We start from the raw sequence: 122225 nt of genomic DNA on the forward strand, positions 1-122225 counted from the left end.
GCATGATTTGTTATTAATGATCACTAATATTAACTCCTAATGAGCACTACATTATTTTCTTTTTGAGAAATTTAGTTTTTATAAAAGTGGCATGCTTATTATAAAACAACACCCATGGCCAATGCACCTGCGATGCTCCCTGCCTCATCTTCTCAGCCCAGAGGTTCTGGATGGAGTGGACAGCTCCTTGCGCTCCCAGTGTCCCCGCGGGCCTGCACCCTGGGCTCCCTCTGCTGTGCTGTCCTTGAAGCCACAAACAGGACCCACCTGAAAGTGCAGGAGTGGGCAACCTTCAACTGGCGGGGGAGTGGGGGCAAAGAGCAGTCAGCTCCCCACCTCAACAGGAACACATCTTGGGTGCATTCTGCATTTTGCTCAGAGGGTCCCAAGAGGGATAGAACCCCCAGTCATCCACAGCTAAACCCAACTCATTAGTGCGCCCCCTTTTATTCCTATTCTCCCCCTTCCATCTCACTCTCCTGACTTTGGCTTTCACGAATCACCTCCCAAATCAACTCCTTGTACCCAAGTCCTGGTCTCAGAAAATGCTTTCAGAAGCAGGAGAATCCAAACACAACTGTTAGTGACTGTCTCTCTGCATGTATTTTACATATTCAAAGAATGATAAGCCTATGTAATTTCGTATAAAGGGGAACATATGACATGTGTTTTAAAACCTGCTCTTTTTGGTTATTCACAGTAGGCAGTGAACATATTTTCTTATCAGTAAATAAAATCGTAAGCACATTTCTTAATGTCTGCATAGTATGCTGTTGCAGGTGTGCCTGGCCTTTAACTTACTTAATTTACAGACATCTAGAAGGTTTCCAGTTTTGCACTGTGATAAAAATGCTCTCATGTATCTTTGCAAGTGCATAGGGTGTCCTCTGAGAAAATGCTGAGATGCGTGATTGCTTTATTGTAAGAGGCAATAAAGCAATCATTTATTGTAAGAGACATTTATTTGATCATTTATTCTGGAACTTTAATAGAGGTCAACATTAGTCTTAGCAGTTCAGAGGGGTGTTTTAAAGCTATTTTTCCCTCCTTTAGGAAAATCAGACATTTTCCTATCTGTTTTCTGGTGCTCCCTTCATTCTCTGTAATTTCCTCTAAGGCAATGATGACACCTGCAAGTGCTGCCAAGTCCCTGGGATGTTGTTCATCTGGGCTTTGAGTGTTTGTGGCTTGATGCCTTCTTTTTAATCACTGATTTGGGGTTTCGATTTTTTCCTTAAGCCCTTTATTCCTATTCTACCATTGGTAGTAAAATTGCCTGTGCCCTGCTCTGTCTGCCTTGCCTTGCCTTGTGCATTAAGGTTACACCACACACCCCGAGCCCCAAGCAGATTTCTTGTTCTCTTTACCTCGACTTGGAAAGCTCTCTGCTCTGTTCTTGCCAATTTCCCCCAGCTTCTGGTAACTCAGGCTTTTCTGTGCTTTGCTAACGCTATTTTTACACATCTTACCAATCTTCGAGATTCATCTTGGGTTATGAATTCCTGATTGCCTCTCTTATGTGCGATTTTCCAAACCCTAGCTTACTGCAAATCTGCAAGTGCAGCCACACAAGGTGTTTTGGAAAACTCCTTTCTCGCTCTTGCTAGCAGCGTTTGCGGTGCGTTGTTTGGAGTGTCAGGGTTTTGTGACCCCCTGCAGCAGCCTTCCCTTACTGGTAGGAATTCGTGTCACACTATGAAGACAGCTGAATATAACTTTCTTCATTTAACAGATGGGGAACCAGTGGCACGAAGAGGGTTAGGCACTGTCCCAAAGACAGCCAGCAAGCCAGTATACCAGTCCTCAGTATTCCAGTTTCTTAGTCTAAACATGGTTCCCTGTGCTCCTGTTGCCTGCAAGAGGGGCCTGGACCCCCACATGATAAAGTTGGAACAAGCAGCCTTATGCACGGGGCCACTGTCTGTCCCTTAATGTCCTGGAGGTCAGGTCCACGGTGACCTCTCCTTTCCCAGGGGGAGAGGCATTCTCTCTGTATGGGGGAGATCTGGTCTAGAATTCCACCTCCCCCACTACTCCCTCCCCTTCAAACAGGCAAAGTCGGTGACAATTCCTCTAAAGTTAACAGCCACATTATTAATAATTTCCTGGTTTCAAATAATTCCCCGGCCCAGGCACAGCGGAGGACACAGAGACACTCCACGTCTTTCTGTCCCTCCCTGCCTGTCTGTCTCTGTCACACACGTGTGCAGGACACACTGCAAAGCACTCTGGGTCTTTCTCCCTCTGTCGGTGTCTCTGTTCTCTGTCTCGCCTGCGTGCGCGCACACGGTCACAGTTGTCTGGCTCTGACCGCTCTCAGTCATCAGACACCTCTTACTTCCCCCTGGCTCACGGCTCCCGAGTCAGCACCCCACCCAGCGCCAGCCCCCTGTCACCCACCCTTCCTGCTGCCCGCTCCCGCCTGCTCCTGGACGCTCTCCAGTGGGGGGAACAGCGGGGGCGGGGCCCCTCCGAGCCCGCAGTATCCGGGAGCTGGCTCAGCGTCTGCTCCCTGGCCCCTGAGTCCCCGGGCCGGGCCGCGGAGAAGGGAAGGGAGCAAGGGAGCGTGAGCTCTTGGCCCCAGCCCTTCCACGATTTTCGTTCCCCTCGGACCGACTCAGCCAGCCAGGGGCCGGGGCTGAGGGCTCCCGCCCAGCGCTTCTACCCGCGGGGCTCTGCCGCCTAAGAGCGGTGGGAGGGAGGGGGGCCGCACTGCGCAGTTGTCCTGACACCTGGCACACCTGTGCCTGCCCTCCTTTCCCCCAAGCGATGCCGCTTCTTCAGCAGACACACGGTCATGTCTCCAAAGTGGGGGACACACCCCACTGCCAACTTCCAATAACTGTATCCCTACAATCCAGCCCTTGATCCCACCCTACAACGTTCCACCCCAGCCTGACCCCCAGTCACCCAGCCTGGCGTCCAGGCCCCTGGGGCCCTCCTGAGAAAGGGATGAGAGAAGTGAGCACATAGGAAGGCTACAGGAGGGCGCCCTCATCAGGTCTGCGCTCTGCGGAGAGTGGGGACCCTGCGTGCTGCATCCACCGGGTAGATGACCACAAACTCCAGAATTCCTCTGCCCAGGCGCTCAGCTGATGGTCATCCCTGGGCAGGTGTCTCACCAGCACTGGTCTGTGTTGGCATTTGTCAAAGCGTCCAAGTGGAGTAGATGAGATGATGTCACACTTTCTGCCCGGCACGTAGTAGATGCTCAACAGATGGTCCCTTAAGCGAGATGGGAAGCCACCTTCCTCCTACCATTCCAGCCCCTGCCAGGCACCCAACAGCCACCACCATAGATTTTATCACGTGCATGAAGATCTCAGGTTCGAGGCAGATGAAAGAGAGTGAATGGACCATTCCTTCCTCTCCTGTGGTCAGGGGGTGACTTCAGGGGACTGTGGGAAACTGGTCACATCAGGCTTCTTCCTCATCTCCTCCTTCCAGCTCCTCCTCTGCCGGAGTGCCTGGCAGAGTCACAGAGCTGGAAGGGCCTTAGGGGTCCCAGAGTCTAACCCTGACTTGGGGCAGGTGTCCCAGACCTAACACCCTCGAATTACTCTCTCTTCCCCCAGGACAGCCAGCCCTTCAGAGAGCAGGAGGGAGGGAGGGTGCCCTCTCTAATCTGTCCTTCTGAAGGACAGACACCTGAGTTTCTTAGGGCTTTTTGCTTTCTGTGACTTGCTTCTGTTTCATCTGTAAAATGGGGATAATAATAGTACCTACCCCCAAGAGTTGTCTGTGAAACTTAAAGGAGTTACTCTATCTGAAGAACCTGGAATAGTGCCTGGCACCTAGTAAGTGCTCAATAAATGTCAGTTACTCACGATATTCCTCTACTGAGCCCACCTTCCTATGGAAGTGCTCATAGTTCTTGAAGTCCTTCTGAGTGAGGTCCCAGAACTCTGACAGGTCCTGTCAAACCCCCTTGACCAATGTCAAGTTCAGGACACCACTGTAAAGTCTTCATGGCCCAGCACTGCCATTATTGTATGTGTGACTGTGGGCAAGTTATATAACCTCTCTGTGCCTCAGTTTCCTCTGATCTACAACAGGGATAATAATAGTACCTACCACTATTAGTGGTAAAGCACGTGTAGTAAAGGGTACAGCAGTGCCTGGCACATAGTTGGTGCTCAATAAATAGGAACTATATTTATTTGGACACTAAATTTTGAATAAGATAATCCCGCTTTGTTTTTTCTCTTTCTTTCCTTTCCTCTCCTTTTCCTTCAGCAGCCACGTTATTCTAGTGCATTAACTTAAGCTTGTGGTCAATTCCTCCTGCTCCCTATCTTGTTTGTATTAATACTTGAATAGCTCTGGGTCCCAGAGTCTCTTTTTTCTTCTTCTGCTTCCTCCTCTACAGACTTCTTTCTTCTGCCATCAGAACCTTTGTACAGGGTGCCCGGCTACATGTGTCACCAGGCTGGGCAGTGCCGAGGGCAGAGAGACCTGGGTATGAATTCTTCCTCCACCGTTTAGTATCTATGTGATGCAGGGTGAGTGGCTTCAGCCCTCTAACCTCGTTTTCCCCATCTGCAAAATGGGATTTACAGTCCTCCCCTCAGGGCTGCAGTGAGGATTAAAAGTGCCAACAGTACCGACCGATGCCCTTTCTTATCCCCAAAGTTATGGGTAAAGGCCAAACATATACACTGGGTAAAAATCATCTGATGCAGATTTTAAAAAGTATCTCTTCTCTCTCCCTTCCTTACCCCAACAGGGTTCCCAGGAAACCTGAGGCCCCCAAATGCCCTATCTCAGATTATGCCTTCTTCCAGGTTTGCCAGGCCTGGAGGTACTGGAGACTGGGATGCTCCCAGTCCTGAAACTCAGATCCCGAGCCTTTCAGACAAATAGGAAACCATTGCTCCCATTCTGCAGGTGAAGCCACTGAGGCCGGTGCCTTACCCAATGTTGCACAGCTGAACAGTGGAGGAAAGAGGAACACACTCCTCTGGACTTCTTGGGGACTGGCCCCCACCCCAGCCTGTCCTCAAGGTTCTTGGCCCTCTGGGAGCATCTGAGACACAAAGGGTGCTGTCGCCTGTTAGGGGCTAAGGGAAATAGTCTTAAGAAAACTAAGTTGTTTGTTCAACCTTAGCTGCTTGCTCAAGCTTGGGTGGGGGAAACTGCACACCCCACCTCGGGCAGATACTCCAGGAAGTTAAAAAGTTAAGAAAAGAACAATGAAGTAATAAGAACTAGGCAAGCGGATAGCCTCCTGGAAGTTTTTTACCCCCTAGCGTGAGCCCAGCTAGCTCAGTCGGTAGAGCATGAGCCCCTAGGCCAATGGCTAACCTGAGCACGAGCTGTTCATGCACCTTGCAGGCCAATCATCAGCAAGATCACGAGCCCTAGCTTGAGCCCCTGACCAACGGCTAACGGCCACCTCTCGCTTCTGGAAATCGCTTGCTTGCTCGCTTCTATAAGAACCCTAGTCTGTAAGCGTTCGGCGTGACTCTCATTTGCAGCCATTTTGGCACTCGTGTGTCTCCGGAGGCACCCCGAGAGTTCGCCCCTGCGCAGGTAAAACTTTGAAACTTTGGCCAATAAAGTTCCATCTTAAACTCCTGAAGGCTTCTGACATTTGCTCGCATTGGGGTATGTTACATCGCCCAGGACACAGGAGCAATCCCTGTCCACCTTGAGGAGCCCCACCACTTCCTTGCCCTTCAGATCTTCCTGCTCTGCCCATTCTGTCCAAGCCCTGGCCCGGGCACTTATCCTTAGGGGAGCTGCTCCCCATCCTACCCCACCCCCTATAGCTGTGGCCTAGGGAGTCTTTAAACAGAAAGCCCCACCAGCCTGGAAAACGATTTCCCTGTAAAAAGCTGGGTACTAGCAGGTGATAGGAGGGCAGTGAGTTGGAGAAGGTCCTTGCGGGGAGAAGAGCCTCCTGTGCCAACTGGAATGAGTGTGGACACCTGCTCAGAGACAGGTCTACAGAGTGGGGAGAAAGTAGAGGGTGGTTTTCAAGTTTCCCGGGGGCAGTGAAGGTCATAGAAGGACTGCCTTTCTCCTTGGAGGTTTAATGTCCTGGCAGCCTTCCTGGTCCCAGGTGCTCGGTGAGTGTAGAGGGAATGCACGAGGCCTATGCTGGCCTCACATGACATTCTCTTAGCACAGCTGGAGCAGTGTTCGGAGATGCCCGAGGCAGTTGCCGGTGCCTGAGCGAAGGCCTGGCATGAAGCTGCAGAGCCCCATGGGATACCTCCCCCAATGGTGGGAAAGCCAAGTGACTCTGACCGGAGACCTGGTCTCTCCCTGATGACGCACGCACATCTTTGGGGTGAGGAAGCTGCTGGCCCAGCCACCATCTTGAAAAGGCTCGGGACCCACAGGGAAGTGTCAGGGGGTCTCAGCATGGTGGCAGTATGGTCCCTGGAAAGCAGACCCCCGGCACACTGCCAGAGTTTTCAGCACTTGTTTGGTGGTGGGATACAGAAGGGGAGGGGAGGAGGGGCTGTCCCCTTGGAGAGTGAGGCCAGGGGGCTGCAGAGAGACTGAGGTCTAGACTGGGGTGGGATCTCTACCCAGGAGCCAGGAGGGGCCCCCCTCTCCTCAGCCAGCCTCTAAGGAAAACTGCCTTCAAAATGCTTCAAAATGGTCATTAGTGAGCTTTCCCCTCGGAAGCTCTGTGTTGTTATCTGCACTTATAAATGACAAGTGGGGGTTCTAATGTCTGACCCATGCCTGCAGAACGAGTAGGGCAGCAAGGTCAAGGAGGAGAGGCCAGGAGCACTAGGCAGACATGCTTCCAACACCAAGACTCACCCAGGGCCCACCTGGGGCCTCAGCCAGGAAACCTGGGCCTTTGTGTGTGCTCTGCCGGGAGCTCCCTGCAGGTCCTCGGGCCAGTCACTGCACCCACCTATGGGAGCAGTCTGGACCAGAACTTTCTCGTTCTGATAGTTTACCTTTTTCTCTAGAGAACCCAAGAAACGGAGTTTCTTGCTGAGGAGGGGCTGGGGTCACACTGAGGAACTGCAGCTTTCTGGCTAACGTCCTACACCCAGGGGGTGGGGGGTAAGGGCTTCTCCAGCTCAAGGTGGAGTTCAGGTCAGTCTCCACAGAATTAGGAAGGTGTTGGAGCCCCTTGGGAAAGGTGGCCAGCTGTCTGGGGCCATCCAACTAATGTCTGACCTTGGCCCCATGTTCCTTGTGCAGCCCCTCCCCTTTACAGACAGGAGATGAGGCCAGAGAGGGAGAGGGGTTTGTCCCAACCCCAATCCCTAGAGTTGTTACAGGGACTGAATGAGTTTTTCCCTCTAGCACACTTAGGCACTGCCTGGTACCAGCCACTGAGCTCTATGTGTCTGTTAAATAAGAATATCGGAGTGTCTGACCTAAAACTGGAGGCAAACTCAGGTTGGCCTTTCAGGTTTAGAAAACAAAAGCTGACCTGCACCCTGGACCCAGGAGTGCTGGGCCCCAGAGTGCCTGATTCTGGGGATCTGGGGTGGGACTGAGAGCTCGCACATCTTACCAGCTCCCTGGAGATGTCAGTGCTGCTGGTCCAGAGACCCTTCTTTGAGAACCGCGGACTCTGACAAAGGAATTGCTAAGGGTGTAACTTCTGGCATCAGGGAGGGAAAAATTGGGAGACAACAGGTTCCTTCCCCCTTCCCTAGGTGCACGGGCCCCCTCCCCAGACCTGCTGTTTAGTTGTCTGCGGCAGCAGAGCTTCAGCGCATGCATCAGTCGCCCTTTGCTGCACCTGTGCCCATCTGCGATTCCACTCCATATGGCCTGTCTAGCTTCCACCCAGAGGGGCACCCACCTCTCCTCAGGTGGGCAGGATTGACCCCCAGGCCGCAGGAGGCCTGTGTGGTGAGAGTGAATCACGCACCGACTGGGCAGGTGAAACCAATGCATTCTTTATTGCAGACTGAAGCTAAGGGCTCACACTGCAGGCTCCGACCGGGGCCTCTCTGCTGGCCCACGCTTCCCCAGAAAGGCCAGGGCAAACCCCCCCGAGCAGAGTAGAAAGCAGCTTCCAGAAACAGCCCCTTCTAAGGGCCTGAGATGAGGACCGGGGGAAGCAGCAGCTTGGTACCTGGGGTTCACAGGGAAGAGGCAGGCCAGAGAGCCAGGCAAACCTGGCCCTCATTTCCTGGTGACTCCAGGTCGCTCCTTTAGCTGGGAGTATCACGCAGACTCTGAAAAGATCTAAGAGGCCTGGAGAGGGAGGGAAATGCTGCTTTATGGAGGGGGGTGGGCAGACTTGGTGTTGGGGGAAAGCTGAGAAACTCCGCCCTTCACTCCCAGGACAACCCTCGGGCTAGCCCAGGCCCTTGTTTCTCAAACAGTAAAGTGCTTGTAGGAATGCCCTGGGGATCTTTTGGACGGCAGGCTCTGATTCCGGAAGTCTGAGATCTGGGGGCCTGGGGCCCTGCATTTCTAACGAGCTCCCAAGGAGGCAGAGGCTGCTGGCCCACAGACCACACTGACTTGCAAGGCTCTGGCCATGCAACGCATTTTTGCACATCGGGAAAATGCACCCCTTCTTCAAAAAGGAGAAACCCCCGCTCCGGGACACAGGATTGAGAGGGGCCAGGCCAGGCTGGACTAGACTGCAGCCCTTCCTTGTGCCCCCTGAACTCAGTAGCCCTAGAGGCCTCGCCGGGCCTCCTCACCCTGAAAACCCTTTTCCCAGAGCTTGACCAACCAGGCCTGGGAGATAAGCGGAGTGAACAAGGCAACAACTGGGTCACCAGGTTCTCAAGTGCTTGGTCACAACCTACCAACCTGTCAGCTTCTGGCCAACAGAGAGGAGGCCTGGGCAGAGGCAGCCTCGGGGCTGGGGCAGGGGAAGGAAACGGAGTGTTCTGAGAAAGGGCTAGTGCTGAGTGGTGGTCTGAACTCTGAACGGCTTAACCCCAGTTGTGGAAGAGTGGCCACTGGTTCGTGGGTGTAGAATCTGGGTGGCCTGCTTTGCCTCAAGTTCTGACTCGGACTGAAGTCCAGACCCGGTGGGCTTCCGATCTCCTTGCTCCACAGATGAGCTGGTGGGAGGTAGATACCCGCAGGATCAGAAAGTCAGGGGTTCTCTGAACCACAGGTATTGTCGCAGGAAGCAAGAGCTCTATGTCCTCACCTGGTAGAGCCACCGGTTGTACCTGTTTGCTGGTCCTGTCCCTGTGTGAGCACTGAAAGTCCTGTGTCCTGAGCAAACAAGGATGGCAGGTCACCCTCTTGCCTGACCAGACCCTGGATTCCAGGTTGAGAGCCTAGAAATGACTAGGTTGTCAGGGTCTGGGCGGTGGCCCTGGAGCTGGCTGGCTACAAACCCAACGGTCCACAGTGCCTTCTGCCTCCCGGTGAACCAATGGCAAGGCAGCCAGACCGCTGCCAGAGGGAGACGGTGTGAAGGGAGGCGCAGGTGCATGCGGCTTCGTTTCCGGACTGTTCTCCCGCAGCTCCAGGGGGACGCAAGCACAGATGGTCACTCCCGAGGGAGGGAGGGAGGGAGGGTGTACTCAGAACTCCCGCCCCAGCAATTTCTTAATCATGAGGAAGAACAGAGCCCACTTGATCTGCTCCCCAGTCTCCTGGCCTGATTGATGGTCCTTGGGCTCCTTTGTAAACACCATCAGCCCTGCCGCAGCATCCGCACTCTCTCGTCGGGTTTCCCACAACTCCTGGCCCCGGCTCCCGCCAATCCAGGCACCCACGGGGCTGAGGGTGGGGTGCTGTGAAGGGCCTCCTCGGGCTGGTTCTCAGGAAGCAATAAATAGATGCGTATTGTCTTCTATTCCTCTCAGGGCAGCCACTCGCTCTCAGTACTAGAAGCAAGGCCTCAACCAACATGGGCCTAGAAAACGCTCAGTGATGCTCAGCGGTGAGCTCAGAAGGTACTGAGGATTTGAAGGTAACCTGGAGGCCCGTGTTTCCGAGAAAGCCTCCAAGGTCCCAAAGGAGGCAAAGGCCCCTGGCCAGCACCCCTGTCCCCAAATTATAAGACTCAGAGAGGGTGGGGGTCTGTCCCAGTTTGCACAGAGACTAAAAACGCCCAGAGTCCAGGCCATCGCCCCTACCTCGCCTCCTCCCTCTGGGCATTCCATGGCCCCCTACTGCTCTAAGCTATCTATCCTGGACCACTGTACCCCCTCCCACCACGCACTGTTCGGCCCACCCATCCCCAGCCCCCCAAGCTTGGCTTCCCATGAGCCCTGGGACTCCCTCCCCTCAGGGTGCCAGGCCCGGTAGCCTCTGTCCCTTGCCGGGCGGGCATGAGGTGCGAGGCCTAAGGTGGAGGGGCCCGAGCGCCCTCTGGAGACATGAGCATGTCGAACTTGATGAGTGGCGGGGCAATAACGCGCACCTCTGCGCTCAGCGGGTTGAAGCGGAGGTTGATGCTGCGCAAGGCGGGCATGGCGGCCAGCTTCTCCACAGGCACATCTGCGAGGGAGAGAGGGCTAGATTAGGGGACCCGGGGCCAAGAAGGACGATGAAACAGGAAGACATCAACACTCGGTGGGAGCAGCTCTCCATCACCCACTACACCTGGGCTCAGCTCCTGGTGCAGAAAAGGGTCCTAAAAATAGAGTTAAACACAGAGTTTCTTCATCCCAACAGTTCCACTCCTAGGTGGCACCGAGAGAATTGCAAACAGGTCCTCAAATACTCACTCACAGATGCACACAGTGGCACTCTTCACAATGGCCCTGTATGCCCAGCAGATGAGAGGAGAAACAAATCGTCGGGGACACTTTAGCAGCGTGCAAGGGTCCTGCTCCTCGTCTGCACTGAGCACCCACTGCCCCAGATCTAGCGCCCACTGATGGTTCCTGATCTGCTCTTTGTATAGGTTATAAAATGATCATTTTCCAACTCTAGCAACACTCCAAGCAACAGCCTTCCCTTCTCTCCCTTCTGTCTCTATATTATCAGTATGAACTCCTATATTTCTTACAATTCATTACTGTGTTTAATTTCATCTTGGTGCTCGAACTGTCTCCAGTTTGGCCAGTAGGAGCCCCTTCCATCTGGCTCCGGCGTCTCTGGACCTGCCCCACCTGCTTTTGGACCCAATTCCTTACTTTCGAGTCAGGCCCATCTCGAGCCTTCACAGTCCTGGGATCAGCCATCAGGAAGTCCTGGTTCATTTTGGTGGGGAGGGGAGTCAATGGCCAATGCCAGTGGTGTGGTGACTAACCCACATTTTCCAGTTCACGCACAAGGCCCCGTGTGTGTTTGAGCTGTGCACTCTTGACTGCTGCCTAAACACCACACTGTGTGCCACCCCTCCACCTCTGCTCTGCCAGTGATGCACGGACACACCCAGGTGGCCTCCATCTATCTTTAAGGGCTGGGTCATACAGCTTTTGGATGTATGCCCCGGAGCAGGGCTGAATGCTCCCGCAAGGCTACGTGTGCATACTCGTCTCGCGGCTCTCTGGAACCGCCACGTCAGCCAGGAGCTCCGATCACCAGGCTGTCCCAGGGCTTTCAAAGGAGGCTGTCTGGACCTTCCCACCCCCACCTCCAAGCTGACTGGACACTGAGCCTCTGACCTCTAGGGAGGTTTCTACAGCATCCTCCCCTTCCACGCTTTAAAGCGCTGCAGTAACAGTGGGTAATGCCTGGAAGGGTGAGGACAGCCCACGCTAGGCTGTGCTCTCTGCCCTTTGGAAAGAATCCCCACCCGCCTGGCTTGGTAACTGGGATGGACTTACCCCCTAACTCTTCTGGGGAAAGGGGAGGGAAGGTCACTAGCTCAGGACAGTTCCTTATATGTGCGTGTCACTCAAGTTTATAAAGCACTTCCACCTGTTCCCCCCACAGCCGTGGGGGTAGAGCAGCATTCCTCGGCCCACCATTGCTCATCTGTAAAGTGCCCCTCTGCCCACTTTACAGATGAGGAAACTGAGTTTCAGAGAAGACTGACACTGGAGGGCACACAGCTATTAAGCAGCAGAGCTGGCCCTGGTTTGCTGCCTGCTGCTTCACAGCCAGCCCCACAATATCCACCGTCAGGTGGGGGTGGCACAGGAGAAAGCAACCCAAGGGCTTCGACAGGAACTGGCAGGCGACTCGGCCCCCAGGCAGCTCCCAGAGGCCTCTTCTCCCCAAAGCTGCAGCCCAAGGTGTTCCTGGCAGGGATCTGGGTCTTCGAGATCTCTGTGTTGGGTCAAATTTTGTTGTTGATGGTGCTTTTTTGTTTGTTTGTTTAACATGAGTGCTGGCTGACTTAAGCTCTTTGAGTTTTTTAATCCTTGCAACAACCCTGTAAGTTGATCATTATTATCTCCACTTCATAAGTGAGGAAAATGAAGAGCAGAGAGGCTAGGTAACTTGCCTAAGGTCACACATCTAGGAAGTGCGGGAACCAGAAAATGCAGTCGAGCTGGCTGGCTGCCCCCCCTGGGCCCCTCACACCACCGCACACACAGCCCTGCAGCCTGGCTTGCCTCCCACTGACCAGCTGTAAGGACCCTCCAAGAGGCCCCCTCAGTAATGGGAGAGAGAAAACCACCTTTTGGCAGGGCTCCCTGGGGCCCAGGAGTGGCTGGCTTCCTTGACCAGGATGCTCCCCGCTCTCTGGGCCCCCTAACCAGGAACACCTCCCTTCCACCCCCCAGTCCAGGGACCCCACCTCCAACAGAAGCGAGGGGCACACAGCAGGTGTCACAGCACCTCTGAGCTCTCTGAAGTCCCGGTGACAAGCATGTCCTTGCTGATCTGTTTTGAAGAAAATAGCTTCCTGGAGAAAGTGTCAGACTGGTTCCAGAAACTTCCATGCCTCCTGATCTGAGTCACAGTGCAGAACAGACCTGTCCCTTACTGTCTGTGACAACACTTGTAAAACTTATACCCCAGCACCTGCCACCTCCATCTCCTTCAGGTGAACACCCCTCGCTTCCTACGGTCCTGGGCAGGGACAGGCAGCCAAGCTGCTGAGCAGAGCTGGCTTTTCCGGTGGTTGACTGTGTTGCACTAGGCAGCGTCTCTGAACATCAGCTCTCTCACCTGTAAAACAGGGGTCCCTCTGCTCCTCTCGCAGGGAAGCCATGAGAAATCACCAAGGCGACAGTATACAGCGTGCCAGCACAGGGCTCCAGCAGCACATGTGACGAGTGGAGGGGCCCTGCTCCCTGTCACCAGTCTGTGCCTGCACCAAGTGCACCGGCGGAGCACCACCACGATCCCTGGGGACATGCCCTAGCTTCTGAGCGTGCAGCCACCAGCGACCACACTGGGCGGCAACGTCTTGGCCTCAGCTGGACTCTGAAGCGACCGGGGTATAAGAGCGTGTGGAAAGGGAAGCAGCGCTGAGCCTCAGACTCCCCTGAAAGCATGACAGCTCACGAGCCCCTCACTGCCACTCACAGAAGCCTCGGATGTGGCCTCTGCGGGGAGCTGAGTGAACCAGCCAGAAGGACCCTCCAGGTACTCATTTTCATGGGTTCTGGGCCAGGGGCTATGCAAATCATGGAAACTGAGGCACAGTGAGAGGAAGCCCCTTTGGCCCAGACCACCCAGCCACTGGGTGGGCAGACTGATGAGGAGACAGAGGACACTCACTGAGACCAGAAAGGAGAGGCACTCGAGAGTCCCCGGGCAGTGTGAACAGGAAGCCAAAGCCCTGCCTGGAGTTCGACCTCCTTTCTCACCTGGGTGGACCTGGCTCTGAGCTCCCTGAGCACCTGGTTCTGCTTATCAGACCAGGGGCCTAGCCCCCTGCACACCCTGAGAACACTCTTAAAGCTCCTGAGGGTGGAGCTTTCTCTGAATGCCTACGGTGTCACACGGTACCTGGCACATACACATGTCGGGCACAAAAAGGCATTCGGGCAGCTGGGAGGGAGTCACTAGGCTGGGCCGTGGCTGGGAGCTGCGTCCCAAGCAAGAAGTCTGGCTGCAGGACGGCGAGTAGGGCTGGTCAGAACCCTCCGCCCTCCATATCTGACCATCCTTGACATCTAATCAGGTTCCTCGTCCTTCATCGTCCCCAGGTGATGTCTGGTCACCTGGCCTGCCTTCGGCACGAATCCTGTGAGGTCACTTAGCCAGATCTCCCGCTACCCATGACGGTTTTCCTCTTAGTGGTATTCTAGCCACTGCCCCCCCCCACCCTCTTGCTCTTTGGCTATAAATTCCCAAGTGCCCCTGTTGTATTTGTGGTAGAGCCTGGTTCTATACCGAGGTCTCTTTTCTGTTATTGCAATAGCCCTGAATAAAAGCTGTTTTCACTGCTTTAACTACTTTTCAGCTCTGGTTTTCTTGGTGCCAAAGGTCACCAAGCCAGGAAATAGTGGAGGCAGGGTAGTTTCTGATCCCAAAGCCTATATACTTCAGCCACAACACAGAGGCGCAAGGCCAAGGCCACATCCAGGCTCTCTTCACTGGGCCCTCAGCCCCCAGGAGGTAATCACAACAGGCAGCTTTCACTGAGCAACACATTAAGGGCTGGACCCCAAGTGGAGGGCATCGTAACCTTAACTGTTGATACAGCTGCACTTCAAATATGGGGGCTGAGCCTCAGAGCCACAGTCACCCCATCTCCCCACTTGCCACTGGGGACCTCAGATCCTCCAGAGGGGGTTGAACTAGAGGGTTGCTGAGGAGGAGACAGCAGAGGGGACCCGAAGGTGCTCCTGAAGGAGGACAGAGTTATGGAGTTGCAGACAGTGGATGCGGAGCAAAGAGTATTTTAAGAATCCACTGAAGAACGTACAGACTTTTTTTCTTAAGTACAAGCTGCAGGGAAAGAAAATAAAGAAGGATAAAAGCCGCTGTTGGAACTACTCCTCGTCCCTGGCTCGCCAGCAAAAGTGGGATGATGTGCACCCAGTGGGGCTCCCACCACAGCTTTGCCCCCTGCACACTTCCGGGCCCAGATTGGATATACAATCTAACAACTCTTCTCAGAAACTGTAACAACTCTTCTCAGCAATAACATGGTCTTTTATTGGCTGCTCTTCCATCCTGGGATGCTGCCCACCTGCTTCAACACTTGAGGCAGCGCTATCAGGAGCCAGGCTGACTGCCTCGGCTACGTGGCCTGGGAGATCCGGCCTCATTACCACAGGTGTTCCCTCCACCCCAAGACAGTTCCCTTCCAACCAAAGTTATGTGCTTCAGCTATAACTCTCCTGTGGCTGGCTTTCTTTCTTTTTTTTTTTTTTTTAAGATTTTATTTCCTTTAGAGAGAAAAGGAGGGAGGCAGAAAGAGAGGGAGAGAAACATCTATATGAAAGAGAAACATCCATCAGCTGCCTCTCACATCCCCAGTACAGGGGACCTGGCCAGCAACCCAGGCACATGCCCTGACTGGGACTCGAACCCACAACCTTTTTGTTCGCAGGCCAGCACTCAATCCACTGAATCACACCAGCCCTGGCTCCTGTGGCTTTCCATCTCCCTACAGCTATGTGCAAAAATCTCTCCTTATGCAAAGCACTGTCCTAAACAGCTGGGGCTCTGCATCAAGACTGCTTGGGCTGGAACCCAGGTTCCACCCAGGTGCCACAACTTTGGCCAAGTTATTTAACTTCCCGGTGCCTTGTTTTCCTGGCCCAGGGAGGATAACAGCTCCTGCCTCATAAACAAGAGCATACTTGCAAAATGCTTACAGGATATCCAGATGTGAAGCAGTCACCGGGCAGCAGCTGGTGTGAAGACCCTGCCACAAGCCTGTGAGAATGGAGAGTCTGCTTCGCCCACCTCTCTCCAGCACGGTGCCTGACACAGAGCAAGCTGCTCGATCAGAAAACAACAACCGGCAAATGAAGAAACATTTCCCAAGGGCATCCGTGTCCACACCCGTGCTCCTGCCCCTGCATGCCTCTTCGTCCCTGAGTAGGTCCTGGCAAGGCTGAGCTCAGATTCAGGGCACGGGGGCTGCTGTCCAGCACTCTGGACAGAGACACGGGCAGGAGACTAGCCAGCTAACAGCTCAGAAGCCGCTTGTTTTCTTTTAAATAAGGAACTTCTCTTCTTGCTGTTTTTGTGCTATCAGCTGAGTGCCAACAGCATCCTGGTGCTCAGCGATTGCCGCATCCCCACAACCACGCGTGGGTTCTGAGAGCACCAGAGCAGGCAGAACCTCTGGCCCAGGTTGGCGGAGAGCCACCAAAGTGAAATAAAGCCATGCTCCCACTGCCCCAGTGATGCCGACCATTCTGTGAAACAGGGAAGCTGGAACAGAGATACGAATGTCAGGGGAGGGCAATCCTAGGTCCTGGGCATCTGTAATAACCTCCCCGACTAGGGAGGACGGCAGAGATGCCACATCCTGGGGATCTCTTCTCTTGTTGGAGACCAGAGTGAAGCTGCGGCCGCCTGGAAGAGCCTCCTCCTCCCCTGCCTGCCCAGAGAATCTTACAGCCTGGGCATCTACAGCTGTCCAATGGGGATGATTACTCTGTCGACATGGGCCCATGCCTGAGCAGTCTTGCCAAACATTACGAGTTCATTCTCACTGTCGCTTCAGAAGGGCAGAGCTGTGTCTGTAAAACAATGAGACAAAGTAGCGGATCTTTGCTCCGGGGCTGTTGCTGCTGAGGGATGTTGTCCTTGTGGAGGGGAAGGGTTAGGGAAGCATGGCACCCTGCACCGCCTGCTTTCGGGAGAGTTACTTCTTGTACTGCAGCAAGCCTGGATGCCCACTCCCCCTGTTCTGCTGCTTGGGGAAAAGTCACTGTTGGGGGTGGGGAGTGAACCTCCACTTGAGAGCTGAGAAGAAGCCGAGGCTCGGAGAGGTGCTGTGAGTCTTCAAAGGCCGTGGTTAGGAGAGGAGGAAGCCAGTGGCCAGTGCTCGTCCTGACCTGCCTGCCTGCAGCTCCATGCTGGTTCTGGTCTCGGCATCAGCCTATAGCAGCCCCTGTGTGGCTGTTGCCCCATTTGGATAAGCAGCCGAAAGGGCTGAAGGCATCAGAAATGCCTGAAGGAATAAGAGGCAGAGGAGGGAGAGCCCAGGATGGAGGCCCGGCTGAGAAGGAACGGCTCAGGGCAGTACCCTGGGTGGGTCTCGCACAGGAGGGAGAGTCTCGCAGGGAAAAGGCCCTTCTGAGCATGCTCCTTCCACTCCAGTACGGCACACAGGCCCGAGTGACCGGGGGTTCAACCAAGGGGCAAGTCACTCAGGGATCCTGGTCTCTGGGGGTGAGACTGAATCAGAGCCCATCCCCAGAGCCTTCCCAGAGGGCCTGTCAAGGAAACCCCGTTCCAGACACAGGGCTGAGTTTTAAAGTCAAGTATTCTCATCCTGGCAATTCTGTGCGACCTGATGCTCTCTTATGACCTCTTTGCACCTCAGTTTGGTCATCTGTTAAGAATGAACCCAGAACCTCAGAGGTCAGCTGATTCCCGCTCCTGCTCAGCCAGGGCCAGAGCCCCTGATAGGTGGGATGCTCGCCACCACACGAGGCAGGCCGTTCCCCATCAGGCAGCTCCAAACCATTAGAGAGCTGTTGTTTTTACTCATGTGGCACAATGGCTATGAAAAGGCTTATGGAAATACGAGCATAATGGAAGGGAGTTATTATCGAAAGTATTAGCATTAGGGGCAAAGTGAGAGAGGGTAAAACGGTTGGAGATGGGCTCCCTGAGCACCAGGACGGCTGAGCAGGGGAAGGGCAGCTCAGAGGGACCCTGGCGAGCGCTGGGTTCTCCCCGGGGAGAACAGACAGCAGCTGGAAACACTGCCCAGGTCCTGTGAGACCAAGAGGTACACAAGTGCTTCGAAGGCAGAAAGGAACAGCTCCTGGACCTCAGCAAAGGCCACCTCACTTCAGTCTGCTGTTTGCAGAAGACACATCTCAGACCAGAGCAGGAGACCCTCTGCCTCCCTGGGGGAGCACATTTGTACTGGAAGGCACACAGAGGGTGTTCCAAACATGTTGGCCTAGTGGCCCTCTGCTTACTAATGGCACAGCTCACTGTGAAAACCAGGAAGGCAGAGCCAGGGACTCAGGGGGCAGTAAATGCACAGAGGGTCCAAGCCAAAGGGCCTTAGAGACAGCCCCGGCGGGCAGACTGATGCGAGAGGCATAGCTTGTGGCCAAAGGGTGGCCCTGCTAGTTCAGGCCTTGCCATGGAGAAAACTGAAACCTTCTACCTGCCAGGTGAAAGCAAGTGTCCAACCCCACCCCTGGCGGGTGGCAGGGCCTCGTAAGGGTTACCTTCAAAGATTCCGTGCTCTGTGCCCAGCCGTCTCAGACCAGAAAGCCCAGCCCAGCCCTCATGCCTGTGGAAGTGTGACTCCAGAGCCCCACGCCCGGTGCCCCGTGAGGCCCGGCGAGCTTCACTCAGGAAAGCGAGCTCAGAGGAAGGAGGCGCTGACCGAGGGAGGTGCAGGGGCCGGAGGGGCTGTGTCCACTCACCCACAATCTCGTTCTCCTCCAGATTGATGGTCTCCAGCTCAGGCAGGGTGGTGAGCTGCTCGGGGAAGTCATGGAACTGGTTCCGAGACAGGTCGATGGCCTTAAGGTGCTGCAAGGTGCTGACCTCATTGGGGAGGCGGTGCAGGAAGTTCCCTTCCAGGCGGAGCTCTGCCATGTGAAGGGAAAGGGAGAAGGAAGGTGAGGAGGAGCAACCCAGAGACCACTACCAGCTGCCCAGGCAGGATGGCAGCAAGAAGCCCCAGGCCGAAAGGAAGACCTCCTCACCCGGTGTCTCATTTCACGTTTACTGATGCAACGGGAGGGGTAACTCTTGCCCCTGGCGGGGCTTTTGGCTTCAGAATGGAAAGCTCTTCCACAGAGGCCTGTCTGGACTATAGGTCAGGACATGCTGGCTCCTCCCTCAGACAAGGCATCAACTCCAGGCCTTGATGGAACAGGACAGAGAAGCAGCCCCTCTGAGGGACACCATTTCCCATTACCCTCCTGCTCAAGGATCCACAGCCATGCATGGTCTTTCTGCGTCATGAGACCCTGCCACCGGGCCAGCCACAGCTGCCCAGATGAGTATGCATTCCTGCTCCCCAAGCTGCCCAGCAGCCTCTGCAAGGACCTGTGTGAGGAGGTGAGCTGGGCTGGTAGGATCCCTCTGCAGGGAACCTGGCCAAGGCAAGGCTGGGGCGGTAGAGGCTGCAGCTGAAATGCCATGTTCTACCAGAGAAGCTGGGGCGCCCACCAGGGCCCAGATCAAGGAGAAGGAATGAAGGTTGGAAGCCAAGAGTCACGGCGGGAGGTAACGGAGGTAGTGTAATGCAGGACTCAAATGTGCGGCGCCTGGGGGCCCCCACGGCCTGAGTTCAAACCCAGCCGTGCCACCGACAACTTGTTCACCCAGTCAGATATCTGACCCCATTAGGCATCAGTTTCCTCACCTGCAGAAAGGGACTACTAACAGCGCCTGTGTCACAGGGTTGTTGGGGGCTTACATCTGTTAATTCAGATAAAGCATTTGGCCAGGTGCCGGGCACAGGGTACACATCATACGTGCTACTGTTATTATCACAGCAGAGGGCTGCAGTGGGGATTACCTGCATGCGAAGTGCTTTGCACAATGTCTGGCACACAGTAGGTGCTCAATAAATATCAAGGAGGAACCTAAGAAAGAAGAGGGTGCCCGCTGACGGCAGAATGGAGGAGACGGAGAGGCAGAGCCGCTGTGAGAGGACCCACAGGCCTTGGGGTTCTGCTAGTTTCCCAGGCTTCGTCCCCAGGTGACCCGACAGAGCCTCCTCACCTCGTCCCACAGAAAGAGAACTGGGGCTCAGAAATGCCAAGTGGCCCAAAAGAATGACCTCTGCTCTTCCCCCCAAGGCTGGCTTCATGGGCCTGGGACCAGCACAGTCACACAGGGTCCCAGGTTCACTAGGGCCCTGCACTTGGGGCTGGGTGTTCTGTGCTGCCGTCCTGAAAGTTAATGGGAGAGGCAGTCCCATGGCATGATTGCCGTCTGCCATGCAAGCATGCCGCTGGGTATATGTATGTGTGTGTGTGTGTGTCTGTCTGTCTGTCTGTCTAGCTAAGGGAGGAGGTCATCCTCTGTGCCTTGGCTCAGACCAGCCCACTCTTCAGGTGCAGCCAGGGTCCTGAGCAGGGTGCCTAGTCTTTGCCTCAGTGGCAGCTGCCACCCTCCTTACCTCCCACCTCTTCACCCCCCGTCCTTTGCGCCAATGGTATAAGCTTTCCAGATAAAATGCAGGCTGCCTAGTTAATTATGACTTTCAGAGAAACAATAGATGAGTTGTAGTACAAGTACACCCCCACATTTCATGGGACATACTTATAATAAAACATTATTCATCCTTTATCTGAAATTCAAACTGAACTAAGCATCCTGTATTTTATTTGCTAACCCTAGGAACCCAATTATGGTGGTCCCATGCCTGAGACTCAGAACACTGTGCCTGGCCCTGTCCACCTGCTCTGCTTTCTCTGGCCAATCCAGGACCTTCCATGCCCAGCCCCTCCCGAAAACAATGAACATTGCTACCAAGCACCTCTTAGGGCGGATACCATGCTAACTGCTTTCAGTGCATGGTCTCCTTTAAGTCTCATGATCACGCCGCAAGGTCAGCATTAGCATAGCCCCTACTTTGCAGGTAACATGACTGAGGCTAAGAGCCATTCAGTATTTAAGGCCACATTCTGCAGTCTGGGAAGTGGCAGAGCAGGAGCTGCAACCCAGGCCCACTGCCTCCGAAGGTCACATGCAGCCCAGCCACACCTTTTCCCATCCCCTAAGTCATGGCAAGGCCATGGGAGGAAGGGGGATAGACTTCAGAGAGGGAGAAGCAGTCCACCCATTCTGATGTTCTCTCCTGAAGCCCAGGCTACTCCTCACGCAAAGTCGGAAAGCTGCCCCACCCCACCCAGCAAGCCTCCTTTCTAAGCCCCAGGGCCTTCTGCTAAAGGCTGACTGGACATGACCTTGTGGACCCTCCTGATATGGCACTCAGTAGACCCACAGCATCAGCCCTTATCCCACCCCTGCCAGCTCCACTTCCAACCGTCATCCACTCTTTCTGACTCTTCCATCTGACAAGCGCAACGGCTCTCCTCCCTGCTTGCAGAGTCCTCCTTCCCTAGAGAAGGGCTTCTGCACTTCCTGCGCTTGGGCCTTCAGGCCCTCTCACCTGGACCACTCGGCCGGCCGGCCTCCTCCCTGGCCTCCTGCCTCTGGTCCCCTCTCCAATCTACAGTGCACAGTCGGGCCCACTGAACCTCACGAGCACAGCTCTGAGTGCACAGACCTTCAGCGCCCCCCCCCCCCACGGCTTCCTTCCCAGGCGTTCAAGGCCTTTTGCGATCAGGCCCCGACAGCACCTCCAGCCCAGCACTCAGAGCTGGGCGTGTGCTCTAAGCTGCTCTACAGTGTCCTCTGGGACCTCGACCAAAGAGACACATCGCGAAAGAGGATAGGACATACTGCCTCATCTTGCTGAACTCCAGCGCTGTTCTACCCCCATAAAGTGGAAACAACAGTTACCTTTTTATTTTTATTTAGGGCCTACTATGAGTCCAAAATATGCCAGAAGCTGAGGCTAATGACCTCATTAATCCTCAGATTTGTCTTACTCTGCTCCATCTGACAGAAGCAGAAACTGTGGCTTAGAGAGGTTAAACCACTTGCTCAAAAACCACACAGCCAGGCCCCGGCCATGTGCGTCGGCTGTTGGAGCGTTGTCTCATGTACCGCAAAAGGCTGTGTGTGTGATCCCTGGTCAGGGCACATACCTAGGTCGGGGGTTCGGTCCCTGGACAGGGTATGTATGGGAGGCAACCGATCAATGTTTCTCTCTCTTTCTCTCCATCTCCCTCCCTTCCTCTCTATCTAAAATCAATAAACATGTCCACAGGTGAGCATTAAAAAAATATTTCTTAAAAAATCACACAGCCAGGTGGCAGGGAAGCCAGGATTAGGATGACATCTGCTGCTGGTCACAAAGCATGTGACAAAGGGGCTGGTAACAAAGGAGGCAGGAGAGACTAGTGTGAATGTTTACTGAGTGACACTGTATCAGGCAGTGTATTAGTTGTTCATGAAATCTCATATAATCTTCCCAATAAAGTCCTCTCCCGATTTACGGGTGAGAGAACTGAGGCTCGCAGAGGCCAAGTAACCTGCCCAAGGCCGCACACACCAAGCAGACCCCTGCCCAGTGGTCGGATGTTCCCCATGCTCCTTGAGATTCACAAATAAGGGAGGCAGGGAGCAGAATGATGGCCCAGTTTCCTCTGGGAAGTGGGGTGGGGAGCGGGCCATCCAGACACCAAGAAGGGCATGAAGCTGGTGAACCCCAGGAGCAGCAGAGTCACTGGCAGAGGCTGAAGACTCTTGAGGCCCCATGTGAACATCCTCAAGGTGAAAGACTAGCGTAAGCCGCCCTGCTAGGGAGACATGCTCGGGATTGAGGGTGGGGTGGGGGACCTTCTCCCTATGTCTCCATGGCTGGAAAGCTGGAAAGCTTTTCATCTGGCTGATATCCTTTTAATAATGCTCAGCGTGTCCTGCCAGGTATTTTTCTCTGCCATTCAACAGGTTTTGTCTCCATGTCTGTCTTGCTGTAGCCATGACTCAAAGGTTCTGCAAATCTCCTTCCCTTGTGTGCTGCTAGAAAGAATAGCATCTCGAAGCTTGTGCTCATATCTGCTCCTCTTAGGCCCAGGGAAGAAATGAGAGGCCAGGGATCCTCTCTGCCCAGACCACTCAATACGTGTTGCTTGAGATGGGCCTGCAGCTACTGAACAGTGGTTACAGGTTCAGCTGATACAAAGACCTGCCCCTTCTCAAAGCCCTGCTCAGTCTACAATTCCCGGTCACCCCAGGGCAGACCATCTTACAGTTCGAATGGTTTGGGTTTTTTGACTGTAAAATGACTTAAATCCTTTCTCTTTCTTCCTACACTGTAGGAAAGAAAGGAGTAAATGTTTATTGAGCACATAATGCATGTCAAGTGCTATATACATATCATCTCCTTTGATTCTTATAGCAACTCAGAGATAAGTTTTATCATCTCCTTTTTTTAAGAGGTGAATAAACTGGGGGCTCAGAAAGGTTAGGTGACTGGCCAAACATAGTACGGGTGGTAAGCAGGACAGCTGAAATCTGACACTGGATGTGTCTGACTCCGGACACATTGCTGCCTCCATGAGGGTGGGCAAAGGACTTTATAACCAAAGATAAATGGAGAGGATGATGGCCCTGAGGTTGGAGACGCTCAGAGCCTGATAGACCCACAGGAGACTCACTCTTCCGAGCTTTATAACTGAATGCGAACTCCCTATGTTCAATGCCCAGTTGTTAGAAGGCCAAGAATAATGCTCCCTCATCCAGCATGTTTAATTAAAAGTGCAAGCCAGCCCTGGCCGGGTGGCTCAGTCAGTTGGAACATCGTTCCATACACCAAAAGGCAGCAGGTTCAATCCCTGGTCAGGGTGTGTATGGGAGGCAGCCAGTCAATATTTCTCTTATATCAGTGTTTCTCTCTTTCTCACTCTCTCTCACTCTTTTTCTCTCTCCCTCCCTCCCCCTTCTTCCTTCTCTAAAATCAATAAAAACAAATCCTCGATTAAGGATTTTTAAAAAGTGCAAGCTAAAGAAGGCATTCCTGCCTCCAAAAATGTTTATTCAAGAACCACTCATTTGGAGAGGAACCAAATTGCCTGGCATCAGGACAAGAGCCAGAGGGGCAGCTTTCTCCCAGACAAAAGTGCGGGCAAAAGCCATTGTTCCCTCTCTGAGTCCTCCCCGCCCTCCCCCCCCCCCAGAGTCTCCACCAATCTCGGCTCCTCTTCCTAAGCTCTTTTGACCCTAATGATTTTTCAGTTTGATTCCATCTGGCAGACCCCATTCTGGAAAAGGGCAACACTTACTTCCATCCAACCACAGACTATTTGCTCACTAGGTAATCCATCCCAGTGGTACAACAGATTCTCTCAACAAACTCTCAGTCTGTCTTCTCAGGTCATTGTTCTTGGTTCGATTCCCCGTCAGGGCACATGCCTGGGTTGAGGGCCAGGTCCCCACTGGGGGGCATGTGAGAGGCAACTACACATTGATGTTTCTCTCCCTCCCTTTCTCCATCTTTTCCCCTCTCTCTAAAAATAAATAAGCAAAATATTTTTAAAACATACTATACAGCTACTGGGTGGGGGTAGGCAAAGGTGGGGGAAAGGGGGGCATTTGTAATAGTGTCAACAATAAAAAAATAATATATGGCTCAATCTCCTGAGCCCTCACCACATGCCAGGCAGTACCCTTGTCTCCATGTTTACCATGGTTTATCTCAACTTTATCCTTACAGTGATCACTAGAGAAGGTGCAGAATGGATTCACTTTACAGATCAGGAAGTTAGCAGTGGCAGAGCCAGCGTCTGCCCCAGGCCAGTCAGGCCCCAGGGCCCATGCTGTCTCCCACGCCACTTGCTGACTGTCGCGCAAAGCTGCATTAGCTGCCACCGATAAGGTATGCAATTGGTTTACCTTGGAGAAGCTTCAGAAAGGTGCACTGCTTACACAGAGATGTTGTTGCTGAAATTTATCACCAAAGGTGACAGTTCTGTTTTAATATTTTTCCGACTGTGCACAGGCCTCTGTGCCCACTGCCCACTGTGCCTGGGTCCTGCTTGTACTGGACTTATTTTCTCAAGAAAAATCATGGTCCAGTCCTCAGTCACTGCAGAAGGTGGTGAGCTATGCTAACACCTCTCACAGGAGCCAAATGCTATTCCAATTGAAAATACAAGGTTTTGTTGTTTTAATTGGGGATTATTTGTTCCTGATGTGAAACTGGCTTCCCCTGACTGATACAGTTTGTTCAACTTTAAGTACATTTTCAGTTTACATAAGCCGTGCTGGCTCATTGTGAAAATACTGACCTCTCAAAACTATGGAACGTAGAAAAATAAAAATTTTATGTATTTCTACTCCCAGAGAGGACCGATTGTGTCTGGTAGGCATTCCTCCATATTTTTCTACGTACATACTAATGGATGGATGGATGGATGGGTGTATGGGTGTATGGATATTGTTTTCAAAAAACAAAATTGAAATCATAGATTATAAACTATTGGAGACTTGCTTTTTTTCACTCAGTAGAGCTTAGGCAGCTTTCCAAGTTATTTCTTGGTGTCTCTGGAGATCCTGCTTCACAGGTGAGGAGACCTATGAGTGAAAAATCACCCCGGCCCCAGCTTCACACTCCACAGGACGGTTGCTCTCTGAAGTCCAGTCTGTTGAAAAAAAAGCTCAGCCCCAAGGGGGAGGGGCTGGCTCCCTCTGAAAGAGGTGGCCTCTTCCCCAGCTCAGAAGCTCTTCTGAAAAGCAAAATGCATTGAGGGAATAATGGATGGGTAGGCAGGGCTCCTCACCCCTGGGCTCAGCTCCTTAATTGCATTAAGGTAATCGAAGGGGCTGCACTGGAACTGGGAAGGAGGGGGGCCATTTGCCACCCAATTTTTCCAGTGTTGCACTTTCACCCCTGTGACACTTGTTCTCCAAATGGATCCTTAGCAAATCCTTGTTCATTTTAGTGCTAAATGAATGAAGGGGGAAGAACCAGGAGGACTCGGTTCTGGTCTAACTCAGCAAGAGTCCTTGGGCTCTCCTCTCTCTGGAGAGGAGACTCACAGGTCTCCCCTGCCCATTTCCAGCGGGGCTGTGAGGCTGAGCCGAGCGGGCGCTGTGAAAGGCAGGGTGTGCTGCACGACACGGATATTTATTAAGCACCTGTAACACAGAGATTCCTGTATTTGAACATGGAAAGAATAATCTTTGAAAACACTCATTCAGTGAAACTATTCCCGTCAGAGAAGTACAAGATCCATGAGATTAAATTGTTGGCTTATACAGCCTTCTGTGGAAACAAAATGGAAAGCTAACAAATGCAGGCAGCAAAAGAGAAAATAAAAGAAGAGAAGGTGAATGCAGCTAAAACACATGGAAAGTCAGTCAGATGCAGTGAGGTACCCAAAGAGCCTTCACTCGCTCACTCAACACACACCACTCGGCAGGTGCCACGGGGCACACACCATGTGACTGGGGAAATCGCAACAAACAGTAGATCCCTCCCTAGCTAGTGGGGGGAGAGAGTAATAAACAAGGAAAACAAATAAATAAAGATTACTTCAGATGACTAGGAAGGTATTAAAGGTCAGCATGAAAGATGAGGAGAAACCATTTGGGCAAAGACCCCAGGTGAAAGCCGTCAGAGGAAGTAGAAGTGAAGCCAGAACCAAGTTATACAGGGCCTCAGACACCGTGGGGAGACGCAGATTTAGTCTAAGTAAGAGAGGAAGCCAAGCAAGGCACTCTGAGTGTGAATGTGCGTGACCTAGTGGGTCTGGTGTTGAATTTACATCCTAGGAACTTGCTGAACGAGGAGGGTTGTTTTGTTTGTCTTTGTAGGTTCCTTGGGGTTTTGTATGTAGACAATCATGACATCTGCAAGTAGAGAGTTTATTTCTTCCTCTCCCGTCTGTACTTCTTTAATTTCCTTTGCTCATCTTATTGCAGTGGTTAGAACTTTCCAAACGAGGGCAGACATCTTTGCCTGTTCCCAGTCTTCCAGGTAAAGCATTTCATCAAGTCTGACGTTAGCTGTAGGAATTTTATAGCCGTCCTTTCCCAAACAGAGGTACTTTCCCTATGTTCCTAGTTTCCTGAGAGGTTTTTTCTTTTTTAATCATAAATGGGTGTTGGAGTTCGTCAAACGCTTTTTGTCAGCAGATATGCGAGATAACACTGGTTGATCTTCAAATGCTGAGCCAGCCTTGCACCTGTGAAAACACTGGTGCGTCCCACGTGGTCATGGCACGTAATTCTTTTCATACATTGCTGGGTTCGATTGCTACCATTTTGCTGAGAATTTTTTGTGTCTCACCTAGTTCATGGGAGATACTGGTCTGTCGTTTTCCTTTTTCTCTTGTTTTATTTTTGTTTTGTTTCTATCTGGATTTGAAATCAAAGTAACACTGGCTTTGCAGCGTGGCTCGGAACGTGTGCCCTTCTCTTCTGTTTTCTGGAAGGGACTCTGTAAAATTGATGATAATTCTTGTTTAAGCGTTTAACAGAATTCTCCGTGAAATCACCTGAGCCTAGAGCTTTCTTCTGCAGCAGGGCGGGGCGAGGGGGGGGTGTCTTTGTATTTATGAATTCAATTTATGTGATGGTTATAGGGCTATTCAGACTGGCCATTTCATCTTGGTTGAGTCTTGGTAGTTTGTGATTTTTAAGGAACTGATCTATTTCTTCTAAGTGTCAAAAAGTTATGAGGGCACAATTGTTCGTGATAGAGCCAGTTGGGTTTGAGCGGAAACAAAACCACGGAACTGTCTCTAGGCCCCCTCGCCAGGGGAAGGCAAAGACAGGGGGTTCACTGACACAGGTGCCCTGTCCTGCCTAACTCCTGGGAGTCACCCCAACCTGGGCGCTCCAGGTTTTCTCTGTTGTTTTCACTTCCGAGGAAGAACAAAAATGCAGCCAACAGTCCAGCCACCTGACTGGCTGATGTGCTGAGCTTCCAAGTAAACACAGTTGCGGCCACATCTAGCTTTGCTTCTCACCCCTGGGGTCACAACACATTCTTTCTCATCGTTGGGGTCACAACAATGTCCAGGGTCTGGCCACCTTCTCTCTTGGAAAAGAGGGCTGAGGCCCTCTGGTCCCAGAGGGCGGCATTAGGGGGCCTGCGGATGTTTCTCCTGCTCGCTTACACTAGGGCTCGGAGTGGAACAATTCAGGCTCCCAGGATCCAGGGGGGATCTGGGAGAAGGCCCTGCTCCCCACACTGCCCCAAGCTGGGAGCAGCCTATCAGGATATTCTCTTATTTATCACCCCTACTGAACTGTGGTTTCCGGTGTCTATTAAATGAACTGCTCCTTCCCCGAGTTCTTCTGATTACTTCCGAATCATCCCTGTCTTGGACAGCTGCCAAGGCTGAGTCAGAGGCCTTAGACTGACCCCGGAGGAGAAAGGCCTGCTGACTCCACTAAGGAACAGATGAGGCTGGCAGCCTTTTTGTAGCCAGGCAGCAAGGGAAGGTGCCAACTTCAGAAATACCTGTCCACGCCCTGGCTGGTGTGGCTCAGTGGACTGAGCGCCAGCCTGTGAACCAAAAATGCCTGTCCACTGAGGACCGATCAGTGCCTTGGCTGCCACCCCCACATCAAACAGCAGTCCTGCTGTGGCCTGCGGGGCCTCCCTGCAGGGCACAGTCAGCCAGTGCAGTGTGGTGCTGAGTGTCCTTCAAATGGCTCATGCTCCACGCAAAAGCAGCTGCTGCCCACGGGGACAGAGCAGCGTGGAGACAGGAGTGAGGTTTCCAAAAGGAATGCCCACTCCTTGGACGGACAGAGGGAAGGGGTGAGAAAAGTCTTCCAACCGGGTTTGGAGCAAATCAAAATGCAGCGCTAACCATTCTGCCCCACGAAAAGAATGGGGCAGTTGTCATTGTCCCAACAGGGACCAATATCTAAAATGTGCTGCTCAGTAAAAAAGGCGAGTTACAAAACAGCACACACCCTCTGCTCCTGTTAGCAGTTTTGAAGGAGCTCTGTGGATCTGGACTCGCAGCGCCGACCCCTTCTTTCTCGCCATGTGACCCCAGATAAGTTACTTACGCTCTCTCTGCCTCAGTTTCCTCATTTAAAATATCAGTACTGACCTTACAGGCTTGTAAAGGTTGAAACAATTTTAAACTTGCACAGTACTTACAATAGCGTCTGCCCACAGTGGTACACTTTCAATGCTACTGCCATTAACACACTTATGTTCACACTGGTGTAGAAGTATGTCTGGAACTGCTAACAGTAGTTGCCTCTGCGCAGGGGAATGGGAGATCTGGGGACAGGTGTAAGAGCAAGAGTGATTTTTCCCCATTACTCTCCCCAACCCTTGGGGTATTGTATTGTGTGCATCTATTACATATTCAAAAACAAATCATAGAAAACTGTTTTCAAATGAAGCCTCTCAGCTTTATAACAACTAGGGAAATGCACAGGGAGTGGGTAAGGTGGGCAGAGGGGGTGCAGACTGTTATAAATCATGGCTCCAGGAGTGAAGGTCTCTGCTCAGAGCTCAGAACAGAGGAACTTCGAAGTCTCGTGGCAGGTGGGGGCGGGGGAGGGATGTTAGCTCAGGTGGTGTCCTGGAGTGCCGACCGAGGCACCCGAGTTTGTGCAGAATCACAAACAGTGTGTGCACACGAGTCCCAGGCCAGGCAGGCAGAGGCGGCCCCAGAGTCTGTGGACCTGCAGGGTTGGCAAGACGCGGGATGGAGCTGCTCTCCTGCTCGTGTGGCTGCCTCCAACCGCCCTCCAAAGGAACTTATTCCGCTCATTCCTATTCACTTATTTCATCTACACATTTGTTTATTTCTAATGTACACATAGTTTGGTTTATAAGAACACATAAATAAAGATAACAAGTTAATAGCATGTGGGATTTATATACCTCTGTGAAGTAATAGCATTATGCTCATTTGAGGATGCAAATAGTTTGCCCAAGGTCACACAGCTTGGCAATGCCAAGCCAGGTTTTCAGACCCCGAGTTCCTCATAGCTCGTAGCACAGTGGCTGGCAAACAAGGGGCACCCAGGAGCTGAGCAAACAAGGAATGATAAAGTCGCCATCCATCAGCGCTCCATCTAATAAGCTGAGAAAGCCACTGCGCCAGCCGTTTCCAGCACCTGCTACCATACCTGTGCCTTCCGCAGCGACATTCTGCAGCAACTCCCAGCAAGAGGATGAGTCTAGCTCCCCGGTCTTGAATCTGGGCTGGTCTTGTGGCCCCTCCGACTAATAGAATTCAGCAGAAGTGATGTCCTGGAAGCTCCAGTCCCAGGCAGTAACTACCCACTTCCTCCCTCTTGGAGTGCAGCCACTGTGCTGTGAGGAAGTCCAAGCAGATTAGAGGCTACATGGAGCACAGCCTCAGAGGAAAAGGGACCTCCCTCCTCAGAGAAGCGATCTCAGACTATACTACATGGAGCAGAAGAACCGTCCGGCAGAGGCCATCCGACCCGCAGAGCTGGAGGAAACAATGCACTGTTGTTCAAAGCAGGTAAATCTTAGGGTGGCTTGTGATACAGTACTAGATCAGAGAAGCAGCTGTTCTGCAGCCAAGGATTCCTTTGGAGCAACACACTCCTGCCTGGATGTTCTAAGGAGAGTGGCCCCCTCCTGCCAGCCTCACAGGCCCAGGCTGAGCAGGACAGGAAAGCAGGTCTCAGACGCCGCCCCACTGGGACAGGTCAGCCTCCTCCTCCACCTGCTGCACTCCCTGACCAACGCCTCCACAGTGGTGGGGGCAGCGGCTCCCGCTAGGGCTTGAAGAAAATGCACGGAGATTAGCTTTGAGCTCCACCAGAATCTGGCCTGTGTGCCAGAGGAGAGGCCCCACGCTGGGCAGAGCTGAGGGAAGTAAGGCAGCTGGGAAAAGTTCCTTAGAGAAGGCTTCCCTTTCGGGGTGCAACCCCAGTTCCACGGTGAGATGAGGTGGGAGGGCAAGCAAGCAAGTGGGGAGACTGAGGCAGGAGGCCCTGGACCCATCGGGCATGTGCGTTCCCTATAGGTGCTGTAAAACATCACCACAAATTGGTGGCTTAAAACAATACAGTTACCACCTTGCCATCATGGAAGTCAAAACACCAGCAAGGGGCTGGAGGACTGAAATTAAGTCGTCGGCAGAGTGGCGTGCCTCTGCAGGTTCCAGGGGAGGACCTGTTCCCTGACTTTTCTGGCCGCTAGAGGTTTGGAGCTACATCACCCCAGTCTCTGCTGCATCAACTTCTCTGATGTCATGACCCCCTGCCTCCTTACAAGGACCCGTGTGCTTACACTGGGCCCCCCTACTCAGTCCAGGGCATCTCCTTCCCCATTTCAAGGTCCTTAACTACGTCACATCTGCAAAGTCTTTCTTACCGTGTGAGGTAACATAGATAGCCACAGGTTCCAAGAATTAGATGGACATCTTTGGGAGGGTCATTAATCTGCTGACCACTTGGTAGGAAGTCATTCACTCACCCACCCAGCAGGGATATCTGCTACTCTGTGCCAGGCACTACACTGGAGAGTGCGGGGCATGCAGCTGCTTGTCAGCTGTACACGGGGTAACATATTCAGTCTTCACAAGAGCCCTATGGGGTAGACTATTGCCAGCATTATTCCCTTGTACCAATGGGGAAACTGAGGCATAGAAAAGTTAAATAATCTGCCTACAGTTACAGAGCTAATAAATTGCAGAGTATCAATTAGGGCCCCAAAGAGAAAGAGCTACACACTCAAATTAACTCAAGGAGGGTTTATTTGCCACAGAGTATTTCCAAAGATGTGGGAGGAGGCCACCTGTGGGTGTCAAACACGAGGCCCATGGGCCGCTCCACCTTGTTTTACCTGACCCAGCACCTCATTTCTACCCGGTGGCAGTGCCAAGCTCCTTGCCCCTAGTTAAGGAGCAGTTACATTTATACAGTCCTAAAATGACATTCAGCCCTTTGAAGGCAACTGCCAGGCTGATGTGGCCCCCGGTAAAAATGACTTTGACACCCCTGCTATAGGGGAACTTAAGGGATCATGCAATAACCAGGATTAAGAGCAGGGAGTTGTCACCACCCAGAAAGACAGAGTCGTGCTGAAGCTGCCTTGAGGAAAGTGATCTGCAGACAAGGGGCACAGCCAGCCCGAGGTGGACCTCACAGGGAGGTGGCCGGGAGAATAAGCTCACCAGCCTTACTGCCCTCTCTTCCCCTGACCTGCTGCGACTCCCCAGTGGCTGCGCCTATCCACCGCTGAGGGTCAGAAGGCTCAAATCAGCACGGAGCACGGGTCTGCAGGGGAAGGGGACAATGTCACATGCCAAAACTGGGCTCAGCCTCGGTGTCTGTGCTTTAAGCACCAGACGACCAGCCTCTCTTCTTGTGGGTCCTCCTTGGTTCAGTCTGATGACAGAGAAGGTTGCTCTTCACCTCCTGGTGGGCCCCAGGCTCAGGGTGACATCAGAGCTTGACAACTTCGTGATGTAGACCAACTGCTTAAAAACGCCTCACCCGCCGGCCTTGGTAGTCCTCTCTCTGGAACTCTGTCCAAAGGAACCTTTTCCCCACCGAGGTTGGCCAGGTGCCCCTAGGGGCCAGGTGCTCTCGAGGACTGATGGCAAAAACCGATGCGGCAGGCCACAGCCTTGTCACCCCCTCGGCATCAGGTAGGGCCTCTTGGTCACCAGCAACTGGGAGCTGCCCTGTGGGTAACTCAGGCGTGACAGACCCTCCCGGGCGGCTGTGCTGAGGGAAGCAGAGACGCGTGCCCGTCGGAGTGGATCTGCCCGATCCCACACTGGAACGGACCGCTGCACAGCTTCAGTGTCTGCGCTGCTTTCCCAGCACTGTACCCCCCTCCCCTCCTTCATCTGCTAAAGGCCCGCTAAAGAAAAATACCCCGGGGGTGGAAGCACAGTAGGAGGTGGGGGAAGAACACGGCACTGTGAGGAAATGTCTGCTGCGGCCCCCCTCGAGTTAGTAGATGGCTGTCTGCTTGCACACCCAACTCCCCTGAGAGACCGGGAGCTCCCCAAGGACCAGGCCTAGGTCTTAGTTTTCTTATTCTTCCCACACACCGGGTGCTGTGAGGGCTGAATGAGACGGTGCATGTACAACCCTCAGCATGGAGCCACGAGGGTGAAGCGCCCGGGGAATTGGGCTCTCCTGTTACTACTCACCCGCCCGGGCCCAGAACAGGCGCTCCTGAGGAAAGATGGCCTGCCAGACACTGAACAGGCAATGGACGGCCAGCACAGCTATAAAAAGAGAACTCTGACCCACAACCTGCAGCAAGCTGCCCAGGAAACCGACCCATCTGCACAGTAACCAGCTCAGGAAGCTAGTCTGCGTAAGTCAGGCTCGTAGGAAGTCAGACAGCTTCTCTATCAACAATCCAAGAAGCCAAACAATATTCTCTGGAACAACTGGTCCCAAATGGCGGGGACTCAATTACTGACAGTGTCCTTCATTTTTGTCCCCACTTCCAACTTGGCACCAACCAGAGAAAGCCAAATACACACCCGAACCAATCACACAGGATGCCCCACTGCCAGCTGGCCTGCCTCCCGCTCCCCAGGCTGATGGCCCCCAATCAGGGCACGCCTGACGCCTTCCCTTTCTTCCACTATTAGGTTTTCCCACTCCTCTGCCTGCCCTCAAGCCTCTGCCAAGTCCAAGGACAGTGGCTGACTCCTTCACTAGAGCCGCTCTGAAAAAGCAGCCACTGCCTATTCTCATTTGGGTGGTCTTGGTTCATTTCTGCAGGTGTACCTCACACACCTCTGGCCTGGCAGGCCCAGGACACACTCAGTAAGAAGAGCTGAACGATTTGCATGGAGAAGAAGTGGGGAGAGGGGATCACAGGAAACGAGGAGATAAAAGAGCCAGAGCTGGACCCTGGGACCCACCTGCCCTTTGGACTGACTTCATTTGTGCCACTGTCCTTCCCAGGGCTTGCTGTTTCCTGCCGAAAATGGCTGAAGGACATCAAGTGGAGGCCACCATTTAAAGATGACCTGCTCAGAGGGGCCATGAGCCAAGCAGAAGACAGTCCCTAGGGTGCTGTGGACCGCTCTGCCTGGTTTCAGGAATTGTAACCCTAACCCACCCACCCACCCCTGTCCCCCGTGGCTAAGGATGAGTGAGTGACCTCCGGAATGCGAGCCACAGGAGACAAGGCTTGTCTCTGGTAGCAAATGCTGCCTCAGTTTTCTCCCTGCCCCCAAAGCATGGTTGGAAGCCAATGACAGGTAAGTCTTCTCACAGCGGGGAGAAACCTAAGCCAGACTCAACCACTTGGGAGGCCATTATGGAAGGACTCGGGGGGCTGCAACAAAGAGCAAGAAATAGACCCATGCCCTGCCCCCCGGCTATGTGACACAGCCCGAGTCCCCATGTCCTCTGGGAGAAGGGCTTCCTGGCTCTAATCCCCTCAAGCCTGAATACCTGATGGGGAAGGGTGCAGCTCCTTGTCTTGCTAGAGGGAATCTGGGAAAAAAATCTGGCATCACAAAGACTCTTAGTATCACTAAGTATCACAGCACTCGGTGTTGTCGCCGAGTTCGTTCCACAGCCCTGGACTCCTGCAGGGAGAGGCCTGGTCTCGTGGCCTTTGTTTCTGAGCCTCTGGGCAGAGGTCAGGACCACAGGGGGTGCTCGAGGGTCGGGTGAGTCCTCTTACCCACAGGAAGGCCCCCTGCCTGCCTCTGCCCTCCCTACGGGCTCCAGCCAACCCCCACCACCCACTTTCTGTCTTTCCGTCCCCCTCTGTAAAGGAAATGTCCAATCCCAATTAGCTACGCAGAGCTCTGGGGGACCCTTGAGTTAACGCAGGTGGCCCGGACAGGCAGCCCTGGCCCTGGAGGTGGGCCACCAGGGCGCATTGCTCTGAGTCCCCAAACAAGCCCTTCTCTCCCGGCGCTCCCTTCTCTACCCCTGAAATGAGGTAACAGAGACAGCTCTGCTATGTTATGGGAGATCCTCCCACTGGTGGCCCTTGGGCTACATCTAGTGTGTATGGTTTTCATATGATGTAACACAATACGGGCTTTGTGAGCTTCACTCAGAAACGACTACACAAACCAAGCCCTCTCTCTTGCCTGTGTGCCTGAGCCCAGCCAGTGGTCTTTCTGGGTCCTGCCTGCAGCTCCCACCTGAGTCACTGGTTGCCAGTTCACACTCCCCCTCTGCTCTGGGCTCTGCCTGATGCCCAAACTTCCTCCAGGAAGCCTGAAATCAGCTGTGTGAGCTGTGCTTGCTCGTGCTCCTCCTGTTCCATCAGGACTTTGCCTACTGGTTTGCACAGAGGCTCTTAGACCCCTTTCACGACTCTATCAGACAGAGGATTCTAGAAGGCAGGAAGTGCTCTCCCCAACTCTCCTGCTCCTCCATTTTGCAAACATATGCCTAGGTTGCAGCTCCATCCATGGTGTCTGAGTGACACCAAAGGGACTGCTCTGTGGGGAGGGGACAGGCACTGTCCATTGCACCCTGCTTGTCCAACCGGAGGAGCCATTTCATAAGAATCTGTAATGCCCAGCCGCTGGCCTCCGGCCCATCTCCCCACTAAGTACCCTTGTCCACTTGCTCTGTGTGCCCCATGGAGGGATGCAACACCGGCATTCCTGGAATCTGTCACACCTGAACTGAGAACACAACACAGAGAACAATGCCAGATTGGGGGGCTGGGAGGGGGCTTCTTCAAGTTTACCAAGAAATACTACTCCCGGGCCTCCGGACCCTAAACATCCTGCTGTCCAGAATAAGAGAAATGACTCCAGCAGACACACCCTGGGCCATTAGCCAATCCGACTGACAGCCATCTAGGCAGAAGTGACACAGACCTTTCCAGGCTTCAGGAAGGACACGGGTCCGTTCTCAAAGCCTCCCCCAGGGAATGGCTTCCCAGGTCCAGCTGAAGCCTAGTTACACTCCCACCAGGGTCAGAGCCTGAGGACAAGGGCTAGCCACGCCCCCCAGCCTCAGCTGACTGGGGCCTACCTCGGAGCTGACAGAATGTGGTCATGAACTTGCTGGTGAGGGACTTGAGCTCGTTGTTGGCCAGCGTAATGAGTTGGATCTGGTCGGTGACATTCCGCAGGACCTTGTAGATGCCAATGGGGAAAGAAACCAGCTTGCACTCGGCCAGATCTGCAGCCAAAGAACAAAGACAGACCAGAGTCAGCAGCCACAGCTGCCCGAGGACCTGACCAGCCCGGTGTCCCTTCCCAGCCTCCTTGCTGTCCCACCTGTCTACCTGTGCCAGGCTCGACACCCTGCCCTCCCTCTTGCAAGAGCCTTCATCACCCTTAACCACACCTGTCCCTACCTCGCACCTGAACCTTAGGGTTTATTCCAGCACCTTCTCTATCATCACAGCCCACTAGCCATAAGGTGGAAGGCAGAGCTCTGCCGGCACAGAGACGACCACATTCACGGCAATGTCCTCGAGGCCCTGCAAAATCCATGAGTCCCTGTGGAATCATCCAAGTTTCAGCAGTGAGGCTGTGGTCTTATGACCACTTTATAATAGTCCACATCTCAGAAAACAGGCAAGTCACACAGACTTTGTGGTTTGACCTTCTTCCCAGTCTTGTCACTCCGAAGATAACTAAGTCTTACATGAGAGGCAGCAAGGAAGCTGCTGCAGAGCCTTGTCTGGCAGTTCCTCAAGAATTACCGTATAGCTCTGGCTGGGTCGCTCAGTGGTTACAGTGTCATCTTGCTACGCCAAGGTTGAAGGTTCAATCCCCAGTCAGAGTACATACATAAATCAACCAATGAATGCATCAATAAGTGGAGCAACAAACTGATGTTTCTTTTCCTTTCTCTCTCTCCCCGCCTCTCTCTCTTCCTTCCTCTCTCTAAAATCAAGAAATAAGGATTTTTTAAAAATTTCACTCCTAAGATATACCCGAGAGAATAAAACCACGGGTCCACACAAAAACACATTACACATGGATGTCTGTGGCAGCGTTATCTGTAACAGCCCAAACAGGGGAGTAACGTAAATGCTTCCCAGCTGCTGAGTGCACAAGCAGACTGTGGTATCCCCATAAAAAGGAATGTGTTTAGCAATATAAAGAAATGAAGTACCAATATACACTACTATGCTGAAGGACATGTAAAATAAGTGAAATAAGCCAGTCAGAAAGGATGACATATTGCATGAGGCCGTTTACACAAAATATCCAGAACAGGCAAATATATACAGGCAGAGAGCAGATCAGTGGTTCCCTAAGCCTGGAGGGCGCAGGAGGATTATGGGAAGGAGACTAGGGGGTAAAGGTTTCTTTGTGGGGGCAATGCAAACGTTCTATCATTTGACTGTGGTTGGAATTGCCCAACTCTATGTATGAATATACTAAAACCATTAAATTGTATACTTTAAATAGCTGAGTTGCAGGGTACGTGAATTATATCCCAATAAAGCTGGTTTCTACATGTATGTGTGGCAGCAGGGACACACTGAAGGCACAAAGGCTGAGACACGGTGCTCATCTAAGTCATGAAACTTCCCTGAGCCTCAGTTTCTTCATCTGTAAAGTGGGGGTGTCACTACCCACCTAGCAGGGCTGTCAGGAAAAGTAAATGCATTAAAACGCACTAACGAAGTGCCTGGCAGGAATGTAGCGGTGATGCTGTAGACACTGTTTCTCTCTTCCCTTTCCAAGTGCCCATTACTGCTGACTGCCCCCCAACCCCTGAGCCCCAGGAGCACTCACCAACTCAGGTAGCACTGCTCCAACTATCCCTCGGCAAACTCTTGTCCTTTCCCCAGAGGCCAGACTTCCCCCAGGCCCCTAAGCCTTTGAAGATTGCTCCAAATTAAATATACAGAAATCAATAATATTCCTATATGCCAATTAAAAAAAAAGAAAGTTCATAAAGATCCTATTCTGAACATCAACAATACTGCAAAGTCTACAGAAATAGTCAGAATAGAAGCCCTTCTCTCTCATCTGCCTCATAGAATTTCTACTCTTGCTCCAAGACCAGCTCAAATGTCACCTCCTCCAAGAAGCCTTCTCTTACTGCAGTAAGCAGTTAGTTGCTCCAGCCTCTTAGTTTCATATAGTGCAAATGAAACCCTTCATCCTGTATTGTATAAACCCCTTTTTGTTTTTCTGCTTTCCCACTGGACTAGAAAGACCCCAAAGCACAGTGCCAGCAGAGGTCTAGCAGGCTGGGGACAGGACAGGGGAATTGGTCACCTTCCTGAGCTGGTGAGGAAAGAAAGGGGACAGGAGGAGTAAGGACAAAAGTCCAGATGACTGAGGGTCCTCAGAGGTCCTCTGTAGGGGATCCTATGAAGAAGGGTCTTACTGCCTCCTCCGATCCGGGGCTGTGCTAGGTGAGCCCGGCCCTGCTGCTGTACAGAATCGGGTACCGCTGGAACTCGTATCAGCAGGTGGGGCTGGCAGAAGAGAGTGCAACGTCTGCAGGGGGAACCACTCCCAGGAAGACAGGCTCCCCGCGGTGGTCAGGGCTGGAACTGGGCCAGCTCTGCAGGCTCAAGGTTTGGGTCAGGCTGGGGATTCTACAAAGAACAAACACTTCCAGCCCTGGCAGGTGTGGTTCAGTGGATTGAGTGCCGGCCTACAAACCAAAGGGTTGCCGGTTCGATTACCAATCAGGGCACATGCCTGGGTTGCTGGCCAGGTCCCCTGTATGGGGAGTGTGAGAGGCAACCACACACTGATGTTTCTCTCCCTCTCTTTCCCTTTGTCTAAAAATAAATAAATAAAATCTTAAAACAAACAAACACTTCCAAACCAGGAGTCCCCTAGTGCTTTATGCCAGAAGCACAAACGGCTCTGAAGGATTCTTTGTTGTGCTTGTTGTAAATCACATCAGCCCTCTGGATGGAGGTGACAGATCTACAAGCCAGGAGCAACTTGGAGGAGAACATCAGAAACTGTCCCTTTAAAACAAAGAGCAAAAAGGGTTGCCTTCCATCACCAGCATGCTTGAATATAGTCTTAGAAGTTCTGGCCAAAGAAATAGAAAACACAAACATTGGAAACAGGCAAAAATGACTATTATGTGCATATAACATGGCCATGTAACCTCAATAACCCAAAGTCTTCTAACAACACAAACTAAATAGACCTTTAAATTTTTAAATAGTTTTTAAGAATCCTGTTCCAGGACTTCCGGCCAAGATGGAGGCATAGGTAGGCATACTAAACCTCCTCACACAACCAATATAAGGACAACGAAAATTTAGAAATAAAAAATCAACCAGTAGTGACAGAAAATTGAACTGTATGGAAGTACAACACCTAAAGAGTTAAAATAGACACATTCATCCAGACCAGTAGGAGGGGCACAGTTGAGCAGCCAGGCAGAGAGGGGTCAAGGCAAAAAAAGTGGTGGCTGGCAGACCCTGGAGATGAGGTGGCAGCAGGAAAATCCAGTGAGGCAGTGGATTGTGGAGGAGCACGGCACACAGGGCGGCCAGCAGAACAGATATTCCTATATCTGCACGTAGATAAACCAGGCAAAACTGGGGAGCAAGACAGACCATGCAACCCAGGGCTCCAGCACAGGGAAAAAAGCCTCAAAACACCAATTCAAAACACTGTGGAGTTGAGGTGCCAGAAGAGACTCCCAGCCTCACAGGAGAGTTAATTGGAGAGACCCACAGGGTCCTAGAATGTACACAAACCCACCCACCCAGGAATCAGAACCATAAAGGCCCAGTTTGCTTGTGAGAAGTGGAGGAAATGACTGAAATCCGGCAGAGAGCAGAGCAAGTGCCATTGTTCCCTCTCGGACCCCTCCACAACATACAGCATCACAACCCAGTGACATGGGTTGACCTGCCCTGGTGTACACCTAAGACTCCACCCCTTACTACATAACAGGCATTTCAAGACAAAAAAAATGGCCCAAATGAAAGAACAGATCAAAGCTCCAGAAAAAATACAACTAAGCGATGAAGAGATAGCCAACCTATCAGATGCACAATTTAAAGCACAGGTGATCAGGATGCTCACAGAATTGGTTGAATTTGGTCACAAATTAGATGAAAAAAATGAAGGCTAAACTAATTGAAATGAAGGAAAATGTACAAGGAATCGATAGTGATGGGAAGGAAACTGGTACTCAAATCAATGGAGTAGATCAGAAGGAAGAAAGAAACAATCAAATAAAAAAGAATGAAGAAACAAGGATTCAAAACAATTAGGAGAGGCTTAGGAAACTCCAGGGCATCTTTAAATGTTCCAATAGCTGAATCATAGGAGTATCAGAAAGGGAAGAGGAAGAGCAAGACATGTGGAAAACTTATTTGAACGAATAATAAAGGAGAACTTCCTCAATTTAGCAAAGGAAATAGACTTCCAAGAAATCCAGGAAGCTCAGAGAGTCCCAAAGAAGGTGGACCCAAGGAGGAACACACCAAGACACATCATAATTACATTACCCAAGATTAAAAATAAGGAGAGAATCTTTTAAAACAGCAAAACAAAATGAGAGAGTCACCTACAGATTGTCAGCAGATTTCTCAAAAGAGACCTTACAGGCAAGAAGGGGCTGGAAAGAAATATTCCAAGTCTTGAAAGGCAAGGATCCAGTGCTTCTCAGATAAGGTCAAGTTGAAGGAGTTCATCATCACTAAGTCCTTATTATATGAAATGTTACAGGGACTTACCTAACAAAAAGAAGATACAAAATATGAACAGTGAAAGGATAGAAAACTCACAGTTATTAACAACCACACCTAAAACAAAAGCAAACTAAGAGGACAGGTAGATCAGGAGCGGAACCATAGAAATGGAGATCACATGGAAGGTTAGCAACAGGGGAGTGGGAGGAGGAGAAGGGGGGAGAAGGTACAGAGAATAGACAGTAGATAGAAAATAGACAGGGGAAGGGCAAGAATAGTATGTGAAATATAGAATCTAAAGAACTTGTGACACATGGACATAAACTAAAGGGGGGAATGGTGGAGGAGGGGTGTGCAGGGTAGAGGGGAATGAAGGGGGGAAATGGGACAACTGTAATGGCATAATCAATAAAATATATTTTAAAATAAATAAATAAATATTTTTTAAAAAGGGAAATCCTACTAGGAGGATGCAAAGACATTGTCTCTACATGGAAATCCATTACAAGGAAGTGCACTGAGGGAGAAAGAGGACGCCATTGGCGTCACTTATTCTAACCACCTCAGGAGAGGGAGAGGACTGTGTCTGTTATTGCTGGATCTAGGACTTGCCAAAACTTCCTCCTGGCAAGCAGACAACCACTTAAAAAAAATCTTACATTTAATTAAAATCAAAAGTAAACCCCCGGACTTCCGCCAAGATGGAGGTTTAAGGTGGATGTGCCTTGCCTCCTCTCACAACCAAGTTTAAGGACAACTAAATATTAGCATCAGAAAACACAACCAGAACACAGAAAACTGAACTTTTCGGAAGTCCGCAAACAACAAATTCTTCGGCCCGACCGGTAAGGGGCGAAAGCGGCGGCGGGTGAGGAGTTACAAAGGAGAACTCGATCGACCCGGGCGCGGGCGCGGAATCCAGACGCGCGAATCCAGTCGCACGGGTTCCAAACCCAGGATTGGACCTAGTGAGCAGCCCACCGGGTGAGCGACTACGGAGGAGTCAGTGGGGAGGCGGTGGCAGCGAGTTGACTGTGGGTGCCCGGTTATGCGCGGGTGAGGGAGTGAGCGGTGGGACCGGCTGCGGTGGCGGCGGCGGCGCCATTTTCCCTGCTCTGACCACGCCCCCACATACAGCGTCACAACCCAGCGACCTGGGACTCCAAGGCGCCGCTTCTCTCACTTAAAGGGCCAGAACAGACCAAAAATGTCGCAGGGGGACCTCAAAGTCCCGGAGATAAATCTAAGTGACGAAGAAATAGCAAATCTCTCAGACGCACAGTTTAAAACACTGGTCATCAGCTTCCTCACAGATCTGGTGGACTATAGCCACAAATTAGAGAAACATATGAAGGCTAAATTAAGGGAAATGAATGGAATTCCACAGGAAACCCATAGAGATGAAAAAAAACTGGGACTCAACTCAATGGAGTGAACCAGAAGGAAGAAAAAAATGATCAATCAGAAAGGAATGAAGAAATAAGAATTCAGAAAAATGAGGAGAAGCTTAGGAACTTCCAGGACATCTATAAACGCTCCAATATCCGAATTATAGGGGTACCAGAAGGGGGAAAGACACAACCACCAGTGGAAAAACTATTTGAACAAATAATAAAAGAAAATTTCCCCAATCTGGCAAAGGAAACAGACTTCCAAGAAATCCAAGAAGCCCAGAGAGTACCAAAAAAGTTGGACTCAAGAAGAAACACACCAAGGCATATCATAATTACATTAGCCAAAATTAAAATGAAGGAGAGAATCCTGGAAGCAGCAAGAGCTAAGGGGACAATCACCTACAAAGGAGTCCCCATCAGGCTGTCAGCAGATTTCTCAAAAGAGACCTTACAGGCAAGAAGGGGCTGGAAAGAAATATTCCAAGTCATGAAAACTAAAGACCTACAACCAAGATTGCTCTACCCAGCAAAACTTTCATTTAGAATGGAAGGACAGATAAGGTGCTTCTCAGATAAGACCAAATTCAAGGAGTTCATCATCACCAAGCCCTTATTATATGAAATGTTAAAGGGACTTATCTAAGAAAAAGAAGTTAAAGAAACATGAACAGTGAAAGGACAACAAGCTCACAGTTATTAACAACCACACCTAAAACGAAAGCAAACTAAAAGGACAGCTAGATCAGGAGTGGAAACATAGAAATGAAGATCTCAAGGAGGGTTAGCAACAGGGGAGTGGGAGGAGGAGAAGGGGAGAGAAGGTACAGAAAACAAGTAGCATAGACAGTAGATAGAAAATAAATGGGGGGGGGGGGCAAGAATAGTATGGGAAATATAGAACCTAAAGGACTTGAGACACATGGACATAAGCTAAAGGGGGGGTAATGGGGGGTTGGGGGGGCAGGGTGGAGGGGAATGAAGGGGGGAATAGAACAACTGTAACAGCATAAACAATTCAAAATAAATAAATAAATTTATTTAATTTTAAAAAAAAAAAAGTAAACCCCCCACAGTGCAACCAAATGATACATGGTCACCAATTTGAGAAATTAAATGATTTTAATCTAATTAATGACCCATCTCTAACAGTAGAAAAAGGGACTAGAAACAGCAGCCACCATGATGTCAACAGTGTGGACACCGACAGCTCTGAGATGACCACAGCCGGTCCAAGCAGAGGCCACACGCTTGCGGAGGCAGCCTCTGAGAGGACTGAGCAGGCCCCAAGTTCTCCAAGGATATCAGCAGCCAGGACTAACTGAGCATCATCTCATTTATCCTGACAACCACCTCTGAGGGAGGGTGTTATCTCTGGTCCTCTTTTGCAAATAAGGAAACTAAGGCCCAGAGAGGTTAAGAATTTGCTCAAGGTCACACATCACATAAAGTTGGGGTAGAGCCCGACTTCCTCTCGGGGATGTTGCCCTGCAGAGCTAGTCTGGAGACCTGAATTCTGATCTGTTGCACATTTAGCTCAAGTGACACGGAACAGGTCACTCCCAGGCCTTAAGCTCCTCATTTGTAAAGTACAGAGAATAAACTCTCCAAGTGTGGACTGCAAAAACCAGGCAATTGCAGACAGGACTTCTCAAATGCAGGTTCTGATTCAGCAGGTCTGGAAGGGGGGCCAAGGAATCTGTATTTGTAGTCAACTCCCCAGTGATGCTGACTCCCCTGGTCTTCGGACCACACTTTGAGAAGCAGGACTTCGATGGTGATCACAGTACAAATGACAGGGAGCCACACCATGAGGAAGTCCCATTTCAAAATGCTGGTCCAAAACTGGTCATCGCCCATCCAGTCCTTGCTTTCCCTGCTTTTTAATGGGGAAGCAGGTTCAAGTCCAACATATGTCCTAAGATTTCATAACAATGTTTTGTTTCATATTTATTTTTATGGCTATCAATTGGTAATAAAAATGATGTCAATTTTCCACTTATAGTAATTCTACAAAGTTCTTTTTAAATTTTGTTTAAGCTAAATTCATTTAAAGAAACATGTTAAGTAACAATAATCATAACTAATACTTTTGTAGCACCCAGTATATGCCAGCCTGGAAATATTCACAGGCATTACACAATTTTCATTCTCACAACAGACTCTAGAAGGCAAGAACCTTTTAGAGATGAGAAAATTGAGACAACTCAGATTAGACCTAGCTTGATCAGAGAGGTCAAGTAAATTGCCCAAAGTCACACAGCTAGTGAATGTCAGGGCCAGGCTTCAAACCAGGGCAGCCCAACTCCACACGCTGACCACAGCATCCCACCTATGAATGAGAGTACAGCTGGCCCCCGGACATGGCAAAAATCGTGACCGTCATGTGCATATGGTCAAAGGGAGGCAAACACTTGCTCCCTGCTGGTAAGGGCAGCATCTTTCACCTCTCATCCTCCCCAGCACCCCCACTGGCCAGCAAAATGCCCGCTCCTCAGTAGCAGCCAATGCACACTCCAGAATAAATTTCCCTGGTCGGACCTGCTGGGCAGAGAGAAGCCTCAAGACTGACCTAGCGCAGCTGAGACTGCTGGCCACAGGGCAGGAGCCCGCATGTGTGCGCACGGGCACCTCCGAGGGTAGTGAGACTCCAGAAAGTTCAGTTAGCTTGGGGCCCACTTCCACACAGGGCAGGGGGAGAGGGGGCCGAGGCTGACTGCCAGGGAGACCGCGCTTACCAACCAAAGGCAGTGCCCCAGACACAGCGGAACTGCACCATTGTTGACTGGTCAGGCTTTTACAACACCTCTCCTCTTCCTCAAACAACCATTCAGGGCTGGATATAGTAAGGAATCCAGCCCTGTAAAGAATGTTTTCTTCAGGCAGCAATTGGCCTTTCTCAGGTCATAGTGGGCTGACTGAGTAGACCCAGGAAGCTGAAGCAAACGCCTTTGAGCAGCACCTTGCACTTAGCATCTGACCCAGCCCAGCACCAGTGCCCGCCTAACAGCCACAGGTTCCTCCCCAAGCCCCTGCCAGTCTCCAAGCTCACTCACCACCGGGACTTGGCTCGTACCCTTCCCACAGTCTGGAAGCCCCTTCCCTCTCCTCTCTGTCCCCACAAATCCTCCCACCAGCCCTAGCCCACTTTCCCCAGGAAGAGTGCCCCAACCACCTCACCTCCAACCTCAGGACACCTGCCTGAGCACTTGTCCTGCACCACCTTCTCCCAACTGGTCCATGTGTGGTGACCGTGACTGGAGGGCGTGCAAACTCCTGCTGACTACTCCTCAGGCCTGGTGCAGAGCTGGGCCAACACTCTGAACATAACTATACTCCTCCCTACCGGGAGCCTTGGCCTTGGGATCCCCCTTTGTAAAATGGGGGTACAAATGCCCTTTTGGGGAATGAAGAAAAAGATAAGCTAATACCTGTCTAGATTTTGAGTTCACGGCCAGAACTCTGCCCTCTACAGCAAAGACGTGGTAAGTACAGTATGATTTTACTGTCACCTGAAACCAGCTTTCAAACCCCAGAATCCACCTTCACAATGATCATGGTCCTGTCTTCACTGAGGCCCCTCTCCCTGGCCCCCCACCCTGCCCCCACCCTTTCACCACCACACCTCTGAACACCTCTTCCCACTCGAGTACCTTCGGGACCCCTGTGCCACCTGGGCCAAGCCCACCCTCTGCAGTCTGGCATTTCTGCTGAGGGACCTGGGTCCAGCCTTCCTTTGCGAACATCCCTCTTGTAACTCCTCACCAAAGCGCCCACCCTGCTCCTGCGCCAGGCGAACTTTATTTCCCCACCGCTATTTTCGCTGGCACTGCGCCCTTAGCCTCAGAAACCTGCTCTCCCATTAACACCACATTGGGAGTCTTGTTTCAGTGCTGCCTCTCTGCAAAGCCTTTGCTGGTGTCCTCAACTCGTGTAATCACTCCGGCCCTTGAGTCCAGCATGTGTTTGCCGCCTCTACCAGGCGCCGGTACTGTGTGTCACCCGAGAGCTGTGGGTGTGTGCATGTCACTCTTCTAGGCTGGGTGGATGCTCCTTGAGGGCAGGGACTGGGTCCCACTGGGGCAGGTAGCATGTTTCTGAGGGCAAAATTCAAGTTCAAATTCTAGCACAGGATGTGCTGGCTGTGAGAATCCAGGCAAACCACTGCACACATGGCACCTCAGTTTCCCTTCCACGAGTAATGTGAAAATACCACCTGTCCACAGCTATTGAGAAAATTAGATGCAATCATTCAACAAATATTTCCTGAGTACCCAGGACACACCAGCACTGACCAAGGGTATGGTGGTGAGCAAAACAGAGTCCCTGACCTCAAGAAGCTTCCACTCTAGTATGCGGAGAGCAGCAGTGAATGGAGACAATACCTGAGAGCAAGTCAAGCAGTGACACTTTCTCAAGAAGATAAAATGGTGGCATGAGAAAGCAGGTAACTGAGGCAGGGTTGGGGCAATCCTCAGGGCAGGTAGTCAGGGAGGGCTTCTTGGAGGAAGCAACATTTAACTGAGACAAGAATAAAGAGAAGGAGCCCTGGCTGGTGGGGCTCAGTTGATTAATGGTTTGATTCCCAGCCAGGGCACGTACCTAGAATGCGGGTTTAATTCCGAGTTGGGGTGTGTATGGGAGGCGACCACTTGATGTCTCTCTGTCACATCAATGTCTTTTTCTCTCCCTCCCTCTCTCTTTAAAATCAATAAGCATATTTTTAATTAAAAAAAAAGAGTAAAGAGAAGGAGCAGGGCATGGAATGACCTGAGTCAAGGATAGTCCAGGCAGAAATACCAGCAAGTATACAGCCTAATGGGCCACCTGCCAGAGCTCCCTCCTCCCCCTTCTCTCACCTTCTCATCCTCTGCAGAGTGCTACCCAGGCAAGCAGAGCAAGCAGAGAATACACTTTGTGGAGATAAGCCTGGTGGAATAAGGAATCCTGGGCACAAATTCACGCATGACAAAAATATGCACCTTTAGCAAAACACAGTCAACCAAGATGAGGCAGCTGCCAAGAGGCTCTTAAATTCAACCTCATCTCGAAGGTAATGAGGTCCTGAAGCACCTGTCTTTCAAAACAAACCACGATTTCCTAACCCTCCGAGGAAAGCAGGGCTCTCTTGTCTTGGTCTGTGTCACCACAATCACAGCTTGGGGTTTGTCTGAGGCTTCATTCCAGAATCACTGGCTCTGCCAAGCCCCTGCAGTACGGAGCTGTGTCCACAGCCACCTCACCAGCCAGAGTCATGTTCGGGTTTCTGGGACTATTTTATTGTAATCAGTGCCTCAGCCTCGCTAGTCACCTCCCCAAGACAAACACCTTCATACTCGGGCAACGCAAGCGCGTGATGCCACGGAATGATCTATTGAGTTATCTCCTGAGGCAGAACAGAACGTTTTCATTCTTCTGCCAACACACATGTTTTGAAGCTGCATAATTATCCAAAGGATTTCAGAGAATATTTATCTTCATCTTCAAAAAGTGTGCCACAAGTACCAGTGATGTGTAGGGCAGCCAGGCAGCCTGGGGTCTGGGCCGGAGGGAGGGGTGCAGGAAGCACTGGGGCTGTCAGGGACCCCAGATTTAGGGCAGGGGCCGGGACAGACAGGCCTCCTCTGGGGCAGCCGCACTTCTGCAGAAACCTCCAGTTCGAGCTGGCTACGCCTATATTTCCAGCCCCCTGGCTGTGCACTCCTTCAGGGGCCTCTCTTAGGGACCCTAACTCATCAGAATCCCTGTATCCACCCCAAAAGGCCTGGGTGCCATATTTCTGTTACATTGTGACCAGGTTTCCAACACTATGCCCCACAACCAATCAGCTGCCCACCCACCACACCGCCTCTCCTTCTTTGTGTGTCTCTGCCCCACTCAGAAGGTGCCGTGGAAGGTGCCGTGTCCCTCCTAGTGTCACATCACCCTGAGTCCAGCAGGCTCCTCCTAAACCCCACCTCGGTCACATCATTTCCTGCCCAGAAACCACCAGAGGCTCCCCACTCCTGCCCAGGTCAAGTTCAGCAGAGGCGGCTCAGCCCCCATTGAACGCGCTGAAATGCTGCTTCAGGTGCTGAGTGTGATGCTAGACTTGAAGGGACGTGATTCCCTGCAACACGAGTTTGCTCTCCACCAGCCTGCAGTTTCGCTTGGCTCCCCGGCCATCAGAACAGTCTGTCCCATGCCGTCAAAGAGCCCAGGTTCAAGTCCCTCCCTTGGGGAAGTCTTTCTGTGCCTCAGTCTCCTCCTCTGGAAAATGAGGATAACAACATCAGCCGCCTCAGAGTCTGAGTTGTGACTAAATCCCAGGGTGGGGAGGAGGTCAGAATGAGACCTCTTAAAGCACTTGGGACAGCTAAACAGAGGTGGGTATTAACAAGTGTGAGTTTATTTTTACTCCTGAGTCACTTGAACCGTAGACGATTTTCCCTTTCCAGACCCTCTGCAGGATCTAGCCCCTGTGTAAGGCAGGACTTCACTGCAGAAACTACTCAAGGTGCCACTCAAGGCCCTCTGAGGTCTGCAGCCAACCTCCGCCTCCCTCCCTCCCCCCAGATCCCGGTGCTCCTCTGCGTCACAGCCTTGCTAGTCCTGTCACAAGCACCTTCACGCGCCAAGCTTTGCTCTGACCCCCTCACCTGGAATGCCTTCCCCTTGCCCCCGTCCCATTCTGCTCCAGTCTAAGGTTCGGCTGAAACGCCGCCTCTTCCACGCAACCCCTTAGCACGAGGCTAAACCGACGCACCATGTGTACGCCACTGGAGACAGCGGAAGTGGGACTCATCCTCATTATGTATGTTCGCGGTTCTTCAGGTACTTTGCAACCCCTGTCATCAGCTCGCTCCCCTGGGGCCTGTCTCTGGGGCTGCGGCACCTCCAGGGAAGTCACGTGTCATCTAGGTCACAGTCTCCTCACGACACAGGGAACTCCGCCAGCTGCTGGGCTTCCCAACACCCCTCAGGGTGGGACCACGCTCACGGCTGGTGCGACTTCCACAGTCAGAAGAATGGCAAGCAGGGAGAACTGAAGCGAGAAGACCGAGTGATCTTGCCCAGGGGCTGAGCGAGTTCGCCCACTCATGCAGCACTCTGAGCACCAGCGCTTGCAGGACGGCGCTGCAGTGAACGGGACCCCAAGGAACAGGTCCGCTGTCCCTGAGGTTGCCCACCACTGGCCCCCACTCGTAGCCTCCTCCCCTCCGTCCGGAAGTCTGAGGCCCACATTGGGGCTGGAATGGGGGCAGCTGAGTCTCATAGCCACCGAAGCTTCCAAAGTTCTAGAAGGGGATTCAGGGACCCTCACAGAGAGACCAGGGCCACAACCTTAGGACTTGGAGGTCTTCTCCCACCACTGCTATAAATAGGCCTGAGAAGGCCTCGCAACCCCAGCGAACCATCCACAATGTGTCAATCCAAGCCACTGCTCATGGACACACAGGGCGGTCACAGCAGTGCCGTGTGGACATTCCTGAGCCCATCCCTGGTACATGTGCGTGTGCTTCTCTAAGGCCACACCCAACTGGTGCATCCTCCAGGAACAGCAGCTGAGTGCTGGGGCTTGGGGCATGGGGGGCCGGCAGGGAGAGCTGGCAAGTGGCAGATGCCCAGAGCACCCATGGAGCCACTGTCGGGCAAGGACGATGGGTCACAGGAGGAGCCCTGACCTGGGAGTCAGGAGGGCTGGACTTGAGTCTCAGTTCTGTGGAGGATTTACTGGGTGACATTGGCAGTCACCCTGCATCTCCGTAGCTGACTCCTCCTCTGTCTAGCCAGGGTACCAAGAAGGACAGCCCATTTTCCTGGGTCCCTCTACTCTAGACACAAACGATTTCTAGCCCTTAGGTTCTAAAGAAAGCTGCCTCTGGGCACTGGCCGTGCTGGCCAAGGTGGTTGGTAAACACTGAGGGGGATTGGGAGGTCTTGCATCTGCAGGACATGCTAGAGCAAAGAAAGGATGGAGGTGAGACCCTGGTGGGGGTGGGGATGAGGGTATATTCAGAGGCAAATAGCCAGCGTGGAAAGGGCAATCAGCACAGCTTCCAGAGATCGGGGCCTTTACAGGAGCCCGGCTGGCACAGCACTGGCAGCCTGTGGTACAGAAATGCAAGGCCTGGGTCTGGGGTGCCCTTCTCAGTTCAGAGGTGAGTGACAGGTGTCAGACCTGCCCAGAGCATTTGTGGAGTTCCAGCTGCTTCTGAGCTGCCCCAAAGAAGTGGACACAGAGGGCCACGTCCACGAGGGTGGGGCTGAGCCCACTGTTCGGGCAGGTGAGGAAGAGCCTGGGTGGGGGTTTTTGCAAACCTTTCCCACCGTGCTGTGGTCTGGCATTGCCTCTTTGTGTCCAGGTCTCCACGGGGGGCTCCATGGGAGGGAACGAGAACAGCTCGGTACTGAAGGCAGCTCTTGGGATAGAGAAAATGTGTTTCATGGCTTCGGCCTAGCCATTTGCACTTGAAGGAATACTTTAAAAATATGTAGATTTACTTTAAAAAACAACAATAGGTATTACAGGTAAGTAGTGCACAAAGATGAGACCCAAAGGGTAGACCGTGAGAGGCCAGGCTCCCTCCCACCCTGGCACCGTGTCTCATGGAACTAGAGGTATAGTTATGGGGCTCTGCTGAGGTCAGACTGGGTTAGTCTAGAATTGCTGGAGATGAGCACGCCCCCAATCTAGAGAGACCACATCCAGAGATGGCGTTTTAGGCAGAGGCTCCCAGTCACCCCCTCACATCACCTTGTGCAGGAAGCAGAGCTGGGAGAGCAGCAGGGGCCCTGCAGTGGGCACAGCCGTCCCCATCCCCCGCCGGCAAACTCCCAGCCTGCTTCCCCAGCTACCAGGCGAACCCGTGAGAGTCTACTTCCTCCTCTGTGCCTGCAGAGCTGGTCTGTGCCCGGCTGGCTGCCTGCAGAGCTCCCCAGGCCGGGAGACATTACAGTAGCACACCCTCACCCCCACCGGCATCAGGCTCCTGGCTGCCCACCTCCCTCGGGACAAGAGTGTGTGTGTGTGAGTGTGTGTGCATGTGTGCCCACCCCCCAGACTGGGCACTCCTGGGCAGTTGGGTCCTCCAGGTGGGGCACTCACAGTAGATGCTCAATGTGTGTGTATTGAAAAACTGTGTGACCCAAGAAAAGATCATTTCGCTTTGGTGAGTATAAGCTAGGTGCTTCCCGAGTGCCCTTGCTCAAGAAAGGGGCTGCACAGTCAGCTCCCGTGGGGGCCAGCCAGGAACGTATATACTGGGTGTGTGCTGGGTGGCGACAGGAAGCCCTTGTCAGGACCTGGGCATTCACCCAGCAACAGCCAAGTCAAGTCCCAGCCTCGGCTTCCGGCCACCGGGTTGGCTGGTGACAGGGCGCCATCTGCTGGCGAATACAAAAGGAGACAAGCACTTGGCTTAAGTGCTGGTGAGCCTGGGAGGGAGGGGAAGGAGGAAAAGAGGCAACGTGTCCCTTCTCTCACTCCCATTGGTCTCCCGCTTGACTGTGTCACAGCTCCCAGCTGGCTGCTCAGTTCCCTGGAGACAGATAACATCATGTTCATTTTCATTCTCTCCCTCCCTCAAACAAACACACACAACCAGATACCTCCCCAGGCAATGCCTCTCCTTGGCCAACCCCCCAGAAGCACCAAGGGAAGACAGTTCCAAATTGTAAGTAGTAGTAGGCCAGTGATCCTCAAAATTCAAGGCAGGGAAGATCATTTAGGGTCCACAGTTACATGCAGATCACCAGGTCCCCCCTCTGAGGCTCCACTTTTAAAGCTCTGGGTTGGGGTCCACGCACCTGTGTGTTTAACCAATGCCCAGATGCAGGCAAATCTCTGTGACCTCAGTTTAGGCCAAGATTTCTCTAGATTCTGCTCCAAAAGCAACATCCATAAAAGGAAAATGATAAACAACTCCATCAAAATTTGAAATGTCTTCCTCAAAAGTCACTGTGAAGAGAGTAAAAAATGGCCACACGCTGGAAAAAAACACTAGCAAAACACATATCTGAGCGAGGATGTGCATCCAGAATAAATAAAGAACTACCAAAACTTAGTAAGATAATGAACAACCATTGTACTTAATGTGCCCCAAAAGTGCATAGACATTTCATCAAGGAAAAATATGAGGATGGCAAATAAGCCCATCAGAAGATGCTTATCGTGGGGAGGGCTGGGGTGGTGGGCCAGGTGGGGGGAAAGGCAGAAAACTGTACTTGAACACATTAAAAATGTTTTTAAAAAGATGCTTAGCACCATTAACCATCACAGAACTATGAAATAAAACCACAATGAGACGCGATGACACCCCTATATGAAAGTATAAAAATAAAAACCATGTGGAGTGTTGACAGGGATGTGGAGGAACGAGAACTCTCAACCCCTCTGGAAGAGCATAGCAGCTTCTTACGTAGTTACACATGCACTCAATACATACAACCCGGAGACCCCACCCACTCCTGGGGGTTACCCAGGAGAGACGGAAACTCATTCATGCAAAAACCTGTATGGGGATATCTACAGGCTCTATTTATAATCTTTAAAAACTGGAAACAGCCCTGACTGGTGTGGCTCAGTGGATTGAGCACCAGCCTGTGAACCAAAGGGTCACAGTTCGATTCCCAGTCAGGGCACATGCCTGGGTTGCGGGCCAAGCCCCTGGTGTGGGGCAAATGAGAGGAAACCACACACATTGATGTTTCTCTCCCTCTCTTCCTCCCTCCCTCTCTCTCTAAAAATAAGTAAATAAAATCTTTTTTAAAAAACTGGAAGCAATCCAAGTGTCCTTTAACGAGTGAATGGATAGACAATCACGATACATCCATACCATGTAATATTCTTTAGTAACAGAAAGGAACAGGCTCCTGATTCACATGAAAACATGGATGAATCTCAAGTACATTAAGTTAAAATGAGAGAAGCCAGACTCAAGAGGTTATCCACCATATGATTCCATCTGCATGACATTCTAGAAAAGGCAAAGCCATAGGGGCAGGTCAGTGGCTCTCAGGCCCGGGGGCCTGGGGAAGGCGTAAGGGTGTCTGGGGGGTAATGGAAAAGGTTCTGGGTTTGTGGTGGTGGTGATTACATAGTTGTCTGTGTTTATCAAAGCTCATAGAATTATACACTGAAAAGGGTAAATTTCACTTATGTAAATTATGCCTTGCTAAAATAAATAACATATCCCAGTTGAGGGACATTCTACAAAATACCTGACCAGTGCATCTCAGAACTGTCAAGACAGGCCATCAGAAACAAGGAAAGTCTGAGACACTGTCACAGTTAAGAGGAGTCACATGACAACTAAATGTGCTGTGACAATCCTTAAATCAAAGAAAGCAGTGGGTTCAACACTAAGGAGACCTGAATGAAACATGCACTTGAGTGAACAATAGTCTATCATTATCGGTTCATTAATTATAAAACATGTGCCAAACTGATGTAAAATGTTAATGACAAAGGAACCGCGTGTCGGGCAAATGGGAACTCTCTGTACTGCACAACTCTTCTACAAATCTAATACTGTGCCTAAAATAAAAACATAATTTAAAAACCTAAATACATAAATAAATTGGGCCTGGGTCTTGGGGGGGTGCTCGTTAAAATGCAGACCGCCATGCCCCCCCCTCAGAGATTCTGTTTTCAGAGCTCTGGAGTAGAGCCCACGAATATGCCCATGGCCCTGATGCAGGACCCACGCTTCAGGAAGTCCTGTGGAAGTGGGACTGACAGGGGACACCCGCCCTATGGGGGGCTGTCCCCACCTTCTTCTCGGTACCACCTGAGACATCTTAAATGCCAAGGCAGCTAACGGTCTCTGATTATTTCCCACCTTCTCCAGGAACAGGGTAGGCCAACTGCGGTTCCAAGGCGGTGTGAGAAGAGAGGCAAGTGCAAGGGTGGGAGGAGGGAGTTGCTCAGAGCTCCCTCCCTCACCCCTTAATGGGGGCGGCAGGGTGCTGGAGAAAGGCAGGCTAGACGCCTCGCACACCTCTGATGAGCCCTGGCTCCACCTCTAAACAGCTGCGTCACCAGCGAATCACTCTCAGCCTCAGCCTTCATTCCGGCACCTATAAAACAGGGCAACTCCAAAAACAACGCATCCTAGGCGACCAGCTGAATACTCTCAGGCTGAGAAACACCTAGAAACAGTGGAGAGAATATGTCCCATGCTTTAGCTTCCTCGTCTGAAAACTGAGGATGTTAATATTACCTGAGTCACGGGGTTGTTATGGAGACTGAGTCCAAACCAGTAAAGTGCTTACAATGATCAGAGACAATGCAGCGTACAGCACAGGAGAAAGGAAATACACAAGAGTGATGGAGACAACGCATGCGAAAGCCCAAGAACAATTCTAGACAAAAGAGACTTTTGTCTATTTTCTAGAAATGAACACAGACATGAATCCTCAGAGTCGGGAAGTGCAAAAGACTACAGAAAAGACGGAACAAAGTATCAAACTCTGAGCCCATCGCAACCCTGACCCACAGCAGGCCCAGATAAATGCTGGGTCCTTTCCTTCCAGCCCACAGCCCACAGCAGTGTCCTTCCCACCTCTCAGCTGCCTCTGCCCCAGCCGTCTGTGCTCACCCTGCCTGCACTCTCCCAGGCCTTTCCAAACCCCGCTCCTCTGCACCCCACAAAGCACACAGCAGACCTGGGAGCCCCTCTCCTGGATATGAATGGGGTGCAGAGTGCCCTGGCCTGATGGTCCAGGACAGACATGCTGTTAAAGGAGGCCAGGGAGGGAAGGGTAAGGTCAATTAGACCCCTCGGGGGTACGAGGACCGAGGAAAGTCCAGATGGGCGTGAGACCTTTACAAAGAGAAAGAGCTAACGTGGTGGAACAAGGTATGGACAGAGAGGAGAGCCAGGTTCAGGGAAAGTGCAGAGTCTCCAGCTCTTCGCCAGCTGGTAGGATGAGGCTGAGAAGGGGGAGGGGCTAGAGGAAAGCGGCTTCAACTCAAGCTAAGGGGCATCCCAGGGGCTAGGTGGAAAGGAGTCCGTTTCTCCGGTGCGGAAGCGGAAGCAGCGACTAGGGCTGGGACCCAAAGCTCAGGTTACAGGAGGAGCAAGCCTGGCCGGGGAGGCACACCCATGAACACCAGGGTGACCTGCCTGAGTGAGAGCCAGCCTGTAACCGAGCTCTTCCCAGCACAGTCTCTACAGGCTCTCCCCCTCTGCAGTGAGACACCTGTGGCTGCTCCACTGCCACCCCACCGGGCCCGTGCCCCGCCCCCCGCGCCTGCGCACAAGGCCTTGAGGGGAGCCCATTCCACTCCTGGGGCCAGGGGCTTAGAGAAGGCCCTGCCCCTGTCACTCCCATCTGTTAGGAAGGGTGTTTTACTGCCTTCCACATTCTGTAGCGGCAGCCGGTCCCTTCCCTAAAACTTACTCTTCTCTACACAATATGTTCATCACGGAACAGTCACAAAATGCAGAGCAGTATTTTCCAACATACATTCGCAGCTTGTTTTATTTCCTTCCACTTTTTTCTGTTTACATACACACATTTAAGATAACTGGCATCTGACTATATACAGAGTTTGGGGTTTTTTTCTCCCAAATTCACATTACATATGAGAATTTTCCAGTCTCAATTCAAGCATAGAATGAAATTTTACACGCCACTCTTAACAGCAACAGAAATTTCATTCTATAGCTGTAACAAAATTTATGGAAGAAATTTTGTGGCACTGCTTGTTTAGGCCGCTTCAGAGTGCTTCCTGTCGGGTGAGAACTGTGCAACTGCAACACCCACCAACACCCACCCCCTCTGACCCACAGCCACCCGTGGGCTGTCTGGCAGGGTTGGGCATGGGGCCAAGTGTCCCTTGCTGCTCTCGGACTGTCACAGAGGCCGTCTAGTCCCAGGTCCAGGACTCCATCGCACCTTGCACACAGCAGCTACTCAGTACGTGCTGACTGTTTAAGGCCGTGGCCTCTCAGACTGCATGGGCCTGATGAGGCCCATTTGCCAAGGGTCAGGATGGCAGGTACCCGGACTAGTGGCCATCTGACATTTTGCTACTTCTCTGGGCACTGGAAAGGTAAGAAGGCCCCTAACGTTATCACCCAGCCCTAACTTTAAAGACTCCATCACCTCCACAACCCATGAGAGCCTTAAGCTTCAGCCTCTCCCAAGTGACTAGACCTTCACTGTGCCCGTGACCCTAGTGATCTTTAACCACCTGCCCCCCACTCCAGGGCAGCACGGCAGGGACAGGGCCCTGGCTCTGGTGTCAGACAGGCAGGATTCCAATCCCGAGTACTGCAGTGGTCCGGCTGGGTGGCCAGAGCCTGGCTTGGGTTCCTCAGTGGGCATGGCCCTGGGCACTGCGGAGGAGCTGGTCGCAGCACTCCCTACCCTGGTCGCACTGCTCGCTTCACCCCAGGAAGAGTATCCAGTCTTCAGCTCACAGAAATCCCCACTTGGCCTGCAGAGGCAACTGAGTTTGCAATCTCTGGTCCACGGACACTGAAATCTAGACCCCTAGACTCGGCCTTCCAGGCCCTCCACCTGCGGATGCCATCCCTCACCAGCTCCCCATGCCACAGAGGCTGCTCTGCAGTGGCCTCTGCCCAGTTACGGTGCTGCCCTACCCCTTCCTGGGACACCCACCTCCTTTCTGCTGCCCAAGGAAATCCTCTCTCAAACAGCGCCTCCCCAGGTGGTCAGAATTCCACTGCCCCTCCCTGCTGCCCATCCACCTTGCCCCCTTAACACATCTGGATGAGACTGAGCTGCATGTGTCCCTCTGCCCCAGGACACTATAAACTAGGGGCGGTTATTCACTGCAGAGATTTGTCCATTTGCACTCCCCATTCAAAGGCAGTGCAGACGCCCAGGCAAGCCCCAGCCGGCTGACACATAGAGGAGGTGCCTTGTGGTGGGGGCGGAGTCGGGCAGGGGCTTAGGCCTCCACCTCCAGCCCTTAGGGATGGAAAAAAAAAAGAAAAATAATAGCTGCCACTTATTGAACTACCTACATGCCAGGCACCTTACAGATACTGTAATTATTCCTAATCACCTTGATGAGGGAGACACAGTTACACACCTACTTTATAGATGAAGAAACTGAGGCTCAGGGAGGTTAAGTACTACCTGCCGAGACAGCAGGCTGGTAGGTGGCAGAGTGGGGATTCAAATCCAGGCCTGTGTGGCCCCAAGCCTGGCTCTCAACCACCACATTAGCAGTGAAGAGCCTTGAGCACCAGGGTGAGTACAACCACATTAATGACCAGCACAAGGTTCCAGCTGAAGGCTTCCCCCAGAGACTTCCCTCCAAAATCAATGGCAGTTCAAGTTGTTTGCTGATAGAGGAGATGCTTCTCTTACTGTAGCTCAATTCTGCAAACACCTCCACATGCTTATAAAGTACCTGACACTGTGCCAGCTCCCGGGGGTGGGAGGCGGGGGCAAAAGACCTGAGGATCGTTGTCCCCTAGGGACACTGAATGGGTGCTACTAAAGAGGAAGGGAGCAAGGGGTGAACCGGGTAGGACCGAAGACTTCCTGGAAGAAGCAGTGACCGAGTTCATCTGGAAGGTTGAGTGTCCCTCCACTTCCTGGGCCACCACCCCCTGACCCAGAAGCCTACATTCCAGATACACCCTGGTCAACAGCTACTTGAAGAAATGCTCTGCCTTCCCAGTCACTGGGTCTTTGCTCAGGCAGCAGCCTCCACGGAATGCTCCTCCTTGAGACAGACAGACAGACACACACACACAGGCACACACATCCCTACCTGCCTAAGAAGTTCCCTCCCTGTGTACCAAAGGCCCAGCAAATCCTAATCTGCAGAGTCACCAGCAAGGCCGGCCGGTGCTCCCCTCCTCTATGTCCCCACAACACGCCTGTGGCTATAAGGTGCCATTCGCATCCGCTGAGTGATGCACACACACACACAATCACACTGCATGCCCCGCTAATCCTTTCACGTGGCAAGGTAGTCAATCCAGCAGATATTTATTTATGCTATGACCAGCTCAGAGCAAAAAATACATAAGCTACAATTCAAGTAAAACTGTGGAGTGAAAAGGGGCCTCCCGGGGGGAGACCCAGAAAAAGCCACCTTTGCCTTTGACTCCTCATCTCCTCCTTCTCCTCCTCTCCTCCTCCTCCGCAGACCACAGCTGGCCATGCCTGGCGGGGCGTCCCCACGGGGAGGCTGTGACAATTCAGTAGGCAGCACCCACCCAGAGCACAGGCCCGAGCATGGGACAACTCAGCACCGCCAGCTTCGTTACATCGCCCGGGGGCACAGACACCCTCAGAGTCGTCGGCGGTCCAGCGGCAGGCAGACGCCTCCCAGCGGGAAGAACCCCTCACTCAGTGTTTCCCAAACCTCTCTGACCGTGACCCTTAGCAAGCCCAGGATACACACAAACTAAACACAACTGCAGTACAAGTTTGCTGATACCCTGCTCCTCACGACCAGGGCACACTGATACTGTCTCTTTCATCTTCTTCCTATTTCATTTCCAAACCAATTTCACAAACACTTCCAGGCGCCCCACCGTTGGAAAGCCATGCCCCTCACTCACCCAGGGTGTCAGAGCCGCTCTCCACCGTCTCATTGACCTTTCTCGCAACTCTGGCCACCGCCTCGCCCATTTTCCTCAGCATGCAGACGCGGGGGTCCTGCCGCCAGCCACAAGGCCGGTCTGCCGCTCACAGGGGGCCTGCACCTGGGGAAGACACAGCAGCATGAATCGCCTGCCCACCGGCAGGGACTCCCCTCTGAATCCACCCTTCTCAGGGACCATCTCAGGCCACTCGCCTCCTCCTGAGGGACCCTGAGCCCAGGCCACATCCAGGTGGTCTGCCCATCAGAGGATGGAGGCAACCTGGCCCTGCTGGTTTCCTCAGAGGATCAACACATGTGACCTCACCAGACACAGGGCCAGGGGTATAAGAACTCCGGTGTGTGCTGGCCTGTGATTCACTTAACAGGCAGGCAGCAGGAGGAGGTGGGGCACAGACAACTGCAAGGAAGGGACACTTGTCCCTCCACCCCACAGCCTATGCACTGGTGCCCTCTCCACCACCCTCCAGGATAATTCCTCCAGCTCCCGGTTTGCCCCACCCACCACTGCCAGGCTCCTCCCGTGTGCCTGGTCAGAGCTCGCAGTCTGCCAGGTTGGTGGTCTCTAAGAATTCCCTTCCCAGGTATCAGCACAGAGGAAAGTCACCTGTTTAGCCTGCAGACCTGTTTGTCAGCCTGATGCTGAATTTATCTGCAAGACCCCAAGGTAAAAGGGGGATAGGGTAGGGAAATGAGAGAAAGGAAATTGAATTACTAGAGAGAAGAGGCTTAACAAAGGGTGAAGAACACAACAAAAAATTATAAGGTGTTAAAGACAAGGAACACTAGCAATGCTGCCAACTCCATTTATTATAGGGAAGGAAACTGAGGCATAGAGAGGGACTAAATGACTGCCCAAGGTCCGAGTGAGTAAGTGGCAATAATCAGCTCAGCCCCCCTCCACCTTCAGTGCTCACTTCTTTATCAATCACCCGCATCACCAGTGGCAGCACTCCTCAGAGAAAATGAACTTGAGGCCAAGGTCAACGCCACACTTTACCCCCATCTAATCCCAGGTTTGCACACAGCTCAAGGAGCTCTAATTAACTCAACCTGAGGGTCAAAGGCAGAAGAACATGAGGGGCAGAAAAAAAGGGGGTAAGGATAGAACTCAGAGCTGGGCATGTACTCAGCTTGACAGGCAGGGCAGCCAAGGCTGAGCTGGGGCCTGGCCAAGCCCACCCACCTGCTTAGGGGAGAGTTAGGGGTGAGTTCACTGTGTGTGTGCATCTCACCAAGGAAGCCGACATTAAAGGTGTGAAACACACAGTGCAGTGGGAAAAGACTGATTTTTGAACACAGGCTTAATGCCTAACTCTGCTATTTATTAGTTGAGAAGCCTTGGCAATGTGTCTTAACTACTCCGAGTCCCTTCCTTCATCTGAAGAAATCTAATAATAATTTCACTGGGTTCATACAAAGATTAAACAAAATATATATACCTTTCTAGGCCAGAGCCCAGGACACATAGGTACTCAAGAAATGCTAATTGAGAGGATAGGGCAATACACATGCAGGCATCTAATCCCAGTTTCATTCCCATGTGAATGTGAACAAACAACTCAGTGGAACTCATCTTTAAGGAATGAGTAGAATTTTCATCTCTCCACCTCCAGGAAGTCTTCCCTGATTGCCCTAGCCCTCAGTGTTCTCTCCTTCTGAGTATCAGAGGCACTTGATGCCCTAGCATAAATCAACTGGGTTGTTAATAAGCTTTTTAATTATACACATTTGTCTCCTCAGTTAACCTGCAGGAAAGCAGATTTATACTGTGCTTTCCACCTGCACTTTATACCATACACTGAAAACAGATGCCCGCTAGTATTCCCCAATGGTGATGATGATCAACAACCGTCATTTGAGTTTCAAATCTAAATACAAGTCAACTTACTCTTACAACAAATCTAAGGCACTGTCTTATTGAGAAAGGTCATAAATTCAAATGCCTAACAGTGCCAGGTGGACAATTTGCAGCAGGTGAGCCTTGGTAGGACAGTAGAGAATAGTGAGAACGACTGCACACTAGACCCAGCACCTTCACTATGCCACCTGTCAGACATCCCCCCAAGCCTGAGTCACAGCAATGTTGCTGGAATCTTCATGACTTAGTCTATGAACCCCTTCACAAAAAGAAGGGAAAAGGGAAGGAAGGAAGGAACCTGAGGACCAAAGAGGGGAGGTAAATCAGATAGATGAAAACAAAAAAACCTGCCTCTTATAACTCCTAAACCAGGTCTTCCTACCATACCATGCTCCCTCCTTTTCCCATCTCCAATACTTATCATTAAAAATCATAAACATGCCTGGCTGGTGAAGCTCAGTGGATTGAGCGCGGGCCTGAGAACCAGACAATCGCGGTTCGATTCCCAGTCAGGGCACATGCCTGGGTTGCAAACCAGTTCCCTGCAGGCCAGTTCCCAGCAGGGGACGCACGAAAGGCAACCATATATTGATGTTTCTCTCCCTCTCTCCTTCCCTTCCCCTCTAAAGACAAATAAATAAAATATTTTAAAAAATAAAATAAATAAATATAATTCCTCAATTTAAAAAAAATCATAAACATGTATTGAACATCTACTAGGTACAGAGCATAAAATGAAGAGGAAAGAAATACAGGAAATAGCTCTGACTCGTGAATTCGATGAGGAAGAGCTTTCTAAGAAACATCGCAGAGGCCATTCTGGCTCCTCAGCAGAGGAGAAAGAGAAGGTAAATCTCCAACCTGCCCAGGGTCTATGCTAACCTAGTGGGACTGTCTAAACTGATTAACTTTCAGAGACTATGCCTGCAATTCTTCTAGCTGCCACCAGGTGGGAGCGGGTGTGCCTTAGGCTGTAGAACCCCTTGATGAAAACTAGTCATTAAAAATCTCACCATTGCTGGCAAGCTCCGACACCCTATTGTATGGGTCAGAGAATAGATATTGAAGCAGGAACAGGAGCAAACTGTAAAGTCTGTAAGTTAGAGCAAGTCACCAGGAGCAGGGGCCCCTTATTTTCCAGAGAAAGTTCAAGGGTACAGCACAGATATGCCATAGCCCCTCAAGAGGTTCCGGCTGCCCGACCTCACCAACTGGCTAGGAAACCACCCTCCCTTGTAAAACTACCTAAAACTACTTCACCCTCCAAGGGAGAGTTCCTTCACGAAGTTCAGCTGACAATCTCTCTTCCAGGTCAGATGATGAAGTTGTGTCACTCTGTCACAGGCAGGGCTGTGAGATAGGAGGGTGGCGGGGCCACATGAGGTGTAAGACCCAAGATGGGGTAGGAGGGCTCCAAAACTGAGGGGAGAACAAACTTAGGATGATAGGAGTCTAGACTGTGCCCCCAAACGGGCTCCTACACAGTGGTCCAACCTCACTGAGTCGTTCTTTCAGCCAACACAGGGCTTCTCTGGCAAATAAATAAATAAATAAAAAGCAAGAATTTATTTAGCATGTAACAGGAGCCCAGAGAGAAGGCAGGTTTGAGAAGGGAACAACAATAACAAAAAAACCTTGAGGCATCTGGTCAACCCCATAAGCAGGGGCTGGTAGCAGAAAGAACATCCCAAAGGGGAGAAACAGGAACCAGCAGCCCACACGGGTCTGGTCTGGCCTTGGGGAGCCAAATCTGATGGCTCTGCTGGCCTCAGCTGCTCCCAGACACCTTAGAAATTTCCAGAAAAGCACTCCAAATCCTGGAGATCCTTATGTACAGGGTCCAAACTCATACTCATACTGGTACTGTCCCAGCAACACAACCCTCTCCACACACCCCCGCTCCGCTTTCCTCAGAGCGTGCAGCAAATCTTTACGTCCAACAAACATCTACAGGGCACCTTCTACAAGGACTTGACAGCTACACTCTTTTGGGGAGTAAAACTACAGAGACAGGGTATGGGCCAGAATAAGCATCCCGTTGGGTAACAGAGACTCAGCGACAGGAGGCAGAATGAGTCAGGCGCTAGCAGGGCAATGATGCCAGGCCCGAGGAGTATGCGTGCCCTCTGCCATGAAGGCACACGGCATGGCTGGGAGGAGGGAACAGAGAGAGGGGCTGAGCAGAGGTACCCAAAATGATGAAAGAAGAGGAAGACAGGCAGCCAGTGTGTCCCCAGATTACTGGGGAAGGGTGTTAAAAGCCCTTCTGTAAATCTGTCCTCTGTTTCTCTGCAGGGAGCTCTGGAGAGATTTTCGAAGACAGCAGATGAGACCAACCAAAGTTTTGGAAAGTTATCAGTGTTATGAGCAGTCCTATTTGTAAAATGAATATGTCATCTTCCTCACTGGGTTGTTTTAAATGGTAAATGACATATACTTTTGAGAAAGGTCTTTTGCAAACTGTTAAGCACTTCCCACACAAGGTATTACCAATAGATTATTAAACAGGTACAGTAAATTAGAATAAACTGGGTGCCAGGAAAAAAAAAGGTGCCCTGCCTTATGAGAGCTGGCAACAATGCCCCCCTGTATCTATAACCTCATTTCACCTGCACGGGAGGCTGGGAGAGGGGACATTTTTGCTCAAACCCTGACAGTAGCCCCCTGCCATGGCTCCCGCCCACACCAGTAAAAACTCTACCTTATCTTGAGCCCCAAGATCTGTGCAAAGGAGCTGCTGCGACACCCCGTCCACACCAGCTGCTCCTATATTTAGTTACTGGTGTAGTCGCTCGGGAACTTTAGAGCCTGGCAGCCGCTTGGAAGAGCAACCCGAGCCTCCTGAACCATGCGTGCAAGCACCCCCAACGTTGGCTCCGGCGGGTCTCCTGGACCACACCAATAGGACAGCCGATGGGGAGGTGAGAGCTGGTGGGCTGGATGGGACCCAAGTAGCCCAGAAGGCCCACTCGAAGCCAGAACACAGTTGACCCAGTTTTCCACCCAAGGGAAAGGAGCCCGCTGGGGAGTGAGCAGAACCGGCTGGCGCCTTGTTTTTGAGCCATGCACTGGGGTTCACAGCGTCTGCGCGTGCTTCCCTATAGACATTTAAGCTTCCTCGGGCTGTGCCTCCCAGGACTGAGCAAGGTGGCCAGGCGAGGGTCCCCTTGCGTGGTGCAAGGGGCCCGCCTCACCAGCCTACCCCACCCCCCGACGCCCGCAGCCAATGGCACCTCGTCGCGGCCCGCTCTCTCCGCAGGCGGGGACTGGAGAGAATAAAGCAGACAGAGGAAGGAATGCTACGATCACAGAGGGCCGGGGACTCCCGCGTCTTCCGGAGGCAGAGAGGCACACCCTGGGGCACGTGTCTGCAGTTCCCCAGAGCACAAGCAAACACCGAAAGTGTCACTTCAGGAATGAAGTACACAACAGCTTGTCGCCGCAGGCGTGCCTCCCTCAGGGAATGGAGGCCCGCCCCGGACTGCTTCCTCGAGCTCCCCCATTCCCTGACACCGCTGCGCCCCCTTCCCCGAACCAGCCCCAGTCCAGCTGCAGTCCGAGAGCATGGGCCGGCGTGGCGCTGGACCCCTGGACTCGGCAGAAGCCGCAGTTGGTGCAACGCTGCTCTGCACCAGGTGACCTGGGGGAGGGGAGGGTACGCTGCAGAAATGGGGACACTTCTCTCCCTCTCTCCCCCGGCCCCTCCAGCGATTAGCCTCAGACTACGTTTACTTTGCGGGGCGTGTAGCTTGGGGCCCCAATCCGGGCGGCTTTCTGCTCCACTTACGGCGACAATGCCTCCTAGCGCCCTGCGCAGCGCAGTCACGCTCCCTCGGCCGCCGGCGGCGCCCCATGCAACAGTAGCGGTGTTGGAGCCGGCAGGGAGGGGCCTGCGGGCCCGGGCCCTGAGCGCTCGGCCGCCGGGCCAATCGCTGCGCCAGGACGGGCTCCGGGGCGGGAGGTGGCAGCCGGCCCGAGCCGCGCGCAACTCAGCAGCGCGCGGGTGTCCTCACGCCGCGCCCCGGAGCGGCGCGCGGAAGGGCGGCTGCGCGCCCTCGTGGGTGGATCCGCTTTGTGTGCGGCTTCTGGAGGGAAAACGCCTGGGAGGCCGGGGTGTAGACGGGAACGCAGGACTGAGGCTGAGTTGAATTAGCCAGATCCGGGTACTCTTGAGAAATGCAAAGATGGGGAATAGGAAACTTTTCACGTGACAGCTTCAGGCGCCCACTCAGGTTTTTAGAGACAATGACTCTGGCTTCACCTAAGTTACTTCACCTCTCTAAGTCCCAATGTAAAATCGGAGTTAAATATATAAACACCTACTTCGAAGGGTCGTTGGGAGGATGTCGAAGTCGCCCAACGTGATAGCTCAGGAAGGGAAGCTGCTTCACAGGTCTTCATTTATGGAGGACTCGCCATATGCCCACTAGCAGTCTCTGTGAGGAAGATGAACGAAATCAGGCCCCTGACTCAACCAGTGAGGATGGTCAACGAGTCAAATATTCTAGTAAAGAGAGACAAGTATTAAATGTGTGGGAGTCCCAAAGGAAGACCATTCAATCCTGTCTCCGGGACTGGGGCAGTGAGATAAGGAAGACATGTCCCCCTGGGGCTCGATGGATGTTATGGGTCGAATTGTGTCTCCCCAAAAAAGCTAGGTTTAAGTCTTAACCCTAAGTATCTAAGAACATGACTTTATTTGCAAAGAGGGTCAGCGCAGATATAAGATAAGGTCATAGTGGAGCATGTAGGGGGTGACTGGTGACACACATGGACAGAGACGTGTCATGTGACAGTAGGGGCAGAGATTGCAGTGACGCTTCCACAAATCGAGGACCACCTACTGGGAAGAAGCAAGGAACAGATTCTGCCTCAGTGCATCCAAAAAGGAGGCAACTCTGCCGAGGCCTTGGTTGCAGGCTGCCAGCCTCCAGAACAGTGAGGGAATACATTTCTCTTGTTTTAAGCCAGACAGCTTATGGCAATTTTTCTCAACAGTCCTAGAAAACTAATACAATTGGATGAGCAGAACTAAAGGGAAGGCAATTAGAAGAAAGTCTTCTAAAAGAAAGTCTTTCAAAACTGAATGCCACCCCCCCCCAAAAAAAAAAAAAAACTGAGTGCCTACCTGGCCAGGTAGTTCAGTTGGTCAGAGTGTCATCCCAATATGCCAAGGTTGCAGGTTCAATCCCTGGCCAGGGAACATACAAGAATCAACTAATAAATGCATAAATAAGTAGGAAAACAAATTGATCTCTCGATCTCTCTCTCTCACCCACACATCATTTAAGAAAAAAATCTGAATGCCTTGCCTACACTTAAAAGCGTAGGCAAGGTCCTGTGTCTTGGGGTATGTATACCAAGATGAATCAGACACAGACCTGCCCTCAAGCAGTCATTACTCATGAGGCTGCCAAAGCAGCCATGTTTTCTGACTCCTTCCCAGGAATACTCTGGAAACCTTTCCCCAAACTCATCATCACTGTATCTCTGCAACACACATACCAGGTACCATATATAAATAATAAACGGATCGAGTCCTGTTATGCCCAAGCCAAGATCCTTATTACTCTAGACAAATCAGAACCTGTTACTTCTGTTTCACTCAAACCCAGCCTTAAATTTCTGGCCATTGTCCACAAGTGATGCCTTACCCCTCCTGCTAGGCCATACACAGACCTGAGAGAGCCAGTACAGTGCCCCCGTGCATGTGGTAAGGGCCCAGCAAATACCACTGACTGATGGCCCCAGTCTGGGGTGCTCCACACCCATGCTTTACCTTACTCAGTGCCCTCACCCAGGAATTTCACCCTGGCCCCTCCAACTCCACAAGGACAGGACTCCTCTCCAGCTCAGGTGCCACCTCTTCTATTCCTGGTGTGTGTGCTTCACCAGAGCACTTACAGCTTCATGCCCTCATTATGCCATCTCTGCACATCTTTTCTCCCCAGGCTTGCCTGATTCAAATAGACCAGAGCTTGGCACATAGTAAGTGCTTATATCAGTCAGCAATTTTTCTCCTGCATAATAAGATAACCCAAAACTTAGAAGTGGCTTAAAACAATAACTACTTGTTTCATGATTTTTATGGATCAGCATTTTAGGTTGGGTCCAGCTGGGCAGTCGTTCTGGCCTCAGCGGGACTCCCACATGCACCTGGGGTCAGTGGCTAGGCAGCCAGAGGCCTCTGCTTCTGGGAGCGGCTGACTGTCAACTGAGGTAACTGGGCCACATCTCTCATCCACCAGCAGGCTAGCCCAGGCTGGCTCACATCAAGCTCAGAGTTCCAATAGCAAGCGTGGAATCAGGAAAGGTCTCTTAAGGTCTAGGCTCAAAACTGGCACTATGTCACTTCCATAGTTGCATTGGCTACACCCAGTCACAAGCCCAACCCAGGTCCAAGGGTGGGAAAATAGCTTCCATGTTCTGATGGCAGGAACATCAAAGTCACATTGCAAGGACCATGGATGTAGGGATGGGTAGAGAACTGAAGCTGCTTTTGCAAACTATTGCAGTGCTCAGTAAATATTCCCACAATTCCTAGTGGGCGCTCAGTAAATATTTATTGACGGTTCTGAGTTTTTTCAATGATGATGTTTACAGATTTCATTGAACACAACCAATTGGCAAAATTTTATCTCTTACGAAATATCCATTGGCACCTTCAGTTTCAAAATAACAAAGGAGGGGCTCAGAAAGACAGAGCTGGGCAAGGGGAAGCCACCTTAGGGATTCTCAGCTGGTCCAGACAGGTTTCTCCAAAGAAATGCAGAGCATCTTCGGAGGCCTGGGCTCCTTAGGGCCCTGGTCCAAGTCCGGCCACCTCAGCTGGAAGCCATATACCATTCACCTATAAAAAAGAAAAAGAGGCTTAGATGTTTGTCAGGGCTTTGCACCCAGGCCTGTTGACGCCTGAAAGCCCTGCAAACTGCCCGCCAGATGGGAACCCCTTCTTAAAAGATGAAATTGTCATCTGCCTGCTTCCTGGAGGGTTTACCCCTAACTGAGAAAGATAAACTCCTGGGGCCCTTGTGGGAGGGTCCCTGTCCTATGAGCAGAGAGAGCAGCTCTGTTTGATGACTGAGAGCCCTGAGGGGGACCCTTCCCCTCTAACAATGGCTAGAATCAGTATCAAGGCCTGTGGGTGGAGGGGAAGGGGGAAGGGCTGAGAAGGGCTATCGGGTTTGGTGATTTGAAAGTTGTTCATGAACATGTCTTGAGCTTGGACTAGGTGACGATAACAAAACACTAACAACACATAGCCACTTAGTATGCATCACGTACTGTTCTAAGCATTGTACACGTTTACTCGTTTAATCCTCAGGACAGCTGGCACCATTCTGCACATCCCTCCCAGACATGGGCCTACTGATCTCGGGCTCTAACCACAGTGGAAATGAGATACAATTTGTGGCCACTTTATCCTTCCCCTGGGCAGAGTTCTTCATGGGATCATCTTCTCTCTTCCAAGCCTTTCTGGATGTGCAACCCCCTTTGGATCCTCCAGTGAAGCCTATGTTTTCCCTTTAAGGGCTCCCAATCAAGACACCTCAGTGCTCACCAAATGGCGTCATCTCGGCCTGACAGAACCTCTCATTCCCTTCTACCCTGTTTGAACAGCCCAAACTTCCTGCCCTAGAAATACATGCATCCCATTAAATTTTTAAATGCTCTAAAGACACGAAAAGCTCTTTGAAGACAATGAGCAGGTCTTATTCATCCCAGACTCTCCCTTTGATGCCCAGCACAGTACTTGCATCTAGAACTAGATCAGTGTTTTTCAGTTTATAAGTCATTAACTGTTAGCAGGTGGAGAAGTCCACTTAGTGACTGTATTAGTTATCAATGGCTGCATAAGAAATTATCCAAAACTTAGTGGCTAAAAACATTTTCTGCACCATGGTTTATGTTGGTCAGGAATCTAGGCATGGCTTCACTGGGTCCTTTGGCTCTGATTTTCTCACAGTCTCTCGAGGCTTTGCTGGGAAGAATTCTCTGCTTAGGTCACTCACTGGTCACTAGCAGGATTCAGTTCTTCTGGGCCAGAGGACCAATACCCCAAGGCCTCGCAAGCTGTGGGCAAGAGGCCTCCCTCCGGTCTTTGTCTTGCAGGTCTTTCCACTGAGCTCCCTTCAGTGTGGCGGCTTGCTTTACCTGAGGGAGCCAGCAGGAGGGCCAGAAGGGACCTTGAGGCACAGAAGAGACTAGTGTCTAGAAATGCAAGGGAGGAAAAAGGGTCGAGAAAAAGAGAACAGTTAGATAAGGACCAGAAAGTACCCACTGAACGTGACATCAAAGCAACTTCTGTGCAATACAGACCAAACTAAAGTGGCTGAAGAGTGAATGAATGGGAATGAGAGAACAATCAGCAAGTGAGTACAGACAACTCCTTCAGGAAGCGTGGCTGGAACCGAAGGAGGAAAACGTGGCCAGAACTCGGAAGGGCCTTAGGTCGGACCTAGGGAGGGATGTATAAACTTATAGAGACTGGGGCATGTTTAAACTCTAACATCAAAAACTCAGGGGACACAGTTGGACACAGGACAACACAGGCCTAAACTCTGAAGTCCCTCAGCTTTGTTTTTATAGCACACAGTGGAGCCTTCTGGATAACCCCATGTCTTAATGTGCCCAGGTGACCATAACAAAATACACAGACCGGGAGCTTCAACCACAGACATTTATTTTCTCATAGTTTTGGAGGTGGGGAATTCAAGATGAAGGTGCTCGGTGATTTGGTTTCGGGTGAGGTCTCTGTTCCTGGTTTGCAGATGGCCACTTTCTCACTGTGTCCTCATGGGGTGAGAGAGATCTCTGGTACCTCTTCCTCTTCTTACAGAGGGCCCAGCCCTATCGGATTAGGGCTCTTCTCTTATGACCTCTTACCTTACTCTTTTAACCTTAATTATATACCTAACGGTCCCATCACCATATACAGTTGCATCAGGGGTTAGGGTTTCAACAGGTGAGTCTGGGGGGATGTAATGCAGGTGTCGCACCCACGTACTCCTTGTCTGTCTTCTACCAGGACAGGCTACTTTGATGTTCTGTGGACTTTATGGGAACTGCCAAGGTGGAGCTCACTCCACTGAACCACAGCCCTCCCTTCTGCCCCTGCATTTTCCCACCTCTGACTAGGAAGGTGAAAATTCATAGGAAGGATATTGTTAGGATAGTTGCCTGGTGATCAAATTACAAGAAGTTCTTCTGGAAGGAGGAAGAGTCTGGAGTTTCCAAGAGAAAAAACGCTCATACCAAGTCCCAGGGTGGCCCGGTGTGACAACTGCATGAACACATGTAATTCCCATCACGGATGCCCCAGAATACACTCTTAGCTTCAGCTGTTCAGATATGTCACAGTAAAAGTGAGTGTTTAGGACTACAAATGCATTATTATCCCCCAAGTCCTTTTAACCTCTACCCATTGAACATCCCGCCCCTATCTATTCCTGCACTCCTCCTGACCCTGAATGTCCTACCGATCATTTATTTCTTTAACAGGTACTTGCTGAGCACCCACCTATGCCAGGCACCAGGCTGGTCCCCAGAGAGAAACAGAGGACTGCTTTCATGGTATGCCCAGTCTAGAGGAGGAGCAGATATGAATTAAATTATCACAATGGCAAGGATACAAGGTCACGTGGAGATGAGGCACACAGTGGTATGTAGGCCTCCCGCAAGGAGGTGGGCCTTGGCAGAGAAGGCGGGGAAGGCTGCCCGAGAAAATTCGTCTGAGTAGGGTGGGGACGATAGGGGGTAAGAGCCAAGGAGGCAGATATGAGGAAATATAGCAGTTTTCTGTGTTGCCTATAAAAAACAGTAACAAATTGACAGTTTTTTCTAAACAACAAACTTATCATCTCAAAACAATGCATTTATTATCTACAGATGTGGTCGAGAGTCCGGCAACGACTTCACTGGAGGCTCTGCACGGCTGTAGTCAAGGCGTGAGGCGGGGCTGCACTTTCCCAGGGAGGCCTGGCTGCGGCTGCGCACCTGGGGGCGGGTCCCCTTCCAGGCTCCCTCAGCTTGTTGACAGAATTCATTTCCTCGTGACTGCAGGACTCATGACAGTTTGCTTTTTCACAGCCAGCAATGTCGGTGGGATGGGGGGAAGCTAGAGTGAGTCTGTTAGTGAGATGGAGTCTTACATAACATAATCACAGGAGTGATATTCTGTCCCCTCCACCATATTCTATTGGTTAAAAGCAAGTCACAGGTTCCACCCCCACTCAGGAACCTGAACACCAGGAAGTGAAGATCATGTAGGTCCCCTTAATGTCTGGTCACCACAGTGAACAACCAGACAAAGGGAGTAGCGTGTGCAAAGGCCCTGTGATAGGAGGGAACATGGTCTGTATTTAAGGAACAGGCACACACTAAGTGAGAGGAAGAAAGGTAGGAGATGAGGCCAGAACAGATTCCAGGAGTAAGGGGAAGCCACAGAGAAGAGGGTGTTGACACAATCTGATACACACTGCCAGCTACTGTTACCCCAGGGCTTCGGAACCTAATTCAGTGTGGATGGATGAATAACCCATTCAAATCCAGCCAAAGAACTAGACGCAAGGAGTTGTCATGAAGGCAGGTGAATCCCATGGCTGGGTGGAAGCTCCAGGAGTTATGCCCTTGTTCACCCCTTAATCTAGAGCAGGGTCGTACCAGGAGCTGAGTAAATGACCCAGTTGATGGACAAAAGCCAAGTCGCTTGTCCAGAGCCTGCGTGGAGAATCAGATCTCCAGCCATCGAGTCAGAGTTTCCTACTCTGCACTCGACAGGGCCCACCCAGTCATCGTAAAGAATTCCTCTGGAAACCCTCAGCTCCACCCAAGAGAAGGCAAAAGCTCCTGGGGCCAGAGCACCTGTCTCAACTTGGTGAGCATTCACTCTTGGCTCGAGAGCTCTGGAAACCATGTGCCTTGCCTCTGGGCTGTGGCTTGGCACAGAGCATCGCACACCATTCACTGTTGGGATGACAGTGCATTTTCATTTCTAAAGTGCTCTCTCTGGTTGGAGCTCAAGCTACCAAACTCAGGCACATGCCGAGGCATGCGGTATGGCCTTGAGCATACTGCCCACTTTCACCTTGCAGGCCAGGGGTCATACAGGGAGGACTGTACCCTACAAAGAATCTTCTACTAAATACTGGGATGTGGAGAAAGAGAGACACAGACAGACAAACAGACAGACAGACACAAAGGTGTTGAATTGTAATAAACAGGCAGATAATAAATTGGCTTCAGTGGAGGATTTTATTATGCCTAAGAAATTTTGAAGAAACCACACCTTGTTTTCCAAAATCTACAACTACAGATTTTTGCTGGCACCACCTGACCAGACTAACAAAGGAGAAAATGCTGAGGTTGAAACACCGTCCCCTCTGGCACACACACTGCTTTCCTACCTGGCCCTCTTCTCCCAGCCTCACGGCCATTGGCACCTTCTTGGATCTGCTGGGTGCCCAGCCACCATTCCCACCAGCCTGACCTTGGGTGGGCCTGATATTTAGTCCCCTGGAGAGCACTCTCTGAATGAGAGGTTCCTTCTTTCATTTTTCAGATGTGAGAACATGTTCAGAGCTCATGGTCATACAGCAGGCAGGTGGAGAGGCCAGTACTTGAACCACGGCGTGTCTGATGTCAAACCCTGTGCACAGTGCACTGTTTCCAACCCCCACAGTGAGGGGCTAGAGAATTTCCAGATACAGCAGGTGACCTTGCGCAAACTAGCTTCTCTGAGGCTACTTCCTCATCTGTAAATAGGCATAACACCTATCCCTTTATGGCAGATAAGAGTATTAGAGATAAGATCTCTTGAAGGCCTAGCAAAGCACCTGACTCAGCCTAAATGCCTATATGTTATCTATAATTATGCACCACCTTTTGAACATGTTCTGTCTCATGTTTTAGGAGCTCAGGAAATGGATACGGCTCACCCACCAATGAGTTCAGTAGATGTGACAATAAAGCATGGGTGCCCAGGGAGCATCTTGTCCTCTTTTTAATGCAGGAAGCCAGCAGGTGCAGGAGAAAGTGCATAGGATGGCCAGCCAGAAGTCCGAGCACAAGTCCCAGCTGTATGGGTCCTGGCTGTACGACCTCAGAAAAGTCACAACCTCTTTGAGCCTCAGTTTATCTATGGAAGATAGATAAGAATAATAAGGTACTTGCTTCCATCACAGGGCTGTAGCTCAGCTTAACAAGAGATAATGGTCTGAAAGTGCTTTGGAGAAGTGTTATCTAAAGGTAATGGGCTATTATCTTTATGATGATACAGATCCAGTGTGGGTGGCCTCTTTACAGAGGGTGGGGAACAGCCTTCCTCTGCCCCTGGGAAAGACAGAACCAGAGAGAATAGAGCAGGAGGTGACTACAGGGGAGTTGGAAGGAGTGAGTTTTGGGAAGCCAAGGGGGCTAAATCGTGGAATAACAGATTATAAAAAGAGCACACCTGGGCTGGAGACACTCAAGCCACTTTCATTTTTTAAAACTCAAGTTATACTAATAAATGTTCAAAGTTCCAAGAAAGGGCTGCCCCAATATGATATATTTTACATGTTCAATCCTAGCAGTACATCAGTTAAGGATCTAGGGGACTGTGTCCATGAGGTCACAATTCTATCGGCAGCTTCCCCAGTCCCCCAAGACCCAGATAATGTTCAAAGATAAGATTCTTCTCCCAATTCCAATGTGTGGGTTTTTTTCCTACCACCAAGCAAGTCTGCGACACCAGCTGGGTGTCCTACAATTCTACTCAATTCTGACACTAACTACCTGGAGACAGTGTCAGATTCCACAGGTTATGGACTCAGTCCTATAAGACTACGCTCCGCCCCCCGCTCCCACTTCAGATGCCAATTACAAGCCCAAACTGTCACCTATGCTTTTGATAGAATGGCTGTAGATTGGAGATTCCAATTACTACTTTCTTTGTTTAATTAATTTGCTAGAGTGACTTGCAGAACTCAGACAACATTCTACTTACTAGATTATTATAAAAGGATATAACTTAGGAACTGCCAGACAGGAGAGATGCATATATAGGGCAAGATACCAGGTAGGGGTGCAGAGCTTTCACTCTCTCTGGGTCCAAATCTCCAAGTGTTCAGCAACCTGGAAGTTCTTCAAACTCCTTTCCTGGCCTCCAGTCCTTTCTGGTTTTTATGTAGGCTTCGTGACAAAGGCATGATTGATGAATCATGGGCCATTGGTGATCTCAATCTCCAGTTCCTTTGTCCTCCCCAAAGATCAGGGGTGTGGGACTGAAAGTTCCAACTCTCCAATCACATGGTCAGTTTGGCTCTCTGAGAAGTGAAGGAGTTGCTGTTTTACTTGGGTTGAACACACATCTTGGCCTCCATTTCCTCCTTCACAAAATGGGAAAATAGCTATGTTGATGGTGCCCATGATTATCTTTCCAATCCTGTCTTGGGCACATTGTGGGCAGAGGCAATGCTGCTTAGAGCAGCAGTTCCCAAAGTGTGGTCTGGAGATCCCTTGGGGTGAGGGGTCCCTGAGACCTTGTCTAGGAACCTGCGAGCATACCTCTTTTTCAACTACACACCTGTATGAGTCTGGGTTTTCTTCATATACCTGAATCAATACATCACAACAGACTGGATGCAGAAAGAGATATGAGACTCCAGCTGTCTTCTACCAAGCAGACATTAAAATGTTTGCAAAAAATGTAAAACAACACCACTTTTCTCACTTATTTTGGGGGGCATATAAATTTAAAAATGAAATATGTTAACATATAATGGCATTTTATGAATTAAAGAACATTTAACAATTCTGTTTTAATTTTAGTACAATAATTATCAATAGATATAATCCACACAAATGAAAGCTCTTTGGGATCCTTAGTAATTTTTAAGAATGTAAACTTTCAGACCAAACTTTCAGACCAAAAAATGATTCTTTTCTGGAGGAAAGAGTAAGGTTTCAGATCTAGAATTTTTCAGGTACCTCGTGGTCCTAACTTTTCCCTGAGTTCAGTTTATCTCTAATTCAATAGTCATCCCTGTGACAGGGGGCGAGATTACCGGTAATCTCTTTCTTTTCTCAATGTTTATAAATTGCATTATGTGTGTATATAGAAGTTAGCTCTAGAAGGATACACAATAAACTGGTACCAGTGGTTCTTCCTGGAAAGGGGAATTAGGAAACTGGGAGACCCTGACTCCGTAAATCTTCTGCTCTGATTTTTTAATAAATCATGCATGCATTGCCTATATTATTCATCAATTAGAAGTAATACTACACTTTTGTTTAGATGGTTCGGAAGCAGAAGTCGGCTCAAGTAAAGTAGTGCTGACGGACAAAAACGAACAAACCAGCAAAGTTTTTTTTGTGCCTAACTTCGCGGGGCTCACAAAAACTGTGCCTAAGTCCCCTCCAGTTAGCGTGTGCCCGGCGTGGGGCGGAGGGGGGGAGGGACAGTCCTCCCCACCCAAGGCCACGCCCCTCATAGCTGGGTTCCGCCCACAAACGTCACTTCCGGTAGAGCCCCTTCTCCAAACTCTCTCTGGCTCCCGCCTTTGCCCGCTTCCGGTCGTCGTCGTCGCCGCTGCTGCCGCTGCTGCTGCTGCTCAAGCTGCAGGCGGAGGCCGGAGGATCGGGCGGCGGCGGCGGCGGCGGATGAGAGGGCGGCGGCGGGAGCGAAGCGGGACGAAGGAGCTCGAGGAAACCTGAGAGGAACGAGCGGAGCGCGCTCAGCCCCGCCTGCTCTCCCGCGCGCCGGAGGATCCGGAGTAGCCCGGGCCCCCAGCCGCCGCCGCCGCCGCCGCCGCCCGCCCGCCGGACAAAGCCCGAGAGCCTGCGCTCAGAGCCATGTCCTCGTCCGCCGGCAGCGGCCACCTGCCCAGCCAGAGCCGTGCCATCCCCACCCGCACGGTTCCCATCAGCGACGCCGCGCAGCTACCTCACGACTATTGCACCACGCCTGGGGGGACGCTCTTCTCCACCACACCGGGAGGTGAGCGCTCGCCGCGGCCCCGGCGCCGTGCGGTCCGCACCCCGGAGCCCGGGCCGGCTGCCTCTGCGTCCTCTAGGCTCCCGCCGCGGTCCTTTAACTTAGGGCGCGTCCACGCGAGGCCTCTCCCGGGGGCCAGCTCTCCCGACCCAGCCCTGCCCGGCGCCGCCAAAGCCCCGCGGGACTGCTTTCGGGAACCTTAACTTCGCCTTCTCTCTTGCCCGAAACCCGGTTGAGCGCGCGTCCACTCTGGAAACGTGGCCGTCCTGTCGGGGGTGGGAAAAGGGCCCCCGTTCCCGCTTCGTGGCAGGTTTGTGCACTCGACCCAGTTTTCTCCCCCCTCCTCCTCCCGGGCAAATCCGTCTACACTCGGCCTTACTCTCACTCCGCAGTACCTCTGCTTCTTGCCTGTGGTGCGTTTGTGCACGTTAATGCTTGATTTGGGGGCTGTCTCCTAGGCCTTTTTAGAAAGCAAGTTGGGGAGAGTAATTCGCTGGTGGGACCCTGCGACGGCTTGTTTTGCTGCTTTCAGAACACAAGGAGGAGGCTGGAATGCGGAGTGTGGAGGCCTCGCCCAGCGCTATCCTGCTTTGACAGCATTGTTTACTGGGCGGGGGAGGCCTGGCGGGGGGGGCGGGGGGCAGTCCCCAGGCTGGCGGAGAAAGTGATAAAGTGAAGCTCCTGCGATGGCCAACGGGAAGGAAATGGGGGGGCGGGGAGCGCGGCAGACTGAGGGTAGGATTTTGGCAGCGGCGCGTTTGGAGGTAGATCGAAGAGGCCATTATCAAGAAGGACACCCCGGTCGGTAGGATTGCTTGGTTTTGAGGAAGGGGCAGTGCAGAGGGCCGTTCCTGGGCATCGCTCTCAGAGTACGACCAGGAACTGTTTACGAGGAAGAACACTGGGGTAGAGGTGAAGTTTTGAATTGGTCACGGGAAAAGGGAGCTCACAGGTTGTGTGTCCTCTGACTTGCCTCTTCTCCAGAGGGTGGAGACTGGAAGGCGATCTTGAGGGACCTTGTTGAAGGGAACGGCGCTTCATTTTTCACTTCGGAACTTTGCCTTCTTTTGGTGATGGGGTGCCCGGTCACCAGAGGGTTGGGACTGCGCTGGCAGCCCCTGGACTCTCCGAGGTCGCTAGATCGTTCCTCTGGGCTGGGTTTGCCGGTCGTGCTGCAGCCAATCCCGTGCATTTAGACCGTGGCGATCCAGGAGTCCCTTGCACAATAGCAAGGGACCTTGGAGTAAGAAGACCTCCTTGCCAACAAGGGATAAAAATCTGAAAGCTCCACAGAGGAATCTAGCCAGGCCGTTCTAGGGAAGGGGTGGCTGGCTCGGGAGACTTTAAAATGACCCAGGCGGGAGAAGTTCATAATGTGTATGGAGAGTTGGGTTTAAGGAAGGTTGAACTGCAGAACAGTGGAGTTTTTAGTGAGGTGGCTTGCCTCATTGGAGAAACTTCCCTCCTGACCTGATCTGTTCAAGGCCCGCCCCTGAGCATGTTTTTAATCATGAAAGATTTTGGCAGACCAGAATCTGCTCCAGATAGAGTTGCCTTGAACTTGAACTGACAGCTTTTAAGAAATGGATATTGTTTTCTGAGGTGATTGATGGAAAGGAAGTTATAACTTCCAGAATTCTTTGTGGTCAGTAAATGTCTGTGCTTCCAACAGTTCAAACCATATGTTATAGTAACAATTGCAATGAGCTATATATTTGGGGAAGGGATTAAACTTTGAGCTTTATAGTAGCAATTTTCAACCTTTTTCATCTCATGGCACACATAAAGTAATTACTAAAATTCTGCAGCACACTAAAGATATTTTTGCTAATCTAACAACAAATGTATAATTTTGGTTCATTCACACCGGTGGCTATTGTTGTGTTGGCCATTGTCTTTTTTTTTTTTTTTTGGACAATTTAAGGGAAAAGAGAAAAGAGGTCAGTGCCCCTAACTAAATAGTCAGGTATTGCATATCGCATGCTTTAAAAGTTCTTGCAGCTCACCGATTGAAAGTCGCTGCTACATAGTATCATTATTCCCCTTAGGGAAGAGACACAGAGGGGCACCCTTTTGGCATATTTCAAAGAACCAAACTACCCTGCTTTTAAAATATGGGCATAGTCCTTAAGCTTTACTTTAAAGATAGAGTTCAGTCTAATAGCCTGGATTAGTTCTGAAAATGCTTAGAAAGATCTACCAGAACTACAGATTCATTTATCCTTCCTCCCAACACACACCACTGCTTTCTCAAATATCACTTAACCTGTCTCCGGATAGTTTATACACCTTTTGTTTGTTTGTTTCAGATTTAAATACTTGTCATGTTAGCTCATATATTATTATATTAAGCCTGTATTTATTGGTAGAATACATTGTAACCTTTGGATTTTTAACACGAAGACTTGCGTAATGTATTTAGAGAAGATAGCACTGTTGCAATTGGATTTAGCCACTATTTTATAACAGTTAACACAGTGCTATTTAAATCCTCAATAACTTAAGGATTTAATTTTCCCCTCATGGTTTGTTCATTTCTCTTGTTGCATTCCTCTCCCCTGCCCCCATGTAATTTTATTTCCCAGAACCAAAGTAAGATAGTTTGTTGTTACTTGGTTTCCCCCAGACAACTGAATTAATGTTGTTAGGTGTCTTGAGTGAGCTTTGTGGGCCCAGTGCAGTGCTTTGCATGGACGGGAACACCGACACAAGTAGGAAACGCAGTCCTTGCTCTGAATGGTCTTCATTTTCTTGATGAATGTTGAGGATGGATAAGATTTTTAGTTCTAGAACAAAAAATTTGAATAAAGTGCTAGCTTACATATTTCAGACTTGAAAACGTTTAGAAAAATGCATCAGTAGACTTGTATTGGTAATCTCTATTTACTGGTAAGGAAGGTAATTAGCATTTCCTGTCTTGGACTTGGAGTATCTTACACGTCAGAGCATTGCAGAGTAACAGTTGATGTGCTGAATGCCCTAAATCACAGGTGGCAAACACAGGGCCCGCAGGCTGAATCCAGCCCTCTGCCTTGTTTTATCTGGCCAGGCACCTTGTTTCTACCCAGTGGCAGCGCCGAGTTCCTTGCCTCTAGTTAAGGGATAGTTACATTTGTACAGTCCTAACATTGCATTCGGCCCTTTGAAGGCAACTGTGAAGCTGATGTGGCCCTCAGTGAAAATGAGTTTGATACCCCTGCCCTAAATGATCACACTTGGCAAGGACATTCGATTTTCCCCCTTTAGTCCTTTATTCATTGGGAATCAGAGAATACAGCCTACCCTTGAAAAGGCTTCTCAAAATTGCTTTCCTGCAGTTTGAGAAACGAGAAGTGGGTGAAAACACACTTGCTGTAACCTCTTAAGTTTCTCATGTTGCTTTTCTAATTATTACGGAAGAGGGAAATTTTTGTTGAATAAATTCCAGGCCAAAAAAAAAAAAAGCCCTTGGATTTTACTTTAATTTTGGTTCTTTGAGAAGCTATTCCTAGCCTCAGTGGAAGATAACGTTATTATAGTTGGCTTCACTTTCATGACACTCGGGTTAGCTGAGAGAAACTGAAGCCCAGAGAAATTAAGTAACTTGTTAGTGAGTGTCAGACTGCTACTTAATAGTAGCAGGTAGCCTCAAATTTAGTGTCCTCTCCCTATCCGGTTTCCTTCTTCACTATCATAAGACATTTATTTTACTGAGAAAAGGACGTTTTCCAAATATTTAGAGACTTTTCTGTCTCTGGAATGCTAGCTAATGTGATTCTTTCTGCTACCTTACTCCTTTTGTAAGTTCTCAACTGTCTGCTTCAGGGAGACTTGTGCTCTGGGGAATGAGCAGAAACATAGAGACCTCTTTAGCCTTTCTGTCCTTTCCCCCCCTTGCACAACAGCGTCGTCAGCTGTGGAAAAGTATGCTGTTGCCATAACAAGAGCACCAGAGGGGAACTAACAATGATGGTCTGAAATCTTGTTCATGCCTTTACTTTTTCTTTTTCTCTCTGCCAGCTGGAAAGTTGGTGTGATTGGTTCACTGGGCCAGAATTACCTGAGACCATTGAGAGGGTCTGTAAATAAAGGAGAAGGCAAGAAGAAAGGGAAAGAATCTGCTTGGATTATTAATAAAATAAGTACTTTTGGGGGAGTCCTGAGTTTTAATCTGGTTGGTTTCTTAGAGATGAATAGAGCTCTTTGTGTAGATATAGGAAAGGAAGGTCAGTTTCTTACTGTTGTAAAATTTCTAATCCAGTGACCTTGGGCTGAGTTCACTCTAGGCCAAAAACTTCTGAACAAACATGTACTATTTGGCTCTCTAGATTTAGTTAATTAACCAAAGGGCTTCATTATTACATGTGAGAAGTGCATGAAAAATATAATGAAAGGTGTTCAGTCATTTTGCTTTGTATTCAAGGAAGGTAGCATTTACTTATCTCAAAGTAACACAAATTAGCATGTGTTTTCATTCCGTGGGAGTGTCAGCTCCAGTCTCATATTCATCAGCTGCCAAAGTATATATCAAGGAAGACGTACTTCAATTTTTTATGTTGGGTGAGTTTTTCTGATGAGAAACTGAATTCTGAGCCTGGGGAAGGCGGCAGTCCTCATCTCCAGGCGCAGGGCTGCGCTTTAAATGAGGTGCAGTCCGTGGAGCAGGTGGGGCAGTGCTCACAGCAGACGTGTGCGCAGCTGTCTTCCGCTCTCCGGAGGCCGGCGTGTGAAATAGGAAGGATGAAAAGTGGCAGATCTGTGGACGAGCACTCCCAGGAGTTATTTAGCAGACTTTGAGGACTGGAGTCTTAGAGACAGTTTGACAGGAGGGAGTCTTGCGTGGTTTACAGACACTGTAGGCTTGATCACTTACCTGCGTAAAGGTTTGTGGATCAGACAGGGTAAAGTTAACGTGGGGAAAACTAGTTCATCTGGTTGGAGTGGAAGAGAGCCTGAATAGAATAGTTTGTTGGTGAATGGCAGAACCTCTTCTTGACTCCCAATACTTCAGATGAACAAATCAATATTTAAAAGATTTTTGTTTCCCTGGCTGGTGTGGTTCAGTGGATTGAGTGCCCACCTGGGAACCAAAGGGTCGCCAGTTCAATTCCCAGTCAGGGCACATGCCTGGATTGCGGGCCAGGTTCCTAGATGGGGACAAACGAGAGGCAACCTCACATTGAAGTTTCTCTCCCTCTCTTTCTCCTTCCCTTCCTCTTTCTCTAAAAATAAATAAATAAAATCTTTTTTAACAGAAGATTTTTGTTGCTCCATTTTATTTATCTTTAGATGGGAAGGGAAGGAATGAGGGAGAGAAATACCAATGTATGGTTGCCTCTCATGCATTCCCTGCTGGGAATTGGCCTGCAACCCAAGCATGCGCCCTGACTGGGAATCAAACCGTGATCCTTTGATTCACAGGCCTGCCCTCAATCCACTTAGCTACACCAGCCAAGGCCAATTAAAAAAATTTTTTTTATCATGCGACTTTGTTTTGTGAAGGTCCCTTAAAACCTAAGTGCGCCTTACCACCCAGCAGCTTTTCATCCAAAATGTGGCTAGTTTTTAAAGACCCTCTTCACCTGGTTCTCAGGTCACAGCTTGAGGCCAAAAGCCCAGAATTGTTTGAGTGCTGACAGCTAAATAAATTATCTTTCACATCTCTAGGACGGCTGCCCCGACAAAGAGAAGCTGTTCATTTCATTGAGTAGTTTAAAAAAGTAAAAACCTTAAGAAGCAGCAAGGGTGTTAACTGGAAAATATTGGGTTCACTGGAAAAGTTTGTTTGGTTTATTTCCTAGGATGGCTCTAGTAATGCTTAGTTGTCTTTAATTTCATTTGAAACAATTTTGTTAGATTGCGTTGTGACAGCTGTCATATCAGCCTGCATTTAAAAAAGTTATCAAAATTAGCGAATTTTTGTGCAGCCATTTTAATACTGAAGATGGAAGAAAATATGTAACATTTTCGGCATATTATGCTTTATTATTTCAAAAAGTAAAAACACAACTGAAATGCCAAAAGAAATGTGCCGCGTATGAAGAAAGCACTGTGTGGATATTAGCTGTGGATTTTTAAGATACCTTTTATCAGGTTGAAGATGTTCTTTTTCACTCCTAGTCTGTTCAAAGGGTGTTGATTTTGTCAAGTGCATTTCTTTGTGTGCATCTTTTGAGGTGACTGTGATTTTTATTCTGTTGATATGATGGTATTACATTAATTGATTTTTAGATATTGGACCAGCCTTGCATTCCTGTGATGAATTCCACTTGGTCATTGTATATAATAATAATAATAATTATTATTATTATTATTATTTTAAGATTTTGTTTATTTATCTTTAGAGGGGAAGGGAAGGAGAGAGGGAGAGAAATATCAATGTATGGTTGCCTCTTGCAAGTCCCCTGATGGGAACTGGCCTGCAACCCAGGCATGTGCCCTGACTGGGAATCGAACCGTGGTTGCTTGGTTCCCAGGCCCACGCTCAATCCACTGAGCTACACCAGCCAGGGCTATATAATTATTTTTATGTGTTGCTGAATTTGGTTTGCTAATATTTGGTTGAGGATTTTTGCATTTGTATTCATGAGGGATACTAGTCTATATCTTTCTTGTGATGTCTTTGTTCAGAGTGTCAGGGTAACACCTCATTTAATGTTACATTTTTAAGAACTAGCCAGCTGTTTTATAGCAGGAGTGCTGACAATTTACTGGTGAAGGTAGACCGCTTCTCTCTAGGTTCTAAGAGGTATGTATCAGGAAGTGTAAGAGGCTTGTGATTCTTCATTTTAAGATGTTACAATTAGTTATTTGAACCTTAGGAGCTCATCTCATCACCAGAGACTGTGTTGAGTTGGGCTTTTTTTACATTGAAGTGAAAATGCTCTCTGATTTGAGGAGTCCCTCAACTTTTAGGAGTAGGTATAAGTTAAGAACAGTGACCTAGACCAGTGATCTTCAAGTAGGCTTTTGTCTCTTACAAACTTGGTTGATAGAGTTCAAGTTCTTTGCTGTACGTAAAAGTTGGTGTCGATAGATAAGCATTCTTTTCTTTTTTTAGGATTTTATTTTATTTTATTTTTAGAGAAGGGAAGGGAGGGAGAAAGAAAGAGTGAGAAATATCAGTGTGTGGTTGCCTCTCACATGGCCCCCATTAGAGACCTGGCCTGCAACGTAGGCATGTACCCTGACTGGGAATCGAACCAGCAACCCCTTTGGTTTGCAGCCTGTGCTCAATCCACTGAGCTATGCCAGCCAGGGCTGTTTTCTTATTTTTTAAATAAGTACCCATGAGGAGTGAGCTTAGGAGGAAAATATACAGTTGGAGTGAAAGCCAGATTTGAATCTGTGTGCTTTCCCCTCACCAATAGAGTGCTTCTTCACTGATTATTAGCATTACAGACAGAGGCTGAGCCATATCCATGAAATCTGTCCATATGCAGTCAGATCCAGTTGGATCCTGGGAGATCCAACCAGGATTTCTTGGAATTTGGGCCTGGCATTTCTTGTGGAGAAAACATATTTTAAGATGAATGTTCAAGCCTAAACAGAAGAGGACATATTTGGTATACTTAATTTTGATCCAGATTTTCTGATGGCCAAGGCTAGACAGACTTAAAATTAGGTGGCATTTATTTAAGATTGGTTTGTGATTTATATGTCATTTTGGATCTGGTGCTAGCCTAAGGTCACTTGTTTCAACTCATTTTGCATTTGAGACTCAAGAGAACCATACTCATTTAGAGGACTTTGCTTACTTGTGTTGATTTCCAAATTCCTGTGTCAGTGTGTGATCTTCCACAAACACTGTTAACTTCTCTATTAGTATCTTCATCTGTAAAATAACAGGCTTCCGGCATGCAAGATGCTTTTTTTTTAAGATTATATTTATTTATCTTTAGAGGGGAAGGGAAGGAGAGAAGGAGAGAAATATCAATGTAAGGTTGTCTCTCGTGAGTCCCATGCTGGGAACTGGCCTGCAACCCAGGCATGTGCCCTGACTGGGAATCGAACCATGATCCTTTGGTTCACAGACCCGCACTCAATCCATAGAGCTACACCAGCCAGGGCGCAAGGTGCTTTTTAAGGCCTCTTCCAACACTGGACTTTCTGAATAGGAGCGTAGTCATCATCAGTTCCCTTTTATCCTGGAAGTATCTTCTATGATAGCAGTGTCCTAAGTGATTGGTCAGGAGCCATCATTCAACCTTAATATCTTGGAAATCTTTGCTCCCAGAAGTTATCGATACTCGGAGTTAGTCAAAGGACAGTAGGATTAGCTTTGCACAGTCTTTGGATATCTTCCATTCACCGCAATAATTTAATCATACTAAGTTATTAGGTTATGAGGCTTTAATTTTACCTTTTGTTGATATAAAAATTGTCCCTTTTTTGGTTTTATTAGCACTTTAGGGATTTAATGGTTGCACACACTGAATGTAGGTCGGCCACCATCTACCTCCCTGGAGGGTACTGAGTTGAGCAGCAGCTTTTAGTTTCCTCCAGGTTCTGTGGCGTAGAGCTTTTGAGTCTGTTTTTTCATCCAGAGCCTGCGTGAAGAACAGATGCTGAAAACCGAAGTTTGTTCAGTGATGTTCTTTAGCCCATTCAGTCAAACACAGACTTTTATCACCTTCCCAAGTTGGAAGAATAAAAAGCAGAGAAAACTACTTTTTTTATAGTCCTGTCTGTATTTTCACTTATTTTCTTTTTTTAAAGATTTTGTTTATTTATTTTCAGAGAGACAGCAAGGGAGGGAGAAAGAGAGGGAAAGAAGCTGTACAAGAGAAACATTGATTGGTTGCCTTGTACACACACCCAACTGGGGACCTAGCCTGCAACTCAGGCTTGTGCCCTGACTGGGAATGGAACTGGAGACCTTTAGGTTCACAGGCTGGTGCTCAATCCACTGAGCCACACCAGCCAGGTCTTCTTATTTTCCCTTAAGCGGGGGTGTGGTAGGAAGAGACTGACTTCTTTTCAACAGAAGCACTTTGCTATTTGTTCATCTTCTATTTCTTTCTTTTTTTTAATATATATATTTTGTTTATTTTTAGAGAGAGGTAAAGAGAGGGGAAGAAATATCGAAGAGCAACAGAAACATTGATTGGTTGCCTCTTGCACGCCCCCAACCAGGACCTGGCCCACAACCCAGACATGTGTCCTGATTAGGAATTGAACTGGCGACTTTTCACCTTATACCCAAGAAGGGTATAAGGAAGGGTCTAGGAAGACGCCCAGACAACTGAGCCATCCCAGTCAGGACCCTTGTAATTATTTTTTTATATTGTTGCTTAATCTTTAAAAAGTTTGTAGAGAGGAGGCTTTAAGCAATGGAAATTTACTCTCACATTTTTGGAGGCTGGAAGTCTGAAATCAAGTTTATTTTTTATAATGATAAAGTATACATAACATAAAATTTACCATTTTAACCTTTTTTTTCAACTCTCATCCCAGGACATGCTCATTGATTGAGGGGAAGGGAGGGAAAAAGCGGGGAGAGAACCATTCATGCAAGGCTGGCTGCCTCTTGGGCACTTCCCAACCTGAGACCAAACCTGCAATCCAAGCATGTGCCCTGGGCACCGGGAATGGAACCCTTAACCTTTTAAAGTTCATGGGACAATGCTCCAACCAACTGAGCCACACCAGCCAGGGCCATTTGAACCAATTTTGGCATTTACTATATTCACACATTGTTTTGCAACCATCTCTACCATGCATCTCTAGGACTGTTTTATCTTCCCAAACTGAAACTTCATACCCATTAAACAATAACTCACCATTACCCACCCCTCTCAGCCTCCAGCAGCCACCATTCTACTGTCCGAATTTGACTACTCTAGTTAACCTTATGTAAATGGAATCATTCATTCAATAATTGTCCTTTTGTGACTGACTTGTTTGACACAGCATAATGTCTCCAAGATTCATGCAGTCTCCCTTTTATTTTTCTTTTGCATTTATTTTTTTAATACCTATGAAAGTAAGGTTTAAAAGTGATAGTAATATTGGGCTAATAACAAAAAGCAACATTCTCATGCCCCATCCCCTCTGATCTCCATTTCTATTTTTTAAACTCTTTCAGCTGTTTTAGTGTTTACCTCTGGATTTCTGAATAACATGATTTAATGCTGTTTCTCTGTTTTTGATATTAGCAGTTAGCTTCCTACTGTGGAAAATGAGTATTACACACCCTCCCCATATAGAAGGTCTCTCCAGAAAGTATCCAGCCACACACTTTGATGAAGATATAAGAAACATTGTACATAGGACAGTGACGCCTCAGTCCCCTTCAAAGTAGGCACCTTGGGACCTCACACAGTTCTAGTCACCATCAGCTGCCCCATCATATTTTCTTGAATCTCATCAATGATCTGAAATCTCTTCCCTTTCAAAAGTGATTTTAGTTTTGGGAAAAGCCAGAAGTTGCAGGGTGGCAAATCTGGGCTGTAGTGGGGCTGAGTTGCCTGGGTGGTTTGATGTTTCCCACAAAACTACACAAGACGTGATGTATGAGTGGGTGCATTGTTGTGATGAAGCTGCCAATCACCAGTTGCCCAAAACTGTGGCCTTCTGAATCATCCAAATAGTTTTCACAGAGTAATGTTCAAGCTTAATGCAAAATTTGATGGGGATATATTGTTCTACTTAGTCATTTTGAATGGGACAGCCATACAGTACACATGCTCAGTCAACAGTGTCTACCATCCCCACTGACTAGCACAGCGAAGTCATCATTGTTCACACATGTGCACTCCAGTCCACTGTCTTTGGCTGCCAGTTGCATCAGTGTTATACAAACCATTCTCATTATATTAACAATGGTTGGACATTTTCCAGACAGGCCTCATACATACTTCTACCTCTAAACTTACTAATTTAATTTTTAACCCATTTTGGTTAAATTAATAGTTATTAAATTTAGATAAATATTAAACATATGTGGCAGGCACTGTTGGTTTCTGGCCCAATAACTATTCCACCTTCTTCTGTGATACCCCAGATTTCCTTTTTTTTTTTTTTTAAGTGATGGTGTGCCAGGACCCAGATATATATACCTGGGTCCAGATATATATATGTATGACTACTCTGTGGCTTCCCTAGTGTCCATTCTGGTGGGCATCTGACCCAGTTCTGGCCAAATTAGATGTAGGGAGAAGTTGGCTAGGGTTTTCAGAGAGAGAGTTTTCTCTTCAGTGGAAAAAGTCCCTCAGGGAAGTCCCATTTGACTGCACACTCTCCCTGCCAGCCTGGCACTCTATTGTGTGAGGGTGTAGATCCATCTCAGTGTTGTCACCATGTCATTTAAGCTGTGCAGTTGGGCAAGTTATATTTCTGTTCCTAGCTGTGTATTCGCATGAGTGTATGCTTAATTCTGATTCTGGAAGCAGCCTTAGTTAAACGGAATTTTATGATGGGATCCCTGTGCAAGTAGAATAACCACCACCTTGTCAATTAAGCATGTTACATTCTCAATTAAGCAGTGGACAATTCTCTAGGTGGTTCTGTTTCAACTTACACAGTTCTTAGGCATACATAGCTTAATGCATGGAATAATTATCATTTAAACAAAGCTACTTGGCCTAAAAGGCCTTGAGTCTGAAATGACCTTGTTTCTGTACTAACCATCTCAGCAAGCATAATTTGGGGCCTCATTCATTGGCTTTCTTGTTCCCTGCCATTTGAAAATCAACTAGTTTTTAGATTGACAGGTAGAAGCTTTTTCCCTCCTTTCTACTCTCAGTTTTATGATGGGGACCCTGTGAAAGTAGAATAACTACCACCTTGTCAATTAGTTTTACTCTTGTGCTTGCCAGTAATGTCAGCACCAGGAACATGCTGGCTCAAGGTAGTAGATCTACCCTAATACCTAGTCACCAAGGGATGAAGAAAATTTATCAATATATGACGGTAACTCTAGATTTAAAAGTTTTTATTTGTTCTGAAATCCAAACATGAAGACTAAAGTAATATGTGCATATTTTAAAAACAAAATAGGAAAGAAATATTGAAAGTACATAAAATGTACAAAAGTACATAAAATGCACTTTTATGTACAAAAGTACATAAAATGCAAAGTAATGTGTCAGTAAAAACTACTTTAAATAGTGTCTGTTTATAGTGCTTTTGCTGACTACCACTGTTGCTGTAATTAATATAAGTATACCATAATTTCTTGATTTTTTTAACATTAGATAATACCATTGACTTTCTGTTATGAAAGATGAGGAATCCAGGACACTTTCATTACTTTCTACTGCATTTCCCCTTTCAGTTTACCAATTTCTGTACATTATTTTATCAGTTTTGGTTCTTTTGAGTATTTACCTTTAAAACTCTAAATAATATAGTTAGACCTTTGTGATTATCTATCAACTGTAGCTTTCCTCTGCATACGATTATACTGTCCGTCTGTTCTACCTGTCCTTTGCCAGTAGGGTCAACCTTTCCATTTTAACTTCTCAATAGAAAACCAAGGGGTATGATTATTTTCTTAGAAAGGGAAATGGAAAATTCACTGAAAGGGAAAAGTTTCAATTGTGAGGGTCAAATGACTTTTATTAATATTCCATCAATTGATCAAAATCATGCCCTATTTTATGTTGTTATATGCAAGCTGTGGGTTTCTTATGTGATCTTTTGTTTTCCCTTAAGGTAACTTGTTTCTAACTGTAGAGGTGATGGTTGACATTAAGTCGGGAGGACATACACATGACAGGCAGCGTGGAAGAAAAGTGAATCACCGGGAGGTCTTTGCTTCAGAAAATATGTCTCTGTGTAAGAGAAACTGAGTGTTTTAGGTTTTTTAATTGGTTGTCTTGGAATTTGTGCAATTTCACAGTAAAAACAATATTTAACAAAGGAAATAAAGGGTTTTTTTGTCCTGGCATTTTATTCATAGTTGAGTCTTATTGTTTTTCTTTGAATAGTTTTGGTTTTTTGAATGTCATGCTTCTAAATTACACCATAAACTCTTTAGTCACTAACAGGTTGACTCCCCTTTTATTGCTAACTATCTGCTACAATTAATTGTTTTTAACTTGCAGTGATCTAAAATTCTAACATGTAAAGTACCTTGCTTTTGTAATCATATTTTCTCTGGCTGTATTTGAGACCATTAATGTCATTGTTTAAGACTAATTCTTCAGGTTGTCTTCCTTTCTAAATTGTTTACTTTTTTTGCATTCAAATCCATGTTTCCTAGGAATCCACTAAAAAGATTATTAGAAGAACTATTGAGTGAATTTAGCAAGGTTACAGTGTAAAAGACTGGTGCACAGAAATTGAATTGCATTTCTACACACTTGCAATGAGCAATCCAAAAACAAAATCAGGAAAAACAATTCCATTTGTATTAGCATAAAAATAATAAAACACATGGGAGCAAATTTAACCAAAAAAGCTCAAAACTTATACTATGGGAACTGTAAAACATTGCTAAAAAAAAAAAAAAAAGACCTAAATAAACAGAAAGACATTCCATGTTAATGGATTGGATGATTTAATATCGTTAGGATAGTAAGTTTCCAAATTTATCTATACATTTAGCACAATCCCCATGAAAATCCCACCTGACTTCTTTGCTGAAGTTCACAGGCTGACTCTAAAATTCATGTGGAACTTTTAGAGACCTAAAACAGCCCCAAAAATCTCAAAAAAAAAAACCAAAAAACAAAGTTGGAGTATTCACACTTCCTTATTTCAAAAGTTACTGCAAATCAAGACAGTGTAGAATCAGGTACTGTCATAAAGATAGACATAGTAGAGGAATGGCAGACCAAAAATAAACCCTCACAGTCACGGCCAGTTGATCTGTGACAAGGATGCCAAGACAATTAAATGGGGGGGGGGTCTTTTCAACAAATGATACTGGTGCAGTTGGATATCCACATGCAAAAACTGAAGCTGGAGCCCTGGCCAGGTGGCTCAGTTGGTTAGAATGTTGCCTTGTGCACCAAAAGGTTGCAAGTTCAATTCCTGGTCAGGGCATGTTCCTTACTTAGGTGGTGGGTTTAATCCCCAGCCAGGGTGCTTATAGGAGGCAAGGGATTGATGTTTCTATCTCACGTCTATGTCTCTCTGTCTCTCCCTACCTCTTCCTTTCTCTAAAATCAATAAACGTATCCTCTGATGAGAAAAACAAAAAAATACCGTTCGCTAAAAAAACTATTAAGATAATAAAAAGAAAAAAACACCTCACACCTACTAGAATGGCTATAATAAAAAAAGGTAAAGAGTCGGCTATAATGGGTATGAATTGGAACCCTTACACAGTGCTATTAAAAATGTAAAATGGCCCTGGCTGGTGTGGCTCAGTGGATTGAGTGCTGGCCTATGAACCAAAGGCTTGCCAGTTTGATTCCCAGTCAGGGCACATGCCTGGGTTGCCAGCCAGGTCCCTAGGGCAGGGTGAGCAAGAGGCAACCACACAGTGATGTTTCTTTCCCTCTCTTTCTCCCTCCCTTCCCCCTCTCTAAAAATAAGTAAATAAAATCTTTTTTAAAAAATGTAAAATGGTCACTTGGAAAACAATCTGGTAGTTCCTCAAAATGTTAAAAACAGTTACCATATGATCTAACAATTCTACTCTTAGGTATATGAGTAATATCGAAAAGAAATGAAAATAATACAGAGTGGGATAAAAGGGGGTTTACAGCTGTGAGTGCACAAAGCAGTTTATTCTTGTTATTTATTATTGTATTTTTAAATTTTTTAAAAAGATTTTATTTTTATTTTATTTTTTAGAGAGGGGAGGGGAAGAGAGAGAGAGAGAGAAACATCAATGTGTGGTTGCCTCTCGTGAACCCCATACTGGGGACCTGGCTGGCAACCCAGTCATGTGCCCCAGACTGGGTATCGAACAGGCAATCCCTTGATTTGCAGGCTGGCACTCAACCACTACTGAGCCATACCAGCTAGGGCTACTATTGTATTTTTTATATAAACAACTGTAAACCTACTTTTCCCTACCCTATACATCTACACAAAAACTTGTACATGAATGTTTATTAGCAGCATTATTCAAAGTGGGAACAACCCAGATGTCTATCAACGATTAATTGATAGAATGTGATATATACCTACAATAGAATATTTCGCAATAAAAATGAAATGAAGTACTGATAAGTGCTAAACATGTATGAACCTTGAAAATATCGTGCAAATGAAAGAGGCAGTCATAAAAGACCATATTATTCGATTCCATTTATATGAAATGTCCAGCATAGGCAAATCTAGAAACAGAAAACAGATTAGTAGGTACCTAGGGCTGGAAGAGGTTGGAGGAGGAGAAGGGGCTGCTAAATGTGTGTGGGTTATCTCTGTTGATGACAGTGTCCTAAAATTGATTATGGTAATGGTTGTACAATTCTGTAGGTATACTAAAAACTATTGAGTTCTACACTTTAAATGGATTATATCTCAAAAACCTGTAAAAAAGTACTTTATCACCTCTGTAGTCATAGAAGTTCTTCAAAGTTTCTCTTACACCACTTCACACGTAGAGATAGTTCTATTACTTACTTCCTAGTTATTTTAATTAGTTTTTTTGGCTTTTATTTTTTATTATTTTTTTATTTAGTTATTATTCAAGTACAGTTTTCTATTTCTCCCAGCCCAGCCCGCCCCGCCCCAAGCTCCCCACCTCCCTCCCATTTCCACCCCCTTAGTTATTGTCCCTGTGTCCTTTATACTTGTTCCTCTAAATCCCTCCCATTTTTTCCCTGTAAATTCCCTCCCCTCTCTCCTCTGGTCACTGTCCCCTTGTTCTCTATTTCAGGGTCTATGTTTTTATTTTGCTTGTTTGTTTTGTTGTTTAGTTTCCTGTTGTTAAAGGTGAGATCATATGGTATTTGTCTTTCAGCACCTGGCTTATTTCACTCAGCATAATGCTTTCCAGTTCCATCCATGTTGCAAAGGGTAGTAGCTCCTTCTTTCTCTCTGCTGCATAGAATTCCACTGTGTATATGTACCACAATTTTCGGATCCATTCATTTACCGACGGGCACCTAGGTTGCTTCCATCTCTTGGCTATTGTAAATTGTGCTGCTATGAACATTGTGGTGCATAGGTTCTTTGAAATTGGTGTTTTAGGATATTTTTTTTTAATCCTCACTGTAGGACATAGTTTTTGTTTGTTTGTTCATTTGTTTAGAGAGGGAGGGAGGTGGAGCGAGAGAGAGTGAAACATTGGTTGCCTCCTGCATGCAACCCAACTAGGGATCAAACTGCCACCTTTTGGTATATGGGACACGCTACAACCAAGGTAGTCTCCTGGTCAGGGCCCACTTACACTTCTTTTAATGCATGTGTTATTGCTAAATATAATTTAGAAATAGAAAGCTTACTTTTCTCCTGTGTGTTTTTCCACCACTCATCTCCAGTTTCCAAGCCTGGTATATCGCAGAAATGAGAATAATCTTTTTCTGACTTGCAGGTTGAATGTTACAGCATTTCACAGAACCTCACCCTTCTGAAACCTAACGGTAATATCAAAAGTGTGGGGGGGCAGGTAATAACAGATGTGCAAAGTCCACCCACTAATGTTCCTTCTCTGTTCATTGGAAAGCCATCAGGCCCCTTCTCAGCCCATTCGCTCTTATTTTACATATCCTTCTAAAAAGCAGACCACTGATTTCTAAACCCAACAGATTAGGAGTTTTAAGTTTCAGTGGGGTGAATGGTGTACCATGGATAGAATCAAGCCCTCCCCATTCATATGTTGAAGCCCTAGCCCCCGAGGTGAGGGTATTTGGAGATGGGGCTTTTGAGGTAATTAGGTTTAGAATGGGTCTTGAGGGTGGAGCCTTCCTGATGGGATTAATGTTCCTGTAAAATGAGACACTGAAGAGTTTACTCCCACCTTCTCCTTGTGAGAACTCGGTGAAGAGAAGGTGGCTCTCTGCGAGCCCACAGAGGAACTCTCAGCAGAAACAGTTAATGCTGGCACCTTGGATCTTGGATCACTCAACAACTGTAAGAGAATATATGGATGTTTCTGTTTAAGCTGTGCTGTCTGTGCAGTTTGTTATGGCAGCCCACTGACTGAGGCATGGGGAAAAGGCAGTTCTTAGCCCAAGAGTGAGGGAGGAGACAAACTATGGAGGGAGGAGTACAAGCACAAGCCTGGCAATCTGAATTCTGTACAATGTAAGAAAAATAAAGAGCATCAATTGAATAGGCCCTGAGACTTTCTAAGTGACAACATAGTATAAAAAAATTACTTTCTGACTTCTGCCAAGATGGAGGCATAGGTGGAGACGCCGTGCTTTCTCCCACAACCAAGTTGAGAGACAATAAAATATTAGCAACAGAAAACACAGCCAGAACACAGAAAATTGAACTTTTCAAAAGTATGATAACAACAAATTCTTCAGCCTGACCAGTAAGAGGGGCGAAGCCAGCAGCTGGTGGAGTGGGGTTGCACAGGAAAACTTGGTCAGACGGACTCAGGTATGCGGATCCCAGGCATAGGGTTGCAACGGGTGAACCCAGTGAGGGACTCAGTGAGCGACCCAGTGAGGGACTCAGTGAGCAACCCAGTGAACGACCGGTGTACCCAGCGAGGGTGCAGGGCGGGTTGACTGTGGTCCCGCATTCCTGCGCAGATAGACCAACGAGAGAGTGGGGGGTGAGACAACAGGACTGAGCAGGCCCCAGCAGCAAGAGGCAGCAGAGGGGGCCGCCATTTGCCCGGTCTGACCCCGCCCCCACATAGAGTGTCACAACCCAGCGACCTGGGTGGCCCCGCCCTGGTAAACATCTAAGGCTCTGCTCCTCATAATTAACAGGCGGGAACAGACCAAAAATGGCTCAAGAAGATCTCAAAGCCCCAGAGCCCATGAATGTAAGTGATGAAGAAATAGCAAAACTTTCAGATGCACAGTTCAAAACACTGGTAATCAGGATGCTCACAGAACTGGTTGATTATAGTCACAAATTAGGGGAACATATGAAGGCTAAACTAATTGAAATGAAGGGAATTGCACAGGAAACCAATAGTAATGAAGAGGAAACTGGGACTCAAATCAAGGGAGTGAACCAGAAGGAAGAAAATAATGGCCAAACAGAAAAATATGAAGAGACAAGAATTCAAAAAAATGAGAAAAGACTTAGGAACCTCCAGGACATCTTTAAACGCTCCAACATCCGAATTATAGGGGTACCAGAAGGGGGAAAGGAACAGCCACCAGTGGAAAACTTATTTGAACAAATAATAAAGGAGAATTTCCCCAATCTGGCAAAGGAATAGACTTCCAGAAAATCCAGGAAGCTCAGAGAGTCCCAAAGAAGTTGGACCCAAGAAAAAACACACCAAGGCACATCATAATTACATTAGCCAAGATTAAAGTGAGGGAGAGAATCCTAGAAGCAGCAAGAGATAAGGGGACAATCACCTACAAGGGAGTTCCCATCAGACTGTCAGCAGATTTCTCTTGGAAGACCCTGCAGTCAGGAAGGGGCTGGAAGGAGGTGTTCCAAGTCATGAAATCCAAAGACCTACAGCCAAGATTACTCTGTCCAGCAAAACTTTCATTTAGAATGGAAGGACAGATAAAGTGCTTCTCAGATAAAATCAAATTCAAGGAGTTCATCATCACCAAGCCCTTATTATATGAAATGGTAAAGGGACTTACCTAAGAAAAAGAAAATAAAAAATATGAACAGTGAAAGGACAGCAAACTCACAGTTATTAACAACCACACCTAAAACAAAAACAAACTAAGAGGACAGCTAGATCAGGAGTGGAACCATAGAAATGAAGATCTCATGGAGGGTTAGCAACAGGGGAGTGGGAGAAGGAGAAGGGGGAAGAAAGTACAGAAAATAAGTAGCATAGATGGTAGGTAGAAAATAGTTAAGGGGGAGGGCAAGAATAATATGGAAAATACAGAATCAAAAGAACTTGAGACACGCGTGGTCATAAACTAAAGGGGGGAATGTGGGGGAGGGGTGTGCAGGATGGAGGGGAATGAAGGGGGGAAATAGAACAACTGTAATGGCATAATTAATAAAATATATTTTTAAAAATTAAAAAAAAAATGACTTTCTGACCTGGCTGGTATGGCTCAGTCCAAGCCTGCGAACCAAAGGGTTGCTGAGACCCAGTGAGGACACATGCCTGGGTTGCAGGCCAGGTGCCCAGTAGGGGGCGTGTGAGAGGCAACCACACATTGATGTTTCTCTCCCTCTCTTTCTCCCTCCCTTCCCCTCTCTAAATAAAATCTTTAAAAAAAATGATTTTCAAAGTATTAGCCTGATTCATCAAGAAAGTGTGTTGAATAGTTTTCTGTTTAAGGTAGTAAAACATTTTAAATCCATATTTTTTTATCCAAAATACTTAGAACTATTCACTTTTTGAAAGTTGAACTGTTCTCTGCCATCTAAAATGACTCATTATTTCCAGATGCCTTTTTGAGTTGTTACAATTCTTATTTTTCAAAGCAAAGAAGGTGGAGGTAAATTTCTAAGTTCCCTGTTTTAAAATTATATTTGAAATAGGATACGACTTACGTCTTCTTTAAATGATTAACGAGTGATCTCCAGTTTTTCTAAGTGTTCTAACGGGTTGGAGGGAGGCATGCAAAACTGTTGCAGTAGGGGTTCTGGTCCGTCACAAATGGACTGTGGGCCTGTATGTCTAAATGTTTCTCACAGTCAAAATAGGAAGCTAATTCTAGCCACTCTCAGGAGACCTAGAGATGTCCTTTGTGAAGTTTCATCCTTTCCCGCATCCTTTAGCCTTATAGGCGAAAGACGCCCCACTACCGGCAGTTAGAGCTGTTGGCCTGATTTGTGCCATGCTGGCCTTCAGAGATCAGCATCTTCTTTTATTACCAAAGTTTGTGATGCTCCTTTAGTATTCTGAAATAAATTTCTCTAATATAACCTACCTATTCACATAATTTTAAAAATTGTACATTTCTCTGTCATGTAAGAAGAAATACAAAAATTAAATAACTTATAAAATGTATAGAAAAACAAAAACACCCTGGATCACTTTCCTTCACCTGATCTTGAAAAGTGGTGCTTTTTTTTAAGATTTTATTTATTTATCTTTAGAGGGGAAGGGAAGGAGAGAGGGAGAGAAACATCAATGTATGGTTGCCTTTCGTGCGTCCCCTGCTGGGAACTGGCCTGCAGGGAACCTGCCTGCAACCCTGGCATGTGCCCTGACTGGGAATCGAACCGCAATTGTCTGGTTCGCAGGCCCGCGCTCAATCCACTGAGCTACACCAGCCAGGGCGAAAAGTGGTGTTTTATGGTCTGTGTTACGGGGTCTTCCCTTCACCAACCACAGACTGGTGGTCTGTGTTATGTAAACTGCCTGCCATACCCTGTGCTTGTTTACCCTGTTGTTTATGTTGATATACCCTTCCATCCCTTTCACTTCAGACAGCTCACCCCCACTCTTGGAGATCATAGTGACTGAGGTGCACGGGAAAGAGGGCTGGGCTGGGAGTCAGGAGACCACGGGGTCAGTTCAGATTGTACCCTGGTTAGCTCTTTGGCCTTGATTAAGTCACTTTTCTGAGTCTCAGCATCTTCCATCAAAGTGATCTCTAGTGCCCCTTCCATCACTGTCTTACTGATTCGTTCTTATTTCATCTAGTCTCAGAGTATGGTTACTAGGGTTTGGAAAGGAGGATGAAGCTGGGTTCTTAACTTTAAGGAGCACTGGAAGACTGGGGAACTTGAATAAATATTAATTTCCTGGTTCTACTGCGAAGGACTTGAATTCAATTTGAATGTTTTCAGCAAGCGTTCCTGTTGATGCTCATACAGATATCTGCGAAAATTCTGTCTTGGTAGGTTCTAAATATGGTACCAGATGTTTCTAAGTTTATTGTAGAGAGGGTGAGAGCCAAATATTTTATTTTTACATCTTATAAACTATAAATATGATTGTGTGCAGTGTAGTTACAATAGAACTAGACAGTAAAAAACAAAGTTGATAACCTTTGGAGTTGGTTTGAAAGTCTTAAAGGTTTTTGTTTTAAAATGCCTTCACATGCTAATAGAGTCCCATCTGAATCTGAGACTTAGTGATTCTTTCCTGGCACGTATTTGCAGTATTAGTGAGAAGAGAGTGTGTTTAGAACTTAATTTTGATTGTTAAAGCAGGGCTGCCGGGCGCTGGAGGGTAGGGTCTCTGTTGGCCATTTCTCACCTAGTTTGACACTTTTCCATCTCGTCAAAAGGAAATAATTTACTGGCATTTGCATAAAGTGTCACAGCACCACTGCAGGTGTTAACCCCAAGAAAATGATTGAGTTTGTAGCTCATTTCCCAACTGTTTATTTAATGTTGGTATTATTAATTTAGATTAAATATCCATTTCCTTCTTTTCTGGGGAAGACCCCTGAGTTTTCATTTCTGTGGTAGTAAATGTCTTGCGTTTTTCCACTTGCCTATTCACATTTCAGCTAGATTAGGTAGCTGTTGTGCTTGTTCTTCTGTTTCCTGGGATGTAGCTGTCACCTGTTACTTGAGGAAATCTGCCTGATCCAGACTCTCCTTGTTATAATATGGCAGGATTCTTTCTTTTTACTTGGAAATCTAAAAGCATTGATCGGCAAGTAATATTTACATTCTGCCTCTTTCAACTGTGTAACTTTGTACACAATTTTATTTTCGTTGTCTTTAGCCTAAACCTTTAAATCGGGTTTTTCTTCCCTGGATTTAAGCCTAGTATGAGCAAGATGCCTTCACCCTTTGTTATTTGGCCCGGGATGGCCAGCAGGCTGGTCTGCCACCGCCCTTCCTCCTCCCCTGTTCCACAGACACCACTGCACGGTCCTCACGCTCTTTCCTCCTGCGCTTCCTGTAGTCTTAGAGTCAGCAGTGGAGCTCCAGGCATGCACTGCATTAGGCCATCCTCAAGCATCTCTAAAGTGTCACTTAGTTTTTTATCTTATTTGCAGCCATTACCTTGGAAAGACCAGGAAAGAAGAAATAGCAGCAATTTTTCTTAATATTTATCAGGTCAAGTGCACTCCAGAACTGTTATAAAATATTCTGGTAGCACTTACTGGTAAGCAGACCCTTTGGTAAAATAAGAGACCAGTTGCCAATTTCATGTTCTACGACAGCTCTGTCTGGGACTGTCTGGGAAGAATGTCGATCTCAGTGCTTTTAACCTAAAGGTGGCTATCTGCCAACTTTATTTCAAACTTTGTTGGAGATCTGCTTAATGATTATGACCTGCATCAGGCAGAAACAGCCCTGGCCCTGGCATAAGGAACTCACAGTCTGTAGAGGAGCAAACAGATAAACCTCCATCCTGCAGTAGGTAATGTGCGTTGAGTGAGACGGGGGAAGAATAATTTTCTAGAGCTGTGTAGAGGAAACAATGTTGGGGCTGAGGCTTGAAGGATAAGCAGGGGGTTCCCCCAGGAGGAAACTCCTGGGGGAGGAGAGGAGGGGGAGGCATCCGGATGGCAAAGGGGCCAGGGTGGTTAGAGCTGCCCTTTGTCCTTGAACTGCAGGATCCTTAAGGGTTACAATTAAATGGGACTTAAAATAAATTCCTGGTAGTATTATATATTGATAACCCCTTAATTTGTTTCAAACTCTTTCCGACGATGTTTTCCAGGAACCCGAATCATTTACGATCGGAAGTTCCTGTTGGATCGGCGCAATTCTCCCATGGCTCAGACTCCACCCTGCCACCTGCCCAACATCCCAGGAGTCACCAGCCCTGGCACCTTAATCGAAGACTCCAAAGTAGAAGTAAACAATTTGAACAACTTGAACAATCATGATAGGAAGCATGCAGTTGGTAAGAGAATGCTGGAATTGGGAACCAAGAAGGTGGCCCCGGAAATTTGAATGTCAGTCAGTTGTAGGTTGAAAAATGCTGATGCTTCAGTTGTAACTAATGTTCAGTCATATGTCTCTAAGGCTCCCACCTCCCCCCGAGTCCCCTCCCCAGTGTTAATTGAAATGTTCTGGAAACCCTAAGTTTAAATCATATTCAAATTTCATCCAGTGAGTGCAAAGGAAAAACCCCAAATCAGGGAATGGTAAATTCCTAGGATGAGTCCTTGAACTTAGGCGTTATGGGACTGGGGAGAACATATACCAAAACCCCAGAACAATTCAGTAGTCCCCATTTTCATCGTTTTTATGGTGTGGGGGAAAGCAGTATGTTTTCCCCCTGTTTTCTAGGATTGCCTACAACATTTAAATAGCCCCTGCACACACACATTTAGTAATGAATCCTCGTGCAGGGGAGAGGGGGGGAAACAACAGCCAGCCCCTGAAGTCCACCGCAGGTTACACTCCCTGACCCACGTACGTGAGTCAGCATTCTACCTCCCCAGATCCCAAATGAGTTTTTAATGCACAATTTGTCGATTCACAGCAGGGCCAAAGTTCAAAGCCTCCAGCAGAGTGTGCCGACGTGATAGACGGCATCCCCGGAGCTCCTGTTTCCGCAACCCGTGGAGAAAAGGATGCTGGGGAAGTTTTCACGTGCATCCTCTTTTCAAATGTTCCTTTCAAATGGAGATTTAAAAGCCCTTCTTTCTGTCTTCCCCCAGATTAAAAAGACCAGCCAAAGTAAAGCAGGATAATTGTTTTAAGGCAGCAGAAAATGGGGCAGTTTGAATTCATTTTTGACCCTCATACAGAGGAATGACAATTGAAGCTGTTTTGCTTTTCCTTTTTGTGTAAAACTTCTTTTTCATTCTAACTAGGGGATGATGCCCAGTTTGAGATGGACATCTAACTGTCCTGCAAGGATCAGAAGAGCAGCAGCAACGCTGATACCCGTGTAAACCTGATGCGGCCAATAGGATTAACAACGAAAACACAGAAGAGGCAGCACCAGCGGTCCCCATGGCAGTCTCCACCTCCTCTTCCCCTGGTGCCAAACGATGCGAAGATGAGCTTCATCTGACCATTTCCTCGCTCTGGTTCCCCTTCCCAGTTAGATTAGATGGAAGACCCATGGCATGCTTCTGTAGAACTTAGCAGCTCACAAAGGAAAAGAGTTGAATTCTGGCTTCTCTAAGTCATTTTTGTGTTGAGAAACACACTGCCCCCCTCTCCCCCCTGAAAAAAATTGTTTTAATCCCAAATCAAATATCGACCTACCAGCAAATGCCAGCAGGGACGTCTGGGTTCAGCGTTGTGTTCTTACCCTGTGTCTCTCCTCCCTGTCTCTAGCCCATGGTTCAGTGCTACGAGAGTCTGGGCTTAGGGTCTTCAAAACAAGAGGGAAATAAACAAGAAGAGAGATACTTTCTCTCTAACCCCAAGGTGATTGTCCTTGGCCAGCACAGGTTGAGCAACTCTTTGTAGCACTACCCTGTGACTCTGTTCAAAGGTCTGCTTCCCCTCCCTCTCTGTCTTCGGTATTATAGTTCATCTTCCCACTCCTCCTCTTAGCACTTGTGTACAAAAGATTTTAAGCCCTCTGCGTGAGAAGGGTGTTGTGGATAACCAGCTGTTCTTTCCTCTGCTTCCATCATGTTGCTTGCCGACCTGGTGTGCTCTGAGCATCCAGGTGATCTCGCTGCTCCCAGAGCAGGTCCATGCCAGGTGACAGGTGTTTGGGATAAGGCCTGATCGGGTATCCTGAAGATGATACTTAAGAATGCATTTGGAAGAGCATTGACCCATTTTTGTAGCTAGTCTCAGTGGTCATTGTTTTTCAACCCAGTGAATATTGTAAATTTTATCTCAGGTTGCAGTTTTTTCTATCTTGAGTTTAGAAAAGAACTAACCTTTTTTCCTTTGTGGACCTGCTTTATTTGGCTGCTGAGATAGACAAGCATGGGCTTCAAAATGTGTTCCTCCCAATTTTCTTGCCTTTCCCATTCCGAATTTTTCCTTTCTTCTCCTCCCTCCCTCCATCCCTCCCTCCCTCCCTCCTTCCTTTCCTTCCTCTTTCTCTCCCAGGCCATTTTTCAAATATACATCAAAGATACCTCACGTGTTGGTATCTGATAATATCTGTCACTTCTCTTATCTGAGGAGTGACGTTTTATTTTTTAAAATGACTACAGACCTATTTTTAGATATGTTTTCAATACAGTTTTGAACAGCAACTTTTTAATCACATCTTCCAGTGTCAGGAAGGTGAGAACTGTCTGTAGGCGAGTCTGCTGTCCCATTTCACCAGCCTGCGTCTCCTGCCAGCTCTCTCTTCCCTCTAGTTTCGGGTGTGTGCGTTTGGCATCCGTAGTGGGTGCTTTGTACAGCTGGACCGTTCTGCCTTGTCTTAGGTTGTACGTGAACACCTCCTCCTTTCCCCTTACCCTGTGCCCTGCCATTCCTACCACCCCCCACCCCCCCCCCCCCCGCCCCCCCGCCGCCTGACTGTTGACTAGCACAGTAATCCCAGGAACTGACTCCCTGCTCAGAAAGACTAATGCCTCTGTCCCCTCATAGAAAGACAAGTACCTTCTGATGTCCTGGGAATTTCTGTTTGGATTCGATGCCCTGAACCCTTGTAGTAAGAGATCACAACTCAGGGTGAGATAATAGGCCAATTGGCTAAGAAAGAAAGCTGTTTTTCTTTTGAACTATGAAAAGATTCTGTTTGCAAATACATTTTAGACAAGAGAGAGGGTGTCAGGGGGTCTTTGTTCTGTTTTCTGCTATGATGTGAATAGTTCAGAGTAAGACCTTTTGTGATGGTTGATGTCTCTCAGGAATAAGCTGGACCTCCAAAGTTTTGGAGGTGCTTTCAGCCTCAAAAATTAATGATCAGAAAAGTACGTTATGTTTATTTGTTTACTGTGTCCCTATTCTGATTATTATTAAACTCCAAATTTTGCTTTGCATTCTCTTGGAAAATCTCAAATGGCACTGTAATTTGCATGAGAAGCTTGCTCAGGACCTCTTTGTCCCCTGGAAGCATGATGCTTTAGGAATGAAGCTTTTCATTCATCCCCTCGCCTTGGCGTCCTGTGGAGTCTGACCCTGCAGCCAGTCGGTCTGTCAGTGAGCCAGAAGAGCACCCTTCCTGATCTTTACTGTTGTATGCAAAAACTCAGCTTCCTCACCAGACAGTGGGGAGTGGAATTAAAACATTCCATGACAGCGTGAGTAGGATTTAGACACCATTTTTTTCTTTTTTGGCCATCTTGAGCAATCTGCACGTGGCCGCCTGATCAGAAGCTAAGTTTCTAGGACTCTTGGGGGTATCAGCTGTATGGTACAGCAGCAGCCCAATCCCTTCACCTTCTGTGCAAGGACTTACTTATTCCTCAGTGCACTTCTTTCTGGAGGCCATTTCTCCCAGAGATACTTTGACTTCGTATGTTGGTGTTTTAAAGATGATTTTACAAGATAACAGATAAAGTTTCAGCAGATGACACTTTTGGCCATGCCTCAGAATTATTTTCAGGGCAAGCCAGAATCCAGTAAGTGGTTTACTTCTGGATGTTTGGAAGGAAACAGAGATAAAGCTCCCGATGAATTGTCTATCCTGGCTTTTTCTTGGGGAGGAAACCCCCTTAGGGTACCATTTGAGTGAGATGGTTCTTAAAATCTTAGCGAGTGTTTGTATTTTTCTCTCTATGAAGAAACCATGCATGTTTCTTTATTTCAGGGGACAGTACATCTTAAGACAAATGACATCTTCCTCCAAATTCCAGCAGGACACATGCATCGTCATGGTTCTGCCTTCTTTATAGTGTGGCTTCCTGAGCTCACCACTTCCTCATTCTGTTTAAATAGCTACCACATTCTCAAGGGCACAGTTGTAGGGAAACTGGCTTGTAGGTATTGGGCTTCCAAGCTTAGAGTTTTGCTTTTCCACCTCTGTTATCTATCGCTGTGTAACTACCCCTGAACTTGCAGTCTCACAAGAGCAAATATCATCTATCCATTTCTGTGGGTTAGTAATTCAGAAGCAGCTTGGCATCGTGGTTCTGGCACAGCAGTCTCAAAGTTGCAGTCAAGCTGTTGGCGGGGACTACAGTCAGTCCCCTTCTAAGTTCTCGGTGTGGTTGTTGGCAGGATGCCTCAGTTTCTCCCCCTGTGGGTCTCTGCGTAGGGCACTGTGAGTGTCCACACACTGTGGCAGCTGGCTTCCCCTGAGATCTGGGGGTGGGGGGGACGAGGGAGAATTTGCAATGCCTTTTATTGACAGTCTGAAAGTACGCACCTTTACTTCCTTACTCTATTCCTTAGAAGCAAGCCACTAAGCCCAGCCTGCACTCAAGGGCAGAATTAGGCCCCACCTACTGAATGGAGCAGTATCAAAGAATTTGTGGGTACCACTTCATCCCTAACAGGATGAAACCAAGCCCATGGTGGTGGGGGTTAGGTTTAAACTAGATATATTGAGAGATATGTTGCTACTGGAAACAGTACTCGAAGATGTGTGTCCCCAAACTGGGATGGAAGATAGACTTTCCTGAAAGCTCCTTGCTGATTTTGAGAGGAGTGGCTGGATACGGCAGTTCGCGGAACATAATGCCTGTACACTGGCCTAACTGCCAGCATCCCATAGATGCTGCTTTGTAAGTTCTAGCCTTGGCAGCTCTAAGACTCAGTACCACTTACTTGCTATCCCTCCCGGCCAGGAATTGACAAAGGGAACTGGATCCACTAAAGTTGACTTCATTGTAGCCCAGCAAAGGGTGTGAACCTGAATTAGATGTTGAGTTACTGAGTTGAAGAGAAGCCATACAGAAACTTGTCTTGAGTGGATTTACATTCTGCCTCTTCACAGCACTTTCTTATCTGTAGCCCTGTTTGCTTTAGAGTTCAGGTTCAGGGTGAAAGAGGTGGCAGCATCTGGACCACATCTGCCAGAGTTGATGCTTGACACCCGTTCTTCGGCTGCCCCAGCCGAAACCGTCTTGGGTCAGGTTTCACCCGAGAAACGACTCGTCAGAGTGGGGACACCTGGGATTAGAAGTGTCTGCGCTTCGTTGTTCCCTTAAGTCCAGTGTGCAGGGCACCTGTGCACCCTCTTAGTCCCGGGCTTCCTGATGGATGCGGGTTTTTAGGAATCCCAGTCCTGTCTTCACCCTTGAGAGAGACTTGGGGGAGGCTCATCAGGTCGGCACGTTCTCGGTGAGTGTCTGCTGCGTGTCTGTGGCTCCCACACCCAGCCAGGTCTGTGGGGATGTCGGACGTCTCCAACGTGCAGGTCCTTGCACGGTTTACACTCCGCCTCTCACCAGCACTGTCTTCTCTGTAGCCCTGCTTGCTTTAGAGTAGACTCGAATAAAAACATCGCTACTGAGGCAACTATGAGAAGAAGCTGTTTCTTCCGGAAGTAAGGAACTCATCTTTAAAGCACCTTCAAATGAGTCTTGCTTTTCCTCCTGAGTGTGAGGCAGAGTCAACATAGACGGTGTTTTATTTTTGCCGCTCGAGTTACCAACTCTTTGGGATTGTTAGTGCTTCCCTTCCCAGTTCAGACATTTCCATTGAAACGCAGCCTGCTAAATTGTGTAGGTTTCACCCCCAGAGCCCAACACTCAGCCAATATGTACTGAGCGCCTGCTTGACTCAAGACCACTAGTGTAAGGGGCTCATTGTATCGACAGCAATATCGCAGAAACCGCCTTTTTCCCTTCTCCCATCTTGGATCCTCAGTGGGGGTATTGAGCGTTGTGGCTGCTCAAGCCAAGCCCTCGGCCCTTTGCAGTTTCCTTTGAAGAGGAGGCCCAGTGCCTTTATGTGAGTCAGAGCTTCCCCTCTTGGCATGTTTCTGGCCTACATGCATACAGGCAGCTATTTATTAATCTGCGAAACCCAATCAGCCGCCCGTGACCTCGGGCATGGGGCACTAGTTGTTCTAAAGAAGCATTGTGTCTTTGGGAGGGCAGTTTCTGCCACCGGGCAGGGGACGTGGGGACCACACCTACTACGCCGCCCCTCCAGGTTCTTTACCTCTCAGCTTTTAATAAAAGAAGAAATCCTGTTCTGAGGCGTTGGGTCTCAGTTCTTTAGAATGCCTGTACCCCAGGGGCATTTTGTGATCTAGCAGCGACTTTCCAGTTCAGTACTGGAGTTTCCTTGAGGCTAGGCCACAAACATTTTTTTATTGAAGACTAAAGATGATGGATGCGTATTTTTTCAAACAATCATTCATGTCACTTTTCTCACACTCTAGAATTCTATTTACATTTGGGTTAGTCTTGGCAGTTGAGGCTTTTCAAGGCCCTGTTTGGATGGATGGTTGGCCGGCGGTTTCTCTCTGCTGAATCTCTGGGTGCGGCCCTCGCAGACCACACTGTGTGGGTGCCTGATGGAAAAATACTCTCCAGACAAAAACATATTCTGGGGGTACTTGAACCCTAACCCTGCCGCCTTTCAATCAGTGAGAGGTGCTGTAATGCCCAATAATCATTGGGCCACTTTGAAATTTGCAAAGGGAGCTCTTGTCAGTTCTTAAAACCAGAATTCCTGGACACTTAAAACTTAAGAGAATTCTGTGAATCTAGCACCGAATATCCGTTTTTTCCCCACTATAATCCTTTCCTTCTTAATTGTAAAAGGGGCAGGGGGCAAAAACCCAGTCCCGGCCAAGGGTAATTTTCCCTTGAAACCAGGAGAGTGGGGAGGAACCCTGTGGAGACGAGGGGCGAGTTGTGCAGTGGGCCCGTGCAGTTCCTGCACCTGAGGGTGGGGCCCGTCTCCACTGCGGTGGCGAGACCCTGCTACCCAGGGGTGAACCTTAGAGAATGTGGCTTGGAGGGTCCAGTTGGACACTCACATGTTCAGATGTCCATTTTAATCATCTTTAAAATATTTTATATGTTAAAAAAAGCCCTTCTTGGTCTTAGCAACACCAGTGGCCCAGTTCCAGCCATTCTGAATGGAAAAGTGGAGACTGCCAGTTCTTTCTGCCATCTTCCCTTCATCCCAACCCTTCCCATCCACTTCACTGTCCTGGATGGATGGCAGAGGGCACCATGTAGCCCCGAGGCAGTCCTGTGTAATTCTGTGACTAGTTGTTTCGGGGTTTTTGTTTGTTTTGTTTTTGCCTAACTGTCCTGAACCAGCGGGTGTTTGGAAATTAGGGGAAAAAAATAAATTCTCACCCATGGTTGCTGTTACAGTTAAATCAATAAAGATCTTGAATATTAACTTGGTGTTCTATGTAATTTTTTAAATTACAGGTGAAGTCCTGTTGGTTTCACATTGAGTCTTGGCTGGTGAAGAGGTGGGTGGAAGCAGTCGGCCACTCCATGTGTCCACTCTCAACACCTGGGGAGCACTGACTGTCCCCTGGGCCCTGTATATGCAAGAAGGTGACGTGTCCCCTCAGGAACTTTGGAGGTGAAGGTGTATATGCCGTGGCTGAGTGGACAAGGAAACCGGGTGCCAGGCCTGAGGAAGCCCTAACAGCTTTTCCTGAGGGCTGCGGCTGCCTCTCAGGAGCACTTGTTAGAAATCCATCATATCTGATGACTTAAAATAAACCAGGCTGGGCTGCATGCGCCTCAGATTCCTTGCTATTATTAATCCAGTGAGGCTCACATATTAGTATTGAGAACAAGAATTCTATCCTTTCGTGTTATAGAGGCAGTAAACAGAAGTCCACAGAATGAAACAGGACTGGAGAAGTGTTGCCATCGGGACAGGACATGTACAGGCTTCGGATAACAGGCTGGTCCCAGCTCTGCTGCAAAGCAGCGCGTCCGTGCGAATGGGAGCCTCTCGGCCTTCTTTCCTAGGTGGTTGCGAGGCTCCGGTAAGGTAGTGAGAAGCACTTAGCCCAGTGCCTTGTACATCGAGTTCATTCAGGGGCTCAAGCTCAGCTCGGCCGGTGTGACACCAGAGCTTGGTCGGCAGGATCTGCGTTGCCCCGAGTGTGCGAGTTTGGGAGTGGAGCAGGCTTGCGGATGGTAGCCCCCATCTGGCGGTGGGACCTCCAGAAGGACCGAAGAATCTCTTTAGGAAAGATGGGATGTTTGAATAATTTTGAAAGCACTTTGATACATCCTTTACTCTGCCCCAAAGGCAAACAGGATATTAACCTCAAAGGCAACTTCGGACAGAGGGGTAATGGTTTTGCTGCTAATAAAAGGGGGGCTTTACAAGATCGATTTAAACCCTGAGGGTGCTGTGAGTAACGACGGCCTCCCAACCGCTCCGTGTCCTATTTCTGTTTCTCTGTATTTCCATTTTTCCATTCCTCCCGCCAGGCCCCCGCACGCTTCCCCAGCCAGGGAGAGTAATGCACACTTCTCCCACTTACCACTGGCTTGGCACTGCTGTGGAAACAATGGAAGACCTTTGCCTTCAGAGCAAGGTCAAATACGGGTACCTCTGACAAATCTGAAAAGCTCCCTTGGCCCCCTGGCTAGGGCAGGACTCAGTTCTCAGAGGTAATATTTCCTCTGACTTACAAAGCACTTACCAGCACACAGGGTCCAGACTGTGGAGCTGCGTTGCTGGGTTTGGCCCCAAATCCCTCCACCAGGCAGCAAAATGCCCCTGCTGCTGACTCCGGCCTGACCTTTCAGCAGGGGTCGTAAAGCAGCATTTCACTGCTGGGTGGGAGGCAATGCCTTGTCAGTGAGGTTTGTCCTCTGTCAGAGCTGCTGACTGACTCCCACAGGCTGTAGCCACAGATAGCTTGACGTTTCACTGTCCTGGCCCCAACCATAGAACTATTCAGCACCTACTTAATAAAGATGCCCTGAAGCCCTAGCGTAGGATTTTCTCTCCCAAGAAATTCAGTGTGGTAGTGGAATTGGGATTCATGTCAGATTCCAAAGGCTACAGCTTTGATCCAAAGCTAGGGGGCAAAGACCTCTAAAAACGATGAAGAACGAAGTCCCTGGGCCTCCAGAGACCAGAGCCACTCCTAGCTGTGTGGTCAGGCCACCAGGCCTCTCTGGGGCTTCATTTAGGAAAGAGGGTAGGACGAGAGCTGACCTCACCAGGCCTCCCCAGCTCCACTGTTTTCTAAGTAGAGTCAGATGCAGAATCCTGTCGTGATCCTGAATCGTTAGGGCAGGTCTATTTCCACTCCCGGAAGTGAGCAGCTGGATCCGCTTTGTTTTGCAGAATCAGAGCATTGCGGTTTCTCAGGCCCAGGCCTTGCTCCAGCCTAGTCAACCCGCCTGGGCAACCAAGGCTGCAGTTGAATCACGACTAAACTCAGCAGATGTCCTCACTCGATTGAGATCATGTTCCAAGGGCTGGATGGAGCACAAGCCAATGGGCTTCTTGGGAAAGTGGGGGCAGATTTACTGTAGATTCACATTCCCTACAAAGTGGCCCCTTAGTCCTGGTATATACACTATATATATATACACATTGTGTGTGTGTGTGCGCGCGCGCGCATGTAAGTAAATAAAACCTCTCTCCTGTTTTGGCAATGCTGACAGAAATGCAGAATTGCCTTTAGGGTCTTTTCAGCCAGAAGACAAAGCCTTGTGTGTTTGATGGGAGAGCCTCCTACAAGAAAACTTGTGTCCCTTTTCTGTGCTGCCTTGAGGAACTTGAAGTTAAACCAGTCTTAGGACCCTGAGCAGCAAAAGCTGATAAAGGGTCAGATAAAGGGTGGGGCGGGACTGGGCTGGCAGGCTTTGTAGGGAGATGGGAGTAAATCCCAGAGGGCAATCTGATCGAAAACTCGAGGCTCTTCTGAGCCTGCCAGTGGACATTTCACAGAATGCATTCGGGTCCACCTGCTCTCACGTCTCGGGGTGAGGCTGAGAAGTGACTCACTCACCTGAGGGATAAAGGTCACACAGCTTTTCAGTGGCGGAGCTGTGACCATAACTCAAACCTGCCACGCAGGGCAGGGCCTTCACCCCTGCAGACCAGAAGCTGAGGGGTCTCATGCACAGTAAACTCTAAGGGAGGGAGGTAAACCGTTGCCAAGCTTACGAGGCTCGGACGGTGTCTGCCAAAGCAGACTCACCCGAGGGTGTCTGGAGGGTGTCTTCTGTAGTCCAGCGCGGCCCATTTTCCTGGACACGTTCCTGCCTCTCCAAAGGCACCAGCTGGCCTAGAAGGACCAGACAATGGCTTTATTGTTTGTAGGACTCATTAGCAGAGACGCACTTCAGGGAGCCTGGACGAGGCCCACAGAGCACGCCTGGCCAGCCAGAAGGGCGTGGGGCCCCTCACCCAGCCTGAGGCAGCAAGAGCGCCGGACTTGGCCTTTAACACAGCGATGCTTAATCTTTGGGGGTGGGGGTATCAAAGACCACTTTCTAGAATACATAAAAGTTATAGACAACCTTATCCCACCTCAAAAATACATATATGCCCCAACTTTTGCATACAATTTCCGGAGGTTCACGAGTTTAAAAAAGGTAAAAAACTCTCATATTAGTGCTTTTACTCGCCACTGTCTGTTCAGTAGAGTGAAAACCCAGCAAGGCTGCTCCCCAGGCCTCCTGCTCCCTCTCCCGACGGCCTCCGTGTTTAGCCAGACTCCACAGGGCCCTCATTTACAGGCTGGGCAGCCCTTCCTCCTCTGGTCTGGCGGACAGAGCAGCTTTCCCCCTTTGTTTCTCCTCTTTGGATCAGATGGTTATTGTGGCTTCAGAAGCTTCCCGACCTTCCAGGGTACAGGCAAAGCCAGCGCCGCTCCAGGACCTCCTCAAAGGCACCCACATTCCTCCACAATCATGTCTCTGTGATGGTCCAGGAGGACCCTGCCATTGTCCACATAGAGCATGCTCAGAGGCCTGGTCTTCACGGGGGCACAGCAGGTGGAGGGGACTCGGTGGGGCTGGTACCGCTTCAGCAGACTCTGTGAAAGGGACGAGAGGGAGGGTCAGTCCATACCCCAATGGCCAGGTCAGAATAGTGTCATTTCCGGGTAAAGGGTAAAAGATAGGGTCTCAATCACTTATTGGGTGTAAACATAGAAGAAAATTATTTAAAAAAAATAATCAGCCTGCCAATACATCGTCAATTCTAACTTCTAAATAACTTTCTTTTCTTTAAGCATCTTTTAAACAGAAGATCCTAAAAGCTGTTTCTGGGGAGAACAGCAGCTAAATTATATGTTCTCCTATTGTTACTGCCTAGAGTGAATAGCAGTTTTAAAAATATTCCAGGAAACTGCTGGTTTAGTTCCAAGAACATGGGCAGAGGAGAGCCATGTGGACATTCTTATGGGATCTTCCTAGTTGCCCAGAGAAGAGCGGAGTCAACGGGAAAGAAGGCAGTGACCCCTTGGCGTTCTGCAACGGGACTCTGCCCCTGTGACCCAGTGACATCTTTTCAGGTCAGAGCTGGCCCCTGGGACCATCTGGGTCTCTGTGGTTCCCTCTGATCTGCTGCAGGCGGGTTGGTTGGGAGAGGTTCACGAGGGCCTTTGCCCAGGCCAGGTTCCCGGAGGAGCTGGCCCCCCCCAGCGCATAGTCAGCTCACACGATCCCCAGAGCCTCCGAACCCCAAGGCATGGCATGGAGGCACTACAGGTCCAAGACGTTCTCAGTCTAGGCTTCTCGGAGCAAATAAACACACGGTGTCCTTACAGCCTTGGAGAGCAGGGCAGGGCCGCCTGCAACATCAGGGCCGCTACATGAGCCTCTGTTCTCTACTGTCTCCACCTCCTCCTTGCATTCCTCTCCCTCCACCACCTTCTAGAACTTAGGCTGATTGGTGGCACCTGGTGGTAGCCTATGGCCTTTTCTAACTCTTTTAGGCAGCAAAAGTATAGCAGCTAGAATAGTATTATCTCAACTTACGGCCCCGTAAATGTGGCCCCCATTTCATCAATGAATCTCAGGCTCCTAGTAACGATAACATCGAACATGCCTGTTATCTGCCAACTACTGTGCATGCAGTATACACAGCATCTCATTTAACCCTGCGACTTCCCTATGAAATATGGCACTGCTATGCCCATTTCACAGGTGGGGAAACTGAGGATCAAAGAGAGTAAACATGTTGATCAATATTGCACAGCTAATAAGTAGGAATCAAACCCAGGCCTCTCTATTTCTAGACTCCAGACGCTGAACTTCCTTTCCTCAAATGTCAGGGCTAGGGAGGAGGTGAGACCCTCTGGTCTATACCCTCCACCCCTAATTTTACAAAAGACAAGGACAAAGTCCCAGGAAAGCAATGTGTTCAAGGCTACGGTGGGGGGCATGACTGCACGGAGGCTCTCTGAGGATGTCGTCATTGGTCATCTCCATATCCCGAGGCCCGGGCACCTGGCCCGGCACCTGGAAGGTGCCTGAATAACTGTGCAGGAATGAACACAGCCATTTAGTAGCAAGGCTGGAGTCCTGTGCCCCTGACCTGGCAGCGCAGCCCCTTCTCCCCTCGACCGCCAGCCCTCCCGCAGGCTTCAGCACCACACCTGGATGTACGCGTGGTTCGTCGGATGGAACTCCTCCCCCACGGGGTTAGGACACTCGCCCTCGCAGCGATAGGCGTTGTACTGCTTGGGGTAGATGATCCAGGCGCCCCATCCAATCAGGTTGAAGTCCACCTGGAACTTGACCTTCCGACACAGTTGGCTTCTGTCGGGCAACGGATGCCGAGGGTGCCTCCTGCCCCTCTCCCGGAAGAGCTGTCCCTCCTGGGCCCTCCAGGAGCTCTCAGCTTCCCGCAGCAAGGTGGGGCCACCCAGCCTCCTCTGCTCAGGAGAGAGGTTGGAGTAGAGCAGGAGGAGCACACTGGTGACAGGTGGCGTGGGAGGCCGCTGCCAGCACTCTCGAGCCAAACTGGACATCTGCTCCTTCAGCTCCCCGGGGTGCTTCAGCCACTTGGAGAGTGGCCTGGTCACCTCCAGGACCATGCTGCCCAAGGAAAAGGTAACCTGGGACAGAGTGACAGTGAACAGTTCCATCCGAAGACGTTCCAGGCAGCTGGCTGGGTCCTGATCTGCCTCCAGCTTTGGCTGATGGAAAATCTCAATGGAGAGCGGGACGTCAGGGGAAAGGTCCACAGGGCTGGACAGCTGCAGCCGGAGCTCAGCCCACTCCAAATCCTCTTTTTGGCTCAGGAAGGAGAAGTCAAAAGCAAAGGTCCAATTCTGCCCGTCCACCTCCACATCTGGGGGGAGAAAACACAGGAAGGGAGTAGGGTTGGGGGGGGTCCTGCAGTCTTGGTGGACGTAACAAGAACCGCAGCTCCTGTCTGAGCTCTCAGCTCCTACGGATCACCTCCCTTAATCCTCTCCTTCACCCTATGATTTGGGAATGTTATTGAACCCATTTAGATGAGGACAATTGAGGCTCAGAATTTAAATTACCTGCTTAAGGTTTTATTCTTGGCAGGTGGCAGGGCCAAGAATGAACCTGGATTTGCCTAGGTGATAAACCCAAACTCCAAATCACTGTTCTGCTACTCCCCCTCAAGACCCTCCAAAGCCAGAGAACAATTGGTAAAAATTGGACAAATTCGTCTCCCCTCCCGTCTACATGTGCACACACATACACACACACACACACACACACACACACACACACACACGGCCTAAGGCCATGCCCTAAGCTTTCGACCTAAACCCTTGCACATACCCGGTAACCCTGGCCCAAGTCACCTTCCCAGGCCCCGTTTTCTCAGTAGAAGAGTGGCCCATTTCACAGGCACGATGAAGTTGCTGTGCATGTCATAGGAAGGCTGGGAGCTCCCAGGGAGGCACAGGCAGCAGAGGCCAAACCCTGGCTACCCTCTTCCTGGCCGGTTCCTCAAGCTGGAGGCAGCAGCTGCAGAGGGTTTGGCAACCTTGCAAAGAGGCTTCTCAAGGCATTCTGAGCTTGACTTTGCACTGGCCTCGCACTTTCCACCCAGTGGTTTCTCCTCTGTACAGGGCGCTCGCCCTGTCTTCCCCAGGTCCCCCACACACCCAGGGCAGACTCAGCAAGGGCACACGCGTGTGCGCACGCATACACAGCCCTGTTCCCCTCCCCCAAGGCAACTAAGCCCGAAACGGATGCAAAGGAGCCGGAAGCACATTCCATTTATCTTAGTCCTGGACAAATTTGGTCTGATGTCTGGGAATGTCATGGAGTTATAAATTTTCAGGTCACCTAAAAATGATCTTTAACTTTTTCCAGCTCAATTTCTTCTTCTTTTTAGTGGAAATGCCTTACTCAGATCTGCATTATCAGACCCAGGGAAATCAAGAGGTTTGAGGGTTTATTGCTGAATAAAAGTCAAGGGTTTTTCATGAGAAACAAAAACAGTAGCCCTTTCTACATAGATCCTAAATCTCTGATTTAAGTCCTTCTGGACAGACTACGTAACAGTTTTTTGTTTGTTGGTTGGTTAGTTTGTTTGTTTTATTGTCCCGTGAGGCATGTTGGGTCACAGTAAGTGAATTGCTCTGGGAAATCCAGCCTGCAATAGAAGGGGCAATTCCTGGGCTCAGCCTCTGGAAGCTTCTCCCGGCCACTCGCTAGCTGTTCCTTCTCACTTTATTCCCACTTCCCTCCTCATTAGCACCTGCAGGGGGCAATAACCGGCCCAGACTGGCAGCTCTGCCCAGAGGTGTGGGGAGGAGGGTGACGTTACCTGCTGCCCATTGGAGCACCACCTGGCCACCCGGGGATTAGGTGGGACATGCAGCAACTCCTGGCCACACGCACCAGGAGTTAACATATTATCTCAAGTCTCAAGTATCCACAAATGGCCTTTTACAGGAAGGGCTTCCAGCCAGTGGTTCAGAGCAGGGGCCCTGTTGTCTCTGGTGATGGTTCAGATTCTGCCATTTGCTGTTTCACAGCAGGCTGGTTACTATCTGAGAGTGTCTCGGGCCTCAGTTTCCCTCTTTGTCAATGAGAAGTAGGGACAGCATCCACCACCGCTGTGCCGAGATGTGTGTGAAGAGCTTTACGAAGCACGGCCACCACAGTGGGACATACGTGGGCCGCCGTCAACCAGAGTTAGAAATGAAGGTGGAGGCAGACAGGGACCTGGACGGGGGCACGAAGCCATGTGTTACGGGGATGAGCAGTGTGTGAGGAGGGAGGGCGGGGGAAGGACTCCTTCCTGCTGGGACCCCACAACCCCATCCCTGCCAAGGGCCCCCGTGACACGGCCCTGATAGGTTTCCCTGGATGTGGCTCCAGTTCATCTTAGAATAGGGGTGCTAATCTTTTCAGAGGTCACTGATGCCTGACGCTCTCGTCTAAGAAAGCTCTCCTGGGGGGGGGGGGCGGCGAGGAACCGTACCTCCCACTTAAACAGTCAATGCGATTGTGGCTGCCCTCATACCAAGTGTTTTACAAGCGCTGTGTCCTTTAACCCTCCCCTCCTGCACCCCCATTCTGCAGATGAGGAGCTGACTGTCCACGGTGGAAGTGGTCAAACAGCGACAGATGGAGGTGAGAGGCCACCTGTGCACCCCATCCTGGGGCAGCCTTCCAGTCAACCCAGAAAAGAAAGGAGCCGCTTAGCACGTGCCTCAACCGCCTCCCTCCAGGCCGGCTGTTCTTGCTGCTTTCACAAAGTGAAGCTAATTCGCAAGAGGGTGAATGCACTTGAGGCCACTGCACAGTTGAAAATGAGTAAAATGGTGGATTTTTGTTATGTATATGTTTTGCCATACACACACAAATGAGGCAGAAAGAAAGCCAGCTCCGTGTTTTATAAAAGAGGAAACTAGAGAAATCGACTGAAGTTTCAGGGACACAAAGGGAATTGGGAAGCAGGGCTTGGGGGCAGAAACCCAGTTCTCCAGCCCTAGACTGGCCAGCCCACCTTGGGGAGCTCTCCGGGAAAAGGAACTGGGGAAGTGCATCGCGCTTTGCACAGCCGCCCATCCCCAACACCCCTCCCCCACCCCCGCAGCTTTCTGGTGGAGGAGCCAAGCGCTTTCAAATTGCCCCTCTCCCCGGGGCGTCCCTAGTCTGGCTGGTCCCCGGATGACCCTTCCGGAGAGGGTCAGGAGTCGTCTGACCCGAGTCTAGGCAGGCCAGGGACCTAGGAGCCCCACCCACAGACTACAAGGGCCGGCGGGTGGCAGTCAGATCAGATTATCGGATGTGGATTTCGCCTGCGCCCCGGGGAGGGGCCGTCTAGCCCCGGCAGCGGCGGGAGGCGCGGGGCGGCAGGGTTCCCCTCACCAGTCCAGGATGTGGATTGCGCGGGGTGAGGGGACCTCTGCACGACGCCCACATGCCCGCAGCGCCCGGGGCCCAGGCACGCTCTCCCCTCCCGGAGGGCGAAACTCCCGGGTCACCATAGTCACTGACTCCCCCGGGCCCCCTCCAAATCTGGGCCCTGAGTTCGGCTTAACCCGGGACACTGACACCTCCCCAGCCTGGCCTCGAGTACTCAGACTTGCCTCAGTTCTCGACTTTGGGGTGTCCCACCTCTGACCCCAGATCTCTGAACTCTAATGCCTGGTGTTCCGCACTCGAGTCCCGTTTGGAAGCCTGCTCTCCTCCTGAGACGCTCAGCGCCAGACCCGGATCCCTGGTCACCCTCACTCGCGAAAAGCAAAAAAAGGCGACAAGACAAAATTATTGTAGCAATACCAACGACCCAGACTTAGAGGGTTTTTTGTGCTTCGTCACTAAAGACTTTATGCGGGAGGTACTGTTACTCCTAGTCCCCAGGTGCGCAAACTGACACGCCCAAAACCACGTGATCTAACGAAACCGCGCAGACAGAAAGCGGCACAAATAGGCTCCCCCTTAAAGCGCTGCGCTTACCCCCACGACCCAGGACCCCGAGGTCTCAGTCCGAGACACACCTGGAGCACCGCGATCCCGTCGCCCATCAACCCTGCACCCGAAACAATGCCGGCGTCGCGACACCCCCAGACCCAGACCCTGACCCCCGACACACCCTCCGAGCTCGTGGGCGCCCCCACGGATCTGCAGCCCCCAGCTGGCTCCTGCGCCCCCCGGGGGCCGGAGGTAGGATGGGACTCCAGGCGCCCCGGGGTGCTCAGCGGTGTGCGCAGCCTACCTTGCGCTTGCAAGCTGCGGATGATGTCCGCCCGGGGCGGTTCGCGGTAGAGGCTCAGCATGTACGCCAGAGGGGACGGCGATGAGGGCTGCCCCCTCGTACGTAGGGGATCGGGGGCTACTGTAGCGGCGCCCGCCTGGAGGAGGGCCCACCAGATGTGCAGAAGGAGGAAGTGGAGCCGGTGGGCGTGCATGGTGGGCTGGCCGAGCCTGAAAGCGGTGCCTCTGTCCTTATATCCTGGGCCTTCCTAGCCGCCCAGCCCCGCCTTCCTTCTTGGGGGAAGCTTTAAGATCATATACACGCCCCCCCCCCATTCTGGGAGATGTCCCCCAGAGAGACCCCCTACCCCGGGCGGGCGGGGCCTAAGCCTGGTAGGGTGGAGACCCATACTGCCCCCAGAGGAGCCTAAAGGTCCAGGCACCCTCTAGTTTGTCTGGGCACCTGGCCCCCCTAGGACTTAGTTCTGAAATGGTGCAGGCTTGTAGCTTGCACCCAGGTCAGAGCTGTGGCTTCCTTACTCTACCCTCACCTGGGGTCCCTGCCCTTTCCTCTCTGTCCCTCCAGCCTCCGAATGTATGTCTGGCTCAACAAGGAGCATGTAGGGGGTGGTTACCAGAGAAGGCGTGGGCCCACACTGGCCTGTGATGTCTCTGCCTAGCCTGGTCAGCGTGGCCTTCCTGGAAATTGTCCAGAATGGCCTCCTGGAGCACCCCTGGCCTTACCTGGCAGGGCCCACCTGGAGCACCGGCCTTGGGGAGAATACTGGGTACTCAGAGTTGTAGGAGCAAAGGTGAGCTCCAGACCAGGACCCATGGGGTCCTGCTTCAAATATCAAGGTTGTCTCCTGGGGAAGGCAGAGGTCAGAAGTGACCAGGATTGCCTCATGAAGGCTGGACTCCTTCCTTAGAAAAGAGAAGTGGTCAGCGGAAGCCAGAACCCAGAGCATAGCTGACGGATGACGCCAGCCCCCACGAGGGGGGTCCCAGTGGTGGCACCAGGCACTTCCCTTCACAGGCACACATCACCTTCGTGATTTCGGGGGAAGATGTTGCCCATGATGTCCATGCCCGCAGCCCCTGTCCGCCCTGGCCTGGCAGGAGACCCAGCTTTAGCTCAGGACCTCTCACTTCTGGCTCTCTGGGCCCCGCTTCCTCATCTGCTCCAGAGGGACCCTTGCCTGGCCTCCCTTCCAGGTGCAAAGGCAGGTCCCTGCTGGAATTACCGCTAAAGAAGCGGAAATTCCCGCCCGCATCAGGCTGAACTGCTTTGCTCCACACAGGTGGGAACCCCACCCCACCCCCACCCCCACCCCTCAAGTACTGCTCTAGCCAACAAGTGCATCAGCAGTTGGTCAGCATTTACTGAAACACTCACTTCCCACCCCCCCGCCCACGCACACCTCGGTCCCTTTCACAGGATGCCTCCAGCCCCAAAGAACCACAGGCCTAGCCCTGAGCAAGCGTTAGACTGTAGAAAGAGGCCCAGCAGGCTCCGACCGGAGCCCGGGCAGAAGCCAGTCCCACCAGCAGGAAGGGACATTGCCTGGGAGAGACCTGGGTGACAGACCGAGGGACCTGGATGATCTATCTGCTCAGCCAACTGTTGCTCCTTCAAGCTGGGGACCATCGTGTTCGTCATGCTTTCCCCACAGTACAGACCATAGCTGGGACCCCATAAGTCTCAGCTAAGTAAAGAAATCAGTGACTGTGTCTGCACTTGCCTGAAGATAAGTATTGCCAAGGGTGTTTGTTAAACTACTGATTCTAGAGTCCCAATCCAGACCTTCAGGATTAGAACTGGAGGAAACGGCTTTTTTCTACCCATGTAACAAGCACCCCCATGATTCATGATTCTTTTCATCAGACAACTCTGAGAACCTAGGTGGGCTGGGACTCTGGCTGTGGGTTGGAGCCCACCTCTCCTGTTTTGCTTCCTCGTGCAGAAAGCAGGACTGGGGATGCCTCCTTCCGTGCAGATTAAATGAAGTAAATCCTAAAATGCTTTGCACACTCCAAACCTGGTATATTTGTAAAACCTTATGCATGTGGATATTAGGGGGATTGTCACCCAACGTCCCCAGCCCAGGGCTTGCTGGCTGGGTGTTGTCAGCCCCAGCCGGCTGCAATAGACCCCTCCTCAGAGGCAGAAGGGGCCCTAACCCAGATGATGAGTCTACAAATAAAAAAAATGGTAGATCATGGAAAGTGCTGTGGGGGCCCGGAAGAGGATGTGGGAACCAAGAATAGCAACGCAGGGGAGGTGCACACAGCCAGACAGGTATAGGAGTCAGCATCCCCAAAACCCCGATCTCACAAGTCTCCTTGTGTCCTAGAATCACGTGGCCCCTGTTTAAAGAGGGACATTCAGCACAAAACAGTTTACCCACCAAGACTGGGGGAGGAGCAACAGAGATAACACATCTGCTTCCCACACTGGACCAGCAGCTTCCCGGAATCAAGGACAAAGCTTTAGTCATCCTGTGTCCCTTGCACTATGTGGCACGTAATAGGTGCTCAGTAACCGTATCAGTTCAAACAAATGCTAATGACAATAGTTAATACTGTCTAGAGAAAATAGTTTTAATACACAGAATAAATAAAGCAAATGTAGAATCCCTAAACATGCATTGGACTTCCATTTCCAACTCTGATGTGTGGGGAGCTCATCGATTACCCCCTCCATCTGCACAAGAAAAAGTTGGACAATCTGACAATCGACAATTTTTCTTCCACCCGTCAGAGAACAGTAGTTAGTGTGTGTTGAGCACCTAATGCAGTGGGCGGTCTGCTAACCATTGCACAGATTTTCTCATTGTCCCCCCTTCAGAGATGAGGAGACAGGTTCGGAGGAAACAAGGCGCCTTGGCCAAGGCCACAGACTGACAACAGAGAACGGCCAGGACGAGACGGGCAGGGCTGCTTGTTAACCAGACCTGGGCTTCCAGCCCTATAGCTCCCCTGCAGATGAGAGGGTGAATGTGTGCCTTGTACTGAGGCAAAAAACTCTCAGATAACAGTCTTGCCTTCTCCGGGGCTGGGGCCCGCAGATGGCTGGGAGCTGCAGACAGAACCCCTCTCTGATGTGTATTGGCCCAGAGCCGAGCGGAGGCCTGGAATCACTCTGACCAGCGAGTGCTACTCTGTCAGAGTCCTTCCAGCTCCGGATGTTCTCCAGCTCCGGCACCCTGGAAGAAGCTGAGTCTCCATCACCTCCGCAGGACAGAGGCTAACAGTCATCTTTCTAATTTTTTAAAGGTATTTCTTAATTTAGGGTCTGTTTCCTATTAGAAGGACGAAAAGTGCCCTCTTCCTAGGAAGGGAATGATGCCTCTCACTTCCCCTGCCCCAAACAGACTGACCGACTGACCGGCAGATTCCCTGACCTGGGAGATGACCACTGAGGGCCATCCCAGCTGGCTGGGGGGTGGGAGGCTAAGTCCCTCAGTGTTTTCAAATGCTTTCCATCAGGCCCTCCGTCGGGACCCCCTCTTGACGTGAGCAACACTATGTGGCAAGTTCAAGTGCTGGGGCTCTGAGGTCAGGCTTCCAGGAGGCAGGATCTGGAGCCTTCTGCTTCACTACCTGCACACATTAGGCATTCCCTTCCCATCTTCAAGCCCTCGCTTCCCCTCTGTAAAATGGAGATAACGGATAGTATCTCCTTGACAGGCACTCGGTAAGTACTGTGTGTGTGAGGCTGCGGGGCACGCAGCATCTGTGCATTCATTCACTGACCGAAGCTGCTTCTCTAGCGAGCCGATGACAGTTCAACTCCAAGAGCTATTCTCAGGGAGTCAAGCAAGATGCCATTTCAGCTCTGCACATAGTTAACGAGCATTTCCCATATGCCGGTTGGTGAGCCTGGCTGTCCTTCCAAATATGTTAACCCTGGAATCCTATTCGCTCCTCGGTGAAGCTCTGTGAGGTGTGTAAAGCGCTCCAGAGATGGGGAAAGGGAGGTACACAGAAATTAAATGGTATAAACTTCGTTAGGGTGGTGAGTGTCGCACATTCCAGTGCCTAGCACAGCCTCTGGCTTACAGGAGCTCAAGTACCGACCAAGTGATTGACTGAACTCCACGTGCCTGAAGCGGGCTCCCAACACGCCTGCGAATTTCACACGCCTCTTCATGCAGCCTCCTCCCATTCCCACTTTATTCCCCTGGGAAACTCCTACTCATCTATGAAGATGCAGCTTACAAGTCCTGTCCTCTACACACCTATCAGTAGCTCCCCAGAAATTTCGTCAAGCCCTCTTTCAAGTAAAGCATCACAGAGCAGTGGTCCGCACTCTCTTCCGTGGCCACCATCAGACTGTGAGCTCCCTGGAGGCAGGGACTAATCCTGACTCATTCCTCTTCAAAGCCCAAGCTCCCAGCTCATAACTGACCTTCGCTTGCTGTGATTTTCAGCCTAAAGGAATGAATGCAGTCCTGGAAATGGTAATGGCGGGCCTAAGCACAGACTTCTGGCGTCCACCTTTAGTACTTGCCCACTCTTTCTGTTACCCAACTCCACTGGTCTCAGAGGCCAAACCCAGAGCTTTGAGGGACTGGCTAGGAGCATCTGCTGGACACACGCGGCTATCTGTGACCTGGAGATAGAGACCACAGTCCTTCCTCATAATCCCCATGTACCCCAAATGCACTCCAGCTCCGTGGAAACACCTTCCCTTCCCCATAGTTCTTCCCTCGCCCAGAATGACTCTGCCCTCTCTTCATTCACACAGTTCAGCTCAAGTGTCTCCTCTGCCACGAGGCCTTCCTCGTGGGGTCTCCCCATCCCTGCCTCCCCTCCCACTGCAGGCTCTGATCCCAGCCATTCTTGAGCAGCTGAAGTCCTTGAGCGCCCAGGAGTCTTGCACCAGCAAGCCTGCCGCTCAGCTCACTCCGCATTCCTCAGAGTACTGGTCCTTGGTACGCGGACGTGGCACACCATGCTTGCAGCCCGCCCGGGCTGATGCAGTGTTTTCTCTGCCCCCAATGGTACTTTGAAAAGTTTTTATTTAAGGTGCCAACATGTAAAATTCTAAGACTGTGTATAAAATAGCTTCCCTCCCATTATTTGAGAAGTGGGAAGGTCTAGGCCCTTAGTTCAACGTGGTGAGCTTTCCCTAAAGCTGCGCAGCGGACACTTCCTTCAGGCAGGGTCTGTTCTGTGAGGGGTGCCCCCGACCCCACCACTCCCGACTGACTGCACCCACGTGCCCGGCCCTGCTGCATATGAGAGAAAGGTACTGCAGAATCAGCCTGGACTGGGGAGCGTCTGGGCTGGGCCCCCCGTCGTCCTCCACAGGGACTAACCCATGAGTCGTGGGTGCTCGGCCCAGGCTGGAAGAGATGGACATCATCTGTTATTTAACACGTGCTTATCGCCACGTGCTTGCGGGGTCTAGTGTGCGCCTCCCATCAATCTTATAAAGCAGATTGGGTGTTTTCTCCCATTTTACAGGTGAGGAAACCGAGGCTCCGAGGGGTTGATCAGCTTGCTCAAGGTGGAACGCCTAGCAAGTAGGAAAGCTGTGATGGACCCTGAGTCATTGCGGCTTTGCAACCCAGACTGGATGCTGCCATGTCCCGATATGGTCATTTGTCACCTCCCTGCACAGAGGGGCCGTTCCCCACTCACCCGGTCACACTGATCCCCCGCCCTCTGTCACTCTGTCACACCGCCCTGCTCACTTCTTCCGAGGTCCTTCCGCAGCGGGATATTAACTTGTTTTGTCTGGTGCTGTTTGTTTATTTTTTGTCTGTTCCCCTCCCCCAGCACTTGGCTATAAGCCAGATTCCCTGTCTGTTCAGCTCACCACTGAACCCCCCAGTACTTAGCACAGCGTTTTTTTTGTTTTTTTTTTAGATTTTATTTTTAGAGAGAAAGGAAGGGAGGGAGAGAGAGGGAGAGAAGCATCATCAGGGTGTGATGGGGTTGCCTCTTGCATGCCCCCAACCGGGGATTTGGCCTGCAACCCAGGCATATGCCTGACTGGGGATCGAACCAGAGACCTTTCGGTTCACAGGCCGGCAGTCAATCCACTGAGCCAGGGCAGCACAGTTTCTGATACATACACTCAGTGCATATTTATTGAATGAATGCTTTAACCCAGCCCCTGGACCGGGGGTTTCAGGGGATACCGAGGAGAGAAGGCGAGGATGGGGGACATGCCTCTTGACCCAGTGGCCGTCAAAAGGCTGTAAACATGGCAGGTGACCAGCTTCTTGTGGTTTCGGGTTCTTCCATATTCCTCTCCTGAGCATGTGGGTACATAGTAGGCACTTAATAAATGCTCAGTACACCTGTTTTGGCATGCTGATGTGACATCAGCAAGAGAATGCCTTCTCAGTGTTCCCGGCTCTGAGGAACACGAACTTCTCCGTACTCCGTCACTGAGCCTTCCCCGTACTTCGCTTCTGCCGCACGCTCACCTCCGTTCTCTCTCCTGATCCTTGCAGGAGCTGTGTGACCGGAGCAGGGCTGGTGTCACCCTCGGGGAGAGTGACTGGCCCGAGGTGGCACAGCCCGCAGGCCCTGTCTGACTCTGAACCCCCTGCTCTCCCCAGCTCCCATCGTCAGGGTGTCGCCCTCGGCCCCTCCTGGTGGAGCCTGGCCCGACTTGTGCTTCCCACAGGGTCAGGAGGTGAAGGCTCAGCCTGGCCTGGGAAACAAACAAAGAGACCACCGGGGGGTGCCCTCTCCTCCCACCCCAGAAGCTCCTCAGAGATTCCCACAGCCCGGCGGGCCGCCCTGTCCCTCCCACCTCCCAGTTCCTCTCCACTGACTGTCACCAGTGCTGGCTGACATTAAGCTGCAGATTGGTGACCTAGCTGAGCCTGGGGCAGTTGCTGTGTGTCAACTGTCCCTTACTCAGGTAGTAAAAATGAATGTAAATTTAATAAACAGCAAAATATAAAAATTATTCAAAGTTCATAAAAATAAGAGGCAATAAAGAAATTTGGATAATTAAACTCGGATGTTCTTTGTAAGTCTGTAGCATGTCTCCTTGTGAAACGGAAGCAAGCGTAATGGACTATACTTCTACCGAAGCTTAGGAGCACATTAAGATCTTTGGGACGCCAACCTCTTATTGGTCTATAGATTCGCTGGGCCTGGAGCGAGACCCCAAAGTCCCTGCTTTTCCAGGGAGTCTTACTAAGTAACACAACATCATCTCTTTCTCTTTCTCTCTCCTGCTTTCCACAATCCCATGAGGTAGGTGCTTCTGTTGGCTTCTACCCGTGAGACGCCTGAGGCTCAGGGAGGCTGGGTGACTTGCTGGGACCAGGCAGTCAGTTGCCACAATGCTGCGATTCGGGCTCAGGCTGTCTGATCCAACGCCTGCACTTGGAGTAACTCGAGCGGGGTGCCTGGGTGGGGCTTAGCTCTCCAAACTCCTTCAGCTCTGTGCCCTGTTAGTCACTGACCATAGGGTTGGCGCCATTCTAGCCTGGTGCATGCCCCACTCACACCAAAGGGCCCCAGACTTCAAAGGCAGCTGGAAGGGAGATGCACAAACCTGGCTGGGTAGGCGGGCAGGCCTGGAGAGCGAATACAATCACCCAG

At 49.8% G+C, this 122225-nt stretch overlaps 3 protein-coding genes and 2 long non-coding RNA genes across 6 annotated transcripts; 2 read left to right on the forward strand and 3 right to left on the reverse strand.

Moving 5' to 3' along the window:
- Nucleotides 1–7867: 7867 nt before the first annotated feature.
- Nucleotides 7868–63754, reverse strand: LRRC20 (leucine rich repeat containing 20). 2 transcript variants are annotated; one of them, XM_053663847.1, is made up of 4 exons: nucleotides 63676–63754; nucleotides 35446–35595; nucleotides 18336–18503; nucleotides 7868–10407 (listed from the first exon to the last, which is right to left on the reverse strand). In XM_053663847.1, exons 1-4 carry the CDS (start codon nucleotides 63740–63742, stop codon nucleotides 10253–10255), a joined length of 540 nt encoding a protein of 179 aa, XP_053519822.1. In that variant the 5' UTR covers nucleotides 63743–63754; the 3' UTR covers nucleotides 7868–10252. The 2 variants fall into 2 exon arrangements, with proteins under 2 accessions (XP_053519822.1, XP_053519821.1); XM_053663846.1 differs by lacking the exon at nucleotides 63676–63754 and adding an exon at nucleotides 57987–58130.
- LOC128627179 (uncharacterized) lies at nucleotides 63306–69994 on the forward strand. Its single transcript, XR_008391339.1, has 3 exons — nucleotides 63306–63523; nucleotides 69390–69461; nucleotides 69777–69994. It is a non-coding gene; the product is annotated as an uncharacterized LOC128627179 (long non-coding RNA).
- Nucleotides 69995–70798: 804 nt separating this feature from the next.
- Nucleotides 70799–76229, reverse strand: LOC128627178 (uncharacterized). The gene is made up of 3 exons (XR_008391338.1): nucleotides 75813–76229; nucleotides 72874–73192; nucleotides 70799–72024 (listed from the first exon to the last, which is right to left on the reverse strand). It is a non-coding gene; the product is annotated as an uncharacterized LOC128627178 (long non-coding RNA).
- Nucleotides 74422–104907, forward strand: EIF4EBP2 (eukaryotic translation initiation factor 4E binding protein 2). The gene is made up of 3 exons (XM_037130491.2): nucleotides 74422–74865; nucleotides 97439–97624; nucleotides 98544–104907. The coding sequence occupies exons 1-3, from the start codon at nucleotides 74721–74723 to the stop codon at nucleotides 98573–98575; spliced, it is 363 nt and encodes a 120-aa protein (XP_036986386.1). The 5' UTR covers nucleotides 74422–74720; the 3' UTR covers nucleotides 98576–104907.
- A 3478-nt stretch (nucleotides 104908–108385) lies between these two features.
- NODAL (nodal growth differentiation factor) lies at nucleotides 108386–114862 on the reverse strand. Its single transcript, XM_037130528.2, has 3 exons — nucleotides 114670–114862; nucleotides 110105–110802; nucleotides 108386–108538 (listed from the first exon to the last, which is right to left on the reverse strand). Exons 1-3 carry the CDS (start codon nucleotides 114860–114862, stop codon nucleotides 108386–108388), a joined length of 1044 nt encoding a protein of 347 aa, XP_036986423.2.
- Nucleotides 114863–122225: the final 7363 nt, after the last annotated feature.

Source organism: Artibeus jamaicensis, unplaced genomic scaffold (genome assembly GCF_021234435.1).
Source record: "Artibeus jamaicensis isolate MK-2021 breed Jamaican fruit bat unplaced genomic scaffold, CSHL_Jam_final contig_332, whole genome shotgun sequence".
Classification (NCBI taxonomy): Eukaryota; Metazoa; Chordata; class Mammalia; order Chiroptera; family Phyllostomidae; genus Artibeus; species Artibeus jamaicensis.

Coding starts and splice junctions, on each gene's coding strand:
- NODAL (XM_037130528.2), bottom strand. CDS start 114,862: ATGCACGCCCACCGGCTCCACTTCCTCCTTCTGCACATCTGGTGGGCC. Junction 110,803..114,669: donor CCGCAGCTTGCAAGCGCAAG/GTAGGCTGCGCA, acceptor TTCTCCCCCCAG/ATGTGGAGGTGGACGGGCAG. Junction 108,539..110,104: donor CGAACCACGCGTACATCCAG/GTGTGGTGCTGA, acceptor TCCCTTTCACAG/AGTCTGCTGAAGCGGTACCA.
- LRRC20 (XM_053663846.1), bottom strand. CDS start 58,068: ATGCTGAGGAAAATGGGCGAGGCGGTGGCCAGAGTTGCGAGAAAGGTC. Junction 18,504..35,445: donor CACATTCTGTCAGCTCCGAG/GTAGGCCCCAGT, acceptor TTCACATGGCAG/AGCTCCGCCTGGAAGGGAAC. Junction 10,408..18,335: donor GGAGGAGAACGAGATTGTGG/GTGAGTGGACAC, acceptor TCTCCCTCGCAG/ATGTGCCTGTGGAGAAGCTG.
- EIF4EBP2 (XM_037130491.2), top strand. CDS start 74,721: ATGTCCTCGTCCGCCGGCAGCGGCCACCTGCCCAGCCAGAGCCGTGCC. Junction 74,866..97,438: donor CTTCTCCACCACACCGGGAG/GTGAGCGCTCGC, acceptor GATGTTTTCCAG/GAACCCGAATCATTTACGAT. Junction 97,625..98,543: donor TGATAGGAAGCATGCAGTTG/GTAAGAGAATGC, acceptor CATTCTAACTAG/GGGATGATGCCCAGTTTGAG.